At 37.0% G+C, this 144,179-nt stretch overlaps 4 protein-coding genes across 5 annotated transcripts; 2 read left to right on the top strand and 2 right to left on the bottom strand.

The window, feature by feature from the left end:
* Positions 1–7,262: 7,262 nt before the first annotated feature.
* LOC139141163 (translational activator of cytochrome c oxidase 1-like) lies at positions 7,263–12,967 on the bottom strand. Its single transcript, XM_070710776.1, has 5 exons — positions 12,422–12,967; positions 11,443–11,552; positions 10,731–10,870; positions 9,778–9,961; positions 7,263–8,719 (listed from the first exon to the last, which is right to left on the bottom strand). The coding sequence occupies exons 1-5, from the start codon at positions 12,771–12,773 to the stop codon at positions 8,510–8,512; spliced, it is 996 nt and encodes a 331-aa protein (XP_070566877.1). The 5' UTR covers positions 12,774–12,967; the 3' UTR covers positions 7,263–8,509.
* A 65-nt stretch (positions 12,968–13,032) lies between these two features.
* On the top strand, positions 13,033–22,320 carry LOC139141162 (interferon-inducible double-stranded RNA-dependent protein kinase activator A homolog). 2 transcript variants are annotated; one of them, XM_070710775.1, is made up of 6 exons: positions 13,033–13,194; positions 15,064–15,332; positions 16,735–16,940; positions 17,849–17,973; positions 18,143–18,251; positions 20,709–22,320. In XM_070710775.1, exons 1-6 carry the CDS (start codon positions 13,159–13,161, stop codon positions 20,957–20,959), a joined length of 996 nt encoding a protein of 331 aa, XP_070566876.1. In that variant the 5' UTR covers positions 13,033–13,158; the 3' UTR covers positions 20,960–22,320. The 2 variants fall into 2 exon arrangements, with proteins under 2 accessions (XP_070566876.1, XP_070566875.1); XM_070710774.1 differs by having other exon boundaries at positions 15,061–15,332.
* A 37,636-nt stretch (positions 22,321–59,956) lies between these two features.
* Positions 59,957–87,107, top strand: LOC139141142 (uncharacterized). Its single transcript, XM_070710747.1, has 8 exons — positions 59,957–60,063; positions 69,509–69,593; positions 78,723–78,936; positions 80,895–81,064; positions 81,944–82,018; positions 84,655–84,777; positions 86,063–86,761; positions 86,873–87,107. The coding sequence occupies exons 1-7, from the start codon at positions 60,022–60,024 to the stop codon at positions 86,296–86,298; spliced, it is 945 nt and encodes a 314-aa protein (XP_070566848.1). The 5' UTR covers positions 59,957–60,021; the 3' UTR covers positions 86,299–86,761; positions 86,873–87,107.
* A 4,306-nt stretch (positions 87,108–91,413) lies between these two features.
* Positions 91,414–143,920, bottom strand: LOC139141139 (EF-hand calcium-binding domain-containing protein 4B-like). The gene is made up of 14 exons (XM_070710743.1): positions 143,335–143,920; positions 106,688–106,825; positions 106,162–106,252; positions 105,173–105,259; positions 104,928–104,990; positions 102,697–102,768; positions 101,255–101,370; positions 98,961–99,041; positions 97,835–97,946; positions 96,659–96,870; positions 95,866–95,980; positions 95,246–95,353; positions 94,837–94,913; positions 91,414–94,546 (listed from the first exon to the last, which is right to left on the bottom strand). Exons 1-14 carry the CDS (start codon positions 143,478–143,480, stop codon positions 94,447–94,449), a joined length of 1,518 nt encoding a protein of 505 aa, XP_070566844.1. The 5' UTR covers positions 143,481–143,920; the 3' UTR covers positions 91,414–94,446.
* Positions 143,921–144,179: the final 259 nt, after the last annotated feature.

Raw genomic sequence — 144,179 nt, 5'->3', positions numbered from 1 at the left:
AAATTTAGTGTCTGGCTGCTTTGAGGGATGGAAGCCTGACTGAACGGGACTTGATGCGCTGTGTACATGTCGATGGAGTAAATATTCGCACTGCTACTGTGATATTCCCCTGTTGTGACTTAAACTGTGTCTTTGAAAACATCTTGTCACAAACATTAGGAAAACGTTTATTTTATTTTGGATAAAGAAGCTCTCTTCTTTGACGAGTATAGCCAGCATTTCCTTGGACCTTGCGTGTACTGCAGAACACATACATGATTTATTTCATCTTTTCTTTTCTTGTGAGTAATAAAATTTATGCCATTTTTGTATTTAATGTCAATATAAAAGATGAGAGAAGTCTTCAGGCAGCCAAAAGGATATATAGCAAGTTTCTGTACAAATCAGCAGAATAATATGGATGATTTAATACATGAAATAGATATTACTAAAATAATCTGAGAAGATAACGCCTTTACCCCGAGGGGAATCGTAGCCATGATTTTACATCGATATATCGAAGATTTTCATCTGACTCTTGATGGCAAAGGCGACAACAGTTTTTTGTGAATCATTGATGCGTGCAAACCACGTATATCTTTGAATTTTCAGATGAAAAATTGGTTCAAGTGGGTGTTTACGATGTCGGGCATGACGAATTCAGATGGAGTAATGACACAGCTATTCAGTGGCAAGGTAAATGTTAGTCTGAATTGAAACCAACTTTCTAAAAGTTCAAGAATATATTTTGGTAGTCACCGGGAGATGACGAAACTGTTTATCGAGAGACGGGCCAAACTTCTGTATGCGTGCAGTTCAACTGAGATAAATCGTACGACAAATGTAGCACCTACGATCATGCCCCTTTGAAGTCCCGTTTTTCTTTAAAATTTCCTGAATTCAGAAGCCTTTCCTCTTACTGAATTCAGCAGCCAAGTGAAAACCGCAGCACAGCTTATATGTCAATGGTTTCCAATTTCATAGGACAACATGAGTAAGACGTTTCATGACGGTCACTGAATTCGGTAAAACATATCACCAGTAAATCACAGACTCCAAATAAGTATCGAATAACTCGCAGAGTTGTCTTATTTCAGAACCCAAAATTGTCATTTTAAAAATTTTAAAAAGATGAAAAGATACCCGGACTCTTACCCTGGGCATTTATGCTTTCTTTTCACAGAGAAGCTACCACCGACAGACGGCGTCAAGGAGATCCGATCCATTGTCCTCCCTTCTTATACTGCTCGACTAATAATGTACACTCTAGCTAGCTGTGGTATTCTGTTTGCTATACTATGCCTGGTATTGAATATCAAATTTCGAAACCAGAAGTAGGTCCTCCTTACTGTAAATGATATTTACGCAGACACATGGAGTGTTTGTTCAGTCAAAACGAGGTATTACTAGAAAGTTCGCGTTGTCCGTTACCATCTTTATACTTTAAGTTCCCCCAATTGTCTCACAATGTGCGATTGTTTGCGCCTGTTTGTCAGTAAAGAACTCTACGCATTGAACGCCTTAAGCCAAGTTCGGAAATTCCATGCGTAGTTCATGGAATTATCATTTTCCAACAAATTATAAAAGTGGAAATTTTCTAAGCAAGTGGTCTTGAGAGATATATTGATTTTTTCGACACAGAAATTGGTACTGGAGATGGGTATCGTGTTGTTTCGTTTGTAACTCCCAAATATTAGATAAAGCGCTCATGTTGTATAAAAACCTAGAATTATGGCTTTCGTCAAATATGAATTTTTGCCGTCTGTATTTTTTGATGAGCTACTATCTCGTGCCCACCAGATACTGTCTCGTGCGCACGAGATAATTGTATTGTTTTTCTGCCAAAAATCTCCCTCATGGGCTTTTATTGCATAGGCGAGGTACTCTAATGTGGAGAGATACCATTATGTCTTGCCATGTTTAATGGCAACCACTTCAGAAGCCAAGTAGCCTAATTACACGCCATTTTCCTTTTGTGCACCCCATTCATCAGAGTTATCAAGATCTCAAGTCCGTTTTTGAACAACTTCATTCTCGTCGGCTGCATTTTGCTCTACGTCTTAATCATCCTCTATGGAGTTGACACATCTAGCATGTCATCGCTACAGTTTTCCATCCAATGTCACGTAAGAACATATCCCTTTTCAATATCTGTTGCATCATTGCAAAGATCGTTACCGTGATGTCTCGTGTCTTCGCATTTTTCGCTTTCCTCTACTGTGAGCGACATCTGTTCATTAAAAATAAAATTTCCTTTAGCATGATGAACAAATCAATTACTCTCTGGCTTTAGGGCAGAGGGAGAGAAAAGCGAAGTTATAAGTGGAGGTGGAATTGACGACAGTTTGCGAACGGTAAACAATGAGAACTGAACGATTAAAAGGTGACAGAAAAAAAGTCTGATTGAGGCTGTGTGCCGTGTACAGAGGAGGGCCTGGTTGGATGAAGGAAATCTACAGGGATCATGTTACAGCTGATTGTGACCTGGAGTAAGAAGGGAGTGGACAGTTCACAAAACACATCTGAGTCAAACCCAGATTACACTTTAAATCATCACCTGTAAGTTATAATATTAAACGAAGTTTTCTCTTCTGTAGGCACGTCCAATACTTCTGTCCATCGGCCTTTCTCTCGCTTTCGGTGCATTATTCATGAAGACTTATCGAGTCTACGCCATATTCAAAATCGCCATGGAAAAGTTTATGGAAATCGTATGTAACGTTTAATAAAGATATCACCAAGTGAAATTTCATATTTTCAGAGGTCGGTTTACAATGTCATTGACCGCTAAGAACAGAAAACTAAAAAGGCTACCCAGTGTCTTTCTAACATTATGCCAGGTAATTACATACCGGTAGATGTGATCATATTCATGGATGAACATTTCATGTATGCTCTAGGCAGACGTGTCGATGTCTCGTAGAAGCACTCTCACATAATGAACGTATACCCTTTCAGCGTGTCGGTGATTCGAGACTTATACTGGGTGTTGTTTCCATGGTTATCCTAGACGTCGTCATTTCCACAAGCTGGATTTTGTGTGACCCTATTTCGAGCACAGTCAACGTTTTGGAAACCCGGGTAAGCTTTTCGTGATACAGGACTCAAGGTAGCACGTACACACAGAAGCAACAGGAAGTTTATATCTGCTAAGAACACGAGTGGATAAAGGCAGCAATGAGAAGTGGGACGACTAGAAACATAACGACAAGAACTGATGTAGCTATCTATCATTTGCCACAAAATAGGTTAACAATGAACGTGGTAGAAGGCACAGAAACATAAAGGCGAAAGATTCTAAATCAAGGCGGGAGATTCTAAATAAAAAAAAAGTTAGTTGAAGCGCGTTGTTGCCTGAATGGATCTCACTGAAAAGATTTCACATTTGGATCTGCATGGTAATGTGTACAAATACAGTAAATACAATAAAAGTACAATAAAAGTACAAATAACAAGTGGATTTGTTCATCGGCGAAGGTTTTCCATTGACAAGATGGAACAAAGGTTTACCGAAATGAAAGGTTTAAACATTTTCATCTCCTTGGTGTGTGCTACTTCACAGTATATCTCATTTATCCCACGACCGGAAAGCGACATAGTGATTTATCAAAGAAGATGCGCGCGCAAACTACTCCAAAGTGAAATGTGCTATTTCTTTATTTCCACGTGATTTCATAGTTCATGTTCGTAGGCTATAAAACATATTACTGTGTGTCAGCTTACAATCTAACATTCTCTCCTTTTGCAACTCAAACCGGATCGACTTGAAGAAACCCATTCCATGAACTTGCAAACAGCTCGAAATGCGTCCTAGGGAGACACGTTCGTACTTTGTCACGAGTGGATTTGTTCTGAGAATTGTTGATAATTATTTACACTCTCTTGTTTCTGATAAAAACCGGAGATTTGCTGGTATTTCCTGTAGAGTTAACACACAGGGGGTACAGTAGCTGATAGTTTCTGCATTTTTAATCCCGTTAGATTGCCTTCATTGCTATTAAATCCCAGCTCTCGCGGCACACCCCCATTGATTTTTATTCTCTATCATGAAAGAGAAGCGTTGGATGTTTCCTGAAGCGAAATGTGTGCAGAGATTTGAACAACTTAAATTTCCGGGTTTTGCATTATATCAAAGTACACACCATTTTTCCTCAGGCACAAACTGATGAAAATGCTCACGACTTTCTCTACATTTACCAAACTCGCAACTGCTATTCTGCCTATACCCTATACTGGACTATAAGTCTGTTTGTCATCAAAGGGATCCTGCTATTCCTTGGGGTGTTCCTGGCTTGGGCAATACGCTCTGTACAGGTTGCTGCACTTAATGAAAGTAAGAGCACGGTATTTTCACCGTTTTAAAGTTGTCTTCTATACCTTGAACATCGGGTCACAAAGTGTTGTTACCTAGACCCCTTGCGGACGAGACTCGAAAGAAACTCGTTCAAATGCTCGTTCGGTAACAATATGGGGATTGGAAAAAGAGGAAATTAATTTATACCATTGAGGAAGGAAGGTCCTACTTGCTACTTTAACTAACATTTTTGATTAATAATTTGCGGACACAGGTCATGTTAAATGATGTCTTAAAATCAATGTCAGATCATTTTAGCGCCAAATTTAATATAGTTGAGCATACCAGTCGATATTTCCGCTGAGAAAGTAGGCTACAACATGAAGACCAACACAAGTAGGCAGCTTCGTACACAAGTCGACTCAAGTATTTCAACTTTTCTTTATTGGCTAGTTTAATAAACATTAAATAAGGTACTGAGATTTCCGTGGTATCTGCTTTACACGTATTAGTTTGTTTGTTTGCTGTTGAGAGGAGAATCAGTTGAACACTTCCAAGATAACCAAAAGTCAGGTTTAATTTGTAGGTTACATTTTGAATGCGTTCTTTGATCTCATTGGTTTATTATCTTGTTTTGTTTGTTTTTTCGCAGGCCGGCAGATAGCCTTATCAATTTACGTCGTGGCATTAGTTTGCGTCATCGTTGCATTCGGACAATATTTCTTGAAGTCAAAGGTCACAACTGTGTACGTCATTACCGGGTCGGGGATCTTTTTTGCCAATACCCTGGTATTGTGTCTGGCGTTTGTACCTAAGGTCAGTGTGTCCCTTTTCAATACCCGTGTCAACAGTACTCTGTCTATCGATACTTGTAAATAAATCGATACCCATAATTGTGTTTATATTACATTGCATTATATTACAATACATTACGTTGAATACATATATTTCGTTACATTACATTGCACTGCAGTGCATTATACATGTATTACATTGCATTGCATTGCATTACATTACATTACATTACATTACATTACATTACATTACATTACATTACATTACTTTACATTACATTACATTATATTACATTACATTACATTATATACTGACTGCATCATTGCAATCTTATCGATAAACAAGTTTACTAGGTATTGTTTGCATGAGAAGAAGTCTAGCCTAAAATCTAGTCAACCCACACGCCACAAACTGAAATGTTTCTGTTTTTGTTTATCATCGTTCTGAATAGGGAAGCCTTCATTATTTAGGGGGGCTTAAATTTAAAGCAAGAAACTTGAAATTCGACCCTCCCTATGGTATTCATTTTTAAATATGCCCCCAATGTCATCAATTGTAAAAATGTTAACCCCGGTCAAAATTATTAAATAAAACAAAATAATGTATTCATGATGTGACATCAAGATGTGGCGTGGAATTTAACAGCAAAACCACAAAACTTTTCACTATGGACACTATCTGTAATTTTTGGCTATTTTCAGAATTTTTCGTTCTACTCCCCAAATAATTCTAAAATATTCAGTATATTTATGTTATGATTTTTGAAGATTGTGGGCTATTTACCCCTTGTCGGGCCAGAAGCGTTATAGTGGCACAAGATGCCAGTATTTACTGTCTCCATTATGCTTCAAGATTGTTGTTTATTTACCATTAAAACCAGCACTGTTGCTGATAGAACCATATTTGTATCGTTCCCACATTTCAAATGTTTATGAAATATAACCCCCACTAAAAGTGTCTACTGTAAAATTTGAACCCCTCCATAACAATTTTGTAAAATTCAACGCTCACCCGTAAGAAGTGAAGGCTCCATAGTCATTACCAGATTATACTTCGTCTAGCTTCGTATAACTTCAACAACTGGCAGATAATCTCAATGTACCATAACCCTCACTGGAATACATTTCGTTTTGCAGATAATCTCGCTTTGTCTTAACCCTCATGACGTGAATACAAGTACAGTAAAATCTGGTCAACAGAACAAGTTTCAGCTTGGAAGAGGGCGCTTTTCATCCAGGCGCAAGTCTGAGAAGAAGCCGACATTGGAAACACTCAAGGAGTCACTCAGTGTGGTATGTACGTTTATTATTGACCATGCTGTTCAAATAATGTAGAAATACGATCATAATTGAGATGGGCTCTGTTCTCAAGGTAGTATGGGCCTCGAAAGTGAAAGACAAACTTTTGCTCAAATTTTCCAAAATGAAACTTTCAACCATTCTCTTACCAAATCATCAATAAAAGTCAGGGGTCGCCGAGCGAAGTTTGGAACTATCGAAACAAATTACCAAACGTTTTGCGATATTTGAAATTCAAAATTGCCGCCATCCCTGTGTTAACTCTATCGTTGAAAATAAAATTTTGGATATTTGAAAGACTAAAACGAAGTTTTTTCTCCAAGAGCTTTAAAATCAGCCCCCACAAGTGGTAGATGAGCAGAGAATTGATAAAAAATTAAAGCCCAAATATATGCCTCCCCCTCCCCGAGGTGCGTTCTACTTTAATGTATTATATACCCTTTCAAACAAAGGTATGTTGAAGTTACGGCTGAATATATCGTCTACACCTTATGATAATCGTAGCACAGGTTACTCTGTAGCACGCTGAACCTTTTTTGGTTTTATCTCTGTTTGGCTCATTTGGTTGTTTTGTTTAGGGGTGTTTTTTATACTTGTCTGTGCTATTTTCGTGTATCAAATCAAGGATACAACCAAATGAAACATTCTTTTATACATTTCTATTTTTCAGAAACTCCAGACATTAGCATTGCTGAAGAAATCTTACAAGCAACTCTGTATGCAGCTTTTGTCCGAAACAGATTTGAAGACAACATAGATCAACATGATAGCAAATCTCTAAATATCATGTAATTTGACTTTTCCACGTTGAGCAGGATAATATCATGTCACAAATAACTGATCATTTGACAAGATGGAATACTACTTTATCATTGAAGGCAAAAATGACAACTATGTATTTGTGAAATCACTTTATTTATTTGTTATAAAATCCTGTCAACATACTAAGTAGTGTAGAGGTACTAAATACATATTTCATCATGTCATGAAATGTAAAAGCACTTTCTTTTGCATGACATAGATTTCGGATTTGATTAACTTTCCCTTTTATGAAGGAGACAAAAGCCCAAGATGTGTATTCTTCTGATAGAGGGCGATATAACAGAGAACTAAACAGTAATTTTTAACTTATCACATCCATGTACTTACAGTCAGTGGCTTCATGAAAGACGCTTTTCATTTTGAAAGCTTGATGAATGAAAATAAATAATTTTTGTCTGGTTGCAATTTTATTACTTAAATCAAAAGACTTAGACATCTAGAACAACTTGAGCTTCAAATTCTATCATTATTAAGAAGAAATACCTTTTCTATGTGCAATTGAATGAGGATCTGACACTGTTTGAGCAGACATGAAAAATCGATTTCTTGTTTATTGCCCATGGGATGTATTTCAATGTTGCAAAACATATTTTGATGTTGCTCTTGGCTTTATCACTTACAGTTTTCAGTAGATTATTAGTTTATTCAACACCATTGTCATTATTATACTTCTGGACACTGAGTTCATGAGTTGAGGAATGAAATATACTATATCATGCTTGATGTGCAATATTTTAATTACACATCTCTTTCCTTTACAAAGGAGACCGTATCAGGATGCAGTAGTACAAAACACACTGAGCAGTTCTGAATAAAAGCTGTTAGGAAGATGCTGTGATCTTGCTTTAAAACAGGCACTAAAAATCACAATATTCACTTAAAACCTCAACTTTTCTCAGATCACATAATTACATTTGTATATTTTGAATTAGAGTCCAAAGAAATGAACATATTTTATGAGTAAATCTTACAAACAAAACTCACTCAATCAAGATACAGGGACGATGAGCATCATTATCCAGTACTGTTAAATTTCCTGTAAATTTTCATGAACTTTCGGGATAAGCCAAATTATTGTGCATACTTATCAGAAGGATTGACCAATACAGACTGACTTGTAAGCCAATTGCTCTAAACTGAGCAGAATTTTAAACCATTTACGCCACACATCTGTGAAATACAGACAAGGCCTAATCCCTGCAAGCAAACTAGGAAATCCTGTCACATGAGGGCGCTAATATTTGCACTTTTTATTTTCCTTTCTGGTTTTGGAATTTTCTACCATAGGTCTGTACCTTTTTCAGGTTCTTGAAGAGAATAACTAATTTTCACTTTCAATATTATCGTACACTTTGACCACATCCATGTGATCTAACACCTGGTTGATGACCTCAGCAGCATTTTCTAGTTCTGAGTCCTTCAATGTCACAGAACTTTGGGCAAGATACTCAAGATTAACTGAGACTGGTACAAAGTTTTCAGACTCCAAATTTTCTCTGACTTTTCGAACTTCCTTTGGATCACATACAAACTGCAATAGCAGAAAGAAAAAGAGAAAATAAATAAATAAAAAAATCATAGGCTAGAGAGGCCAATAGATTTTGTGTGGCTGGATACACACATAACATTCCTTGCGAAGCACTTGGGTACAAGCAATTATGCAAATATTTCACACTGAGTAAAAGCTGGATTAGCGTGCCGTCTCCTCAGATAGTTGTCGTGCTTCCTCTACCCAAACACCCCATCCAGTAAATGCCTTAGAAATAGATATCCAGCATTGTCAAGTTAATTTTTATACACCTCGTGCAGATCAGACAAACAAAATCTAAAAGCTGCATCTCTCTTCAGTTGCATTTATGATACTAATTTTTTCCTCTGGCCCTCCTTTACTCAAGCAACACTACCAAGAAATTAACAAGATGCTATAAGTCCATGCTTCACAAGTTTACATTCTGAATGGACATTTAGATATTATTCCCAAATAGTTTTCGTCCTTCAGCCATGTTGTTTGATTACATTGACAAGCATATCGAATATTGATCCAAAAAATGTTGCAATGCACCAAAATTGATGACATGGATTGCTGTAACGTAGAACAACCAGGGAATAGATCCTGTATTTTTGTCAAGAGATAACAAACTTGGCTTATGCATGTGATAAGTTTTTGAATACATATTGTCACTGCCAATGTAGCTTTTGGCTATTTTTTCAGAACTTTTGTTTTGTGGTTCCCCTACACTTTCTATATTGAATCCCTAAACTGTAATTTAATGCCAAGTATTTAACATATCAACACAACCTATATGAGTATAATGTACATTGTTATTGTTGAAAATTGTATTCAAGTCCGGACTAGAATTCATTTGTAAACAATAAACAATGATCACTACACACATACAAGCTGTGTTGACAAAAAGAATACTCGAAATTTCAGCACGACAAACGGACTAGGGTCAGACATGGTAGTTGATATACAGAAGCAGAATACTGAAAAACTTGCCACAAGTTAAATGATCGAAACCTGGTAATCGATTTGTGGTTGAAGCATGCTAGAAGAATTACAAACCAATATCAATATATGCCACTTACCATTAATATCTGCTCTCCGTTTTCACTTTCTGTTTCCATGACGTCCTCTGCTCCCGATACTATGGCAACCTCTAATGCTTCATCCAGCAGAGTTGTTGATCCATCCTCCTTAAGACCAGACACCCTGATGACTCCCTTGTGAGCAAATGCATACATCGCTGTCCCTGGCTCACCAAGAGAGCATCTACAAATTGACATATCATAGCCTGAACGTACATGTCATGGTGTGCGTATGTTTATATTTTCTCTACCATGCAGTGCATATGTTTATATTTTCTCTACCATTGTATTGTAAAAGTTGCAATCTGTTGACATATTTTTCATTATGCATATTTGTTTCAAGTGCAAAACTCAGCCTTTTAACCACACAAAATTCTGAACTCTTTGAGTTGATTACAGATTTTTTATGAAATTTCTTTGATTCTATATATTACATGTAATAAATGTAATAAATAAATGTTCTTGCAACACAGCGAAGTGTTTCCGCTAGGTCAGTGGAGTGTCAATTCAGCATAGAGGTAACACTAGTGAAGATGATGGTTGTTTGTCAAGGGGCTATTCAAGCCTGTGGTATAGTGATAAATGCAGATACTTATGATGACATTGTGACATGATAATATGTACTTGTATATACCTGAAGTTACACGATGAAAGTGTGTGTCTTGCCATTGACAATGACTATGAGAGCAGAGCTCTAACAGCTGCTGATTTAAGTCTAAATGGGCAGAATGATAGGAACTTCTTAAAAAAAATAGCCAAAGTAAATGTCAAAATGATCACCTTCTGTCTTCCATTATTGGGAAAACATTCCATCACAGCTCCTACACAAATTTTATGTTAAATCATGCATTTTTATGTCGAAACATTTGCTACGGCTGGTATACAACTGTTACGACTTGATTAAAAACAAGCACATAGGTTGATCTAGCATATAGTCAAGCAAAGGTAATTACCCTAACTTCCTCAGTATTGTCCGTAACTCCTGCCGTGTTCTGTTTGTGTTGTCTGTGAGTACCTCTAGAAGCAGACATGAGCCAGCAGGTCCCCTTGCTTCAAAGATTACGGATGTTGATGCTACACCTTTAGAGCCAGTCTGAAAGAAAGGAAAACAGAAAAAGAGGTTGTAATAACATCTCTTTCTGATGAAAAACTGTATTTTTTCTTGTTGATAGTTTAAGAAATATTCATGATTCAAAAATGTTAGAAATTGATGAAAAATGCTAAGGATTATGCTGCAGTAGAAACTAATACAATTAATATTCAATATTTTTTGTGCAAATAAATAAGAAAATACAGTTACATGCATCATGAAAGTGAGTGCATGAAACTTAGGGTAATAGAGGGTCAAAAATTTATTGCATAAATTTGTTGAAGTTAAGTTGTTCTTCATCTGCTCTGCACTTGACCTAATGTAGATTTAGCCAAACAAATGCACTTTCTTATGGATGGCTGGATTGATTGATGGACGGTTGGACGGATGTATGAATGCCTGCCCTAAATCATGGAGCAAAACCTTGAAGTTTATTGCTGCCATTTGTTGGATATTAGAATTTCTCCTTTGAATGTGACAACTGGAAGAGAACAAAACACAGGTAATTAAAAATTATTAGTATCGTGAATGGCTAATGTGAAAAGGATAAGTTCTATTAAATTCTTTTCACTTACGCCTGCTTTGGCTATTACACCTTCAATTGTGGATTTGGGCATTCCTATAGACCTTGCCATTTGCATTAGATTTGCTAACGAAGAATTCAGTTCAGGATCAGCGCCATCACCTGTAATTAAATAAAACAGCTAATCAATTAATCTATCTTCAACAGATTTCATGATAATGATATGAAGCATGACATGGAACATGCAGAAGGATTCATAAAACATAAACATCTCATTCTGAATTCCCTTTTCTGCATAAAAGAAACTGTTGATTGGTATCAAACTGAAAAAAAATTCTATATTTGTTAGTGGCTACACAAGTACAGTTTCAACATCCTACAACAAAATATGAAACAATATAACCAAAATAATGCAAACGGTTGGTAATTTGTATACTCTATCAAAGACCCTTGTTGGTTTACTTCTCTTCCAAATGCAGCAGAGCACAGTTCCAGCTTATTCTGAATCCTTTGCAAAGCAGTTGTGACTTTAAAGTGGCAAGGCTTACAGATGATAAATGACTGAAAGGTCCTCTTCTGTTCTTTCCAGCTATACATTTTACCATACAGCAGTACGTGTCTTAAAATGCCCACTCCCGTTTATGTAACATTTCATTGCACTACAGGACACAAATTTCTAGGAGAACTATTCCTCAGGGATGAATCATTACATAGTAGGAGGGGTATTCAGAATGTTATGCAATATTTTTGCCCGTAAAGATTTGTAAATTTTTAGAGATTTAGAACTAGGTAGGGCATGGATATGTTGCGTACAGTGTTTTTCAGTCTCACTTTTTGACTTCAGTTTTGTGATTTTTTTTCTCTTTTGAAAGTTTGCCCTTTAAAGGAGACAATTTATATATTCTTTTTCAGTATTTTCGTCTTCAGCCTTTTTTGACAATTTCCTTCCAAAAGTCCTGTGAACTCATGGTAAATCCCTTGGGTAGCAATTATTACGTGAACCTGTTGTTTCTCGGCGTTACATTACTTACTCTGAACTGCAAACTTTATTTTCTGTATCATTTTACCAAATTCCTTGCTCCGCGCGAGGTCTTTTGGCCCTTTTATGTGCTTCACTTTCGACCATTTATTGTGGCCTGCCTGTCTAATTTGGCCAGTGTGAATTGGTGCCATTACAACCACGCTGTTGTAATTCACTGTCTGAGACGGCAGAGGTCTCACGTCATTGACCAAAGTACATGCGTACAAGGGCGAAATAAGATGCAGATGTCGATGTTTTCCAGAACTATGCAGCTTCGCGACAGGTGCAGCCATTGTTGAGATTATTTTGGACAGGTTTCCGTTGCTGTTAAATAGCACCAGCCACGGTCGGCAAAATGCCATGGTCAACTTTGGTACCAATGATGACAATATGCTACGAAATATCAAGAGCTAATTATAAATATGTTGAACATAAGCATGCAACGCCCATGTAGAAGTTGCTTTTAAGCCCCTCGGGTCACGATGATCTTCACCAGTAACTAAACGCACGACGTTTGCTACAGGGGGCTGACATCTTTGAAGTGCGATTGTTGGTTATATCGTTTCTCAGTCTTTTGAAGCAGCCCTGCGCAGGCGTCAACGGATTTAGCCAATCAGCTCGCAGAGATGGCGACCGCTGCCCTGGACTGATCGAGTTCAGAACCGCAGGAAGCCGGGTTGAATTCGGTGTTGCTGGCCGGAATCCACAACTTTAATACAAAAAACGCAATATAGTACTACGTCCAAAATGACGACCGTCTTGCCAGAGATTACGGAACGCCAGGTAAGCGATCTGCAAAGACAGATTTCTGTTCCGGCATGTGTGTTATTTTTTTGGCGTGCGAAATGCACATGGTGACATGGTTCACAGAAAACAATAAAGTTACTCACACAAGGGCTTCACTGTAGGGCGTTGGGGGAATCCCGCACGTTATGGGTCACGGCAACCTTGATAATATTGTTTTGCGATATAACAGTATTTTCGAATGCATGCAATATCTATATTTCATATCAAGCCAAATACGTTCGGTTCACAAAGAAAATTACAATTTTCTCGTTCCATTTATTTAGTGTGGGGGTGGGGCATAGGAGCGGCAATTGTCATTACACCTATTACTACATTTGTGTATCGTTTTACCCACCACTGCTACAAGATTTGATAAACCATGTTAATAAGATGACAAAAAATTATGGTCAAAAGCTAGAAAATGCAAGTTTGACTTTTATATAATATTGGTCAAAGCATGGTCAAAGATACCACTTATTTTAGGCGTCAGATTTTTGACAAGACATGATGGTTTGTGATATCCCAGCTCTTAATTTGCTAGGAATTACTACCAACTTGGTAACTATGCTCTTCCTCTTTCTTCCCATGATCACGGTCATCTTATTCATAGACTTACTGTATACCAAAGTAATCAATGGCAGTACGTGTACTGCATTGCTGTGATTAAATTAATGATAACATCATAATCGATGCATATAACTCTAATATTGCCATATAAACTTTGATATGCATGCCATTAGTCCAAAGTCATGTACATGGAAATTTTCATGCTGTGTTGCATATAAAAAAAGTTTCTCAAAAAAGCCTTTGTTGAATCCAAGAGTTCAATCCTGGTCCTTTAATACTATGAATGCTTTTTCCCTTGATACTTAATTCAATATATTTTGCACAATTAATACCCTCACACATACATGTATACCGGTATTAAGACTACTCCTTGCTCATCAAAGTGATCTTCATTACTTGAGATAATTACATTTCTAAATTCGATACAAACAAATCATTTCGGACAGTATGTCAAGAGTAGAAATTCCTCAGTCGTTGTATTGGCAAGAAAGGGTTGCAACAAATCCTATTACTGACCATGAAAATCTACCAACATCAGCTGTAAACTTCTAACATCATAACTTATTGTTCACCAGAGCTAAAATATAGAAAAGTAATTATGGCACAATCCATTTGTGTTGAGCTTTGCCAATGAGGGAAATAGTTTGTAGATATTTTCAAACAACTTCCTGTAATGTGTTCCTGTTTATGCAAATTTAATTTAGATTGTGACCATTCAAAGTAAAGGGGTTGACCATGTGCATTCAAGGTTTTTCAAAAAGTTGTTCTTTATAAAGTTATAGTTTGTGTATTACCAAGAATACCATTGTCAACTAACTGGTAACTAAAAATAAAACAACCCATTAAGGTTTTAGTAAGCAAAATGACTAGTGTACCATGTTCATGGAAGGAGCCTGTAAAACTAAAGATTGAAGAGACTTTGCATGCTTTGAATCTGCTGATCCATGCTCACTATTGATGTTAGGAACATAAATTTGAAGCATTCAGAGTCAACATGAATGCACCATACAAAATCAAAGGGTTAGGCTTGACCCTTTCATGCCTGACTTATTTTGTAACTTCCCACAGCTACCTCTACTATATATAAGGGTTCAGGCCTGAAAGGTTGAAGCAAATGATGCTGACATAGATTTATGAAATACTTTTGATGTTGATCTACTCAGCAACATTCCAAAACACAACTATCATTTACCAAATTTGCAATTTCTCAGTGATGTATAAAGATATTGGTATATGGATGTAAGTGTAACATTTATCATATGTACATTTCTGACTTTGATATTTGATATATTTTAGCAGAGTGAAAGTGGCGCAAAACCAATGAAAACACCCATCAGTATACTTCAAGAGCTCTGCACAAAGAGGTCGTTGACTCCAATGTATGACCTCATTGCGTGTGAAGGAGCAGCGCACCAACCAAAGTTTGTGTACAGAGTCACAGTGGGTGAACACACTGCCAATGGAGATGGCACCAGCAAGAAACAAGCTAAACACAACGCTGCAGAAAATGTCCTACAGCAGTTCAACATACAAGTGCCCAAGCCTTCACCTGCTGCACAAGAACCCAGGTAATGAATATACAGTTGCCATCATACAAAGCTTATATTTTCACCAATCACAAGAATTAGTGTTGTGCAGCTGATTTGCCAATCTTTGTGTGAATATCAACAAATTCATGCCACAGATGTATTGTTGATTTCAGACTATTTGATTGACAAGTTCAAGATATATATTCCAAACCATGTTGATTTCCTTATGATTTTCAGTTATTCTAAAGAACAAAGTCACGAATTGTACGGTGTTTGCCTGTTAATATCACTCTCCTAAACAATGTGCAAGTAGTTGGAAAAGTGTAGAACATTAGGGATTAAACCCTTGAATGACTGAAAAATACATATATCCTCCTCTTCCTCCGTAAAAAGACATGTCTTTGCTTCTCCATACAGTTGCTTACATGAAAATTTGCGTGAGAACGAGTTATGGTACATACGGTATCGGTATAATGACATACATCCAATCGACAAGTGAAAGGCACATGCATATATCAATTAACAACTGAAAGACAAAAACAAATTTTCACTAATAATCAGTAAATATTACCAAATATCACCAGTGACTGTGTCATATCAGCATGAGTGTCATTTGTGCCTCATCAGATATAAGACAAAGTCGAGTGTCTGACGTAGCACAAATGACATGAATGCTGATACAACACAAGGATCAGATGTTTTCTCATATATCATAAATGATGGGAAAAATCTTAAATTTTGTCTGAAAATTTATGGTAAACATCATCAGGCTGGAGTGATGAGTATATGACAAATTTTGTCATATACTTGCCATATACTGAGTGTGACTATAGTTTTTCAACTAAAAAAATGTATGAGAGAGAGTTACAGGAGAACAGCCTGTCACATTGTTTAGTCTCAAATACATTCTCCAAAGGAACATTCCATCACATATTTAATTTTACTGACGTCTTCCATTCAGTTCGACATTTTGAGAGTGAAAAGATATCAACTCTGCTAAAGAGAATGGTGGTACGTTTCGTTGTGTGGTTTGAAACACAGTTGTGTTGTAAGACGTTGCCAACAGCTTCTGCAGTCAACTAGAGCTGTGAATGCTTATCAGATGACATCAGACAATGTACAGTGTACCTGTATATTCTGACATCCTCACGTTTGCTGTGCAGCCTCATATCTCCCGATCACTCTGATTGCGCCCTCAGTGGTTTGACTTGAGCTGGCCTCATTGCTTTACAACCAACAAGGAGGTGTGAGAAAGTCTACAGACTGCATCCATGTCTCAGGAAATTTTCAGTATTTTTACCTCAGATCAATGTATTTTAATATCAGTTTATTTATACACATTGGTATCATTTTGTATCACAGTGACTATTGAATAAAAACAACTGCTGACACTGTGAGCTCACACCTTTCCACTTTTTGTTTCAAATCTCACGTCAAATAGCAGCCCGACTGGGTCTACTTCAACAGTAACAGATGGCACAGCCGCCTACAATGACGGCATACCTGGAAATCCAGTTGGACAGCTACAGGAATTGGTCGTGGCAAGGCACTGGAGAAGACCAGACTACATCTTACTCAGTGAATGTGGTCCTCCCCATTCCCGAGAATTTATCATCGCATGCAGAGTTCACAGTTTTCAGGAACAAGGTCAATATCATTATTTTCTGTTGCCTTTCACTCCTTTGTAATGCACTGGAAGGGATTGAAACATTCTGAAACTGAACAGAATGGTTACTTGAGTCTGGAGTGATCAAAGATTAGAGAAGTACATTGTAGTATCCAGTGTATTCTCCCATAAAATTATGTCAATTACAAATTTAAAGCCAGTGTTGCTGCTTTTATGAACTCTTTTCTTTCTCAGGATATCATTCAATTTTTCTTTCTCTTCCTCCAAATTATATCAGTACATCATTAGCCAAATTAGCTTTGCCAGTGATGACATTGACCTCTCATTTTAGAATATACTAGTACTAGTAATTGCTGATCCAACTTCTAAAGTGAACAGCGCCCTCATCTTTGTTCACCAAAATGAACATGCTAGTACAAAACTGTATTGTGGACCATTAAACTGTCATGCAAGTGACTGAATGCCAAAGAGTCATTTTGTCATATTAATTTTTGATTTCTGTCACTGGGTATGATTTTAATCTTCAAATTTTTATACCAAATCTTTTAATCTTTAAATTTTGAGTGCCTGAAGATATTGCTACATTAAATTTTCAATTTACTTTCATGTTTCTAGTATAAGTATACAAGTGTCTCTCAGCGTTCATAATACCATGACACATGGTATAACATGACACATGATGCCCAACGTAAGCAAAACCCCAGCATCTTTATACATAGTTGCATTTTGCGATAAATCATCTCCACCTCTTGATTCTACCAAAATTGTTCAGTACACAGTACTGGAGATATCTCATGATTCATTATGATTTGTATCATTGGAGATTCTTCAGGGAAGTCTGCTGTGTCTCTAATGGGTAGACAAATTCCTAGACTAGTTTTTAAAATTGTAAAGATATTACATATTCATATCCTTGATCTAACAACAGGTAAAGGCAGGTCCAAGAAAATAGCGAAACGAGCTGCTGCATGGGCCATGCTACAAAGAATTAAAGATTTACCACCAGATGCGGAAATAGGCCCTGCAGATTATGATCTAGAGCTTGGAGTTGGGGTAAGGCTTTCATTCTTGTTGCTTTCTGTATATGTATGTCATAATTTTATCAATACTGTGTTTGTTACTGAGGTATACGAGTCTAAGCCTGGTCAATGTTACCTTTACTGAAACCAGCATTTTTATTGATTGATTGATTGATTTAATATATTTATTTTGTTATTGGCAGGTTTCAAATAGCTTACCAAAGGGGAAAGGTATGATGTTATGGGGATCTCTACCTAACCCAACTGGAGAGAAGATCGCAAGGTTAAAGTCTTCCTCACTAAGTATACCAGGTACTCTTCAATTTTATTATAGATGTCAATCTCTGCCTCATTGTGTATGACAGTATCAGGTAGTCTCCAACAAATTCAATTTTTGTTCCTCAATTACGTCTGCAAATCTGACATCAAGCAGTGGATGACATCTATTAAACTTCAATTGAATGACAATAAAACTGAAGCAATACTAATATCATCATCCAGACAAGCTGCAAAATCATCTCTTCTTTCGTCATTAATTCTGGGTGATTTTGATATAATTTTTGCCTCCAGTGTCAAAAACTTAGAAGTCACACTCGAATCTAACATGAATATGTGTGAACACGTGTAGAATATTTGCAAAGCTGCATACCGGTATATTCAACTTGAACTGATTAGCTCTGTTCGTCACCTGATCTCTCCACAAGCTACTCAAATCCTTGTCTCTGCATTTGTTCTGTCTTGCTTAGACTATTGTAACTGTCTCCATTCTGGTTGCCTAAAACAGCTTATAGTTGCAAAGAGTTCTGATTGTTGTCGTTTGTCTTGTCTGTAATGTTAAGAAGTATGATTATGTCCAACCCCTTTTGCAAAAACTACATTGGCTGCCTATTTAGTTCTCACATTCACTATAAAGTTGTATCTTCTTGCTTCAATTCAGTTATGGGCACTGGACTGCAATATCTCTCTGAGCTTCAACATCGATACACTTCAAAAAGACAACTCCACTCTTCCTCAGACTCTTGTCTTCTCATTATTTTATGAGTCCGCATGGCTGTTTTAGTTTTGTGTATCAGTAATAGTTTCCCTGTTTTGTGGGAGGATTTCTTGTCTAGCGAAGTTGTCGAAGTTGACGGGATCATCACAAAACTTTCGCAACATTACCATCTTAAGATGCTTTGACAAAGGACGAAGAGTATGATAAGTTGTAGTGTAAATGTTGTTTTGTGCCGCCCTGGTCCCATTAATAATAGCCTTTGGTCATGGTCAGCTATATATGATTAAGAGAGAATCTTCAGCTTGTACTGTTGCAAAAATAACCTGAGATTGCTTGAGGTGGCATCGTTTTTGAACTGTGAACTTTAAAATGGACCTTCTGAAGTCCCATGGAAAAAACTGTTGAGTATGCAAGATGTACTTGCATCACACCATAATTTTCTGTGATGTTTGAAGAAAAACATAACAGTCAAGGCTTCAATTACATGTAACAGAGACCCCATTAGGGAAGGCAATCACAAGAATCAATGGACAAATGGAACACATTGAACCATTACGGGAAAGCTCCATTAAGTTAGGAATACCCTACTTCCCTACTTACTTATCAGAGGATCAATTTCACAGACCTGCCTTTCCTACAATGGCACCAGCTGGATAAGATAAACATAACAATGGAACATTCACACCTTGGGGGGATTAAAAGTCTTCTGTTTGTCACCCGAGTTGTTCAGGCAAAGACCCGGGTTTCAGGTACCATGCAAGTTAATGCAGTCTTTCCCTAATGACAAATTTAGAATACTTTTCCCCATCTCCTTATGCTGTAGCAAAGAGTGGCATATCCTTCTGTGATTCCATGCTGATATGCCAACTTCAGTAAAAGAATGATTTACAACCTAGCCAACTGTTAGCTAATTAGACATTCACTTTCTGGCTCATGGTATGAGTACGTGGTCACTAACTTCTTGATCATTGTTTGTGATCAGATCATTCTCTAATAATAATCCTTTGCAGTGAGAAAGTACCGGGTACATATAAGCAATCAAACCATTGGCCAATGAATATTTATAAAATTGTAATTAAACATTCCAAATCATGTGAGCTTGACCTTTATACATTGTACATGATGTATTTTGATGTTTCAACACTATTACATTTTTATTCAGGACTAGTAGACTTTATTTTTGACAAGTCCTGGTCTGATTGACTTTGCCAGGATATTGCAACTCTGGAATCCCATTTTCCTTGTTATTTCGAGACATCATTTGGTGTTACCATGGCGCTTGTTTATTTGAGAAAACAAAAACTCACAAAACTCACATCAAAATAATTGAGCTCAAACAATAGCACAGGTTCACAGGTATTTCTCTGTGCAGACACAATAACAAGCTTACACTGACCCAAGGAGGCATTTTGAGCTTCAAGGTGAGTTGTACTGGTAAAGTAGATGCTGTTGGCAATGTGGTCAACCAAAATGCCAGCTGTGCTCTCATTCACTCACCTGCCCAACCATCCAACCAACTACCCATTCACCCACTCACTTACCTCTTTTTTTTCTCATTTTCTTTGCATCTGTATGAGTTTATTTGTGTGTTGTCACTCTTCTCTTTCTTGAGGAAGAATAAAGAAACAACAACAACAACAACTCACCAACCCACCCAGCCATCATTCCATCCAAACGGCTCTCCATCATCTCACCCTTATCAACACGTAGCCTGTAAAGATAATTTTATTCATATCTGGTGTATTTATATCGATGTTTTCCCACACATTATCCAGATACCAATTATTGCAAGCTACTTCAAGAGATTGCTGAAGAGCAAAACTTTGAGGTAAGATACATTGCCATAGAGGAACTGAGCCACACTGGACAGCATCAGTGCCTGGTCCAACTCACAACAACTCCCGTGGCCGTGTGCCAAGGAACAGGACAAACGGCTGAGGACTCAAGGGCAGAAGCTGCCCACAATGCACTTGAATACATGAAGATAATGGCCCGTAAAGCCACGACTACTCCCTCTACAAAGTGATGAAAAACCTCTGCAGTTTTTTGTATGCTGCAATATCAACAAACCTAAAGAGTATCAAGGGGCTGGTTGTCCATCGTCATCATTTGTCAGAATCCAGTAACTTGGAACCTGCTTCTGAAAAAAAATAGCATCAATGACACTGTGCTCCCATTTTAATCAGCGTTGATGTGTAAATGTGCAACTAATGCATAGTGTATGTATGTCATACTCCTACCGGCCAACTTTCACACAGATCCTGAAGAATCCAATACTTGATATGCACATAATTAATGAGAACATAACGATTTTGTCATAACTGACAAAAGACATACTGAAAACTTGGGATCTGCTAACCAAAGTTCAAAGCTCAATGATGGGTACGCAAACACAAATGACTTTTTTCCAAATTACAAAAATATCCTCACAAATACAGTGTAGTTATTGTCATCCTCAGTTATAAATCTGAACATGTCTGTATGGAATGTCAAGTCAAAGCAAATTTGAAGCAATCAAACTTTGGCTTACTCAAAGATTTTTTAACAAAACTTGCAAAATTAATCTCCACAATGCAATGTTTTTTTGTATTTTTTTCTATTTTGAAGAGGTTTAACATCAATTATATCATAGTTTTCACAAATTTAAATGAGAGATGCCATGGATTAGACAACCAGAATTTCACAATTTCTAAGAAGAAACTTCAATGAAAGCTAGAAAAATACTCAAAAACTTACGGGTCTGTAATTTTATCATAGTTTGAACAAATCTGAATCAGAACATCTCACCAAACCAGCTAACCAAATTTCAAAGCTGCTAGAGAAGAGGTTTAGAGGAAATTATATGCATCTAAACATTGAGTTCAAATTATAGGAGATCTCAAGTTGTCCAAGGTGGCAAACAAATTCACAAGAGCATGCTGTAGAATATCATTCACCAAGTTCCTGTTGCCTTAATTCAGGTACTTGTATGGCAAATCGTGGCTGAAAACCAATTATCCATAGATTTTTATGATGTCTCTGTCAGATTTGTTCAAATTGTGATTAGCTATCATATTTGTGTTTTTAAGATGATTGTCCAATATTTTGTTGGATGATTTTCTCGGACACCTTGGCTAATTTGGATCAAAATTTGCTTTCAAATGTTTTTATCTGATTGGCGTAATTAATGGCTTGTGTGACCCTTGGGATGACCTTATTTATATTTGTTCATTAAACACACTGAATTTTTAGGATATTTTTTCAATCATATTTGGTAAAAAGTGAGATGACTTTGTATTTATTATTTTGAGTGAAACTAGAAATTTGTAAAGTCAGCAAAATCATGGATTTGTTTTGTTGGTTAGATAATGCTTGTGCATTGTTTAAGACTGGGAAAAATTAGATTTTAATTACCTTGTTTTTATTTTGTGTGAAATATCACAGCAGCTACACACTGATCACTTGTTAATAATTCCCATCAAAGTGTTCTATTCACTGTTTGTTGGTTTTTTACAAATTAATTGAATAGTTGCTAGATGTTTTGTAGATAGATTACACTTTGTACATATTTTTATTTATATATATATGTCCGTTTTGAAACACTGCAGTTTTTGTAAGTGAGGGTGCTTCTGTATCAGGTACTTTTAAACAACATAACCAGTAAAGAAATATGTTTGTTCTTGCCTTTCTCAGTCTCACAGACAAACTTTGTGCCAGTATTTTGCAGAGCAAAGGAAATTTGAACCATCTGCCAATGAAAAACTTTTAAGGAAAAGTACTTGAAATAAACCTGACACAAAACACCCTGACTTATTAAGGTGTAGTAGCAAGTAGCACAGACCAAGACATTCTTGTAACGTACTTGAACCAAGTGTATGATGGAATCCATGTATCACATCTGAAATATTATGCCCATCATGTACACACACACATGCACACAAACATGTGTGAGGAATCTGTGTACTAATTTGTTAAGTCAGCAATCATGATAAGCGTCTAAAGCCAAATTGCTGAGAAAATCATTCTTAGGTGGCTTGGACAGATAATTAATTGTTAGCATTGACGAAGTACATGTAACTGAAAACACGAAGAAGCCAATTGAAGAGATGATTCCAACTTTGCACCAGCAATATTAATTTCTACAATAACTAAAGTAATGTCAAGGAGTGGCTTAGATCTCACGTAAATGGAAACATAAGAGAATTACCCCTAACCCCTTTTGTGAAGAAGCCTCAACCATTGTTCAAAATGGCAGGTGGATTTGACCCCACATGACTTTATCATGATATGAAATGAAAAATTAAGTCTTCCGACAGTATTTTTCCTTCAAGTAGTATACATTAGCTGTAGCAGAATAATTAGTGTGTAGTCAATATTTGCCAATATTTGTTCTTTATTTTTGTTGTTATTTTAGTATTGTGACAATTTTGCATCCACTGAGTTGTTCATTCAGGCAACTTTCACCGTCCACAATGGCTGTACTCAACTAATGGACCAGATGCGGTAACTTTTTGATGATTTTTTTCACATTTGTGTAGAGTGTCAACCACAGTTTCTTGTTCTACTCTTCAAAACAGGTTGAGATACACTATTCAGTTTGTCAACTTTACCTGTACACGTACAGACTGCATTGTTATTATTGACAGTAAATTCTGGTTGTCATTAGAATTAAAATGAAAAGAAAGTGCATTTTGCATGTAAGCAACACACATGCAAAATGCACTTTGTTTTCATTTTAATTCTCATGACATCCAGAATTTACTGTCAACAACAACAAAGCAGTCTGTACAGTTGTACATGTACAGGTAAAGTTGACAAACTGAATATTGTATCTCAACCTGTTTTGAAGAGTAGAACAAGAAACTGTGGTTGACACTCTACACTAATGTGAAAAAAATCATCAAGTTCTTATTCTTCTCACCAAAGTATATTAAGTATATCAAGTTCTTATTCTTCTCACCAAAGTACATTGAAACACATACTATTGAGCTTGTCAACACTTGCAATCGGCAAAGAATTCAAAAATAATGAAAAAATTGTCAAAGTTATAGCTTTTGGCCCTTTAAACAGTGTTGAACTGTCAGTGAACAAAATAACTGATAAGCAGTACTTCATCGATAGCAAACCTAAATCAGGCTGAAAATCAACACACCTGTACTATTGCATGCGCGTGTAGGCAGCACTGTCTTCATTAACAGGTTTGCAAACTATTGTCAGTCTATCTGCTGTTAACTATCAACTTGTGTCACTTAAAAATCACAGGTCACAGTGGTTCAATATTTGGTTCACAGTTATAAAGGTATAGGGCTGAACAAAAAAAAATTGTGCTGTTCCGATAACCCGACCTACCCTATTTTTTACCTGCTGACCCTAAAACGTTTTAGAGCTATGTAAACACGGAAGTTAAAAAAAGGAAACAAAAACCCCGTAAAACCACGCGTTCGTTACTTGGCATTTGATTTTTGCTTGAACAAGGATGTCTTTTATGTTTTTTTCCTTTATATGTATGATACATTTTTCTGGAAATGTTATGGCCAGTGCTTGACCCCCCCCCCCCCCCCCCCCGAACCCCTGAAAAATTCATATTTAAAAATAAAAATATTTTGGAAAACAAATTTCTACCAACCTACCTATTTTTGAAAACCATATTATTGGAACATATTTTTAAAGTATAATATCAATCAAATTTGTGGCCTAGATGGTGTTTGGGGTCACCAATATTTGCCTATACCACTCACAATTTATGCTGTCATTTCCAGACAAAGAGTCTTCACAAAAAATTCTTGTGTGATAACCTTCAAGTTTGGTTTAAGAGGTCCAGGATTAACTCATACAGGTTTGTGCAAATTGTGACTGAATTCACAATGTAGCATGTTTGAGGATATTTTTGTCATGTTTTGTCAGAAAAATCTTCTCAGACTCTAAAGGTCATATTAGCTCTAATATTTAGTTTCTGGGTTTTTTAGGACTCTTTACTCAGATGTGTTCAAATTGTGAGTTAATGGATTGTACGTGTTGATCTCAGTGTAAATGAATAGCATTAGGGTCTTTGTTCAATCCACAGCAACACCAACCACCTTCAATTGCATAGAAAAAACGTAGCAACAAGATTTAGTGTGCAGTAATTATGAGAAAGAAATCTTGTCTTTCTTGGTTTGAAAGTTCTGTCTATATTCTTCCTTATCACTACAGCCGAGTTGTTGCTTTTATGTGTCTTTGTTTCGAGTGCAAAGGGATTGTGTCATAATTTGTTTTCAAAGTTGTATAAATTATCAACTTCATAAAATCGAAATGTCCAGTGTTTCTGTAAAATTTGTGTATCACAAAAGCACTGCGGAGCTGTATTGGCCACTACTGGTAGGTCATCAAATATAAATGTAGAAAGTAGGAAAAGTATGAGGTTTGTACTTCAGTGTATGTGATACTTTAGCATCATGGCATTATGGTGACATAATCAATATATTCAGCAAACAAGAACATGGTTTATAGATAAGGTAAAGCTTAGCTAGTGCTAACATTGTGCTGTTATCATCAATAATTGTTTCAAAGAAAAAAGATTTTACTACAAAAACAAAGTCATGAACCTTGCATGACTTTTTCAATTTATTGCAGTGAAAAAAAGTGCGACCATAGAACAAAGAATGTGTCTTGGTTGAAGCTGTAACCATTTTTGACACTTTGTCATTTTAGTCAAAATTTAATTTAAAATGGTTAAAATTTGATCTTTACTTGTATGAAAACCATCCTCATGTAAACTACATATCAGGATGAAACACACTGGCCACAAGAAAAAAGTTGTTGCCAAACCTCAGAAGGAAAGAATCATTGTTGGACTTTGATATTTTCACAGATAAAGAGTAGAGTAGCACCATTTGTCCAAAAACTTTGATTGTATGAAAATTATTTACATTTATTTTAGAAGAAAAAATCAGAAAAGGGCAACCTCAGAGGTACTTTTGTCTGTAGCAGTTTTGTTGTGCATTTTTTATTGAATTATTACACCATACAGCTGTAGTAAATGCATTACAGCTTGTAATAGTGCAGAGGAGTAGGCAATGCACTTGTGTAGCAGGTGAGTTAAGTATGTACCTGAATGGCAGGTGAGTTAGGCATTTATGTGCAAGTATGGCAGATGGGTTTAGCAATATGTATGGCAAATTAAGATTTTTAGCCATGAACTTTGGCGAATGAGTTAGGACATTTATTTTGCAAAATAACGTTTACATTTTGGCTGCGTCACTCATGACAATAGTACATTGACATTAACAACCTTTCCATATTGTTATCACGAATTCCTGCTCTGTTGGCAGTGGGAATCTAATCACCATTTGGATGATATTCTATGAGACATATCAAGAATCCTGGATTCATGATTTCATTCCCAACAATGCCAAAGTTAAGGAACCAAACACATACATAGAAATGTAGAAACTGAATCATGTGTCTAAGATTATGAAGAAAGCTTGGGATGTTTTTAACCATTTTGCTACCATGTTTGGTACTGTGAAACACCTATTACTTAACATTAGTAGGTTCATTCTGTAAACAGATCATTGAGGAATGCTGAGCTACAGTTTTGTTGTACACTGAGCATCAGAGAGTTGAAGGCTGTAGTCGTTGTCCACTGTAAAGATTTGCCAATAATCAAATGTTTTAAAAAATACTTGTTGTGTACAACATTTTCAGTATTCTGAACATAGCTGTAGATGCGGCACAACATGGCTGACTAACCTGAAGCCAATGGACAATGTACTGGTATCATCAGCCTTCATTTTGTTGGTAAAGTGTGAAATTACGCAAACACAGATGCAAAAGTGGTGAAAACTCTTGTGTATACAATCAAAGTTAGGGTTGGTGTATATTACTTAATTTGGTGAAACACAAAATATTGTTTATCTAGAAAAACCAAATACATGCCGAGTGTCATATTATCAGTTGTATTATCGTTACCTTTGAATCTACCAATCCTGCTTAAGCAGCCACAAGTTTAAGCACAGCACATCAATGCATCCATCTTTTGACATTACAGAGGCCTTTTCCCAATTTTCCAGTCATAATTGCAAGGTTAAAGATGTTTCATCATGGAAAACCACCACAAGCAGAAAACTACATTTTCCCATACTTAACCTTATCAGGAAATCTGTAAAAACAAGAAGGGATACCTAGCTGTTTTAAAAGACTTATTATAAGGACAATTTTTTATGAAGTGTATTAAATGCTAGTGTCACTTTTGAAATGAGAAATTTCTTAGTAGAAATTACCTTTGATATTTCTGTGTTGATGTACTGTAAATTTGTAGTGTGAAAAGACCAGCAAATGGGAAAGCAGTCACAAGATGATTAGAATGCTACCTTTTTATACTTTGTAAGTTATTTGCTGCAGTTTGGAAGAAACTTGTATTATATTTTGGCAGATTTCTCCAAAAAAAGAAAGAAAATCATTTTTATACTTGCAAAAAGAAAAACTTATCTTTATAAACAGACTGAAATACAACTGCATCTTGATACATCTTGTGGCTGTTCCCGTTTGGTGGCCTTTATATCGGATAAATGTTGTGTTCTTATAACCATGCATGTACATACAAAAATCTTTTACGAGACTTTTTTTCATAAATTTAGGGTATGTTAATACTGTTGGCTACAGAAGTTATAACAATACCCCGTGAGTTATTGAAGCAAGTCTCACGTCTTCCCTTATTTTAGCTGGAGACATTTTTTTATTTCTGGTTTCTGACTGGTTGCAACTTGTCTGAGTGTCGACTTCTAAGTCCATTTTAAAAGTTTTCTTTCCGGATGCTTCCAAAGCTGTAACTAGAGTGTAGAAATGTAGGTGTGAACTTTTTCAAGTATGTCTAGTTTGGTAACCTTTCAATGAAAACTATAAATATATTTAATTATGTTCAACTGATTTATTTTTGCCTATTTTTGGGCCGATTTATATCTATATAGATGCAAATCAAACAGCAATGACATTTTGTGATGCCATTTCAAGTAATAAAGTAAACCATCACAAGTTAATATGTTCTTTATACGTTTTCGCTTCCAGTGTGTCAAAAACAATGACTGTATTATCATTTGAAACTTGAGTATTTGGGCGGCGAGACTAATGCCAGAAATGATCGGTCATTAATATATATTTTAAAAGAATTGAACAACTTTGAAGGGGCTTTGGGTTGCCCTGCATACATGTATATCTTTCAAGTGAAGAGTTTAGGATGTCTAAGTTACCCATCAGTCAAGTTTCAATCCAAGTTTCTTCTGCACTGACTCTAGTTTCTTACATGGCTGTATGATCTATGAGATATTTATTCAAAATATGCAATGAAGAACAAGGGACAGTACATTATATTCAGATACTAGTGAACAAAAAGGAGAATTTTATAATCATTTGGCCATTCTATGAATGTGTGGCTGTTCATTTGGTCGGCAATGTGACAAACAATGAATGTCTCAATGCTTTGAGTCCTGCCTTCCATAGAATATTGGTGCAACCTAAGTATTCTCACTGTGGAGCTGGACCTGCACACAATGGGAAAAGGTCATTTAATTTTTAAGTGGTCATTTTCTGCCGTTCTGAAGGTATGTCATTGATGCAGAATGAACATACTTCACATTTCTTAGGGAATTTGTACCAGCTGGCCCATTTCAACAGATCTAGACCGCCATGCATGTATCTTGGTGAAAGTGAAGGATCAATTTATGTATGGCATCCTTTTTTACATATGACATTTGTTACATTGTATGTCTAAGACAATTATTTGCAGTGTTCAACATCATCTTTGTAAATTATGGCCGTCTTCTTTGAAGGCACACATTGTTTTCAGACTTGAACTTGTCATCATTTGAATTTTCAAAACCTTCAAAATGTACAAATCATCAACTTTCATTAGGAAAGATAAATGAGACAGTTGTCATGTATCCTTATGTTTCCATAGAGGTTATAAACATACTTGTTCTGGATTCATATGTCATGTATAAGAGACTACTTCGTCTTTGCCAGAAAAAGTTGCAAATTTGAAACACTTTCCTGTGTGTATAAATTTGTTTGCTACAAGTATGCAAATATCAGACCAATGTGCAGTGGCTCACATGGGTAGAGCTTATTGATGATTTTAATAATAATAATAATAGTTTATTTTAATAATTCACAGTAACTTAAGGAGTCTGAAGCTAAAGCTATTGTGTATCTGATTGGCTGATTTGAAATGATTCATTAATGTCCATGGTACTCGGCTAACCAATGAGATACAATCCTCTTCAACGTTGCACAATGCCAGGTGTAAATAGGTCAAGGCTCGTACAACAGCAAGTTTCCTGTCAGTAGATAGGGCAAACTATCAGAAAGAATTCTTTACCATTCTAGAAAGAACTTGAATCAAAAATCAGAATTTGTCAATGTAGGGGCATATGCATTGAAAGACAGACAGTGACTGCAGTCTGAATTCACACAGCAATCAAGCTTTCACATCAGGAAACATTTTAAAATCAAAATTGTAGCAATTCATAGAACATGTGTGTAGTGAAACACTAAGATTGGTGATTTCAGCCCATAATGAGATACTAGGCTAATCCCTTGTGTGGTGAACAACTTTCCGTGTTGAACAGATATTGGTTAGCTGCATATCATTGATATCAATGAATCATTTCAAAACAGCCAATCAACTACAAAATATCCTTCATTTCAGACTCCTTAAGTTGCTGTGAGTAATTACAATCTACCAATCAGCTACAGCCTTCTGGCCTATTGACCCAAATTTGTCCAATATTTTGATCAGAAAGTGGACATTGTCAGTCCTCTATATCAAATACAGCTAACAGGGAATTCAGATCATATTGCAGCCCAGATGAATATGGTAGTAGAAATAGCTCCATTTAATATCAAAGACTTTTGGTTTAAATCAGTATTTTGAGAAATATTTAAGATTTACAGATATTTCACCTGTATTTGTAATTGTGTGTCAGTCAGCTTCAACATTTTTAAGTGTAGTGACATGGTCTTTTAAAATTATTTTTTTGATTTTTGTTTTTAATTTCTGCCAACAAAACAAAAGGTCAAGTGATGTGATTTGAAGTGTCTGTACATTTACATCAATCCATCCATCCCTGTTTTCCCTGTAGAGTGTGTGGTATGATCAAGTTATTCCTGGTCATAATAGGAGTCTTCTATTTTACAGGGCATCAGAGGGGTGGGCAGATTGAAACCCAAATGCAGTGAAGCAATACGAAGGGACACTAAAAATCACGAAAGTTTTAATGTAACATTTTACTTTATATTTAGTGTTTAAATAATTTGCATTAAAAGTGTTCATGGGAACACACAAACTGGCGTTTACCTTTCCAAATGTCTTTTCCCACATCTGGCATGGATCTTCTTTGTCTGGTGTAAGTGACTACCCCTTCTTAATGATTGTTGTTAAGACTGCTATAAAAACGTTTCATTTTATAAAAGTGATTTAGCAAATTTGCAGGCGTACAAGTCATCTTTGGAAAGGGGAGTATTCTTTAACTGTTCTGTGAATTTTCAATATGAAAAAGCAGCAAAAGCAAGGCATCATGAATTTTGGTTTCAAATGAGATGTAGACATGTATCGTCAACCTCACAAGATATTTGACCAAGTACATATAGCTTTCAAAGTCAGGTGTGGTTAAGTCCATTCAGTTCCTGTAGATCTGATGACTTGTATACAATTAATTTCAACTGGTGTTTAAGAGTCTTTGTTAAGGGTGTTTATTAAAGATGGTGACTAAGGTTACTCTTGTGCATGGGTATCAATGTACATGTAATTATGTCAGGGGACATTGGAGATAGTACAAGGGTTCATAAATCATGTATCTGTGTTCCAAAATCTCAGCAAAACGGTGGGAGTGATACAAAAATGAATAGCGAATGTATTTGAAGTGTAAGACATCCAGGAAGGGCTGTTGAATATTTGTATAACATCACTGATTCATCACACACAACTAGTCATTGAGATTCAATGCAGAGGCTATGCCAAACTCACAATTTTAACCAGTTTCAATGTTGGAGTTTACCAGTCACATTCTAAAAGATTACGTAGAAAAATGTGTATTTACCCTGTTTTAGAAGTTGATTCACAAAGACACATTCTCCTCTCAGCTTGAATCATCATTTGGAAAAATTGTACAGATTGAAGATAAGCTTTTGACTTGACAACTTTTTAGCTCCGCTGTCAGCGACACGGAGCTTATCAAATAGGTTGATTTTCCGTTGTCGTCCGGCGTCCGTCAACAATTGCCTTTTTCTCTGAAACCGCAAGTCCGATTGCTTTGAAAGTTTATATGCAGTTCACTTGGGGTAACCTCACTTAAGTTTTTTTCAAATCGTGGTGAAATTTGGAAATTTGTATTTTGGGGGCATTTTTTTACTGTTTTTGGTAAAAAAATCTTCTTCTCTGAAACCGCTAGTCCGATTGCTTTGAAATTTGATATGCAGTTTACTTAGGGTGACCTCAGTTAGATTTCTTCAAATCGTGGTGGAATTTGCATATTTGTATTTTTAAGGCAATTTTTGTCGTTTTCGGTAAAAAAATCTTTAAAAATCTTCTTATTCAAAACTGCCAGTCAGATAGCTTTGATATTTGGTGCATAGGTCCCTAGGGATGATCTATTTCAGATTTCTTCAAATTGTGCAGAAATATGCAAATTTGCATTTTTAAGGCAATTTTTGCCATTTTTAGTCAAAAAATTTGTATTTCCAAAACTACTCATCTGATAGCTTTGAAATTTGGTATACACGTTTCTACAGATCAACTAAATGATATTTATTGAAATTGTGATGAAATCTGCAATTTTGTATTTTTGAAGCAATTTTTTCCATTTTTGGTCAAAAAATGTATTTCTCAAAAAGTACTGGTCTGATAACTTTGAGATTTGATATATAGGTTTCTACAGATGAACTTAGTAAAATGTATTGAATTTCCGATGGAATCTGTAATTTTGTATTTTTGGGGCAATTTTTGCCATTTTTAGTAAAAAAACGTGTATTTCCATTACTACTCATCTGATAGCTTTGAAATTTGGTACACAGGTTCCTACAGATGATCTAAATGATATTTATTAAAATTATAAAGAAATCTTGATATATATAAAGAAATTTTGTATGTTTAGGGCAATTTTGGCCATTTTTGGTCAAAAAATGTGTTTCTCAAAAAGTACTGGTCTGATAGCTTTGAAATTTGATATGCAGGTTCCTACAGATGAATTAAATGTGATATATTGAAATTATGGTGAAATCTGCAATTTTGTATTTTGGGGGCAATTTTTGCCATTTTTGGTCAAAAATTTGTTTCTCAAAAACTGCAAGTCGATAGCTTTGATATTTGGTATACAGGTTCCAAGGGATTATTTTAATATATGATATATTGAAATTATGGTGAAATCTGCAATTTTTATTTTTGGGGCAATTTTTGCCATTTTTGGTCAGAAAATTTCATTCTCAAAAAACTACTCGTCAGATAGCTTTGGTTGACATGTTCTCAGGGATGATCCAATGTGATATATTCAAATTATGATGAAATCTTCAATTGTGTATTTTTGCAGCTATTTTAGCCACTTTTTTCTGGCCATTGAAATGAGCTATCAAAGATTTCCACCTTCTTCATCAACATGTGTCAAAAATAGTTATTCTCTACATATACACAGCGGAGCTATATCGGCCGTTAGGTCGCTTGTGAAACATATGACATCAAAATGCAATAATCTCATACCTCATTTTGAAGAATCCCAGATTCTCACCACCACAGATATTGTTTTTTTTTTTCACACTAGAAGACTGTGTTTTGAAGGGTCACTGGAGGCAGCCACCTCAGTCACAAGCCAACAGCAATACAGAAAGTTATTAAGTTTGTGAAATACTGTCACTGACAAGACATGAAGAATTAATAGATTGATGTGACAGCAATTTCATATTAGGCCAGACCTTGACAAAGAATTGGATTGTTGTTGAGCTATTTTAAGTATTTAAGCTTACTTTCATGTAAGATTCGTACTTGTTAATTTATTGTTAATCACAACATAGTGTTTTGATGGGAATTCACTTGATTAGTTTTCAAAAAAAAACATACTTTGTTCTTTAGCAGATATGATTTTGTATATTTGAAAGAAGTCTTCATGGCCCATTAAAAAGAAACAAAAAGAAACCTGAAAAAAGGTCTGCAGAGGGAGGATTGAGAAAGCATGTCATGTGACTAGTTGTTCATGTCAGACTATGGTGTACAGTAGTGGTGTGTTGTGACTGTAGTCCTTAGGAAGATAGAATTCATGTTTGTCATCTGGAAGTTTGGTTAGAGTCTCTGTCATTGGAACTTTTCAAAGTATTCCGCTTTGTACTTGCTAGTTATCAATCATTGCATTGTTTATAGAAGTCTCGGAATGATGTCAATAATTCTGTTTGCTTTGCATTTTTTCGACCTTAATAAGTTGGCATTATTTCTGTGAATATGAACAAAAAATCCTGACAACAACAGAATGTAGTTACCTCCCAGTTAGGTCTATTTTGCATTTGCAGAATCCAAATTCGTATTGTTGGAATTTTTTAAAGGGAAACTTAGATGCTATTGAATGGATGCTTCTAAAAATAACATATGCATAAAGAATTTAAGGAAGTTGTAGTAAAAATCAATCAATGAGATCCATTCAACAATTACACTTTCTTAAAAGACTGCAATATTTTATCATCTCATCCCCCAATAATAAGCTTTGACACTTTCACAAGATAGTATGGTAGCAAATGAACATGCTGAAACTGATCAGCCGCACATTATTCCGAATCAAAATTTGAAAGTTGTGATACTAAAAGGAACTTGGTTACCCTTTAGACATATCACAATTCAACATTACTTAGTGGGGGGATGTGGGGAGAATGGTTGTCTTCATAAAGTACAGTAGACAACCAAAAACGCAGCAGATTTTACAACACTTTGAGGAAAATTACGCTTCTTTCCTTTTCTGGCATTTTCTGTCAGACTTTTAGCCACTGCCAGTGGTATTCCGTGTGAGTTACAATGTAAGTGAAAATGATGACGAAGGTAAACCGAAATTGTACTTAACGACCTTCATACATATACAGCCACATCATCTCCGTTTCATTTCGTGATTCTATTTTTCGTGATAATACTTATTTAGCTTAACTGTGTTATCTTCCATCCTTCCTATTTTTTTAATGTATATCTGAGATACATGTAGCTATGCATGCATACATGCTTGTTTGCATCATGGATGTGTTTATTGTAATAGAAAACATTTCTGTCATGAATTTCCTATTGTGTATTTTATACAAAGTTGCTTCTTTTTATAAATTAAAAGTGATACACCTTATTAAAACAGAGTGTGCTACCTGTCAGAATGTATTCATTCACAAGTCACAGATAGAAGATATAATCTGATTCTTTTCCAGGGTTATATTTTTACAGAAATAATTATGCTTTTACTGTTAGCTTTCATTTACTGTATTTATGTACAGCATATAGAGCTTTTTTGATCAGTCACAATATCTGTATATGTACGTCCATCACAAAATTTTAGATTTGCTGCAGGTATCACCTCACCCAACTATTTTGTAGCGAGATGCATCTTTGGTTTCAATATGGGAATTCCTTCAAATGAACATGTTGATAAAAGTATACCATGGGACTGGACATAAATTACAGGGGGTGGGGCCGGTGTTTTTCGAAACACCGCTGCATCAAAAATAGTGACCCTTCAAAAGTTCATGCACAAAAATTAGTGACCCTCCCCCTTATCCGTGCATGAAAATAAGTGACCCTCCCCTGTTACTCAATACCCCCCCCCCCAACAAACCCGCAATGTGTTCAAGAGTCCCTTCTGACTTGCTTTACTTTTTAAGTCGCCCTCCCGAAAGGATGGCAAAATGTGGCCGATATAACACGTTGTCCAAAAAATATCAAATCATATGTGTGTGATAATTCATCTAAATGTACTTTGCTGGAAGTGGCAGGTAAAAAGTGCATGCCTGTACAAAAAATGTAATTTTTAGTTTTCATCGATAATGTTGATTCACTATACATGGTAGTCGACTATAAGAAAACTACGAACGTGTATTTTCCAGTATAAAACTAGCAATATCTGTTCATATATAGATGTTTAATAACTGATATAGATATACTTGATTAGCATGGGTTGTTTACAAGTGCACATGTAAACAAGATATTTGATTTTGGAATTTCGCTCAAAATGTTGATCCACTATACATGGGAGTCTATGACAAAACTATACATGGGAGTCTATGACAAAACTGTAAAAAAATAAAAAAAATTTTCAGAATTTAAAATTTGCACTAATGGACCCTGAATAATTGATATAATTGTGCTTAATTAGAAGAGGGTGGTAACACGTGCATCTGTGTACAATAACTTTGTTTTTGGAATTTTGCATAAACTGTTGATCCATTATACATGGGAGTCTATGACAAAACTGTAAAAAAAAATTTTCAGAATTAAAAATATGCACTATTTGTGCATATATGGACCCTGAATAATTGACATAATTGTGCTTGATTAGAAGAGGGTGGTAACACGTGCATCTGTGTACAATAACTTTGTTTTTGGAATTTCGCATAAAATTCACATTACATTCTCATTATACATCGTAGTCTATGACGAAACTATGAATAATTTTTTTAAAATACAAAGCTTGGCAAATCTGTGTATTTATGTATGCTTGATTATTGATCTTTATGTTCTTGATTAGACTAGAGTTGTTACAAGTCCATGTGTGTGCAAGAAATTTGAATTTGGAATTTCACCGAGATGTTGATTCACTATACATGGCAGTCTATGAAACCCTATGAATAATTTTTTTCCAATACAAAAATAGGAAAATCTGTGCATTTATGTACTCTCAATTATTGGTACTAATGTTCATGATTAGACAATGGTTGTGCAAGAAATTTGATTTTGGCATATCACTTAAATGTCAATTCACTATGCATGTCAGTCTATGATGAAACTATGAATAATTTTTTTCCAAAACAAAACTAGGTAACTCAGTGCATTAATGTACACTTGATTATTGGTATTAATGTTCATGATTAGACTAGAATGCTTTAAAGTCAATGGTTGTGCAAGAGCTTTGATTTGAGAATTTCACCAAAATGTTGATTCATGATACATGGCAGTCTATGATGAAACCCTATGAATAATTTTTTTCCAATACAAAAATAGGAAAATCTGTGCATTTATGTACACTCAATTATTGGTATCAATGTTCATGATTAGAGTAGAGTGGTTTCAAGTCAATGGTTGTGCAAGAAATTTGATTTTGGAATTTCACCGAAATGTTGATTCATTATACATGGCAGTCTATGATGAAACCCTATTAACAATTTTTTCCATACAAAAATAGGAAAATCTGTGCATTTATGTACACTTGATTATTGGTATTAATGTTCATGATTAGAGTAGAGTGGTTTCAAGTCAATGGGTGTGCAAGAAATTTGATTTTGGCATATCACTGAAATGTCGATTCACTATACATGGCAGTCTATGATGAAACTATTAATAATTTTTTTACAATACAAAACTAAGTAAATCTGTGCATTTATGTACACCTGATTATTGGTATTAATGTTTATGATTAGACTAGAGTGGTTTCAAGTCAATGGGTGTGCAAGAAATTTGATTTTGGAATTTCACCGAAATGTTGATTCACTATACATGGCAGTCTATGATGAAACTATGAATAATTTTTTTCCGATACAAAACTTGGTAGACCTGTGCATTTATGTACACCTAATTATTAGTATTAATATTCATGATTAGACTAGAGGGGTTTCAAGTCAATGGTTGTGCAAGAAATTTGATTTTTAGAATTTCACCAAAATGTTGATTCACTATACATTGTAGGCTGTGAGGAAACTACAAGTAACTCATAGGTTATCTGATCCTAAATTATGACTTTGTTTGTGTACCGTCTATTTACTGTCTGTTCTGTGCTGTTTTGTGTCTATGTTTACAACTATTGTCTTACAAATTTTGACCTAGTGTTATTGGATTATGGATTGGTATGATTGCGATTATTTTGTTATTCAAAAGTTGTTCAACCTGAAGCTTCCAGTTGTTATTGATCAAACTATGCACTATTCTGAATAGTTTGTATTCTGTCAATGTCCTCAAAAAATAAAAAATGTACATACAGCGACATGAACGTTTGACACCAACCTATACCCAATGTATTGTCAATGGGAGAATGATGTCAAATAAGTGATCTCCCAAATTGTTATTGAAAGAGTCATTATAGGGGACCGTTAAGCACAATAGAGGAGTTGAATAAGTAGAAAACATGACAACATAAATCAATGTGGCTGCTTGGATCATCAATACATTGTTTATTATACCTGAAATTTGCACCCGAAGGGCGCGCCGAAAATGGTAATGGCAGAAAATGAAAGTGCCAGGAGGTATTTTTTCTTTTTTCAGTATTCCATATTCTTCAATACGTGCACATGCAATTTCAGCTTTGATGCATGAAAAAAAGGTGACCCTCCCCCATAGGCTTGCACAAAATTTTATGACCCTTCAAAATGCTTGCGCGAAAATTTGCGACCCACCCACAAAAAACACCGGCCCATTCCCCCCCCCCCCTAATTTATGTCCAGTCCCCAATCAGCGCATTTCGAGCCATTTTCTGCCTTCTGCGAAAATCGCGCACAAAACACAGCACGCAAGTACGCCCATATGATGGTGACCCATGTGCATAGTGTAGTGACCTGTAAATAATGTTGTTTATAGTCATAATGCCCCTCGGGAAAGCACTCTCGCGAGCTAAGCTTAGCTGTTGCCGTAAAGAGGCCGTGATTTACGACGATGTCGGAAACGACAAAATATGGCATGTCATGTCATTCAACTTTGATGACGTGCATAACGTGGATTGTCCACATCCAAAAGAACAGTCAAAGACATAGTTATGGTTCAGTCTCCATGGATACTAGTGCCAGTTTATGTTCATGTATTTTTGATAGGATATGTCATTGGTAAGCATTAAAAAATACTGCCCCCCCCCCCTTAAAAAGTCGTCTGACCCCTAATTTTGATGAATTGGGCAAAAATTTCCCTTCAGTGAACAATGGTGAACATGCAGAGAAAACACCCAATGGAGATATGAAAATTGTCTTCAATTAAAAACTGAAGTACTGTTGTTCCGAGTTTTCAGACGTTTGGTACCTATTTAGAATTCATTAGGCCTATTCAAAGTACTATATAATTTGCACATGAATTTTTTATCATTTTATTTAATGTATGAACATTTTTGAAAATCTATGAAGCAGCTCGTCTAATTGTAGGTTTGAACTTGACTTGTAGGCGCCTGAGAAATACGTAATTCGGAGCTGTTGAAATGTTGATACATTTTGCATGTGAGTATTTTACGGCAAATTTTCTGGATTTTGGTCAAAAGATGATCTTCTCTGAAGGCACTTGTCCGATAGTTTAAACGTTGGTTTTCAGGCTCGTAGGGATGACCTCGTCCCGCAAATTTACATTTGTAGTTCCAATATTTTATTTTCATATATGATAAAAATATTTCAGGTTTTTTAAAAATAGTCGACCTGTCACTTTAACCTTTGGTTTTTTGTTGGATCCTCTAGGTGACTTAACTCAGAATTTTTCTCATGATCTTTTTTATGGTCAAAGCATCTTCTCTGAACTACTTTAGCTGTTCAAATTTGGGACAACCTTACATCAGCTCCGGACAAATGGGAGCACAGTGTCATTCATTGTATTTTCAGATTATGGTCTTGAGTTTTACTGCATTTGCCTTTGCAAGCTACATTCTCAACGGAGGTTGAACCCAGACTGAAAATACCATGTCGCTTGTTTTATCGGATTACGAAAATCTAAAACGTGCTGAAGATAAACGTGTAATAGATTACGGAAAACAGCGAACCAAATGATTGATAGAAGAAGTTGAATTCACTGTTTGCTACGCAGAGAGTATGTTGCACATTGCCAATTAGATTTCTGATTTGATCTGCGATAGCGTTAACTTTTGCTTTTGATTTTAATTGTCTTTGTTTGTATATTTTGGAGGGTTTATGTTTTTCCGGAACCTGAAACATAGTATGGCTATAGTCTTGACTATATTGTATCACTGTCTTCATAGCTCGTTGTACGTGATTCTTCTGCTACCGTTTGAATTCAATACATCGTCGCAGACCACACGCCTCTTTACGGCAAAAGCTCAGCGCTACCCGTTAAGAGATTGATTTTTGCGTAGGTCAGCGGAGCGGAAATTATTGCTCTGGCTCGCGAGAATGATTCAATACGACATTGGAAAGGCCTGTTACAACCGATAACGTAGTAACTAACCGATAACGTATCAAACCCGATAACGTAGTAAAAATTTACCGATAACGTAGTAAATCAACCGATAACGTAGTAACGAACCGATAACGTAGTAATTTTTTCTAACCGATAACGTAGTAAAAATTTACCGATAACGTAGTAATTTTTCCTAACCGATAACGTATTAACAAATTTACCGATAACGTATCAAATCAACTGACAATGTATTGGATCAAATGAATCATGGGAATATATTCTTAGGGATAGATGTATCCTCGATCGATCGATCAATCCATTGATCAATCGATAGATCGACCGATTGGTCTATCGATGTACTGATATATCAATCGGTCGATCTTTCTATCGACTGAATGATTGAATGAATTGATCTATTGCTTGACTAATAGAACGATTGGTGTGTGTGTGTGTATATATATATATATATATATATATATATATATATATATATATATATATATATATATATATCGATGGATAGATAGATCGATCGATTGATAGTGTATCAAATCAACCAATAATGTGCCCAAGAGAACAATAACATATCAAAGTAACCGATGACGTATTAAATCAACCAATTATGTATCAAGCCAACCAATAACCTAGCCAAGTCAAAGAGTACAGATTCCAATCAACTGAAAATGCACCAAGTCAACAAATAAATTATCAATCGACCGATAATGTATTAATAAATGGAAACTAATTGAATATTAATGAGTGTTGTATCTTTCGTTTTTATATATAGTCAATCAGTTACACCTTCAGAGTTAGTCTTGATATTACTCAGACATAACGAATCGAATTTCATCAATTGGGGAAATGCGAAATAATTAATAAATATTCCTGCAGGATGAAGTATAGGATAAAGCCCGAGTACGAGGGCTCTTCTTGTATATAAAGTCCAACCCAATGATAAAATGTCGAGGCCGCAGGCCGAGACATTTTATCGTAGGGTTGGACTTTATATACCAGAAGAGCCCGAGTACGAGGGTTTTATCCAACTTAAAAACTATCGCCCCTAACTGATATATTTTCGTTTTCAATGTGTTTACGTCAACCGTCCCCTTTGTCAATGTAACATGTTTAGGATATGAATTAAAACTTTCACTTGTGAAATAGCCTTCCAATGAAATGGAACATCCTATAAATGCCCTAGGGCACATTATATAAATGCCCTAGGGCACAGCAGATTTTGTGTTGCAGCTGGTTTCCGCTGTGTTACCAAATTTGAATATTAAAACGTACCAGATGTCTACAGAATATGACATGTTCACTTTTGATTGGACAGTACTTTACTACGGCGCTGTCATTCGTTTCTGGAATTTGGTGACCAAGGCTTACGAGTAGATAAAACACCCTGAATTGAGCACTCTGATTGGTCAATCAACAGTAGATAGTTTTTAATTCAAGATACAACACACATGTGAGTGTCTTTATCGACACACTTTCTAAGGTGGTAGGACTTGGAAAAAAGTTTTCAACATGACCGATTATGAAATTTCGTTATTTACAACGTCAGTATATCAAAATGACAATAAGCTTACAATGTCACTCTCATTCTGGGACTGAATTACAGGTAAATCTTGACTCATTGTTCAATGGAATTCTTCAGAATCAGTATTCATTAATTTTGCAAGTTACTCATGTAAGCAAGCCAAGTCAACATATTTTGTAGACAACATATTGCTTTTTCATTCCTTTTTATCCTTTCTGTCGTGATTCGCGTCGTCATATCTTATTTGAATTAGGATTACGAGGACATCGCAAAATTATTGAGTATTATATTATAGAGCTGATAGAAAAAACGCATAGGCCAATTAAAATAAAAAGTTTGTTTCTCATCCTCGCGCGCGTCAATTCAGACCCCCACGTCAACCTTTTTTCTGCTCATGAGGAAATAAAATTTTAAAAACCCGCAAAAATACGCGATGCATAACACAGTGCTGTATAAAACAGAACTGTAAACAAAATAACTGACACTATAACATTCCATTCAGAACTGTACACATACGTCACTTTTATATTAAATTGACAAAACTGTGCACTGCTGCACTAAAAGTCAACAGAACTGTTGCTATACAAAAATACTAAAGCAACACAGCTGTGCATATATTTCTGCGTGCATTCCTGTGTCGTTTTCATGTTTTTTGCGCGTTCTTGTTGGTTGAAGAATAAAAAAATTGAGGAGAAAAGAAACCCGCGTCACCGCATCATTTTTGCAATATGTGTAAGATGAGAAACGAGCTTGTTATTTTTCTTGGCCTTACCAGAGTTCACTCATACATTTATATTGCATGTTCCTGCATATTAATCACTGATATGGTTACCTTTTTCAAATACACCCGATGGAAATTTTCAATAACACGAAAAATCGTCAATTGTACGAATGACTAATTAATGTTCTTTGGCTAATCATTAATATGCAGTTACTTCTATCGGTGACGTATACAATATGTGTGTGAAATTTGCGATGTTGGCTGTCGGTGATTGCGGTACTTATACTGTCTCTTCGGATTTTACCCAACTAGAACCACAGAGGAACATAGACAGAGTGGCAACGCTTGCATGCCTTTTGTTCCATGGTCGTCTCGGTAGACTATTGGCTTTTCATATTAAAATGAGCTTCAAAGGTGTTAAACTTTTTGGAGGCTTTGTTTGTGGTTGATAATTACACGAGATTATGCGAAAAATACGACGAGATGGCATCGTACTGCCAGTCGCGTAGCAACCATAGTTTCTTTGTGAGCTCTCAGGCCAGAAACACTGCTTCACGCCAATCAAAACATAACACGCCAGCAGTTTCATAAACATGTCCTTCCTTGACGCACGTGTAAAAGACGGTATTGAGTAAAACCAGACAGTATCGATAAAAGACTTTCAAATTTGGTTCAAACACACTCATTATTTATTCATAAAAATATGAGAGGAATTTTTAAAACGGTAAAACTCACTTTCCTGAAGCTCAAAACACTCCCGTTTTCGCCAGCACGTCAATTCCGCTCAGCACCACACGACAACAACAACACAAACTTTGCCGAACATACTTTCGCTTAACAATTGGCGAAAATCCGAAAATTACCGAAGGATGCATGGTCGGCACTCTACGGAAAAGAGAGGCGAGAGCAACCTGAGGCGAGGCGAACATGGATGGGTTACGTAACCGCTTCACGCCTTAAACAATACCCGTTGCCACTCTGTCTATGTTCCTCTGTGCTAGAACTAAACTGTATAGCTACTATAGCAAGACTAGAAATAACTTCCCAAACCTATTCCAGTAGTTTAACAACATTTAGATCAACTTAGTCGTCCGTACTACCATGAAAACAGTCGAAACACAATTTGCTGCAGAAATTTGTGACAATTAATGCTAAACGGAAAAAATAAATAGAATTAAAGAAAATTACGTACGAGACAATGTGATAACAAATCGATCTATCTATCTATTGACCAATTTATCGAACCGATCGATCGATCTATCGATTAATTCATCTATCTTGCTATCGAATTGATGAATCCTTTGTTCTATCGATCGATCTGCCCATTAATTTATCTATCGATCGATTGATCGATTGATCGACCATCTATCAAACATCGATAGATAGATCCATCGATCTATCGATTGAGTGATCGATTTATTTATCGATATATTGCTCGACCTATTCCTCTATCTATCTATCTATCTATCTATCTATCTATCTATCTATCTATCTATCTATCTATCTATCTGTGTCTATCTATCTAATACTTCTTTATCTATAAATCGATCGATCTATCGCTCCTAATGAAAAACTTAATCAGATATTATCAGTTAATTGATATATTATTGGTTGTTTTGATGCGGTATTGGTTGACTTTTCTACGTTATCAGTTGATTTAATCCGTTATTGGTTCATTGATACGTTATCGGTAAATTTGTTGATACGTTATCGGTTAGGAAAAATTACTACGTTATCGGTAAATTTTTACTACGTTATCGGTTAGAAAATTTACTACGTTATCGGTTCGTTACTACGTTATCGGTTGATTTACTACGTTATCGGTAAATTTTTACTACGTTATCGGGTTTGCTACGTTATCGGTTAGTTACTACGTTATCGGTTGTAACAAGGCCTCAACAAGCCCCTCCACTCCCATACTTTGGCTCTTCTCAGAAAAATATGTTTTAAATGTCAGAACGCTAAGGCTGAAACTCCTAACTCTAACCCTAAACTCTTACAAACTGGGATTCCGTATGATTCCTGATTTCATATAGCGGGAATTCTTGACTTGACGTTGCATGGAATGTGAATCAAGGCCTAGCCGTAATTCACTGTCGACTTAAAAACTTTTCAGTGTCGAACAAATTGCAACATAACCCGAGGCAGCCAGATAAATTGCACATGTTGTTTCTCGTGATATCACCACTCTCCATTTGGGAAACGAGATCTACAAGCAATGTATGTCTTAATTGGGTTGCCGTCACGAATGTGTGTAAAGTTTCACTACTCATAATTTATGTTTCAGACTTTTAATTTTCTCAAGATCCAGATTTTCGAGAGAGCACCATGATGACTCGACGACTGCACCGTAGAGATAAAGATTTAAGGAAGGTGGGAAATGATCAAATTTCATTTCTACGTGATGTGCTAGCGCTAGTGACCAATATGTTAATTGTGTATTGTGTAATTGTGTACGTACTATGGCGCGTAATGCATGCCAAAATTAACATCCGTTTTCTTACACCACTGACCGAATTTTTCCACTAGTCATCCACATTCGGCTTGCCGATTTCTGAACCCACTCACTGAATTCTTCATGTGGTCAGCGTTTTCTGAACCCACTCACTGAATTCTTCATGTGGTCAGCGTTTTCTGAACCCACTCACTGAATTCTTCATGTGGTCAGCGTTTTCTGAACCCACTCACTGAATTCTTCATGTGGTCAGCGTTTTCTGAACCCACTCACTGAATTCTTCATGTGGTCACCGTTTTCTGAACCCACTCACTGAATCCTTCAACTGGTTAGCGATTTCTGAACCCACTCACTGAATCCTTCAACTAGTCAGCGATTTCTTAACCCACTCACTGAATCCTCCAAGTGGTTAGCGATTTCTGAACCCACTCGCTGAATTCTTCATGTGGTCAGCGATTTCTGAACCCACTCACTGAATCCTTCAACTGGTTAGCGATTTCTGAACCAAGTCACTGAATTCTTCAAGTACTGAACTCCCTAAGCTCAACTTCATTAGTTTCTACTTATGACACGAAACAAGACCCTACGTCACACAGCGTCATGCCTACGTCAAATGTCGTCACAAAATTGTGGTGTCAATTTTTACTAGAATGCTAAGGGGTCGAAATTTACTTTGACCTCTGAGTTTTACGTCGACAACAAGTGCGTTTACGTCAACTAACACACTCTGTCAGTGGATTATTTTTATTTTATTTTTTCTTCCAGGCCTTAAAGCCCCATTATTTTTTAACTTTTATCCTTTTTTGTTCGAAATTACATGTTATTCCCTTTCATCCATCTTGAAATCTTGTTCAGTGAAGAAATAAGCCAAATTTGTGCTTCTGTATATAGTGACATACAAACGCTAAATACTGCCCGATCGAGTTGGATTGCCGCGCGGGTTTGTTGACACGCACATGTATACGTCTTGCAGCATGCCTCGCAGGAAGGATCGCTCGCATGGAAGTACAGCTCTCGTCATCGTACGGTTTCAGAAAAACGACAATATGGTAATTGAATATCGTAATTTAACTGCCTGTAGCTAGATTTAACTTTACCAAAGGCGACAGAAACCTCTACATTCAGTGTTGATAACTGACTTTGAAGTCTTAAATTTCAGCTTCGAATGATCGTGATGACAATAGCCTTAACACAGAAGTGATATTTGCAATCAATACCGTTATTTCACGGTGACCTGTAATGGTTCTACTCCGGAATAAAAAGGACGCGATGCGTACGCCGTTCTACATACTCAGTACGCCCAAATAATCACGTGATGCCGGTACAAACAAACCCACATGTGTACTGAACGCGCATGGAAATACACGTACGTCTGTGCGCGTTTGCGCACATGGCTTTGTTTGTACCGTGGTCGATTCGAATTCCGGGTTTGGCCTATTGATTTTGAGATGTACAGTCGTGCAAAATTAATTCAGTCCGGTGATTCTTTTAAAGTGTCTTTACTCTGTACTTGATGGTGAAATAAATTTCTTCTGGTATAATGTCTCGCATTTGTTTTTTTAACTCGTCGCCACGTGACTTTCTTTTGTTGAAAAGTGTCCATTTTACAAGTTCTTTTGTTTAAAAGTGTCCGATTTACTAGTAAACCGGACAGTTTTTGGGGCGACTTGCAGCGATTTCGAAGCTGTTATCCTATTGGTTGGCTGAATCTTACCAATATAATTAAAACAATACAAATAAACTCCCTAAGTTGCTGTGAATAGTGACAATCGACCAATCAGATATAACCTTGCAAACACGCTGCGAGTCAGCCGCAGTTTTTAACAAAAGAACTGTCCGATTTATTAGCAAATCGGACACTTTTAAACAAAAGAACTTGTAAATCGGACATTTTTTAAACAAAAGAAAGCCAGGTGGTAATAATAAAATATTCGGTTATGGAAATTAGAAAGCATGGTTAGAACAATGGGCACGAGGCGGAGAGTGGTATAACTAAGTTAAAACAAGGAACGTTCCTAGGAAACGATAAAAGGAAATGTTCTTAACGTATTTTAAGACCTTAGAATAGTTAAGTGTCGTATAATAAGAGGCTCTCATCAGCCAACAGTCCCAAAAAATTCCTGGGGCCATGCCGCGCCCTGCCCGGCAAATGTCCATGGTCGCTGGCTGAATGACCTGCGAATGATTTTATTTTGTTCTCCTCTTTTCAAAAACGTACTGTTACTGTGTTTCAAAGGATACAGAACTTTGGGCAAGTAAATTTACTTTAATGTGTATCCGCGCACTTGTCTTCCCTATAGCTAAAGGCATGATACTTTGTAAATTTAAAGTTCTGAATCTCCATCAAAGATCAGCGGACATTGTCAAAATTCAATGACTGTAACGAGAAAGGAGAAAAAATCGGAAAAAAGAGGGTGAGAGAAGAGAAAAATTACAAAATAATGGAAAGAATGAAAGAAAAAAGAAAAAAATTGTTCATCCGGAGTGGGATTCGAACACACTTGCTGGGGGGGGGGGGGGGAAGCATTAATCCACACACCTCATGTTGTTGTATGTTTGAAGCTGCAATTTTGTTTGTATATGTTCTCGAATTCATTTTAGGGGGGCACTTTGAGTCTCGAAAACGTGAAAATTGAGATCGCGAACACGATTTCATTGGTTGTTTATTATGAAACAGCGATAGGATTTTAGCAAGCTATGTCAGCAATTCAATTGTCAATTGAACACGTGGGTCTAAGGCTAATTATGGAGAACACACTTTTAGTCACACGTGGAAACTCTTTCAACACGAAAGCCATACATTTGAGACCACTTGATACAGCAAAATGGTGACATAAGTGTACAATTTGCATTTAATGGCAAGTTATTATGATTGTGTCGATAAGGTGTTTTTTCTTGCTTACCAACACGATCATCGTGTCGATATCCAGAACGTTATTTGGGGCCTGCCTTACGCATGGACCGAATATTAGGCTACGTTCATGCTTAGCGGTATGCCATAGCTCACTCCGAACGTCTCTAGACTACATGTCAGCCTAAGCAAATTGTGCAGATATATGTGTCATGAATTCTTTAAAAATAAGTAAACAACAGAATCAAACCAAGAGGTTAGTTTGCTGTTGGGCCGGGTGTGCACGGGGACGACTTTGCAGTGAGGCCGGCCGGGATCTCCTTGTGTTCGAACTTCTACCATGCCTGGAGCGCCATTAATGTTGTGCTCGCATCTAGCCGGTAATTGTACTACGGTAGTCCTTATGAGGATTAGATACCCGTTACGTTTGATATTATTTGGAAATACTTTTAAATTTACTAAGTAAGACTTTTATACTGTATTTAAGATATAATTTGTTCCTTTCTATGCATTTTCAATTACGGCAACGATATGCGAAGTTGATGGGCTGTAGGCCTACATGTATTGCCTATCCTGTACATACAGCGTAGCCCGCCGGCCGTACACCAAACTTCGTTTGAGTAGACAGAGCAGAAGCAGTGCCGTCATTTATTTTCAACGAAATTTTCATAATACTGCATAATGGAAGAAACGACTAGTTCAATGATTACGATGGTGAAATATTGAATTTTTATTTATATATGTTTTTCTCTCTCAATTCATTCAGCAAACTTGATCTCCGTACCGTCGGTCACAACGTGCAATGCCTTGCATGAAGCTTACAATCGACTGCCTCCAACGTTACTTTAGCTGTTCAAGACGTTTGTTTGCACGGCTCATTATAGTCGGAAAATCTGTTAACACTTACATATTTATATCTTTCCAGTATTTCGCCGAACTTTTGCGCGTCTTTGGCTGAGTCTCCAGTTTCGATTGACCAGACCTTTTCGAAGAGCATAGGTTTCTATGGACGCCACAGTAAAACAAAACTTGCGTCACAGTCCCTCTATCCATAGAGGGACTGTGCTTGGGTAGATTGACGGTGGTGTCATTACGTTTCGTCTTGTGTGTCAAGAAAGCCTGACTTCTGGTCCGGACAAGAAGTCATTTTTCACTCCTTTTACTGTTCATTGTACACGTTTTGTGAGGCGGGCTGGGCATGCGAACCACGCGATTCAGTATCTATTAGGCTACTTACTCAGTAAAGATTCATTTCCGGGTCACATCTTACAAGCTTTGATAAAGACCCCCTAGCGTAATGGTCAGCCACCTTCAGAATCCGTGAGTGAATTTGACGGGTCTCTTTTTGAGTGACCGGATTATGATAGAAAAAATATCAAGTCTGCTGGGGTGCCTAGCGGAATGTAGGCAAGTAGTCAAAGGATTCGGTGAGTTGGTTCAGCAATCGCTGACCACTTGAAGGATTCGGTCAGTGGGTTCAGAAATCGCTAACTAGTTAAAGGATTCAGCGAGTGGGTTCAGAAATCGCTAACCACTTGAATGTCAGTGAGTGGGTTCAGAAATCGCTAACCAGTTGAAGGATTCAGTGAGTGGGTTCAGAAAACGCTGACCACATGAAGAATTCAGTGAGTGGGTTCAGAAATCGCTGACCACATGAAGAATTCAGTGAGTGGGTTCAGAAAACGCTGACCACATGAAGAATTCAGCGAGTGGGTTCAGAAATCGCTAACCACTTGAATGTAAGTGAGTGGGTTCAGAAATCGCTGACCACGTGAAGGATGCAGTAAGTGGGTTCAGAAATCGCTAACCACTTGAATAATTCAGTGAGTGGGTTCAGAAATCGGCAAGCCGAATGTGGATGACTAGTGGAAAAATTCGGTCAGTGGTGTAAGAAAACGGATGTTAATTTTGGCATGCATTACGCGCCATATACGTACACCAAGAACATAATGAGCGCTCCTGAAGGCTAATATTTCAAACGCGATCTCAAATTCCTAACTGCGCCCCCAATCGACCACAATAAGTATCGACCGTGTGAAAATGTGTGTTCAAAGTATTCATGAAACTTGTATGTTTTTGTACTCCATTCACTATTTGTCACATGACACATGCATTTGACCCTGACAGAATTTAAAACCCCACTAGCTGTATGTAAGTCTTGAAATTTGTTGACCTCAAAATGTCTTCCTATTCTCTCATTTTCCCCTTGTTTTCTCTGAATTCTACCGTCTGAAGGGATATGGTCTTTTACTGCATTAGGAAATCATTCCTTTGTGAAACATTTGACAAGTAAATTCAAATTTTAACTGTCATTTTAATTTCCCGCCAAAAATTGGCAATATTACAAAGGAAACAGAACATCAATGTCACAGTTTAAAACATTCACCCCTATGCATTACATTGGACTACTCTGTGCATTTATGTGAAGATTTCAGTGCAGATATGCATAGTATCCATGGTTTTTGCTTTTAAGCATGGGGCTGCGATTAAATATTTGGGCAAACATTTAATTGCACTGTAGTCTTTATCTTGTTCAATATAGCGTATACAGTCCCAGCGGGTAGTTAATAATATGTGTATACACACACCTAAATTAGTATATTCTCACAAACTTATTTTAGCTTGAAAGTAAAATCATAAAAATAATGCTAAAAGATACCGCAATTGGGGCTTTAATATTTCGCGTATGTCACCTTATGTACATCAAGGTCGATGGATACTGTATGACGTACTGCGAAGGGAGAGGATGAATTCCGACATTTTTGATATTCCGGTCAAGAGACGTATACGCATATATTATATTGTTCTTTAAATCACTTTAATAGCCTCGTAAACCGGTATTACCATTCTGTGTTGAGCGTTAGCCGTAAATTTGTAAAGTCAAGAAACGAAGTATATTAACAATTGTGAGACTGAAATATTACGTACCTCGTATTTTATTAAAAGTTGTCGATGGGCACAATACGTTGTCATGTTGACATTTTGTTAATTTTCTTTGATTTATGAATTTCAGATAGGTTTAGTCATTTTGCTGTCCAAGAATGGTAATTAGTTCACGTTGTATTCGAGATTTAATGACCGAATTCTCGGAAAGTGTCAACACTGTCGCCTAGAGAATGGAATGAATATTAGTTTCCTTTGTCACTGAGCTATATTCTACCATCGTCCCCCCACCCTTCCGCCTCGCAGGTTCGCCCAATGAAAGCCAGCCATAGCCTAGGAACAGAAAAGAATCGCCTTAGGGAGCGGTCATTATTTATGGCCTGGGGGGTCGGAGGAATCTGAGGGGGGTCACTCAAAAATCGAAAGCTACAAGGGGGGTTGCTCAAAAGTGGAGAACAAGAAGGGGGCTACTCAATTTTGTTAATATGTACTGAAGCATTTGGTGAAGTTATGAATTAATACAACAATAATAGTAAAGAACAGCAATATGTATGCTTGATATATGTATGTTCATACTCGGTATATGTACACACACACACACAAACATATAATATATATATATATATATATATATATATATATATATATATATATATATATATATATATATATGTATATATATATATATGTATATGTGTATATATATATATATATATATATATATATATATATATATATATCATTAATCATAATACAGGTGGTTTCAAGTAGAAACTAAAATCTCATTACACTATGTGTTTCACGTTATTGTGATCTTCAGACGAGAATGATCAGCTATTTGACATGGCAAGCCTTATGTTAGAGGCTAGTACTGAGTACATTTTTCAGTATTTCCTGATTAAAGATTGATATACTTGCCTGATCATTCATGAGAAACGTCTGCTTTCTATATTCTACATTGTATAGGTTACCGATAGGGGAAAATGTGTAAAGCAAGCTAATTCTGATTCTATAAAGTTTAAAACCAGTGGAATGCCTTGACAACAAACCCATCTTTTATTGCAGGAAAATAATAATAAATAATAAATGTGAAAAAATGTACGTCTGTCGCTATTTTTTCGTTTTCAAAAACTATAATCTTCATTGATATCAGTGAACTGGAATTTAAGTTTTGGAATTTTGTCTCAGATTTCTGTTCCTTTGAGTTTTTTATACGAAAAAAATCTGAAAAAAAATACTCCCCAAGTGCCACTAAATAACACCATTTTAATCTCTCTTTTTCAAAAGCTCCAACGGCAGGAGGGGGGACACCCCCTCCTGACCTCCCCCCGCGACCACATCTTCGCCAAATCCTACAGAAACCGCTGCTTGTCATCAGAGCACTGGATACAGACCTGTACATTAGATCCTGTCACAGCAATGGAACCTCTTTCGGACACAGACGTGTACCACAGGGTTAATCAGGGTCTGTACAGGGTCTGTCGCAGCAGCAATCCATTTTACTGTATAGATATTTAACTTTCCCATTTTTTTTCTTTTCTTTTTTTGGGGGGAGGGGGGTCACTCAAAATTTCTGTAGCAGAGAAGGGGTTACTCAAACACATTATGGTTGGCAGGGGGGTACTCGAAATTTTGGAGTTTCTAAAGCAATTCCTCCGACCCCCCCCCCCTCAGGCCGTAAATAATGACGGCTCCCTTAGACATCCTCTGGGTATTCTCAGACATCCAATGGGTACTTTCAGACAACCAGTTGGCATTCTTAGACATCCACTGGGTATTCTCAGACATCCACTGGGTATTCTCAGTAGGCAACTTGTGCAAAGGAAGTGTCATCAATTGCAACTATGGATAGGTTATGCAAATGCAAACAGTAGAGCCATCGTCAACACCTAAGTGCATACTATCCGCGTGATACTGTAAAAGAAAATTTATAATCCTCTGAACATATTGTCATCTACTTGACTCTGCTTGTTGTGGCATCTTCAAGTCGTTTCAACAAATACAAACATTTCAGCAAAGACATTAAAAAGCTGTAAAATTTCTGATCAGCTTACAAACATCAGAGATATCACTCAAATAATTGTTATAAATCATTTTATATCAATGCTAGGGAAGATGGGTATTATGATAAATTTGGTTTTTTTGACCGACTATATGAGTATATTTTATGCGAAAGAAGACGAGATACTAGTAGATAAGTTTTAATGGTCCCATTTGAGGAAATTGAAATGCAAAAAATAACTTGAAAACAACAATAACAGATGAATAAAATATAATAAAATATACTAGCTAAGAGTAACCGCTCATTCGCAAGTGCATAAACAATGAAAATAAAACTAGTAGAATAACCAGAACAGACAAGCAAATCTAAAGTGTAAAAACAATAACTTTCTGGAATAAAAATTAATTATTTAAAATCGAGATTGTAAAAATGACAATTTACAGAAATTTCCTTTTAACATTTTATTACTTCTTTCCTGTAGAGGTTCATATTTCGTTAGAGTACAGTGCCTTGGAGAAATATGTTTATCGATCGCTGATCCTGAGAGAGATACAGGATTGAATGAAGTAAGCGGGGAGGAACACTGTAAACATAAACTATTGATGATACGTATGTTACTAAGGGGTTCAATAGTGGCATGATATCCTGATGAAGCGAATTTCTCTATACTCTCTCATTCCTCATGCGTTGCAAGGTTAATTTAACAACTACACGTAAAAATGTTACTTGTCTTTATGGAAAATCCTTTGTTACAAGTCAAATACTGATATCGGTCAATGTTACTTGTCTTTATGGAAAACCCTTTGTTACAAGTCAAATACTGATATCGGTCAATGTTACTTGTCTTTATGGAAAACCCTTTGTTACAAGTCAAATACTGATATCGGTCAAGGTTACGTTCCCATCGGCGAAAGTTCATCACCCTACTCTCTACTTAAAAATCACATTGCCTAGAGAAGCATAATGTTCTTTCATGTAAAAGGTGCACATAAGTTGATAGAACATATTGATTGTTATTTATGAGACTCTATGATGAAAATTAATTTATAAAAGATACACATTGTTTTCATGATTTACAGAAATCGTAAACTGTTTTTGCATCGGCATGTGTAAGCATTTGAAAGCATTTAAGTTGGGAATAAAATTTGACACCAAATATTGTCCGGGTTTGGGATCCGTGCGTGAAGTCTTGGATCTTTTTCGTTCAACCAGTTCCCCTTTTCCATTCCACTTCATTTTAATATTATTTATATTCACGTCCATTTGAATAGATTGTCTTCGATTTTAACTTTTTTTTTTTGCTTTTTTATGGGGAGGAAGACATATGAACATCTAAGATTTTTGTGTTCAGAGTTTAATATATTATTTAGGCTACTAGTTCATTGACTTAGCTTTGCTAGTGTAAAGTTGTTCACTTCGCTGTCGTCGTTAAAAAATATTATGACTGGAGTTAGTATCAAAGTTTTGTAGGTAAGCTTTTGGCGGTAGGGATGCTTGGGGCAAGCATGGCACCAACACGGTGGGGACTGTTTGGGGCAAGCATGACATAATCACGGGGGGTGCTTGAGGCAAGCATAGCATAATAATGAGCGGTTGCTTGGGGCAAGCATCCCATAATCAGAGATTAATTAAGGTTAGATCATTAGGTTTTCCATATGTATTACATGAAAGCAGTCCGCATGCGCAATCGATGTTGTAAAATTAATATATATCGCCAGTGACTATTACGGACTTGATGGCAGTCAATGAGATTGTCACAATTGTTTATTCAAATAATGAAATCATGCGTCCATTGAGCCACATGAAATATGAATAATTAAAAGGCTTGAAAAAATTTAAGTCTTTTACTCTGCCAATCATACGAGGGTTTTGGATTGGTCGGGTATTGTCAAAAGAGGCCATAACTGGCACTGATTAGGCTAATGTCTGATAGAGTAAGTCGGGGCTGTCAATGGCTTTTTTATTACCACTAATCTTGTGAAATTAGCATTGCCGGAAGCTGGTGAGATTTCTTGTCAAAGCGTTGTTCAATTAGCCCCGGAAAATCAATCAAAATATTAATTAAATGTTTGGAAATTCCTCTGCGGGGGAAATTGGTCGATTGTAGGGGAAATGGGCGAACATTGATATTTTGCGAGACTATCTGAGACGTATGAGTCACCGGCTTCGATGTTGACGTTATATCCTATTATTATCCTTTGAATATCATGATGGGGTTTGAAGACTAACTTTTTGTTGCAATTTTCCTAATGGGAGATTACGTCATAGGGAAAATACTGGCATAGCTTACGAAGATTTCGTGTGTTTAGCCATGCGTCGGTGTATATACTTTAAACGAAACAATTCGAAATAGCACAAATTGATATCTCTGAAGACAACTTTAACTGACAATACACATCTAAAGCTTCCCTGTTACCAAATTATCCCCACCTTCGTTGCACAAATGTAAATTTGCCCTAATGAACGATATGATTGTATGATCTTAGCAGCAAATGTTTCTAAAATTAGCGCCTACAGTGTTCACGACTCAAACATTATTCAAAAAGGTGTAAAATAAAGGATCTATCTTTAATTCCTCAGGGGTTAATCAGGATAAGGAAACATGACTTTGTTTCAGACCATCCAATATTAGTCACATTTTCGGATAAGATAAACTGGTGAACATGATTTCACTTTTTTCAACTTCAGAATTACTAGTGCATATTTTAAAGTTGCAAGGCTGGAAGTATTTTGTCCATTTGCTCCCTACATATTTTTACCATTCTGTATATACACAAACATGCACGCACAGACACAGATATACACACAAAGATTTCACGCTATTTTTTTATTCGCTCACTCCTCCAAAAATCCGATGGATCGTTCCTAAGCGGAATCTGACATGAATCCAACAATGCCAAATACCACCATACAACATGATGATATTCGGGTAAACGGCTGTGAACAACAGCGTGCCTTATTCTTTGAGGTATTAAATAAACTTGAAGTTGAATACTGTGTTGCCATTTTGATTTTGTATTAAATATTCTTCCAGTTGGCCATTCGATTCCTTCAGCTATCGCTAGGAAAGTTATGAACCATATATTTACGAAGAGTACATATTAACAAAGTCTTCTTTTAAATTTAACCAGAATGCGTACTTCTAGGAGGCAGATGAAAACATGAAAGCATGAAAGCCATTTGATACGTTGAAGTCAGTAAAATATTTATTTATTTATTTATTTATTTATTTATTTATTTATTTATTTATTTATTTATTTATTTATTTAGGTACACCAATGGTCTTGATGCCCATTTTCAGGCACCCTTGTAATAGGAAAACAACTACAAAACATAAAAACCAATAAAAATGTAAAATAAAGGATGACAAGTACTAAAAGAAGAGAAACGATAAAATAAAAACAACATCAATAAAGTGTATAAAAAACTACTGCAGCTTGAAAACAGATAGAACAAAAAACTCAAAAGCTGATATTCTGCATGATATGATCCACATGAAGATTACATACACGATTCGTCAGCTTTGTTTCTGTTCCTATATATTCTTATACCTTAAATCGTGTCCAAATGATTCGAAAAAGCATTTGAAAAATTGCAACAAAGTTGGCCATACTTGGGATAGGTTTGTCTAAGCGAAGCTTTAAGCGAAGTTTTAAAGCCTTTGAAGGTGTAAGCCATCAACAGTCAACACAACATCTTTGTCTAATCGATGAGTCTCACCAATGCTCCGAGAAGATAAAATTACAAAAGCGAAACAATCTTATGGGCAGGTGTAGCAGATACTAGGCCAACGTTGAGAGTTCGTGTGTACAAGTAGATGAAGATCGATTTCTGACGAAGTCTTTCCTTATTTACATTGCACTGTCACTAACCTAACCCATCAATACAATATCGATCGTGTAAAGGTCGCGGGGGTCACCCTCGTGTCACCCAGGTCAGTCGTTAGCATTTCCATTCAAGCTGAGGATTGCGTATTTCCCCGAAGGCAGTGATAAAATCCATCGAAAGAAACATTGACGTTGCTACAAATAGCGTGAAATTGATTTGTTTTGCCCTGACTGGTTGTCACATGACCAAATTCTCAATTGCTTTAAAAACGAGCCTGGTCAGTATAGTAAGAAAGCTACTTGGCCGTTCAACAAAACTGTTTGATCAGGTATATCCTGTATAATCATCATGTCCAAACCAAGCATGACAGAAAAACAATGCTTTCTGGAAACTTTCTTCGCTATTGACAGGGTAGTGATTTTTCGTAAAAGCTTTCTCCTTTCTTCAAATACAACTGTATTTAGATCAAGTCTTAGGAAAAGGAATATCTAGCATTCAGTAATATTAAAAATATGAAGAATGTAAGTAAATTGATTTTTCACGCCCCATTAGATGTATCTTTTTGCATTTTAATTCTAATTCAATCCTTGGTGATGGATACGGTCGATTTCTCATTACCTTAAATAGCTTTTGCCTTATGTTGAGGGGGTAAACGACATGATGTTGAAATGCATTGTGGGTAAAAAGTCGACTTCTCACCACAACTTGAACATGAGTTTGAGATAGTGATACCTTTAACACAAATGTAATCGTTGTCATGGCAAAAAGTTCTGTGTTTTCGTGAAACTATCTCATTAATCTTTTCATCTTTTCATGCATTTCTAGTACGAAATTTTCTGTATAACCTAAAACATTACTTTTGCTTCTGTAATCTTATGTGTCTTACCTTAGAAATCCGCCATATTGAAGAGATGGTTGACCACCTGAGACTTTTATGACTTACTTAGGTGGCACATATTCGTATTTAAGGTATCGAGAATGTAGGTGCTCAATATTTGAGTTGCCACTCAAACATTATTTTGTTGTTCAAATCTAAGTTGCACATTTCTCGTCAATGTTTAAAAGTGTTCTATGATCACACATTTCGGTAAGCATTTTTATACAATGCAAAAAAATACAGTTAATGGGGCTTTAAATTAACGCTGGAATTATAGGCAATAAAAGCATTTAAAATTAATCGAAAATGTAATTCTCACACATAACCGTACAGACAGATAGATAGCTTGACATTTTGAAATATCGTAAGATCGCTACTCACATACAAATTCAGTATGTGTGGCATTGCATGCCAAGCGTTACTTTTAATTTTGAGGTAGTTACAAAATGTCACGGTGCTTATAATAAACATAACGTTGTCATAACATGCCAATACAGACCAGTTTTTCACCAATTTATGTTTTTAATGTCGACCAGAATTTCTTGTTCTACCCCACGAAGCAAATATTGTTCAGCTTGTCAGCCTGTACATGTGTAAAATGCATTGTTATCGTTGACAAGTGACTGCTGGTCCGGACTAGAATCCAAATGTAAACAATAAAGTGCATTTTACACGTTAGACACTGTGATTACAAGCTGAGTAGGTGTTTCAACATGCTTTTTGGGAGTAGAACAAGAAACGATTGTAATTAAATATCAAAAAAAGAAAAAAAATTGTTATTGTCATCACAGTATCCAGGCAAGTAGATGATCGCCGAGAGAAACAAGGCCGGTGTCTACACAGTTACATAAGCACAGACAACGACTTGCAAAGATAAATCTGATGTAATGGATATTTAAATTTACCAGAACGAACTGATCGCGATGATCTATGCATGACTAGAACTGTTACCAAGCAACATGCTTCGTTAACTGTGACATTGTTGCAAATTTGAAGTGATCATGGAGATCGGTGCTTATAATTAATAAATAGACAACGTCCTTGGATGGCCATGGTTCAATGATCATTGCCAAATCAATTCTTAATATTGTAGATCAATTGAATTCAATTGCAGACTAGATTCTTAATTACAATACTGGACAGAATTGACAAGATGAAGAGGTTAACTGTAGATTAACAAGGCAACCTGGTTTGCCTATATATGCCAAGCACACCTGAAGCAGGATGTAGTCTGTGCTTATACATAGTGGTCGTCGTGTTGGTTTAAATTGTTGCAAAATCTACCAAAGTAAGCCGTTTGTTAATTTATTTTCCATCGCCAGAAATGTTTTTCTAATCACCCAAACATGGTGTGATTCCAGGCTATTTTGAAATTCACTATAGTACACTTTCTAAACAACCATTTCCCCAAAATGAACAAACCAAGGTAAACCCGACTCGTGTAATTACATCTTGCAACCTCCTGTCTTGTCCTGTCTTCTCTTGACGTGTCTCATCATATCTTAAATTTAACTATACATTGGCCCGTTAGCATTGCACAGTGTTTTACGAATTGCTCATAAACGTGGCAACGTAAGAGAAATTTACTTCATATCTTTACATTTCATCGATTGAGGTTGATAGTTGACATGATAACAAGGGGGACGACAATTACCATTGTCTTGGCTTAAGTAGTGCACAGCATGCAATCTGAAATAATGATTTGTCTAAAATAATACATTTTATTCTAAAATAACATCGTTGTCTAAATAACGCATTGCTGTCTTGTCAAGAGATGATTTTTCAGGCAATTTCTGCACTCTGTTCCTTTGGCTATACTTACTTTGCAGGAGTTGCTGGGAAACTAGAGGTCAAGTTGTTTTAATTTATGGATAACAGGTGGTTGTAAATCAGCGATGATTATATTGTGCTCACCAGAGATACTACATTAAACCGATGACAGGTGATTGCACTCCGTCGATCGTTTGCATGTTAAGGTGTGTGCACCTTGTTTCTCAACTATTATCATCTGTTGTTTGTGCAAATGGTGTTTGGCGTATAAAAGTCACTATTCCTGAATTTAGGTGCTCACTCCTATCTACTCCAGCTGAACTCCACCTTGCCCAACTTAGCAAAGTAACAAAAAACGTTGTATTTGATCAAGCTGCAGCGTTCACACATAAACCGGACACTGTCACTACAAGTGTTGTATGTGCATGTATTGAGCTTAAGCAAGTCTACTCTGCTAAGGTACTCTCCAATATCACTGATACTCCGATACGAAAAGACTGAGCACTTCGAATAGCTCTGTGTTGTGAGAACATCTCTGTCATCACTGAGAATCACAAAGTGCTCTAGTTATTTTTATGTAAAGTTCAACCTCTGTACTTTTTTGTAATTTTATTTACTTAATATTATAGGTCTTTTGACCAATTCAAACATCTACGTTGTGTGTGTCTTACTCTATGCTCAATGCTCAGACCCTTCCTACACCTTTTCGGCCAGTGCGAAATTACGTCACAGAGCGGTTGACCATCTTGTGACAAGTCTAAAGTACTCATTATACTCTAAAATAACACATTATCAAATGAATAAACTGTTTCTACGCGTGTTTACGTGCTTGATTGATATAAAGGTTTCATTCTTTCCTATCTTGTTCCATTTTGTTTTTTCATAACAAGGTACCAGAGATTTATTTATTGAGGATGATGCGCGTGCAAAGTGCCTATCCGAATTCATCCTAGATTCAGCTTAAACATTCCCTGACTCTATACAATGTAGATAAATACTGGACACAGAGAGATATTCTCCAACCAGAAGAGATATATCAGCAAGTTCACGTTTGAAACATTTAGAACCTTTACATGAGCTCTGAATGTTCAATTTTTATCGATATTGACGGCGACTGTGATTTTTAGCAATTCTATCTTTCCTTTGGCTGCACAGATTAGAGAAAATAGAAAAGTCCCCACTGTTACAAATTAAAATCGTTCACTTAATACTCCAACGCGTGCCAACAAGTTCAAAGTCTATACCGCAGTCTGCTTGCTTGGAAGTGATAATCATTCATTTGTTCTCTTTGTCACTAATAAAAATCACTACTTTCCTTTACTGTCTTTGGCCAGAGATAAGTCATTATTTCATACTGTCCATTTTCCATATCGTTTTGATGTGTTCTGTATTAGAAATTTGGGTAAAATTTCAAACATGTGCTATACTCAGAACATGTAAGACATTCATCCCCCGAAATTGTAGGCTAATCAGAAAACTAATAAGTGATGCGACTGCAGTAGGCATATTCATTATTAAAGGAAACGACTACAAGTGCGGACATAGTCTACAATGTCGTTTGTCTCACAAAACCCTGACAGTCGTAATATCTGTTTGACAGGTATAGAGAACGTCACTCAGCGCACAGACGGAAAAGATTTCCGACTCTCAGAAGGCGTTAAAGATTATGTGAACGTCTATTAGTTCCCGCCGTTCCATGTAAAGTATACAGTTTGTAAGCATCACACAACTTTATATGTACAAACATGTGAGATTTTATTTTCATACGTATGAGTCTACAGGAGTATATTTTCCTCGAGCATGCGTGGATATCGGCACATTTTGAAACGGGTGCGGTTGTCACGGAGACATGTGCTGAGGATGAGCCAGCAAGCGCTTGAAGAGGGCTGTTCATGTTCATGAGTCGCCGGTTGTTCGCTCGTCTCAAAGAAAAGGTAAAGGTAAACCTTTGTGAATATTTACGACGATGATGACAGTTGGTTGCTGAGCAGTGGCGTTTCATCTCTCAGAGAATTGCTTCCGATCCCTTATGGCATCAGATATTCTGTGATAGAATACCTTCTGTTCGCTGAATTATTATTTGTAGTGCCCACATTAATGTCCACTTCAAAGGTATCGTCAAGGACTTTAATCGTAATCATGACCTTTCTTTGATTTCTTCATTACTCTGTTTTATAGCTGCTTTTAATAGCATGAGGAGTGTCTCTCAATCACAGGTTTAGGGTCTCTGTGGCTAATAACCAACACGACCGGAACAGAGCCGCGCTATCATTCGTTGATATCGCAAAACGAGAGTACCTCATTTAGTAACTGCGGACGTGGCTGACAAACAAATCGCAGCTCCCTATACATCTATTTAAAGGATGCTTCGTGTACAGGTTTCGGTGACAACTACATCTAGACAAGATGTCTTCCCCATGAGTAGACACTTATTACCGGAGAATGGTGGAGAACGGAACATTATACAGGAAGATCAATTGTTTAGAGAGAAACAGAAATACATATTCAGTGAGACAGGTATTGCGCTTGTTCAACAGCTATGGAAATCATTAGCGTTTTCATCGCCCTTGAAACACATAATAGTACAATTTTCACTTTGAATGTCGACGCGAAATCGTTAATATCGACTTCCGATTTATCCAAAATTATAGACCCTGATCTTTCAACCAATTTATTCATTCCGCCGATTTCTTATCCGTTCGCAAGAACCAAGCCGTATCATGTAAATGGACGACATATACTAACGCACTATCTGAAAAAGAACACCCTCTTTGAATAAATTGAACGCAAAAGACTCAAAAGCGATGTCCTTATACAGATATGCAATCTTTTCAATTCACGGCGGGTTTCATCTTAGTATGGATTGAATGTACTTTCATGGTCATGATCCTATTTAAATGATTAAATCTGCCTTTCGCTATGTTAGTACGTACATACATACGTATATGCATGCATGCATACATACATACATACATACATACATACATACATACATACATACATACATACATACATACATACATACATACATGCATGCATGCATGCATGCATGCATGTATACAAGAATTATTGCACATTTACTCTCAGTTTATCGGCAATATTGAATACTCTCCCCATAAATCCTTGTTACAACAGGATTTAAAATAGGTGTGGAGTTTCTGGAAATTCTCAGTGATTTTCTTTAACGAGTAGGATCATGGTTTGTGTGACACGCCTTGCAGTATAACTACGTTGCATTCGGGTAATTTAAGTTTTGAGTTGTGTTTGCGAAGTTTACACTCTCGAAAAGAACACTCTACCACCAAAGGTTTACTGAATTGAATGAATTGACAGTAAAAAATTAAATCTTATAAAAAACAACGGTGTTAGAAATTCACGTCTCTGCTATCAGTCGGTCAGCTTGGTCATATATTATCAAACATTTATTAATTTTGAATTGTATTATGTGTGTTAAAGTCAAGATACAAGAAGATAATTGATTTAAAGGATTGACCAAAGTGACCATGTATGCTGTAACAAACATGTCAGACTTTAATTTAGCCATTGAGCACGGATGAAGGTCAGCCTTTTAAGATGCCGGTCACATCAGTCAAAGTTGCAATTAACGTTTGTCACTTTCATTTACGTCACATACCTCATCTCGAGTTCCGTAGGATGAGAAGTTGGCGAATGTGTATCAGTATAAAATGTGTTCAAGTTGAAAAGAAACAATAGCTGTAACTTTCAATATTTTTCATTTTTTACGATGTTCATATCCTAATTCTTCCCCTTAAAGTGTCACGTGACAGTGTGCATTGAAATGCAAAGAATACCGTTATAGTTATAGACAGTAAGAGAGGGACGTGCTCTGTGTGTTACCGGATATGGGAAGATTATATAGCCGGTAACACATTGCCCTGCCCTGCAGAGCTACAGTACAGTGTGACCAACATACCACAATGAAGTGTACAGTATGAAGTGCTATTGGCATCAAATGTGTCAGAGCAGAATTTCATTGCCAACGTAAAAATAGACACAGCTGTGTTCACAACTTGAACACTCCAGGCATTTCAATATGATTTTCAGAGACGAACAAGAGACTATATTTTATGACAAACAGTACACAATCACGCGGAGTAGGGTCGAAGGTTGTAGCTAATGGAAATGGTAGTTAAATGCCAACATCAACAAGCTTGCCGAATTTCCTTGTAACATTTATTATGACTCGAATCGCATGCATTTTCTCAATCACTGATTTGATATTGTTTATGTGAAGTGTTTTGTCTGCAAGTATTAAACTCGAAAGCACACAGATTTGACAGTTATTTTAGGATTTCGGACGTCCATGACTGTAGCTGTCATCTGCCAGTGAAATTCTGAGCCACATTTTGACAGCAATGCAAATGCATCTTGGAGGGAACTCTTACTACAACGATTTTGTAGTGTGAATCTTTTAAAACAAATGTGTGACACAGGGGCGCCTAAGTACAGTCGACAATTGTAACACGATGTAGGGGCCGAGTTAGACCTCAAACGCACCCCTCCGTCATAGAAGCAAAAATTTGAAAGTGAAATTGAAATCTAAAATTATGGTTTGAACTTTCCAAAACACAATAAATTACTGAAATAGGTTGTTGGAAGTTTAAATTGCTAGCAGGGTTTTAACAGCAGACATTAAAAAATTCAGAATAGTGATTATCACCCACATTGACGGTTTCTTTGGAGTGACCTTGGGAAGTTGGCATATACATGTACTGTACACTGTAGTTTGTGTGAAATTGCCGACAAAATTTGAAATAGAGCTGAATCCAACCCCTAAACTCATTAAGTTTCAAGTTGTCTTGCGCGACTTTTAATTAATTTCACGTCCCCTTAGGGTTATAGCAATTTCTGTTATCGAAATGACTTAATCTATGATACGAAGGAGGGTGTAGTCCTCTTTAATGACATCACAAGTCTACATTATTGTTACGAATACTCCTGATAAATTACAGTTGCCAGTGTGGTTAAGTATTCAGTTGCCATGGCCTCCCTTGTGAAACAGCGTAACCTTGGAGAAACATTTGACGAGTTTTTCCGTGTTGGTGAAGCACTTGTTGACCATCTTCGCTTACCAAGGTCTCTTGTCTGGGCAACTTGATGCTCCCCGAATTCAGACCTTGAATTAATCGAACTGACGACCCGTGCGAGTGGTCGGTGTTGTTGAAAGGAACAAGCTTAGACTGTCTTGACGAACGAACTCAAAGGAGAAACTACCTCTGGTGGCTTATTTGTGAATGTCGGAAATTCAATCTAATGTGTGAAACTCGACTGCGACAATCAGTTGTCTACATTCACTGATGTAGAAAGGTGCCAAATTTTCGAGTGAAGAGTGCAAGAATATAGGAGAAAATCAATCAGATTTTTAACAATCGATCCACTACGAAAGGCCTTTGTACATTGAAAAAAGTGACAAATTTAAAAAAATTTTGACCGTAATGTCCACACACATCGCCATTTTGATTTTTCACATCAGCATTCCTTGTTTTTCTATGTCCTCATTCGTATCTTCAGAATTACGCAAAATTGTAGGATTAAAGAGACATTGAGCGAAAATTTTGTAATTTTTCTGTCATTTGAAAATTTAGGTACTTTAGTCAATACCTGGATGACACTTCCAATGATGAAAGTGACTTACAAAGCATAGATTCAGCTCGCCCAAGGACTGAACAACATTTACACAGTTTAAGTAGTGAAAAATTAAAGAAGGCAGAGTGGTACGCAATCAAACAGTTAGCTGCGTATTTTGGGTCTGACAGTCTAGTTTACGGGAACTTGTCAATGACTGACCAAAATAAAGACAACTACAAAAAAGTTTAGCTTTTACGCCATAGGAAATCACTCGATGGATGGATGGATGATTGATTGATTGATTGATTGATCGATCGGTGAAGTGGTCCAGAATTCCGATGACGATATGGCAAATGATTAAAGATAAAACAACAACACTGACAAACGAGTAGTCAGCTTCACTTTGTAAATTTGTACCCATAGGCTCAATACAGTTAAGAAATACGATTTCTGAAGGAGTAGCTTTTAACCGACAAAAAGGTAAAACGGTGGCAAATGAGAACAGTAATAATAACATTTTTATTCTTTCTGTTCGATAAACTAAACATGCTTCTCATTCTTCTCCCTAAAGAGCGTTGAAATACAGAGCATTAGCCTGGAGCAACACCTCATCTATTTCCACTAGTTTCACTCATTTATCTCTTGCTTGCACATCACAGTAAAATACAGGAAAAAATGCAATCTACAATCTACGGGTACGACTGCCATAGACTGAAGTTTAAATACATGCAAGCTTCAACATCAAATGCCTCAGCCGAGGTTAAATGAGCCATCATCCAAAATAAATGAACTGACGTCATCTTGCAAATACAGCACAATGTGTACACTATTGAGTGTTATCGTTGATATATGAATTCTGGTCTTGACTAACATTCAATTGTCACAATTCTGGTCTTGACTAACATTCAATTGTCACAATGACATTTGACATTTTGAACATACCGGCTGTGTTGACAATCTGAAAACTGAGCAACGTCGACGTGATATCTGAAGTAGAACAAGAAATTTACTGTGTTTTAGGAACAGAACATAATTAATGGGATAAAAACACCAAATATTACAGCCATTGGAGCTTTGTGGTTCCTGACTCAACAACTCTTGGAAACACTGATCCATTGTCATTACGAAAGCTATAGTTAACGGAAAGCATCACATTGTATGTGTCCAATATTAAATATAGCAAGACTTTAATGAATGTCATTAGTATGTAGTACACATTAGTAGCCAGGCTGGCCATCTTTGCAAGCGGTTGCTACCATGACAACGAATCGATTATTATTAGCGTATACATACAAAGATACATGCAATCCAACATACGACAGGCCAAAGCCGAATAACGGGATGGAGCAACCACAACCCAGAACCCTAAAAGCGAGGAGTGCCTTGGTCAAGGACACAGGGTGTAACACCATGATCGAGTTTCGAACTAATCCTCCCCCGATAGTACGTCAGTATAACTTTGAGCTTACTGGATCTCGAACTCCTCAACCTCCGACGGTGAGTCCGGTACGGTAACCATGACGCTTCACAACGCCCTCCTCAAAGTACCGATGAGCTAAATGAGACTAATGGAGTTATGACGCGTTCTTTTAACCACTGAAGTAATGTGGAGAGAACGTACCTTGTGTAAGCCACCGTCCTTGATGACCTCTTCAACCCCTAAGCCTTTCTTCTGCCAACTAACACATGCATTATAAGCATCAAATATCACAATTAGCTCACTGCAGGCCGGCTTATCCGAACACTGAACCGGTTACCTGTTTTTGAAATAACCTCAACTTAATAACTTGCAATCGATACAATAAGACCTTTGACATACAAATTTTCAGGGTGTCATTAAAATGGGTATCCCCAATTATCCGTCTTTGCAAGAACTATCGAGGTATAGATCCCAATATATCGTGACAATCATGCTTGTTACACGAACTACATTATTATTTAGCATTCCTGGCACACAATATTTCTATATTCTCGGCACCTACAACAAAGTTACCTTTCACTCATCAACGATCGACAAGTTGATGAGAATCAATCTTTGAAAAAACTGGAAGAAAATTAATTATATGTTTTTGCCATAATTACATCGATTAGATCACTTTCAAGACATGTACATCATTCACAGCCATTGATACTTTTTGTAGTAAATGACATGAAAAGTGACCAACACGAGACTCGAACCCACATCCACCGAATACATTTATACTGTTTGATTCATAATCAAAGTTAGTATGACGTAATATTTGATTTGATCGCAGTTAGTGTATCACTCTACAGGATTACAACTTTACTATGAGCGAAGCATTCGTGAAGACGAGGCAAGACATCTTTACACTGAAAATGGAATGGAAAGAGCATTCAATGTGTTTCAAACGAACACAGCTCTCAAACTTTATCACCGTCGTATGTGCGTGTCCATAGTTACAAACATAGTGAAATGAGCTCTCCGGAGTACCCAAATTTTCCGTCACGGACATTGATAGTTGTTATTCAGGGAAAAATATATATTTTAAGCACAGGTGTGTATGTTTCCCCTTCTTTGCGCAAAAAGTGATGTCAAATCAAAACAATCGATGATTTATATGGACATGCTCATTGTCAGAAATAAAGAATTAATAATAATAATAATAATGATTACAGTTTCAAGCATCTTCAAAATTTGTCAACTTAGAGGGACAACAGCTTGGCAAAAATTTCACAACGTTTATTCTAGAAAACATTAGCATGAAAACAGTTTGGCAAAATTTTCATAATTTTTATTTTCGAGAAAAAGTACTGTTACATTTTTCCATCTCCTACATGAAATACACAAAAATATTGATCTTACAAACACAAATAGAAGAGTAAATATGGCATGTCATTGTTGACAAATGAATACTATTCCTGGCTGAAATTTATTTTTTTCAACAAGATATATAAAACATCATGGCATATATACAGGCATTGCTGAATAGTTAAACAAAACACTTCAACATGATTTTGGCAGTGGAACAATAAAGAATATCTCTCAATCAGTATGAAAAATGATGTAAAATACATCAGACGTTACTCCTAACTATGAAATAAACTGTGCAAGAGGGATGAAATTTTACTTCGGCAAAAGCAAGCAAACTACGACAATACTCTGACTCATTTAAATGATAGCTTGTTTTGCTCCATACTATTTATCGGCTTCTTCATTTTAGTAATCGACATTAAAAATAGACAGAATTTATTAAATTGATTAATCCGATTTCATTCATTTGTAAAGACAGCTTTGGGAGTTTATCCACGGTGTATGTACCAGAATCTCCAGACTATTTGTTGTCTAATTCAATCACCTTGAGCACGAAGACCTATGTCATTTTGTTGCTAAGACGATTTAATTTTCACTGGTGTGCAAATAAGCTTGCCGTGGGCATCATGAGATACAGCACGCCGACATCTGCCTAATTCATCAGCGGCTCTGCAATAGTCTTTTCATGTTTGTCAGTCTAATGCTACACTTTCTGGTTCAATTCCGCGCGGCAGTATTTTAGTACGTCACAACTATTGAATCCTTTGAGAATGCTTCAATCGACTCAGGTTTTTCCAATAACATGCATGTTTCTAAGTATAGATAAGGGTCTCGCCATGTATAAAAAGACCAAGGTAGCCGGTAATATCATTTTATTTGCTTTGATCTACACTCTAGTACTCGCTATGGTCGCTTATGATTTACCGAACGTATTTTCAGCGAATAGTTTTCGGATGATTCCCGTTAATACCGGCATATATAAGTAGCTCTATGTGACAATGTTTGATTGGAATCAAGATCAATTTCGTCGAAACAATGTCCACAGGAATCTAAGATACAAGGCAGCGAGTTCTATTCTATTCTATTCTATTCTATTCTATTCTGTACAAATTCTATTCTGTACAAATACAGACATGATTGTAATACGTTTACATGAAGAGAACAAGAAAGTAGTATTTCAGAAACGATACAGTCAAAATTCTTGAATATCTGAAGTTCTGGAGGATGATGGGTCCTTCACCTTAAATTGCGTTTTGTAGGCGACGAAGAACCTATCATGGGAGGATTAATTACAAGTTGAATGTGTTTATTTCTGAAGTGATATAGTAAAGGGGCGAACACAATGCAAGGCCCCACCCACCCTTAACCTTTAGTGATCTCATAACAACAAAAACGGTGTGCTTGTAACACTACACTCGCGATCCAATACTCTGAATATTGTTCTATCTCATCCACATTGCAGATGTACGATTGTCAATCGCACCCAAAAGTATAAAACATATGCAATATCATTGAACGTTAGTGTTATTTCATCCACGAAGCTATTGCCAGCCATTTTAATCATATTTTACTTTTGATCAAAGGGTCAGTAGGTTTGGGTTTTTTTCATTTCACAGTAGTGGATATGTACATTTCATTTACATGGAAATTAACTTATTAGTGATCACATGCGATCACGTCGCATTTTTTAAAAACCATATTCAAAAAACTACATTTGAGTCCATACCTAAAAATGAAATGAGGAAAATGAATTTTTCAAGGCTTTAATAAACAGCGAAACTGCAGCCGGATGTTGATTCAAACTCTTCATAAAAGAAAGCCGGTCTAAAATTGAGTGCTAATATTTCCTTTCAGCTTCATTCCATACCACTTAGCGGACTACGTGATGCCCTAGAAGATTGTCCGGCATATTTTAACAAGTTTGAAATTTTGCCCTACCAACTTTTTTTCCGTCTTTGTGTTTTGTGGGCTTTTGGGGTTTTTTTGTTTTTTTGAAGGGGATTATTTTGTTTTTGTTTTTTGGGTCGTTTTGCTCTTACAGAAATCATACAAACAAATACATGTATGTATTTTAAATTCGACATCTAAAAGGCAACATATCACCCGTGATGCCTGTTTAAACAATATAATGTATACCTGATATCGCCAGAATATGATTGAGACAATCCACTTGTGTTATTGAAAAGAAGTTCATTCTCCACTTGTGTCATTGAAAAGAAGTTTATTGTTTTGTACTGTTCTTGTATTTTCAACAACTCATCTGTTGCTATACTTTCAACAACTCATCTGTTGTTGTACTTTCAACAACTCATTTGGTGTAATGTCACTCGTTCCTGTCGCATGGCCCTTCCAATCAGCCTTTGCTGACGGTGGTAAATAAAAAATTGAAGACGTTGTTTCGTTTTTTCATTCGAAGCGTCTCGGCTAACACAGCAGAAATTCCCAAACCCCAAAGTGGCCTGTCAATGGACTTTAAGATAGGAAAGTGTTTATCCAACAACCCGGGTATGGAAATTACGGAGCCGTTTACTACATACGGACATTTGATAATAATACAGTTAGATTGACATGCGCAATAGGGTAAGATTCTCGCTGGAACCCAACCACTTAGGCATTGTCATCACGGTGCTGTTCAACTGTTCAAAGCATGTTGGGTATCACGGTTGTATGTACCTTTCGCCATCCAGGGCTATTTTTCAAGGAAGGATGTTATAACCGGCATTAACGAACCGACGAAGCTATTACCCGTATGTAAGAAGTGACTTTTTGATGAATATTTTTCACTGGCATGTTTACTCAGACATCGCCAGTGGATGTCTGTCCTTTCAATCACAGGATCGAGTTTACACTACATCTCCTCAATACCCGCGAGATGCCGACTCAATGCTCTGCCACTAATGAGCGGAACTGGCGGTCGAAACTGCCTCTGTGCGTTGTTTTCCTTCCGCTCAAATTAGTCACAATGTTATATTTTTTCGACTTGCTATTTAAAAAAATGCAGTATGTTTACTCCACAGCTAGTATGCTACATTCAGAGCTGTAATCCAAGTAGTATGCAGATACCATTTACGCTGATTCTGGTTTGTGTGATATCAACTCTCGGTAAGTAATTACAACCATCTTTTCTGTTTTTTCCTTATTTAGCTTTGATGTGTCACTCTTCCTTGTTTGCGTCTGTTTTAGCCTGTCATTCTCTTTACGTAACTAAGACTCCCGAGATTTAGGTTGTACTGACAAATGTTCAATGCAATCGCGTCACAAAATCTGACACTCTGTTTCTAAAGTACGAGGGAAGACAATGATTATAGACTTTTGGACCTGTGGTCATGTGTCGTGTGTCCAGCTCCTGCATCATTATATAGAAAACAAGCCAGCTAATTTTTATGATGCGGAAACGTCCGATGTACATGAACGTGAGGACTGCTGACAGATAGGTTTCCATTAGGCTTATTTGACGAATTCTGGTGATAGATTCTACTGACATTGGGCTTTACTTTAATAGGTTCAAATTTAATACATTCACACATATAACTCTTAGCAAGAAAGTGTCTCAAGGAAGTATCCCAAATACACCTAAGTGCAATTTTCTTAAGCCAAAGCTACCAGTCCGGAATTTTGAGGACAGTTAAACAGTTCGCGATTCAGATGTACGTGCAAAGCAATCGATATTCATTTGATCTGTTGTTGTTTACGGTGACAAAGACAACGTCACTGAGCGATCGTGAGGCGACACGGCGGGGAATAATAAACACGGAAGGTGTAGCCATGACGGTTTGACTACAGCATCGGATATTCCCATCCTCAACAGATAAATTGAGAACAACGGAGATCAAATTTCACTTCATCAATGGCTTGTACGCTATTCATTCACTGCAATTTGCGGTTGGATTGTTTGATGTAAAAGATACCATGACAACCGTCAAGCCGAATAACGCAATTAAAATGCTCCTAAAACAGTTTGTGCGTCAACCGCGTAGAGCATTTATGGCTCGTTCAGTGCGACCATGCACGATTATTCGCTTGTTTGACCGAAATAACCATGCGATCAATTGTGGCGTTTGTCGTCAAGCCTCGCTCAACTAGTGGCACTAGTCTGAGCATGTGTACTTTACCTCGATGGGTTGAGTGGTAAATTTGTAGCGTACAAAATCAAACGAGACGTATCAGGCAGCGCCGGCTTCAAGCAATAACTTGTGTCTAAAATAGAAAAAGGCTTGTTATAACCAATAACACAGCATAAAAATTCTTGAAGTGCAGAAAAACAGACAAGCGAAATATATTAATGTTGAATGATTAATGTAACACCCCTAATGGTTTTCGCTAGGCGACAGAAGCAGCAAGTGAACACAGGAATCGTGACATTTACGTAAATTTATGGATTGAAGAAGATTTCATGGAGGGGAAAACGTGAGAGTCTATAGAAATCGTCCAACGCCATGGACGCCATTCAAAAATGAATAATCTAGCCGATGTTGCCGCCAAGACAAGATCACACTGATGGCATTTAACTCGACTTGCAGTGTACAGTCAGATAACGTTTGAAAGAAAATTAGGACTAATGCGAACTGGCAGGAATACAAGTCATTTGAATCAGATTTTATCTATGCGCCTTCAGATTAAATAACATGCACAGCATCACGAGAGGCAAAATCCCACATGCCAACCTACATTCACCGAATCTTTTAATCAATACGAATCTATTCATCACTACAACCTCAATTATTGCATGACGGAACAATAACGCTTTGAGATCATGCTGTCGACAACTGAAAAAGAGCCTTTCTAAAATGACACGACAGTTGAGTGTTTCTGTCACGCGACGCGGCAGTGTTACATTTATCAGATCGTCTCTCATATGGGACAGTACTGCACATCGCTCAAACGCACTGAACATCGGCCCAAAATCTTCATGAGCGGGTAGCTTAAATAACTGTCCTGTTTAATGATGTCGCTAATATTGTGTTTTGTGGAGTTGCTGGGTTTGTTGTTCGCTTTGTTGTTGTCGTCATTCTTCTTCTTCTTCTTGATATCGTCGTTGTTGCTATTATTGTGGCATCATGGTTGATCTCAGCGACTTCACCTGACCCGTTTCCTCAACATATTTAAAGATCAAACGTGTTTACGAGTGTCTTGTAAATACGAAGAGCATTTTAAATAATATCGGTAATCTCATCTGTTCGAAATCCCTAAATTGTACCTCAATCATGATAACACGCGAAGGAACCCATACGCACCTGGAAAATTAAGTAGTTTTTTTTGTTTTGTTTTTTTTTTAATTTTGCAAGTGCTTCCCCCAAGAAAATTAAATAAAGTTCAAAGATCAGAGCTCATCGTGCAAAATTTGAATTACAGATTTAGCAGATATTCGGATTCTACAATTTTACATTTTGTATACCGCTTGTGGGTACTTATTTCGAAGTTCATGGAGTAAATGAAGTTTCCATCGGTTTATTTTTGTGAAAATAAAAAGTTTGACTTCTCTCCGGTACATAGCGGCCATTTTGAATTTTAAGTGTCGGTAGATATAAGGCAATTTGTTTCTCTTGTACCAAACGTTGCACTTTGACCTGTGATTTTTATTCTTGATTTCGAAAGTGAACGGCTTAAAGTTTCCTTGGGGAAAATTTAGGCAAAACTTAAAGTCTTTCAATTCCGAGGCGCGAACTTCCTTAGAGCAAATCCTAACACAATCAAATTTACCAACATTTGAAATTCAAAATGCTGTCATTACCTTTGTCGAAAAGGTCAGATTTTCAATTTTCAAAGTAACAAGACTGTGACAACTTAATTTTTTCCTATAGATCTCATAAACTGTGGATCATTGTAGAATTGTAAGACGTTAGAGTATAAGTCCGAAAAGATGCCCTAGAGGCGTATTCTGCCATCAAACTTATGATAGGGACTTAGAAAGTTACCAAAACAAGCCACGTACACATATAACAAAGATATAATCTAGTCCTGCAGAGAAAGAGTTATTAACCTCTATCTATGGCATGGATGTGTCGGGAATTCCGCCCTTGTATACACGTAGCCATAAGACGAGAATTCCGCCCTCGCTTGTATACACGTAGCCATAAGACGAGAATTCCGCCCTCGCTTGTATACACGTAGCCATAAGACGAGAATTCCGCCCTCGCTTGTATACACGTAGCCATAAGACGAGAATTCCGCCCTCGCTTGTATACACGTAGCCATAAGACGAGAATTCCGCCCTCGCTTGTATACACGTAGCCATAAGACGAGAATTCCGCCCTCGCTTGTATACACGTAGCCATAAGACGAGAATTCCGCCCTCGCTTGTATACACGTAGCCATAAGACGAGAATTCCGCCCTCGCTTGTATACACGTAGCCACAAGACGAGAATTCCGCCCTCTCTTGTATAAACGTAGCCACAAGACGAAACAATGATAAAACATTACATTCCATTGTTTCACGCCGTACCATTATTGCCTTCTTAAAAGGTTTGTTACTGTGACTCAGCGACTATTACAGCAACATTTTGACAGCAGATCCAAAATCGTCAGATAAAACGACGTATTTTTTCTCTGAAAAAAAACACGTTAGCTAAACTGAAAGTCAGGGGCCTTTGAAACATTGAGGTTATCACATCAGCTGTACAATTTGGAGAAAAAAACTGCAGATAACGATATTAACGTACCACGCTAAAGTCTTCGTCAGCTGGGGGAAATTATCTTTACAAAAATGGTGTTATTTATACTAAACATTGATCAGTCCGGTCATTCCTAATCATGACAGGGAAAGTAGGTTTCGTTTTGGACGTGTTTTGATTAATTTAGCGAAAAGGCCTAACTAGAAACCAAAAGAATTATGCACTGCCACGAAACAATGATCGGTAGAAATATGTCCTCCTCATAGAAGTAAAAAAGTTTCGTCATTTTTTTTATTTATCCTCCAAATTCACTTTTTCATATTTCACGAACTAGGTCGTTGATCACTACTATTTTACTGCGTGTTTCGATATCACTCACAAAAGAGACGTCCAAAATTAAAAGGAATAATTATAAATTGAAGTCAACCGATCGTATACACTCAGCTTAAACTAGATAATATTCTGCAAGTTACAAGAGCCAGTAGGCGCATTGCGTATAGAGAGCTTGAGATAGAAAAGTTAATACATATCAAGATTCACTGGACGAAGCGATTTTCGCACTGTATTTCAAAAACACGAGCATGTCATAGGTAATGACTGGCGATAAAGAAGATTATCGAGTCAGTGATAACTGACGTGTGAAATAGAATGCATACTTTACCCTTCAAAATTTCATCATTTCATGTCGCCGCGTCTCGGGTTTTCATTCTATAATCAAAACGGAAAGAAGTCACACTGGATATGTACTATCTTTATCACTAGCGATTGTAGTCGCCAACTGTGAGGTGGCAAGTAAGTGAGCGTTTTGTGCGTGTTGGTTGTATCTTTGATGTCTAACATAAGTTGTTTCCAACAAAAGGAAATTCCGAAGGGAAATGAATAAGTTTGCATGACATTGCAGTACGGCTATCAACAAGAATTATTCGTTGTGGCTTTGTCTAACGCTAGATAAATCGAGCTGTGCAGCGAGCACAACCTGTGACTGTTCTAGATGTTGATTGATGGTTGTCAATGTCCTGATGGATTATCAGATAGCTAGAGGTAAATACCCAGAACCCTGCTGGTAAACACGTGTGTGCCAGTGGGCAGTAGTGCATGCATGTGTGTTTCTAAGTCACCCACCATTCATGCTTTTAAATTTCCTCTTTAACCATCCTAGCTGAAACATCAATTTCAAGTAGGGAGACAAGTGTTCACGAAGTCTTTATATTTTCAGTTTGTATCTACCGTTGAAAGTGATGCTTAATACACATCACCCTCATGGGTGCTACACTATGCAGTTGTAAAATCCGAAACCCTCTTTATTCCCTTGTAATTTCAAAAACAAGAAAAGAACCATTTCAAAACGTAATCTTTCCGATTCTGGGCTTGTAACAGTTGTAGGACACAGGGACTCGTTATTACTGCAGAACTCGTAATAAAATTACTCTCCGTGATAAAGCCTAGGATTTCCAGTCAGAATTGTTACTTAAAGGGCAAGTCGCTGTAACTTTTGATAATTTTAACTCTTGTGGTTTTTAATGTCAACCATAGTTTCTCGTTCTACTTCCTCAGTGTTGAGCTTGTCACTTGAACTCAGCCTGTATGTGTGCAGACTGCACTATTATTGTTTGTAAGTGAGTTCAAATCCGGACTAGAATTCCAATGTGAACAAAAACAGTGCATTTTCCACGTATAGACGCTAAATAGTAGATGTTTCAATATGCTTTAGGGAGTGAAACAAGAACTTGCGAATGACATACAAAAAATGTGAAAAAAATCGCTAAGTAGCTCTACTAGTTCTTTAAGACAGCTGCTGGTGCGTTTTTGAAATGAAAATATCAATATACACGCTTTCGCCTCAAGGGTATGAGCTGTTGAAAATTGAACCAAAAAAGTAGGCTAATCAAAAAAGATGTAACGCCCATGAAAGTATTCAAAAGCCTACTGAAAACGTCCATATAGTCTTTTTCAATCGCATATCGATAGTTTGCTTGGAGGAAATGCCGCGGTATGACGAACTTAAATTTTATAAAGGTATGTAAAATATCTATGGCACAATGCTATTCCTTATATAATGACGGCATTTCAAAATACCGTAAGGTTCACATTAGATGTTCTTTGTAGTGTGTACTTCATCATTTGCTGAGCGTTTGGCAACGAATCGTGTTTTGAAAGGCGTTATCTTGTCGTAAATCGTTTATGGTGCTCTTATGAATCCCACTCATATTTACATACCAGACCACGTAAAAATATCAGTGGCTTCACACTCTATGAGTAAACTGTTATCTAAATGTTCAATACAGCCTTGAACCTTGTTTTACTCTGAGAAATCTGCGATGTTTAGAATTACTCACTAAAATTATTCCATTTCCGGACTCCATGCAGATAACGTCATCATCATCATTTTTCTACGATGTGCAAAATATAGTACTTTTACTTCTCTGTAATGCCCATATGCAGTTCGGAAAAACTTGGTCAACGATGGGATGTTTCATGTAACGAAACCAAGTAACTGTTGATTAAGTTTGCAAGGAATCGAGTCAGACGATCAGTTTTTCTTCAATAATACCCGCCATTCAAAGAAGGTAGCATAAACAAAAACAACAACACATGTCGGAAAAGTGGCAATAAGTAAATTGAGAGTTTAAATCGACCCCCTTTTTATTAGTCTGATACTCAACAGCTAAACTGTAGTTGTGAATTTTAAGAAGACGTTCTCCTGAATAGAAACCAGTGCTCACCTCATGGTATTTTTAATGTTGGGTAAAAACAATATCCAAAAAGATCCACCATCGGTCCAGAAACGACCATTATTTAGGTGTGAATTACCCCTACCGCAAGGATAAGACTTGATATGGACTGGTCTCAGAACCTAATACCCCTTTTTTCTCATTATCAAGAAGTAAACAACTTGCTAATTTGTATAAAGTTGTGATTCATCGTTTTAAAAATGTAATGAATTATTCTCTAATGTGCTGAGTAAAATAGGTCACCTTGAAAGTGAGAGGAACCCTTGGAACATTAAAATTTACGGTTTCACTGCACACATCGAAATTCCCTAGGATGATTAAAGCGAATTTTGTCACACGTACTTGTTACACATAAGTGCAGTGTACACAAAACTTTAAAAAAATCAAAGTTTGAAAGAAACGTAGCTTTAGCATGGACCATGGGTTCCTCAGTTTTGTCAGTATAGTACATTTCTGGAGGGTCTATGTGTAGTTTTACTATTTCTTTCATCCAACATGTTCGTCATAATGATCTCTTCTGCGGGATGTATTATATCTCAAAGCTTCATTTGAATACACTGGCTTACAAATGGTGAATCTCGTCCGTTTCAATACAATAACCTTATCTGTAGATTTGTTGGTTCATTTTAATACGTTACCTTGGAAGCAACCCTTTCAACAAAATTAGTGTTCAAAGAATCTGATGGAATGAAAGCTTTGAAATTCTGAAGAAATTAATGTTCAACACATATGAATTGTAATTATTGAGAGCTTTCAGATATGTACATGTTATCATGCAGTTATGTCACGGCATTAATATATGACAATAGTCGGTGAGTGGCATGAAGTCCATAATACTTTTAATAATAGCCACGTATCTTCGTTAAAATTGGCTGTTAGGGACACTCGCAGAGCTACGCACATATTATTATCTTACAGTATAAGGGTTAGTATTGTAGACATGATATTTACCATCAGTGTGGCGTATCGATTCTAGATGTAGTGACGTTGGATGATTTGTTTTTCAATAGTCTGTTTCTTGTAGTTCAGGGTCACGTGACGAGGTGGGTCATAATGGTTAGTCGGTTAGAAAACGCCTGTTTCTAGCCCTGTGCACGCTGTTCCGATTTCGACATGCCGCACTTTAACCTTCAACAGAATCTGTCCATTTTAAATCATTCGATCATTTTAGTGCATATCTTACACATTTGCGGTGTGGTCAGTGGAGTTGTCTTGTCTGGCATCATGCAACACTTCATTTCGTGTAACAGTAAAATATTCTCAGTCCTCACACCCAGTAAACTGTGTGTCAAAGGAACGCCAGTATCAAATTGTCGGTTCAATTTCAGAGGTTGATTTGAAATCAAAGTCAGTTTAGGAATACGTGTACCTATCTCTTCGCGTCGGATAAGGCAAATTTAATTGGTTTGTCTAGATATATTGAAAAACCCTAGGGCCTTTACGGCTGTGCCGTCTCCGGGCGGTACAACATGCTCTTTGACCCATCATTATATTTTGGGGCGAAACGAACCATGATATAGACTCTGTTAGCGTATACCAGCTTAATTTACATTGTACAGACTTCGTAGTATCAATATTTATCAAAGAAATAGGTTGCGAACTTAGATAATGATTACGTTGCAAGGACATTTTTTCTAGCATCCGTACTCTTATTTATATCCACTACAACCTTTTTTCTGTGCCTCAAGTGTCTGCGTCGTTTAGACAGGTCGTAGAAGATGAATTACAGTGTCTTTACGCCGAATTGTCGTCTGTAGATGCAATCGTAATAGCCCTTCAATTTCGGTTTACGACGTTTATTTTACACTCTGTGAAGGATAATTTCACCGCCGCTGTGTAATAGTAAAATATAGCATCGATCGCTCAGTGCCGACATGTACAATACAGCATATGTGCATTTCAATGCCGTTACAGGGAGAAAAACCATTTCGCTGAAGAAAGGGAAGGCAATTTTCAAAAACGCAGTTTGTAATGTTGCTTTAAAAAGGGATTCCTCACATCTTTCCCTCGTTACAATCAACATGCCAGCCACTAAGTGGTGACCCTATCATGGTTCTAATGAACACAAAATGTCGATATCGATTGTCATATGAAACTGAAAACCAAATCGAAAACAAAATATTCTATTTATAAAATGTTTGCGTTAAAGGTACGTTTTGAAAACATATATATCCGTTGATTGTGAGAAAGTTTGCGATGGATTTGCAATATTTCCAACTACCTATAACCCATGGACTAGAATAATTGAAACATAAAATTATCCATCAAAATCATGATAATGACATTCCGTTGCAATCCTAGGTAGATCAAGTACAGTTTTGTTCATATCCCCAAATACTACAGAACTACTAATACCACTTGAACCTTTCGAATCATTGACAGCAAATGACACAGTGATAGGTAGTCACAAGGAATTTTTGTGTCTCGTCATAGAAGCGACATTTCATTAAACTATTAATGTGATTGGCATTTTATTCTGTAAGCTACAAAACTACGAGGATCTGGCAACTTAGATTCCATATTATTGTGAATGCAATGAAGACACTTCAATGAAATAACATCATCTGGGTCTTGCCTCATGCAGCTGTCTTGAACTTATTTCAAAACTTAACTCTATTCGTAAGGTAGAATGCGCCTCGGAGGCTGATATTCGGAATCTCGAACTTTTACAATTCCTCTTTTGAATATCCTGGAATACATAAAGTTTTCATGCCTTCATTTTTGTGGAAATCAAAACTTTATTCTCCCCATAGAGTTAACTAAGGGATGGCGGGCATTTTGAATTTCAACCGTCGGTATTTATTAGGTAATTGTTTTTCTGTACCAAATTTTGCACGGTGACCCCCTACTTACCTTAACATTGCCTTTTTTGTCCATTTTTTCTTAGGCAAAACTGACGCAAACGTTAGCAAGCTTTTGTCCCTTTCTTCGACATCAGAGGTTGTACAACAAATGGTACCTGTTAAAATAACACATGACCTCCAAACGGAAGACACATGGACCGGAAATGACGTCATACTAAAGGGAATTACTGCACTTGATATCAAAGTTCCAAGTGTACAATACAACATCATATGGAGTAAAGACAACAAAAAGATTGCGTAAGATGTGTTTTGGTACTTTGGAGTTTTGGGGTAAACGTTCGATAAATGTTTTCAACAATACTTCACACTCGGTAGAGGCATTGCGTTCTGAAAATTTCAAGGTAATGATGGGACTTTTGACAACTTAAATGAACCGCTGTCTGACCCAGCCACAACTTTAATTTTCTGTCCAGCCAAAATTTTGTGCGTTTTGAAGGTAAACGGACAGGCGATGTAGCTCTAGCAAAACGTTCATATTATGCAATTAGACGTTCAAAACGATCATTTTGTGTCGAAATATAATGAGCTTGAACAAATTTAAAACGAAATTATTCAAATACCACACTTCGTTTTCTGGTACATATTAAACAACTGTTACCTGATCATGAGGGCTGTAGCGCCCGTTTATTGCCTCGAGGGGGCCATGTCTTACCAGAAATACATCACTATTCTCCGAGGCCATAGACCGAGGGGTAAAGCTATGTGTTTCTGGTAACACCCTGCCAAGAGGGGCAATAAACGTGTGCTATAGCGCGAATAAAGACCAGGTTACAGGTGTTTTATAATACGCCACATGTTCATGCTGTTCTATATTATTGCAGTGAATGTGTTCAGATAGATAGGTACTGCAACAATACATTTTGAAATGTTTACTTGGCTAGTCTCATTTGCCGTAAAGGCACCGCCCGCAGTAGTGCCAATTTCTTCATAAAAAGAAGCAAAATGTCCTTAACATACCGCGTAACGTCTTTGGTTGCACTTGAATCTTTGTTATCAATGATCTCTTTAAGTTCTTACGCTGTTGGAATGGAAAATCTGGTTATTGCTGTCAGAGGCTCTTCCTACTCTGATCACCCGCCATTCTTTCAAAGTTGCAGACGACACTAGTCACGTTACCGAGCACATTTTCAAAAAACTATTTCTCTCAGGTAAATAGTCGTTAAAATGCCCTCTGACGTCACTTTTTGAACCAGTAGGGACTAGATCTATCTATTTTCTCGTAACGTGACGTCTTCTGGCGAATCGCGACATGGAATTAGCGTATGGCGTCTAAACTGTACCCCTAAATCCAGGATAGAATAAGATAGTAGAGGATTTCATTTGTATTGATCCAAGATGATGCAAAGTTTTAAATTGAAAAACGTAATAACAATAATGTTTTGCTAAGCAAACAAACAGCATGTCTTTTTATCGTAATTTTACAAACTAGAAATTGTATAAAACATTCTTTCGGCCGAAGGGAAAGCACATCTACAAATAAAGTAATGCTTTGGTGTCATCGTTCGTAATATACGTTTTCTGGGCTATAGTAATAATGCCCCAATGAACAAACCTGGTAATTCTCAAAACCATATCTTGAGTATCAGAAACACGTGTCTTATGACTAAATGGACATTGCCACCTGGGAGTTATAATATCAAAAGCATTAATATCTTGCGTTTTTCATTGCCGACCTCCCCCTGTCCCATGACAATTTCAACATCACGATTTAATAACGTTTCAAAACACGAAATATTTCACAATCGTTCAACATTTCCCAGTCTTCCAATTATGGTCGATGAATCTAGTGTCGAAATAATGACATGAGGTACGCTTGTGTCTGCGCAGGAGAGTTTAATTCAGGCCGTGCAAATATTTTGCAGTTAACTTTCAAATGGACCAAACTACTTCAATCTTGACTGTTCCTCCAATGAGTGCCGTGCAACTGTGTTCGATAGCGTTTCACTTCTTCCAAATAGCAAATATCAAAGCCAGTATAAATTCTCATAATATCAACGCTCGGAGAACGTCAATCTCAAAGTGCTGTGTGATCAATCACTATATCTAGCTCCTTCGTTTTCAATTACAATTCTTTTGTCGATCCAATTATTCCGAACACTGCATTCTGACATTGGTAAATGAGCCACAGTATCATGAAGCTAATAAAAACACTCGTTTGTTTGACTGTTTGATTTGTTTCATTGTTGTCCACTAAGGTACATCACGAACCGTGTTTACTTTGAGAATCAGAAGCTACACTTACGCCTTAATGACGTCAGACTCACCGATGCCGGAACATATGAATTCCAAATTATGTACATGGCGATGGACAACAACAAACCATCCGTAGTGCGGGAAATCTCCAACATACTCCTAGTTGTACATGGTTAGTATGGAAAAAGTCATCTAAGTAGTAACATGACCTGATGGTTGGTTAGTTGGTTGGTTGGTTGGTTGGTTGATTGGTTGGTTGGTTCATGGCTGATTGGCTGGTTTGTGATCAAACTAAACCATTGGAAGGCTTTTGATAACTAAACTTCGACTGAATTTAAAGTAATGTCTTTTTTGTTATTTCCTCGTCTTTTCGCAGCTTTCACCATTGTTTTTCGAATGGGAATATGACTGATAACTAGAACATTCATGCTGTAATGAAGACCCATGATCTACATATCTAGAGAGTAGCATTATGACGCTAAAGTCACTCGTAGTTTTCTGAGATATCGTTTGAACTTCACCCATTGAGCAAAATGACCCATAGTTGTATTTCAACAACAGTTATTTGGGACAGAATGGACAAGTGTATTGAAGAGTTTCACTTCACCTAAAAGTTCCTTCCGTATCCAAATATTGGCACTATTACGAACAACACAAAGAATACAACAGCCAAGTGTAGAACATTCCCATGTGCCATGAGCTCTATAGATGAAAACTAGCTATCTCTGAGGAGGTCCCAATGCTTCTATGCACTATACATCCCCAATTTTTTTTTGTGTGTGTGTGTGTGTGTTTTGTTTTTTTTGTTTTTTGTTTTTTTTTGTTTTTTTTTTGCATGGTCATATTTTAGTGGCGCACCCATGTAGTATTTATTTTGTTCAAACTTGTAAATGCAGTACCAGTCCGTGGTTAATGGTTCGTTCAGTGGGTATATTTACATGAACAAGTTCATGTGAAATTGTGAAAATAGTGCAAAAAACATGAAGTTTATAGACATTTAAGGTAGTAGGCGCCTGGAAAGTGAAATACCTATCACGATTTCTATTCTCAGATGATGGAGACCTTTGTTCCGATACAGAAATGCAATGTAGGGGATATTGTATTCCAAAACATCAGAGATGTACAGGTAAGTATTTCGCATTGGAAAGTTTAATTAAGTTGGCGCAAACCATGTTTCCACTTTGGTTTGATATGGTGTACTTTCGTATTACGTATTTGAATACGATTTAAGTTTGTTGAAATTGTTGTTCTTCGTGATTTGCTGTGATCCGACAACTATGAGTGTTGCTTCTCTTGCCGATAACATTCTAATGTGCCCTTAATACTAGAACTTATGAACGGTCTCAGTGTTGAGTCGCAGTTAATATATATAAAATAGTGGTCATTTCTAAATCAAACTGTTATTTATTTCTCTAATATATAATTTGTTTTGGTCACGGAGAATGGTTGAAAGTGCATTGAAGAATTTGTGCAAAAGTTTCAATTTATCAGTTCCCAGACACATTCAACCTTAAATAATTAATAAATTATCTCCTTTATCGTTCAGTGCCAATATCAACAGATTCACAGAAAATTAAAACAAAACTGAGGGCAGTGTTTGGCGCCTTGGCTATACCATTAGTGTTTCATCATTTTGGTAACCGAGTGTTGTCTGGCCGGGAAAGGCATTTAACAAAGTTTGACAACACTGACACAAACAAAATGTGTAAACCGATTAATGGACCGCAAGCACTATCAGAAATGAAAACTGACCTAAGTGTCCGGAATTAGCGACATGATTATTCTCACCACGGAAATTAAATATCGATATGATCATGAATGACATTCCTGAAGCAGAGCTCTTCTGTCAAAAGTTATCTTTCTAGTCGATGGATTCTCAATAATAACTTAAAGTATATCGATGGCTGCAACTTTAATCTGTGAAATTGAAAGATCATCGTGAGTAGATTGCGAAATCATGTCCGCCAACGAGAATACACTTCCTTTCTCGTCATTATTGATTTCTGTGAGTCTCGTAATTGGCGTGATAATGATGGTTTCAGATCCTGTAATGAGACTTTTGTATCCCGTGAACGTCACTTTGACATATCTACGCCCTTAATGGCCAATTTCTGTCAATTATTTATGTTTATCGTTATCTTTGGCAATGGAATAGCTTTCAGTCCAACGCAAAATAACGATTTTGCGTTCACCTAACGGCACAAGGATCTGCTATTGTAGCGATTCGGAATGAAGACTTTGCCAGTATATTATCGGTCATTTGTTTGTACTCAAGATGTCAGTCTTTAGTAGCTCGATAAATCTTGTATTTCAAGAACTGCATAAGCAGATTCATCGACCCGGGGGAAAGTTACTCAGATGCACGTTTTTTTGTTGCTTGGGTCTAATTACTCCAATCATTGTACTGCCACGCTTTGACTTCAAGCCTGAGGCTACATAGGTAACTCCCTTCCCCAGAACGTAATACCTTTGGTAATTGAAGTGAACACGCCAACATTTCAGTCGTGCTCACCACTTCAGATCTCTGTTACAAAATGAAGTGCGGCACTAGATCTGTACTTGAATTATATTGGTTGCAGTCAGATAATAGCGGGTTGTACGGAAAGCAGGAAATTCTCAAAATCGAATCTTTATCTCCCCTTATAAAAATACATCTCCCGTTTTTATATATTTCTAAAATGATACACAGTCATAAACAATTTACTTTGCACTTGGTCTGCAAATTTGAGATGCTATCATTCTACGTGAAGCACGTTCTTCCCACGTGAGGTATAACTCCACGTGGGGGACGCTATATCTGTCTTGCAAACATAAGTCAAATGACTGTATTAATTGATCCACGTGCAATTGAACTCTAACAGTCAATATGACAGCAAAATGTCATATGGTAAAAATCAAGGGTGTTACAGTACCATGAAATCACTTTGCGATTGTCTTGTACACAAACAAAGGATATTTTAAACCCACTCCTTAAGGATACATTTATTCTTCATATGTTCGGCCAGATTAGTGCTACAACACCAAAGAGACAATTTCACATGTGCCTATAGTGGCAATCTTAAAACTACAACTGTAGGGTATATGCGTAGTCTTATCACTGAAACACGTCATTTTAATAGAGCTCTGTTTGTAGAGTGACACTTCTGAAGTATTAGTCTAGTACGTAAGGATAAACTCAATCAGCATTGACTGAACCGAACACTTGTCTTATATAAATGAGATTGAACAATCCCTTAGTTTGGTTTCCTATCTCATCCTGGGGATAACGATTAGTGTATTTCTTTTTCCTTTTTATCAATTGGGGAGCGAAATTTTAACATATGAAAAGTGTGTTTTTCTGCAGAAGCACAACAATAATAGACTGGGGAATGTAGTAACATCCTTAGCTGTTGTTTCTGTTTATATATATATATATATATATATATATATATAATATATATAATATATATTAATATATACACAACTGAGTTGATCAGGATAATCTAAAAAATTACATTTCCACTACAAATTTGTTTCGTATAGGCTTCAGAGCCGCCTACACTCATCGGGTGGTTGTGATCGACTGAAACGTTTCAGTCGATCACAGCCACCAAGGTCGGGCACAAGCGCCTCACAAAAACTTAATAACGATAATAATTACATTTCAAGTTTGATACAAACAAAACTAATATTATAAAATTCCAAGCTTGGTAATACTGACATACGTCTTATTATAACATTTCGAAATTAACGATTTAATCTTAAATTCCACTTTCTCCACAGGAGGTAACACGTCACTCGGACTGATTATTGGCGCTGTCATTGGTAGTGTCATCATCATTCTGGCATGCGTTCTCCTTTTTCTTCTTAGTCGTAGAGGGCGTGAGTTATGCAGGAATCGACAAGGCAAGGACACATTGAGTTTTCCGTAAACCCTGTTCTTTAATGTTCTATAATATCATGAAAACATATAGTACCGTTTTGAAACAGTTCATTTAAATTTACCAGCTATATATGGCATGTATCGTACGCTTCTTACTTTTTGGTTTTATTCTTATTTTTTTCTATGTACTAAATCAATATAAACCAGTTTTAGTCAGTTAAGGTAGTGCCAACACCATTACAATGTAGAGTCAAACAAAACTTTTTATAGATTAGTGAACTTTCGGATGGTGGAGGGCGCTGCTGTTTCTGCTTGGAATGGCAGATGTTGCACATTGTTCTGGGATGTTTGTATAATCAATAAATCAACGCTCCTTGTAAAAATGTCGTCGATGCAAACGTTCAAAGAAATAAAAAATGTTGCACATCGATAGCTCCCCTCCCGCCTCAAACAAGTTAGGGAATGGACAGAAACTACGGGGCAGGGCACTAGCAATATCAGTGTATTTAGAGATGTTTAACAACTGATATAAATGTAATTTTCTTGAATGGGGCGGTTACAACTGCATGTATATACAAGAAATTTGATTTTAGCATTTCGTCGAAAATGTTGATTGAAAGCACATGGCAATCTATGAGAAAACTATTAACAATTTGTTTAAATACAAAACTAGCTACATCTGTGCATTTATAGATGTTCAACAATTGATATAAAGTTTATTTGATCAGAATATGTGATTGAAATTGCAGATGTCCACCAAAAAATATTAATTCACATTACATGGTAGTCTAGAGGTAAACTATGAACAATTTTCCCCAACAAAACTTGCTATATCTGAGCATTGGTATGTGTATAACAATAAATATCGACTTAGGCTGTAATAAGTTTCTTGACAAACAATAATAGTGCTCTCTGTACAATTTCAAGCCAAACTATAAATGAAGGTAAACATTACAGCTATTATCCCTTTTAATTTTGAATGGCCAATCGTGCTTCAAACAATTGATAGAATTATTTCTTGTAAAAATGTGATCTCTTTTCATCGCATTGGAAGCTTGTATAAAAGTGATTCTTTGTAAAGGTCAAATGAGAAATTATGTGTCAATTAAGATATTATTGATATGGACTGTGAAACTCATGGAGAGGGTCATTGTATTTGAGCATGAAAATTTGGGAAAGTCACTATTTTTTATGCAGCGTCATTTAAAACACACCTTTCTGTAATTTCTGTTCAGTCCCTTATTGCGCAGTCGTCAATGAGTATCAGTGATTTCATAGTTCTGAAATTTGCATAAAATATTTTCCCAGGTGACATCGAAGCTGACGGTGGCACATTCGATGACAGGGTGTCGAGCGACGAAAGACGTGTGACGAACAAAAAACGAAACGGCGCCGTAGTGTCATTTGCCGCTACCACCACTGTTCAAATTTACGAACGAGAAGATGAGGACGCGACGGAAAGCGGTAACTCATCCGTCGACGATAACGAGAGCCAGTCTTGCCAAAGGAACGGAACAATTGAGTGTGAGACCACCACGGTTTAGGCAGGTCAAGTGTGGGTAAAAACTCCCTGACAATTGTTGCTGTGTGGTGCGATGACGTCAATGGAAATGACAATTCTCAGGAATGAATCAAATGTTGCCATGGATTCACACCAAGTGTTTGGAAAAAATTCAACGGTTGGTGGAAAACCAGTTGAAGTATTTGCCGTGAGCTTTCCAAAGTGTGAAATACATTTTGAGTTTTGTGGTCGTGGCAGGCCATAAAATATGTTAGTGTATTTGAGTTGTCTGCAACAGTGCTCCGGACTGGTCGAACATATTTAAAGTATTTACATTTGAAGAGGTCTCGCCATGACGCTATCCAAGACAATCTACGAACGGCAGCAGCTTGCACTGTGCACTGTGCCAGACATGTTGAGTCAATCATCTCAAAGCTATCAGAAGTTGCCTGATAAATATCGATCGAACTGCTCGACAATACGCTTACCGTGAAATGAACTTGTCTGCTGCCTGGCTGGACCGTCACTGTCAATATCATCCCGTGAAATCAGTAAATGTATCACGTGTGGGACCGGACACAAATTACCGGCGACTCACATCACAACTTGCACGGCAGAATTTTGTAAAATATCACGATGCGGGCCAATGTTCTACGTTGTACGCAGTTTACAACTGAAGGCCCCCAGGAAACCCTTTAATTCCTCCAGTAGGCATTCTCAACAGACTGTGTCCTATGCTGCCCAGAGAAATGCTCATTTCAAGCAAAAATTAAATCCGATATCAATACTTAAGCCTCGTCGTTTATATTTTATCACTGATTTGAGGCAAAAAGGCAGTATTTATTTGAAGTGGTTTGCTGTTCTGGTTATGGAAAATCTATTCCCGGATAAATGTGTAGTTGTAAACGCAAAAGCGGAGGTGTTTCCTGTCTGACTGTTACTGAACATATTGAAGGCTAATCACTAACTCATAGAATATATAGGCAAGACCACGCTCGTATTGAATACGTTAAGTTTTTACACCAACTCTAAGTTCCAGCACACGTAATCTTTGATATCGCTCCTTCAACCGCCTAATAATATATATGGGAATTTTTACACCTACTATCTGGTCTATTTTGCTCGACCTTTCTTATGACAAATGCCCAATAGGATGATTGCTTTTCATTTTTTTTTTGGGGGGGGGGGAGTTTGACTAAATGTAGCCTTCCTCCTACTTCGTTAAATGGGTAAAACACTTCACTCGGGAGTAACAACGCTTATGGGTTGGGTGTTATGTCGTCTTATGACATTTGAGTGCGTATCAATACTTAAACCTTTCCTTCCGTCGATGGGGAAGGAAGCATGGTGAATTTGTTCAAAGTAAGACGCCTTATGTGAGTCTACGGCACTGTAACGGTCGGTAAGAAAGCGTGTACCTGGATCAAGAAAACTTGGAAACGCTGGAATGAATTTATTGCATTACTAAGAGTCAGAGTTCAAGCTGCATTTTTATTTTCATGTTTCCCGTTCATGAAACCAATGAAAATAATATCAGGTGTGTAGATGAATCAAAGGGATACAGTCGTCGGAACTGCGCTCAAAGGTCGTATGGGACCCATACAACCAATGTAAACACTGTATCCAAGGTACGATGGTGATTGATGAAAGTTAAAACATGTCTGTCATAATCTACATTGTACAATTTAAATGCTGTAGCTATGATGATGAGGTGCATCTAGATATCATGCGCGAAGTACATTGTTTGTAAACAAGAAGCTCGAAAGGGCGCAGTTCCGACGACTTTTTCCGTTTAAACTCCATTCTCTGCGATTGTTTTTCTCTTGAACTCTAAGGACAGACACTCCTTACTCAAGGTAACCATCAGATCAACTTTGTGTAATAATACTGACATTGTAATGACCAAAATAAATTACGACATTTATGACCGAGAAATACATGACTTCTGTATGTATTCTTTATGAGTTTGTGTTGAATCTTGCCAGACATATATTTGATATGCAGAGTCATCACTCAGAGACCGAATGTGAATTACCTTGGTGACAAGGGATGCAGAACACACTAGGCTGAATATTAATGATTAAATCATCTTTCTATCATCAATAATCTACTTGTTAATGAGATTACCGAGGGTCAGGAGTAATACGTGAATTAAAAATTGCACAAAATATCGAACGTTACTGCTATTCTTCAATCGAAAGCTAGAGTACCGAATTTACATTAAATTTTCTCCTTATAACATTTTAACATTTATAATTACTGCAACTTGGAGCCAAAGCTCGCACGGCTTTCTTGACCCTTTTTCTTGTAGCCAATGAATCCATCCATATTTGCAGTCTCGCTAACGCTGCAACTTAATGTGAAGTAAATCAGTGAATGGGGAATGGACGTGAATTACCCTGGAAGGCCTGGCATGCAGAAGATACAGGTCAAAACTTAATAACCCATTTTAATAAAGAGCCCAGAAATTAATGGCAATTACCAAAAGTCATCAACCAAAATATTTGTGGTCTTCTAAAATGGTTTAAATTTGAAAAAGTCGGGACACATTAATTTATTCTGTCAGTGTCTCGTCATTTACAAGATACTTATTATTTCTCACAAAATACACCATCGTCCATCGCACTAAATTTTTAATTTATGACTGACTGGTTTAAAGCTGTGTCAGTAAAGTTTTGGTTAGTGCGAGAGTTCAAGTATCAGCTGTTTTTTACTGTTATTTTTTTTGTTCTGTTTTGTTTTTGTATTTTTTGGCATTTTACGGATGTTGTGTTTACAGGTGCATGTTGGAGAGGGTAAACCTCTCCAACATGATACGTAGTATTACCAGAAAGGGCATACCACACCATGAGTCCGTCAGCTGAATATACATGTACACAAACAATTCACAGTGGTTAATGTGATGCTAACAAGTTTTTGTATAAGTATTCGGTCACATTTTAATGAACAGTCTATGGATTATTTCCCTTGTAAATTAAACTAACCTTCATAAATGCGGCTTGTCTTCCACAATCTCTCGATGATCAAATATTTGTGAATATATAAGAAAAGAATATGTTCAATCACAGAGAAACATAGGCAGAGTCGCAACGGGCATTTTTTAAGGCGTGAAGCGGTTACGTAATCCATCCATGTTCGCCTAGCCTCAGGTTGCTCTCGCCTCTCTTTTCCGAAGAGTGCCGACCATGCATCCTTCGGTGATTTTCGGATTTTCGCCGACTGTTTAGCGAAAGTATGTTCGGCAAAGTTTGTGTTGTTGTTGTCGTGTGGTGCTGAGCGGAATTGACGTGCTGGCGAAAACGGGAGTGTTTTGAGCTTCAGGAAAGTGAGTTTTACCGTTTTAAAAATTCCTCTCATATTTTTATGAATATATAATGAGTGTGTTTGAACCAAATTTGAAAGTCTTTTATCGATACTGTCTGGTTTTACTCAATGGTTTACGGTCAGTCATACCGTCTTTTATACGTGCGTCAAGGAAGGACATGTTTATGAAACTGTTGGCGTGTTATGTTTTGATTGGCGTGAAGCAGTGTTTCTGGCCTGAGAGCTCACAAAGTAACTATGGTTGCTACGCGACTGGAAGTACAATGCCATCTCGTCGTATTTTTCGCATAATTTCGTGCAATTATCAACCAGAAACAAAGCCTCCGAAAAGTTTAACACCTTTGAAGCTCATTTTTATATGAAAAGATAGTCTACCGAGACGACCATGGAACAAAAGGCAGGCCGCGTTACCAGTCTGTCTATACTATTTGTCTGTGGTTCAATGAAACTGATAATTAGCCATTTTACATGTATGTGAAACTCTCCCATACCATATGTCTGGGAATGATTTATATTAGAGTTATAAAAACCACAGGGAAAGGTGGAAGCAATCAGTACATCAGTGTCCCAACAGTTTTTAAATGCTTATTATTCTTCTGCTCCCAGCTCTCTAACAAAGTAACATACATGGACATACTGAATATGCACAATCATAATATTTTTGAATGCTGGATTCCATGATTGGAGTTGATGGGTACTTTCAAGACTGGGATACGGCCAGTTATAAAACAAGTGACCTGCAGCAGATTTGTTTAAAATTTAGGCATTTGAACTACCTCATTCTTTGGGCGAGAAAACATTCGATGCACACAAAAAGAAACATCAGGAACCCTCTCGTGACTTCAGATATCGAAACCACAATATTTGTCCAATGTTCTTGCGTTTTGTCTTTTTTTCTGTTCAGAAGACATCAATTCACCAAAAGTAATGTATCATTTCACTGTATTACTTGACTAAATCATTCCAAAAATATCTGAAAGTTCGTAAATATGTTAAACACCTGGCACTGTATCTTTTTAAACCAAATCTTGACTTGTATGCCTATTTATATTTAAATCCTAACCCACAATGCCCCTTTTCCCTCCAGAATCATCTGTCGCCATCAGTTTAAGTAAGGTAAAACCAAGAAAATCAAACAGATTAAAATAAATTAATAACAGTTCAGTGTTCATTCGCCTGACCAGGGAAAACATCAAAGTTTACTAAAAAGGTTTACACAAAATATTCCGTGGCATTAGTAAACGTATTAGTAATGCAAATAAAAAAGTCTTCGCCTTTTAAATGGTGTACTAAAACCTCGCAATATCATTTACTAAACCGTAAATTTCTAATCGTAAATAATTAGAATAGTTATTCATTCTCACAGTAGAATTCGAGGACACATATTCTGACTCTCAAATTTAACAATACTTTTCTTATCTACTACTTGTGCGGACCCATTTTGAAATACTTTAGGTAAAATTCCCATTACATAGGCTTATAAGATTTCGGTAAATTAATCAAGGGAAAGTTTGTTTCTCTGCATTTTAAAATTTGCACGGTGACCCTTGATTTTTACTCTTGATTTTGAAGTAGGGGTTTGAAAGTTTCCTTTGTGAAATTTAGAGCAAAGTTTTTAAGAACTTTATTTTCGAGGCGTATACTACCTCAAAGTGAATGAAATATCTTATGATGTAAAGGCGGACAGTGGCAAATTATACACCCTAATGCTGTGGTTATCGTACAAAACGTGGTGTTCTATATTTTTCCCAGTGAGTCCATTCCATTGTAGATGATTATGCTGAAATGATTTATTTTGTTGCAGGAAAATTGGAATTAGCCGAAACGATTGTTTATTCTTTATGTTGACTTTATTTTAAACAGCACATTTTCCGACTCCTGTCGAAAACATTTATACAGTGTCATTTGACCAGAAAGCGGCCGTAGATGGCACTCGTAAATGAGAAATACAAGCCAAATCAGTTTAGATGAAATAAAACATGTTGTGTATTAATAAAGTGCTTAAACCACTTTCTTTGTCTTATTATAATGTTAATGAACGTAAAACAAACTGACCCACACCTTTTTTACGGTAGTTACACCCTTTTACGGTAATTACACCCTTTCACCGTGAATACAGCAGTGAGTGTTGTTTTGATCGCGTTTTGCAGTGGTCAGTCGCTGAGTATTTCGTGACTAGTAAATAGTTCAAGAAACTTCGCGGCGACACTTATGACGCTCTTATCAAATGCACATGAGTCGAAACGTCAGCGGATTTCGCTATTGTTTTAGGTATGGGTCCATCTGTGGCAGAGAATAAAAGAAAACTGCTTTAAAACTTTTCTGCCTTTTGGACGCCTTCAAAACTCACTGGCATGTTGGAAATCACGAAGCACACGCGTTCTATTATAACCCGTTTTCAGTTTGTGTCTGTTGGTACCTGCAAATACTTCCATATTAAGTGAAATGCGCACTACGAAAAGACAAATTCAGCTGAATGCCTGGCTCTTCTATCTGATGACAATATGCACGAGATCTTTCAGTAACCAGTGTCTCAATTTATCATAGCTTTCCTTCGCTTTGTACCCGTAGGTACGCTTTCAGTCTTGAGGGCGTTAAGTAACTACCTAAATGCTTTTAAAGGGAAACCGTCGTCGGAATTGCGCCTGTGCGAGTTTCTTGGTCACAAACAATGATGTATTTCGTGCACGATATCTAGATGCACCTCATCACCCTAGCTGCAACATTTAAGTTATACTATGTAGGTTATGACAGACATGTTTTAACTTTCATCAATCACCATCATGCCTTGGATACAATGTTTACATGGTCGTATGGGTCCCATACGACCTTTGAGCGCAGTTCCGACGATTGTATCCCTTTGTAATCCGAAATAGAGCACCGTCCTCCCTTTGAGTGTCACTGAATCCTGGCTTGACCGAGGGGCAAGCATAGCCTATAGTTTGCATTACAAGTCGAAAATTAACGTTATAACAGGCTGGAATTACTGCAAGAACGAACGGTGCAAGTGAAGTGACGTAGTGACGTAATGCCGTCAATCAAAAAACGAAATACAGATCAAAAATACGTCAGAACTGTAATATTAAATTAACAGTACATCGAAAAAATCGTAAAATTCAAAAACAGTATATTTGAAATATTATTCCATGTATATTATTTGTACGGTACAATGAATGAAACATATATTCTTAACTGAAGAATGAAATTATGAATTAATCTATGATATAATTGAAAATATTGGTAAACATCTATTTGTCATATTTTAAATGATTAAAGTTAGATCTACTTAGAATCTGTATTTACATTTGTATTATTGAATATTTCATCAAGAGATTATTGTAAGTTGTACGATATCGAAATTCACTGATGCAACATATCAGTTGTTTTCGTTCGTTCAGCAAAGATTTATGATTCTTTCAGCTCTACAGAGAATCCCTGGTTTCGATGGATTATTTATGATATCAGAAGTGACAAAATAGCTTCGTGTCTAAGTTTTTCACAACTTTTTCGTGAACTCTCAAACTCTAGATTGATGGACGACACATGATCGTCTTTCAGAATTGGCAAATGGGAGCTCGCCACGCGGACGTAGTCTCTGCAGCAACTGGTACTACACTCTGTGATTGGTGTTTCCTTCAAGTGACATCATCTTTCTATTGGATCGAAATAAACTCCGCCGGAATAATTAGTTTCCAACCAAACAGTAACATGCAATGATTAATGGTTGTAACTGGAATAGCATCGGCAGGAGAAACTATAGACAATGCATCAAGTACGTTGAAAACCAACTTTGTCATAGATAGCTCAAAATCTAAGATTATCATAAACGACCCGTCGTTCCGCGTAAGATGTTTATCTATCACTTATAAACGGTGGCCTTGTAATGCAATAAATAGCCAGTCACAGGTTGGTATATATATTGCTATGTTATATTTCTACTTATAAACGGAATTGCAATGCACGTCCAGATAACAGTTTTCCTTCTTCTGCTTACCGAACATTTCTTTAATTTCATCGTTGAACATCACTCTTTAGTGTGCTTTGTTACGAGTCTAGATCGTATTTCACACAAAAGGAAGTTATCATTTGTTGCATGAGCCAATATCGACAAAGTACAACTTGATGGTTAAAACTGGCAAAGTCAATTCTTTAAAGGCATTGAACAGAATCAAAGGCACCGACAGCTTATGCTGAAATGACTCAGCTCTCTTGGCTCAATTGGTCCATTTTACGGATTATTTAGCAAGTGTTTTCGATCATCCTAACGTTTTTAAAAGTTTACATAATTCGAAAGATTTCGAATAGTTTGTTTATTTGATGCCTGTTAAACATGTTAAAACTTTCAAACGATCCTAACTAACCGTTAAACACCTTAAAATCACTGTTACGACCGCAACAACGAATTTGCACCGTTGGTGGCGCACTTTCATCCGTATTGATCACAGTCGTACAATTATTTTTTATGCTTATCGGTTCCAAAAGCGTCTTGTTTCAATTACCATTTTAATAGGTCATTATGATTCAAAATCAAGATTCGATCAATTTTAAGGGATATCTTGGAGAACTTGGTAAGAATTTTAGTTATAATGTATTTTTCAGTATTTACCTCACTGCAGAAAATTTCTGTTCGAAGGAATTGTACAGGTCAATGAGTATAGAGATAACCGGGATTTTTTAAGACAAGTGTATCAACAAATTTGAATCTTTGCTTGTGGTATAGATAAGAATCGGGTGAAAAGGTTTACTGAAGGTGGCAAACATTCTCTTTGGAATGTAATTACAGTGTGTGTTTTTTTCATTTTAGTTCAAAATATTCCGGTCGATTCAACAATTAGGATTTTTTTCTGATAACCGTTCATGCGAGTCCTTACAAACAACATTTAGATTTCTTCTTCTGCATTTTGTTATCGTTGATATCAACTGTGTATACCGTCTTCACTGTCTCGTCCTCTCTTCTTTGCAACATTCTGCAGAAAAATTCAAGAAACGCAAAATGATTTTGTAAATTATTGATCTTCGAATATCATCTATGAATTACACGATCCTTTCTTCGAAATCATGTGTTGCTCTATTGGTTCCGTTTCACATACTCCCTCTTCAGGTACCCTCTGTACTCCCGATTCCCTGGGGGAATTTATTCCACTTTCAATTACCTCTATGCAGTTTCGTCCCCTTCTTTTCCAAATTTCTCCTCCGAAACGTTTTCCTTCCCAAAATCCTTCTCGTTGCCCTCCCAGAACGGTGGTAGAATACTCACCTCGCCATTTTGTCGAAGGCGTCGAATATATTGGCACCAGTTTTGGCGCTTGTTTCCACGAAAATCGCACCACAATCCTAAAATCAGACGACAGACGTTCCAGTGATGAATTAGGCGCAAGTACATTGTTATTGATCGAAGAAAACTAGCCAAATGAAGGTTGTTCGTATTTACTGCGAATATCAAGTGACAATCACGTGACACCACGTATCAAACCGTTAAAACCTGAGAATCGAGTAGTGGTTTGAATAATTTGCATATTTCCTAACGACTTTCTCGACTCTTCATCGCATCGTCAAGGTCGTTCTGCTGAATCATTGAGTAAATGATATTAGGGAGTCTGGACGATGGAAATTGTGTTTACTACATGCATGATGACTGGTAGAATGCCGTTGTCATGGTAACTTACATCTGCTAGCCTCTGTCCTGATTCCGTAGAAACAACCCGGAGAGGATTTGAGAGATCTTCTTTGTTTCCGATGAGAGCAATGATAGCGCTGCTGTCAAGATCACCTTCCTGAAAGTAAATGATCCAACAATGGTTTAACGCCGGAATAAAAAGCGCGCGCGGTCTTCTCCAGACTCAGTAATGCCAAAAGATCACGTGACGGCCGTACAAGCAAACCCACTTGTACAAACGCTCATAAAAATACACATATTTCTATGCGCACTTTGTGGACGTTGTTTTGTTTGTACCGTGGTCTATTCGAATTCCGGGTTTAACTAATTGAGTCACATTTTACGAAAAATGTTTACACGACAAGAGTTGCAAGTGAGTACCAAGAACCAAAGGCGTTGATTTTGGATTCCTATTGACATTACAGGATTTACAAAGTCATTTACGCATTGACGTGATCAACACCATCAGTCCTCCTTTAACAAAACACATTCAGCTTACAAACATTTTTTAGTCACACTTGCCTCTTTCCCGTATACGTAACATTTCTTGTATTAAACATCTGAATGCGTTATTATTTTACCAGTAGTCTAGTATGAAATATCACATTAATGAATAATTTGCATATTGACCTGAATATTAACCATCCAACTGGTCACGCTCTGGAAAGATTTCTCACACGTTATGTCGTACAGCAACATCACACCGTCAGCTTTCCGGAAATACGAGTGCGGGATACTTCGGAAACTGGAAGGACATGACGGAAACGAGAACGAATAATTTGATGTATTGCAGTAAACACGTGCACTATCTTGCATATGAACGCCGAGTTTCACAACCTCGCTGCTTTTACTAATGCGAACATTAGGACAATGTCTTTAGATTTCAGTCCTACAAATCTGAAAAACTGTCATAATACGTCGACCAGGCAATCGATATAAGATTACTGACAAAGTCACTGGCCAAAATATTTTCTTGATATTTCCCTGTAGGCCCCCATATTATATATTCAAATAGAATTACAAAGCTGAATTGCCTCAATCTGAAATTTGCCTCTATCCAGCACGTCCAGTTTGTCAGTACATCTACCAGACCACAAAAAATATAAAAATTTGGTAAAGTCGTCAGAGTGTTTTGAAAACCTAAAAGGGTACGATTCTAGTCGTTGTGGCTTAATAAACTGACGACATCAAATAAACATAATAGTGTCATAAAAGCGAATACGATACCGGGCGTGGCCGTCACGTTTATATAGGCGTGTCATTAGATTATATTTTGACGCTATTTTGTGTGTATACTGTCACCAACCTAAAGCTAAGAGACATAAACAGACTGAAAGCGAACGTCGTGCTTTTCGTTATGCTATTCGTTAAAATGTCCTCTAATGAAGACACACTCAGGAAGATACATATCACGATGTCTTACCGTTCTTGGCCGGCGGTGTCCCATATCTGCAGAGATATCACCGTACTGTCAATCACCAAGGACTTCATTTGAAAACCGATCTCTATGGTTACCTGTGTTCTTGCGTTGAATGTGTTTTGGCAAAATCTCTCCAGAAAGCTCGTTTTCCCCACTCCAGAATCTCCACATAACACAATTTTGAAACATCTGTCTGGTGTTCTTAGCTGTAAAAACTGTGAAGTAAGTGAACATATTAAGAGAAAAGAGCTGGTATTGACTAAGATTCATGACAAGGGCAGCCGCTATCTACAATGCCAGGGAAATCATAAAGGATATATCTCAACGAGCTCTGGAAATACAGAAGTATTGCCATGGTAACTACATTGAATGTCGACCCAAAAAAACAGTATTTGTTCAGGTAAATTAGCCCCAGCTTTGCATTTGTTCCATTAAACAACGGTTCAAGCTGTAGCGAGTTGAGGATCCTTACACGATTCTCTCTCTCTCTCTCTCTCTCTCTCTCTCTCTCTCTCTCTCTCTCTCTCTCTCTCTCTCTCTCTCTCTCTCTCCGTTTCTCGGCATAATAGTTTATTGTCCTTAAATCTATCGATCGATCTTTCTTAAACTCATCAACATTACCTAAAATCCATCCACCTCATCTATTCAGTAACTCCCTCAATATTCAGACATTCATCCTCCATCCGTCCATCCATTAATACGCCACCAATCCATCCTGTGAATCTAATTATCTGCTCATCTACGTCAATGATCATGCTCTGCTTACTAACACCACCACAGATTTTTGTAAGAAAATGGAGAGAATTTGCGAATTTGCGAGAGGACTCATTTTCCCACAGTCATAGGTGGGAATATCATTTTTTGCGAGAATGTGATTTTCTTACAGTCAATCAGCGAGACTTTATTTTGAGATTTTTCTCGTAGGATATTAATTTTGTGCGATGTTAATTATCTGTAACTGATTGCGATAACACCAAATTCTCGCCAACCGATCGCGAGATTTCAAGTTCTCGCAGATATAGATATAGCCCACGAAAACTAAATTCTTGCAGGATTGTGAGACAAACATATTCTCGCAAATTTCGAACCAGAGAAATCGAATACTCGCAAGCTTCCCGGAAAAAGGCGAGAAAGCGTCCGTTTCTCACTCTTTTCTCGCAATGTACTTAATTAACATACCTGCAGTTGTTGATCGCATTCACAGTCACTAGAACTACTGAGATCTGTTAGCTTCTTAATATTCAATCTTGGCTCAGTGTACGTCTCTTCGACCAATCTTTCATATTTATCTCTGGAAAATATTACAAGTAATATTATTGCAATATTGCACATTGTGTGAAGGTATTAACAACATCAATCTTTGCTTCGGTATTCGAAATGAATCACTCTGAAGTTTTAACGTTGCAAACAAAATGAAATACTATTATATTAGATCGTATTGTATTGTATTGTCCCTAGGGAACAACTAGTCTCAAAATCTTACGATGATCTACCACTTATGTTGGTTCATTCTGATTATCTTGGGAGCAAATAAGAATTTTTTGCGTCTTTTTTAGTGAAATTCGAAAACTGATTTTTTCCTACTGAGATAACACAGGGATGGAGGCCATTTTGAACTTCTATATCGGTAAATTTAAGATGATGTATTCCTCTGGTACCAAAATTCGTTAGGGACCGTGAATTTTATTATTGATTTTGAATGAGAATATCTTTGAAACGTTCCTCAACGAAATTTTTAGCACATACTACATTAATCAATACTGGGAAAAGTCGAAATTGAAGATATTTCCATGGATATGCTAAAAATCCGATGACCTGTTTGTTTGCTTTCTATGTATTTATTTTCCGATACAACGCTCCATGGATAAACACTGATAAACTACCGTGAACGCCTCAAACGTTCTAAACCTTACAGGAAAGATTAATTTGCCGCTGGTTGGAAAGCTGGGCTATTATTATTTACACTGCAATGACGCGAATTACTTTTGATCTTTGGACCATAAAAGGAAATTACCGCCCACAATCACTGACAGTCTATACAAACTGGTTCAATATCTCACGTAGAAAATATAAGACACGAATGAAAGAATCGATGATGACTGCATTCATCGATAACCTTATCTCGATGAAATATCACACAATTGAGTATTTCCAAAGCGCTAAACAAAACGTGGCGCAATGAACAAGAGCAGCTTTAATAAATCAATAAGATCGATATTTCTTACAATCAGAACAGATTATCGCCCGCTGGTTACTAAATTTAGCGTCGGTTCAATCGAAAACAAAATCAAAGTCGCCGACTCACCTTAGTTTTTCCAGTTGAAGCTCTAGATTCTGCCTCTCTTTCGATTTCCGCTCGTGTTCGAGTATCGCTTCTGTGTACTCTCTGAAAATTCAAAAATAAAAGGTGGAGGGTCACCTATTTTCACCGAGGTTCTGCTGACAGCGTGAATAACGCCCTCAACGATTTATCATATCGAATGTTCAGATGAACAACCACTACAGTGAGTCTTGACGTCATTCTACCAATCAGCACATTTGCAATTACAAGGTTTTATGCATATTTTGAGGCTTCCGTCCTACTCCTCGATACAAACACATGGACGCGCACACGGACACACACACGGACAGACACACAAACACACAGTAACACTGATGGAAATGTCTTCTTTTTACAAAAAGGGCAATGTAATATTCACTGTCATGTGGCAAAACAACACGATTTCCGAAAATTTACTTTGGTTACCGGTTTACTTCCTGAAAAAGGTGATTGTACACGGAGCTGAATCAAACTTGATAAAATTATGCAGAATAATAATAATGGTGAATTAGACCAACTGATAAACTACAGTGTTCAGGATGTGCAGCATTAGGTAATTCATTATAACATCAAAGACGACACAATGAAACACAAAACGACGATAACATAATGAAATCAGCAAAGAGGAACATAAATTGGCCGATTAAAGAAATTGATAAGAAGAGACATACAGTTGATAAGAAGAGACATTTGACTTAATTTAATTTCCATCAAATATCGGACATATTTTACCTGTAATTCTTTGTGTGACAAACTTCAAATCCTATTTGTCTACGGTGAACCAGGATCAAAATATCAAATTTTCTCTGCCAATTGTCATCATACTACTTTCCTATTTTACTAAAATAGGTCAGCATGTACAATCGACTCGGTGTCTGTCTGTGTCTGTGTGTGCATTGTTATCAATACTGACATTTTGTGCTTAATGAGTACCACCCACAGATTACGATATTCCCATTAAGACGAAAATTTGCTCCATTTTCTGTGCGTATCAATAACTGAAGCTACCCATTACAATGATTGTTTCATTTTGAATATTCAACGGTTTTTTTCTGTCAGTAACTATCATATCTTGATCTCACATATCATGTGTCACCTGCAATTGACAGTGTTATTGCCCGAGTCAATTCCCAAACGAGACTTCCCATGCAGTGCGCGAGAAATTGCGAGATTTTCGTTCTTTACGAGGTCACAAGGGGGCAATGAAAGGTAAATGCCTTGGGACAACAAATAATCAAAATTCATAAGGTCTATATAACAGCCACTTTGCCGTCAAGACGTGACGATGCTATTATGGATGAACTACACTATGGAACTAGGATTGGAGTGGACACCGGGTAAATCGCTTTGAATTCATCTTGCGTTTTTCGACAAATTGCTTTGTACAATATAATCGTGATCTCGCGATACAATTTGATGGCAGTGTTTCGACTTTGATATATAAACCGTGTGCCGTTCGACTGGATTGCGCGGACAAAGCGATCTTTTGCAAATTCACGAGGAGCAGAAACTCGATTTCGCATTTGGATTGCAATTTGCAGCGAATACACATGGATTGATAGATTTATTTAAGTGAAGTGTAATCAAGTCATACACACTGCATCAGCATGGTGGTTGTAGGTGTGCTCAGACACCTGTTTTCACATGAGTTGTTTGTTGTGATATATAATTAATACATCTATTTAGTTTCCACGTCGTTATTGAAAAATAGGCTGTTAGAATTCCATAAACACTTCATGTCAAGATCGTGTAAAACAAAAAAGCTGTTCGTCGTAAATTGCACTTTTTTCATAATCATTTTCGCTGAGTTGGTGAACAAACACGAGTAATAATAAATACGGATTGCATAGTACGATGCATGAAAGAATACTTATATATATATATATATATATATATATATATATAATATATATATATATATATATATATATATATATATATATATATACATATATATATATATACATATATATATATATATATATATATATATATATATATATATATATATATATATATATATAATATATATATATATATATATATATATATATATACATGGTTATATAGGTCTGAGTCTCTTATCTGAGAGCAATTTTTTAACACGTGAAAAATATTCAGTTATAATGACACTGATATCGAGCTATTTTCGTTCCATTTTGACTGTCCTCCTGAATATAAAATGACTGTCACCTCACTTCACTAACTAATCCTTGAATGTTGTCTTCTGATTGGCTGAAATTTGACGTTGACGTCACACCGATAAATGACATATTTACCTTTCAATGTAGGTCCGTTCTCTAACTGCATCGTCTTGAAGCTGTAGGCAGAGTTGCTGAGTTTCATTGAGACCGGCTAAGGACTCGTCCAGCCTTTCCCGCAGTCGCATATTTTCCTGGAAGGCAGAACAGGGGAAACGACGCTAATTTTCAACCTTTTTAATTATCTTTCTTTGCCTCGATGACCTTTCATGTAATTTTGTGTATAGCCCAGGGTGATATCGTTGATACAAGCAGATGAATGTTGAAACCACAGTCACAACTTCTTCAGTATTGCATGTATACCGACAACTTGGATGACATCTTTTGCGTAATATATATATATATATATATATATATATATATATATATATATATATATATATATATATATATATATATATATATATATATATATATATATATGCACAGCTTACGTTGAAGTGTGAGCATAATGGACAACATACTACATTTCTCGAATTGGACATATCTATAGTAGATGGAATATTCGTCTATAAACTCTTTGACAAGCGCGATGATTTCAAGTTTTCTATAGTGCGAATGCCAGATCGCGAAAGTAACATCCCTTCGTATATTTTTTATGGCACTGTATTGTCAGAATATCTTCGCATTGCTCGCGCAACACTTCTAATAGAAGATTTTCTTCAAGAGTTGCCAGCCTGTACAACAGGATGTTGTCTCAAGGAGGACAACAACCTAAAATTATCAGACAGTTTCATAAATCTATGTCAAGACATCCTCAACTTTTTGAAAAATTCAATGTAACACCGAAAGACATCATATATAACATAAGACTCAGAATAACTTAAGGTGTGGTGGTACCTGATCAGTACTGCTTGGGGAGCCAAGGCAGTTGACTGTATTGTTTTCAAATCCCCGAAACAGTCGCCTTGGTAAATAACTGATGAACACCTAGGAGATTTTGATGATGTTATTTCTTTGCTGTATTATAATTGTTCTAAACTAATCCTGCTGATGTCATATCTTCATCATTCATATGACACAATCATAGAGAACCCATAATAATCTATTGCTTGCACTTGTATGACGTTACTTTAAGTCATTGCTGTATTTATTTCCATCCGTGTGAATTTAAAATGTTTAACTACTTTTGCCTATATATACATATTATGCATGTATATATATTGATATTGATATTGATTTTGATATTGATATTTATTAGTTGTGTGAATGAAAACAAAATATTTAACATTATTTTGAAAATTTAAGGTTTAGGCAATGATTGCATGAGTGAAAAACAATCAATTTACTAAGATAACATATAGTGCAGCAAAAAGTTGCAGTCGACATTTAACAATTTTCTAAGGAATAGAAAAGAATGGTTGAAGTCAGACAGACAAAGTAAACGTGATCATTCCAAGTTCATGTTAAGTTCAAAGGATCAAGACAGTTTGAAAAATGAAAAGGTGTCAAAACTTTACCTTTATAAGAAGTTCATTTTCAGCGATAATTCCAGACTCATGCCGACTCAGCTCTAATACCATTTGTTCCAACTAAAAGAAAGGAAAAAATAAAATGTCTATGGAATAAACTCATCATTCGCGAAATTTAGGAGTCCTTGCTAATGGTATGTGCAAAAATGGACTTGGAAAACCTGTCAGTAATGTTGAAGCCTTAAGAAAAGAGAGAAGGCATAATATCATTCTGTGTTTCTGGAAATGCCAGGAAAATCTGAAATACGCTGAAGTTTCAGGAGTTGACTAAACATAACGAAGCTGATACTAAGACTAGCCTAGAATCTCTATACTAATGCATACATTGTGTAGAGCTACCGCTGAATGCATGGCTTTGAAGAGCTGTCATTTGTCAGCGTGTTTTAATCAGTAAGGTATATTTACAGTCACGATTTCTAGAATAACATGCAAGACTAGCTCTCTTATCGTCAGCACGGCATAGAGGGATATCAAAGGTTAATCGTGGATAATTTCACCCCTAAGCAGCGATAAATGCTCGGTTGATCGTTACTTCAAACTCGGGGATATTAGATTAATTCAACTGAAGCTCTGTGTAAAGAAGTGCGCTTATTTTTGTAGGAGCTTTTGGCACTAATGGAGCGATGAAAAGCAGTATAACGAAATCAATAGAATCATATTTTGTTCTCCGAATCCCTTCATTTGCTTCGTTTGTCGACTCTGATGGTTCCTTTTAGAGACGTCAAAGGCGCGTTTCCAAGCATTGAACATGTAAACGTCAGTTGTGAAACAGTACGATATCGACCAGATCAAGGTTCCTCAATAAACTTTCAAATCAGTTTGATTTCTATGGATGAAGCAATCAACAATATAACGTCTCTATACTTCCACCAAATACTGATGTCAAGGCACAATACGCGTTTCGTTTCGGGATTAAAGGGACAATAGCTGTAACATTCATTCTCGTTTTCTTTCTCGTCTTCCCAAATCTACAGAGTTATCAGCTAAGCCGACACAGCGTATCGTTTTCACGTTGCAGCGTGATACAGGTTGTGTTGATAAGTTGAACACTGGACATTTCTACATGATTTTACGAACGCAACAAACATACTGGAAGCATCAAGAGCTACAGCGAGGGGAGCTTTACTTGCAAGGGTAAAAGTGATGTTTTTTTCGATCCAAGGGTACTTATCATGATCAGCAATCACAGAGAGGATGCCATCTTGTTGTTTTCTTCTGAAACTGATGTTAACAACATGTGATAAATGATTCATGTTTTAACATATTATCCAGTGCGCTCCTATTGAAATGCCTACCAGTGTAGTTCTATTCAGTGTAAATTAGCTGCTTAACTTAAACGGTCGCCCAGCAACACAGCCAGGAAGACGGCAATTCTGAAAGTTTGGATGCTCATTGAAAGTTTCTGAAGAAGTCGTGTTTCAGCTGGTTTGATTGTCAGTTCTTGATTCATGTCAAGATCGATACAATAAATGCCAATCTTCCGCACAAGATGAGAGATACCATTGAATGATGGGAAAAATCACTCCACAGGATGGCGTTCTCTTTGGGAAAAATGTCGGCTTTATTGATTCATTCTGCGATCGATTTGTTCGCAACGTCTGCAGGAAATTACATCTTTCAATCTATTGTTTAATCACTCAGAAGTCAGTTCAATGACCGGGACAGTGAACGGATTGTACACTTACTAACACTTTTTAGTTTGAACAGTCGATAATATTTGGTTGAGGTAGAGCTTGAAACACTCGCTCGCAAAGTAATATTTCGTGGTTATAACGGCGCGTGTGAACATGGCGATTTGACGCTTAAAGAAATCCCAACAGTTTCTATTCCTGCCAATCAAATGTCTTTATTTCACCGCTTATCTTGAATCTGTGCACATGTCAGATTCTGACGTGTTTCACTGCATACTTGCTATGTTAACTCTAAACAGTTTCATCATCGTATTCCTATCTGTGTGTCTCAAACTTTGTCATGGATCTGTGTGTGATTGCAAAGACTTGGTGTATCCATGCTTTGATGATGAAAATGATAAGCTTATTTTTACTCGCAGGCGGAAAAAATAAAAAAATTCCTAACATTTCGTAAATGATAATAATATATTTATATAATCAATAGTAAATGCTATGTATTGTCTTACTCGAGCCCGATGCCAATGTACAATAACTGTTACAATCATTGTTTCCATTCTCAACACTTTTACATCTAGTTCGACAATTTACCTGCTGATTTTGTGATTTTCTGTCTTTTTCTCTCTTGTCCAGATCTGATAATGAGCTCTCCAACTGCAAACAATAGAACAATCAAATTAATGTGACCATATTATACACATGCATGGATGGATGGATGGATGGATGGATGGATGGATGGATGGATGGATGGACGAATGGATGGACGGATGGGTTGGTGGGTGGGTGCCTATAAATACCGAAGTTTGTGCGATGTTCTTTCAAAAATTTCACCTCACCTCTTTTTTCCTCTGTAAGAGACCCTGCACTTCCTGGTCTTTATCTTCAAGCCTTCGCTCTATTTCCCATCTGAGCTGTTCTTCACACTGCGCCATTTTGAAAGGTAAATTAAAACGACGACACGAGACAAATTAGACTTTCCAATACGTATTTACGACAAAGCATTAAATTGCTGGTGCATAATCTAGAGACACCAGGTCACACATGGCACGGAGATAGCTTACTTTCTGTGAAAATTTTTGCCATTCCGCGCCAACTAAATGTCATGGTAACTTGCATTACTTCTTGTTACAAACCTAGTACCTGTATTCATCATAACTCATAAATATTCAGTCATTAGCGGCAGCTTTCGTAATCTACTATAATTAACAAGACTGACTGTGAAAGCTAAATTGAATATGACTCTGCTGCGAACATTTTCACTCCATCATAAATAATAATTTCTCTCTCACACTAATCAATACTTTCATGGTTTTCAGACTACCTTGGATTATAGCCTCCAATTCTACATAATTATTCATCATCTCAAGACGCACATGAAATTATCACTCTACATTTTCATCTTTAATGTCAATACTTAGTAACCTTGAAGGCTAATTATCGGCTATATTGAAACCCGGATGCTTCTTTCAGATTTTATTACCGTGAAGGCGATTGATATATGAATATAAATATTACGATAACATGTTTTTTTCCAGATGCAGTCATATAACATCATCGAAAACTGTCTAGATCGTCTGCATATGCGATTCTAATGGATGATAAATGCACTTTTTCGCCAGAATTGTATTTAAGACGAAATCCTACAAGAAATTAATCTTCCTCTATCTTTAATGTGATTAAACTATTTACAGTTTTTTCGTGAAAGCTGGTGTATTGGTTGTTTTACAAGGACACATCTCTGGAAATAGCTCGTATTGTCCACCATCGTCCAATAAAGTTTACATGTATTTCGTAGTATAATATCAATAAAATTTAAAATTCCTACCTTTGTCCTGATACTGTCCCGTTCTTTCGCTAAATGTGACTCCATTTCTTCGTACAGAGTTTTGACTTCTTCGCGGTAAACACCGCTTGTACTGTAAACAGTAAAAATGAATGGAAACCCATTAAGCATTGCCTGACACGCAGCAATGCAACTCTGCAATCTTGCAAGATGTCTCTATGCTCAACGAAACGACTCTTTGCTTAAGTTTCTTGTTAAATTTCTGTTGTTGTTGTTGTTGTTGTTGTTGTTGTTGTTGTTGTTTCATTTGTCAATTTTCCGTCTTCGCGGTCACTGAACATTGACATTGTTTTTGACGCTCTTATTTGTCTGTTGTAACTGATGTCTCGTCATTTCCTAAGAATATCTTTTAATCAATTAGAAATCAATAAAACCGACCAAATATCATAGTTTTAAATCAGACAGAAATCTCACAAATCGATCAGAGTGACTCATCGTCAAGATTCGGACAACCTGTCTTTCAAAGCACCGTACAAAGATGTTATGATTCCGAACCCTGTCGATTTACCTTTTGACTGCAATGTCACATTCTTTATGTAAATGTCTGATCTCTTGAACTGCCTTCCTGAGGAATGACTCGAAAGTTGATAGAAGTTGAGGTTCGTCATGTCGGAGCTTCTGCCAGATCGCATAGAGCTCTTCTTGGCTGCAAAAACAGAACAGAAGTCATAAATTGAGAAAGATAGCAATCGATCTGCCCATTGGAGTCATGTTCTTTCAATTTTTCCCATTTCGTACTTTCTGAATTTCATTCATTCATTGAGAATCGTATTTTTGGTCCCTGTGTCCGGTTCTAACTTTCTAAAACAAGTTGCAACGTTGAACGACCGAATATACAAATGTTACATATGTTTTGTGTCCATTGTTATTGCTGATAATTAAATTCACATCGTTACAGGAATTCATTAATGAATAATTATTATGTACTACACTCCTATGCAGAAACCATTGACAGGACTGAGTATTGGATATTTCAATAGGCCGTATAGGAAGTAGACCTTAAAGGGATGTAGTCGTCGGAACTGCGCTCAAAGGTCGTATGGGACCCATACGACCCATGGCAACATGTATCCAAGGCACAATAGTGATTGATGATAGTTAAAACATGTCTGTCATAATCTATCATCGTATAATTTAAATATTGCAGCTATGATGATGAGGTATATCTTGATATCGTGCACGAAATACATTATTTGTAAACAAGAACTCGCACAGGCGCAGTTCCAACGACTATATCCCTTTAAAGCTGTACCTACGAAGAAAATGATGGCGGGAAAATGTGTCAAAAGTTACAATTAGAGTTACTTGAGCTCTAACCTAATATTCTAACCTAATATAATGTCCAAGTTCTACGTGAATACTGTGTACGCGGTTCGGAGTGTAAATATGCTTCTGCGAACAGTCCTGTGCGGAAATGAATCCCCACGTCTATTGTACACGAATATGAGCCGCCATGTTGTAAGTTTACTTGACAGATAAAATAAAATATAAAAATATGATGACAATTCCAAGTTTTAGAGATTTTGAGATAATAAGCTAACCATCCCTGAAAATGTTTCAATCGCTGGGATCACAACATGGTCGAAACGTTTGTGTCAGTCTCAGCTAGGTCTAGTACGCTAAATTCATGCATTGGTGCCGGCGAAGTAATAACACTTATGTACGATGTCTTAGAAGAGGTTGAAACAGAGGAAAATAAATTCAAAACACGCAAAATATGAGAAATCTCAATTATTACCGGGACAGTTATTTTGGGAGGTCACTTTTGACGACATCTGTGTCAGAAAATTGATGTCAATCAAATTTTTGTCAATCAAATGTCCAGGCCCAGGGAACCTATAACTCATGTAATTGCCAAGTCGATGAATGAAGACTGTGATTATGACATTACAGTAAACGAAGTCAACCTTGCCTCTTGAATAAAATCCGAGACTAGGAAAATCAGACTGGATTAATATTGATATGTGCATGTCAAAGGTCAGGGGTCAACCTCTTCATCCCACACAGAAAATGAATTTCATCAGGCTTATAGGTAGTGAGTGAACTATGGCAAGACGTCTGTGCAATGTTGTCATGGTAACCACTGACTTGTCTCCGAGAGAGCCTGTCCATTTGTGTGGAACTTTGACAGTAATTTTGTGGATTAATCCCACAGCGCCAATTTTGATATATTTTCTATTGAAGCTAAGGGCTCCATCATGATTTTCCAATGCATGAGAAATACACTTCTATTAAAATTTCGTAACGATTTTTTTCTTCTCGTATTTCATGGCAGTTGGCTTAATCGAAATTGTAAGTACAAGCAGCATCTGTGGTAAGCCACGTCGCACAACATTCTTTCTTACGATGGACAAATGAAAAATTACACGTGCGCTTTGAGAATTCTGAAGTTATTTATGAAATAGAAATGGGCATTGGTTATCCTAATAATCCTTGCTTAGATGTACTTGATCCTTGAACATCACAAAGTTACGAGTTCGTGCTGACCTGTTCTTACAAAATCGAGCGATAAGTTTGTTTTTATGAAGACTGTTTTGATTGAAACAATACTGCTACTTCAGAGTAATATCGTTTGAAAATGGAACCGTTCACTCACAGCATTGGCAAAAGTCTAGTATTGTTCTATCGTTATTTATTTATTTATTTATTTATTTATTTATTTATTTATTTATTTATTTATTTATTTATTTATTTATTTATTTATTTAGGTGTGTTGATTGGCGTTCTTCTCAACTCTATCCCAATTCAAACTAGTTCTTAAAACCTGTTATCCATGATATCAAGTAAAGGGAATGTAGAAGTTTCGTGTATTTTATAACAATTCCGTACGTTGTTCTCATCTCTCAGTATCAATAACCAGGTCCTCTTCGAATAGAAAGACAAGTCCCGTTAAGCGGAGATTAGCGAAGTCAATCCACGTTTTCATATGAAAAAAAGAACATTCTCTATTGACTTAAAGTCATGCTTTCTTTGATACTGCAATGCCAGAGTTGAAGAACACCTCAGTGAAACATTTGAGAGAAAAGACTGGGATCGACCGAGACGCATGCTCACTTTAAATTCACATTCAAATTTCATTGGCTGTGTAGACGTCGCTGTGTTGAAGACACTGTCCTTTGTGAATTTACCAACCTTCAATCCAGCCACTTGAGACGTAATGAGGCCCAAATAACCATTCTATAAATAAACACTCTTTGATCAGATTTTGCTTCTTTTATGGATGAATTCTTTTGAAAATCGCCGAACACACGCACATCAGAGCCGGTATCCTGCTATATCGTCTCTGCAGGCTTTCTTTTACAAAGAGATAAGACAGAAAATATGCCAAGCAGAATGATATTACCTTTGGATAATATGAGTAAAAATCTTTAAGTACAAACGTCCTTCAAATCTTTAGGTACAAACCATGGCTTTGGAATTACTTCGTTGTCTCTAGACCTTTATATATTGTCAAAGTTAAACTTGTTAGACGCTTAAATCCGAGTCGAGGATACATGTAGCTTATACCAATCTTTCCCTTGGTGGAGAGAATCACTTGTCTATTTCCAATGTTCATGAGGTTTTGAAGACAACATACCATGTGACGGCTAGTGTTAATCCGTGGGCACCGCGTCGAAATTTTCCCTCAATTGCTTGCACAACTACTGTGATAGCAGTAAAATTATAAGCCATAAAATGATACGAGTTGAAAAGCACCTTTGAATTTCTGTAAAAACTATCTGGTGCAGACTTTTTATTTTAGCAATGTATATCTATGGAGGGTTACCAGCATGAGTAATTTGCAATATCGTAGAATCAAAACAAAATATATTTTGTAACTACATTACTGTCATATCGGATTGATCAAGAAAATGTAATCCAGATATTACAGCGATAATCGTCTTGGACGATCTGTTATTGTCAAGCTAATACCAAGAATTAGACCTTTTTGTCATTCAGATCAACGCACGAGAAGTTTTTGTGAGTAACGCACAGTCGCAAGTTTTCAGTAGAAGGATATAATCCTATCAAATATCAGTATCATAATACAGACCGAGACTTTATGTGCAAGAAGGATAGGATAAATCTTTGACTGATTATGCGCAGAAAAGCCAATGGAACACCTGCATGCACTGTGTAATGAATGTGACAACAGGGCCATGTTTGAATAGGGCTCTGATGAATACGACCCTGGGGTGATAGAGAGACAGTAAATCTAACTCGGTGGTGAATAAGATCAACGTCTCTGTAATGTGTGACTGCTCCGCCCCGGCGAATAATCATCGGATTATCGTGACTTTCTTCAAGATAAACGAGGAAGGACTGATACTGCAAAATATTCCTCAACAGTTCAGAGATTTTATAACACTGCGACTGTGTATGAAAAAGGTTTCAATATGGGTCGCACCTGAAGAACACGGAGGGCGATCGCCAACATGAACACAATGGAGTGTCACCAACGTAGCCCTACTTTACAGTTGTTTGAAACAACTGGACCCCACAGGATTATATTGATTTGTAAAATTGTTTCAGTCTGGGCACAGACTGTTTCAATCGTGCATATTTTAATGACAGTTTAATTATTGTGATTCATATATCGGTAGATTCGGCTTGATGAAGCTAAAGACATCGTAGAGGTTTTAAAAGGTACATGCATGAGTGCTCATAGCGAAAAAATCTTTGTTTGGTTGATGCAATGCTAAGCAGGGAAAAACATCAAAACTATTACTTCAGGCCAGAGAAGTATCTATTACATCCTCTGAGATGTTGGATACGAAGGTAGATTCAAAGGGCGCATAGAATGATATTCCGTGCTCGAACACGAGAATCTGCCTCGACTTTCGAGTCACAGAGGGTATATATACAGCTTTCTCAATAATACATTTCTAAAGTGAAAGGTTCACAATTCATCAGATGGAGCCGATTCTCTCATTGTCATTCCACACCGTATGGCTGGCGTTTTATTCCTTGTAGTCGACTTGGCATTCGCCATGCCCAGTGAATACCTAATGAGTATTTCCTTTCCTTCGTTGGCGTTGACTAGCCAGCCTAATTACATCGCATCGCTATTGCCGGCTGAAATGCACACAGAAATACCACGCGACTTATTATGTCAATTGCAGTCCCATCACCATACGCAGTAGCCCGGATCAGATACAGACTCATGAGCGCCCATTACACGTTGCGCAGTCCATCATTAGGTGATAGCTGGGCAGTCAGTGAACAATTCGAAGAAACAGACTTAAGATGTAGTTTTCTGTGAATGTTGTTATGATTTTAATGATGCGGATGCAGTCTTCACCTAATTGGTATTACCGCCAACAGGGACACTGTTTTCCAATCATCGCCGTGTCTATCAATTATCTTAATGTAATGTCTGTTTCCTAGTTTCCCCGATGGCAAAACCGCGAACAGTTCAGATGTGGAAGATGCATGGCTTCCTGTTGAAGAATTCATACCCTAATCTATGGAGATTTTCCTTTAAGGGGTAGCTACTTAATTGAAAAACATTGTGAAAAGCGAGTTAGTAGCAAGTCTTTCAGAAAGTCAACACTCCCAAGACAGAAAGCATGCGCACCGGTTCTCAAAGAGAAACACACAGATAGTTTCTTGGAGATTGGCAGCCTGCTTTAATGTTGTGATGGTGGATTGATACACAGGTTTTTCATCGGGTTTTTGCTTCATTTGTTTGATATCAACACATGGCAGAGTATACAACTGCCAATCATTCACTTATCAAAGCTTTTCGCTGAAGAACAAATTGTGAAGTCAGTGATTCGAGAGAGCGGGAACGAACGTGAATGACACTTCTATTGCTCCGTCTGTCACGGACGATTTCAGCTAATCATCTCAAGAATTGGACTAATGAAGCCAATTTGTAACACATGTCATGTTTCAAAGACGACTTAGCTACTTGTGAAAGACTTATATTCTGAAATTGAACTCCATAGAAGGGAAGTGAACTTGTAACAAAAAAACCGAGATGAGATTGGATGTCAAGTCAACAATTAGATCCATACTCGTTGTCGATGCGAGGAACCGGGTTGACGTTGCAATTTATATTCATATCATAGGGCCCACTACATCTTTACTTTGCTCGAAAGGCGATAATTGACTCTGATAAGTTACATCACATGTTACATCTGATTGGCGTTTTTACTTTGGTCATTATGTTGAACAACACTTAAATGTACACAGATAGTTCACTACAGTCAAGTTTGAGAAGCTAGTTCGATCAGGAGGCTTGTACCGTTTTACCTTTTATTTTTGAAAAAAATCTACTTTCACTTGAGTTGTGTTGGTAAAGTGACGACTTAGAATGCAGAGTCGTGTCTTATGACTAGCTGACTTACACCACCCATCAAATGCCTCCACTTGAAAATCTGCGTCCTTTGACCGTGGTGAACACCGAAGGATTAGTTGATCAATAATTTGGAGGATTAGCGTATTCATAATTTGAACACATTCAGAAATTGCAACTATTTAGTATTCAGTGTTTTAAAAATGGCCACAATAATCGATGTTATCCCTTCTTGGACCTTTCGGTTGAATTGTTCAAATATTTTCGTTCTCTAAGAACAAGCATAATTGTTAGATTACCAAGAAGGTCAATTCATTAAGAAATTTCTAAAATATTTGGAGACTGCGCCTCGCAAAAGTTGGTCGATCCGTACAATGAAATTCCGATACCATCAAGTAGAAGCCAAATAGACTACGTATTGATAATAGAAAACTAAAAAAATGACCTGTATTTAAGATTAATTATAAGCAGATTAAAGGGACGGGTTTAGAATTGTATTAAGGGCCACTTAAAACTAGCATATGGCAAACATAATCAACTGCGTTTGCAGGGAAGTGGTTTGTATACGCCGTGAGAATTTATTTAAATGCGATCCTCGTTCGCATCTAATGCTAACAAGTTTAATGTTAAAATTCTCAACAGTCTGGATTGCAAACAATTTATTTGGGCAATGTACCTTGTTTAGGGGAGTTAAAAATCAAAATTTAATCATAATTCTTTCGTTAAGGATAGTGGTTTGATATTCAACTCAACGAGTTTGGTTTGGCATGCGCCTCTTTTAACTATCAACCGTCACTTAGGTTTTTTCTGCCTTATAATTGAGGAACCTGTCTTTCGATTGACTATGAGGATCATAAATCAATCTGGCCGAGGGAAAATGATTTTCAGTTTGTAATCATATTATATTAATATGCTAAATTTTTAAAGCAAAAAAAGATACGACTAAAAGACATTTGCATTGGCAAACCGGTGGTTTCAAATAAAGATTTTTGCTTGAAGGCGTCTCGAGTCAATGAAACAAAGTGGTAAACCTCTTAAATTTATTCTCAATAGAGTTGCTTAGTAACAGCTGTCCGCGGATCTTCTAATAAATGAACGACCGCCCTCTGATCGCAATCTTTCAAATTGATTGCCAGCGCTGCCGTGGTGCAGGATGAGCTCACTCTTTTCGAAACATCAAACATCAGTTCACAGTAATTGCTTTGAAGCCGGTATATTTCTCACTATCTATGTTGTCTCCTGTGCAGCTGAATGTGATATGTTGCAAATATGTGGATAGATTATGTCTAACATAATGATTTTCGGGCGCTAGTCTTTACTCTTTAGAAACTTTTCCATTCGTTCAGTCGTATATTCTTGATTTGCATATTGTCGACGATCAACAGTGTGTTCAACGCCAACTTACTTTGTCTTGAGCAGATTTTTCACTCTTTAGCTGTTCGTTTGTTTGGTTGAATTGCGATATCGAAATGTAGACAGAACATATGGAAATTGTTTCAAGATTCGTGCAATACCTTCTCCCTTAGTTTCTTTAATGTCGAAAAAATATCACAAAATTACCAATATCCATATAGAGCTTTCAGGATATTTCAAAAATTCCAAGTCACTAATTCTTTGAGGCAGAATACATGCCGGGAACAGTTTTTCAGACATTTAAATTTTATACAGTTATACTTCTCTGGTTTGCTGTTTGGAACGTGCGGACTCATTTTGAAGACAATGGAAAACCAAGTCATAACCGTTTTGTTTCTGTGAAAAGAACAAACATTTTTTCCTCTAAAATGAACACAGGATACAGAGGCCATTTTGAATTTCACATGTCAATAAATTCAAACCAGTTTGTTTCTGTAATCCTAAACTTTTTACGCGACCCCTGATTTATATCCTTGATTTGAAAGAGAGTGGTTTAAGTTAATATGCGTGCATCGAAATTGAAAAACCTAAACCTTTAGTCAAACTTTTCATAAGAAAACTTTAAACCATTCCCAGTCAAAATAAAGCATAAAAAATACGGGGCTATCGTGAAACATTTGGTGCTCGAGAAACTGAATACTCAATATTTAGTGATTCTTCAAATTCAAAATGGCCGTCATCCCCGTGTTAAATCCACGGGAAAAGTTACGTTTGCTCTATCCACAGTGAAAAGCCGATGAAAACTTATTCACTCCATGATCTTTAAAATGAGCCCCAAAAACCGATAGAGCAAAAGAGTATTGTAAAACTTTGAGGGTCCGAATATCTGTCCCCAAGAAGCGTTCTATCTCATAGTTTCCTTGAGGAAAGTTTGAGCAAAGGTTCGAGCAAAAGTTACACACTTTCTATATATGTTAAAGGGAGGGCGTCTCCTTTCTGTGGCTGTGCGACTTTCTTGTTGATAAACATTGTCTCTTCCACGAAATTGGTATGCCCAATGAATATCGAGCAAAAGTGAAGCATGTTTAGCATTTGATGCATGTTTATAGTTCATCAGATTTGTAGCTTTCCAATCACAGCTAGACTTTGCCAATTAAACTTTGGCTGCGTCCCTCGTTTATATGAAGCTGCTTTGGCCTCAGTCACCAGTTTCGTTTCGGTGCAGCCTCCGTTTCAAAAGTTTGGAAATGCACAGGGGATTTATGTATGTTGTGCATAGCAACATGACGGTTGTTTGGGTCAAATACGCGCAGCTGCACACGGGACGACCCCCTACCAATAATACCTTATATTCAGAAACTATAGGAATCGATAATTTAATCGATGGAAATAATAATTATTATCATGAATCTAATTAAAAGTATATATTTAAATTATACCGTAATACTACTGTAATACAACTTTTGACATTTGTGTTTCTTCTTCGGCAACAATATACGATGACGTTAAATAGCGTAAGCCCAGAACTCCATAGATTTGTTTGGGTTCAGAAATTATAGTAATCACATTATGTGAGTTGGGATTCATCTGTATTTGCTGATACTAGCGCATCACCTTCAGAGTCGACTGATTGTCGAACTATATTAGAAAAAAAAACTGTCTGCAAGTCGAACAGAATGACACGTACACGTGACAAAAAGAATACAACATTGAGAAACTTTCTAGGTAGTCTATGCAGAAACGCATGACACACGATAACAATATAGTCAATGCTGTCGGGATATTTCACATCTCGGTGGCATCAAAATGTAACGTCGCAATTTGTCACAAGATTTCTGCAGTTAATCAACTGATGGAAGAAATCGCAGTGCCAAAGGTAATTTGTGCTGCCAATGACTATTCCATAATAGCGGACACGGTACAATTTCCGGTAATCGCGTTCAGATGACGTATCTGGTCTCAGCGCTACATGAAAATTAATGTTATCTTCGCTTTGAGAAAAAGATGTTATGACTATCTCAATATATTTAAAACGTAAAGAATAATTCTGCGCTTCACATAAATCTGCACGGCATTGAATGGATGGACGCTGCAAATTTGTTAGCAGTTCAATTTGTCATCATTAACTGTCGTTCGGAGCTTCAACACAATTATGACGACGTGAGCGAATGTCACTTGTTGCGATGCAACGCATCACCATGGCAACACCGTCAGAACGCTGTGCAACTGAGCATAGATCACTCCCGCGCATGTCCAAGCTGCCGTATATCTGCGAGCTGCTATCTGTAGCCTGCCTGTATAGTTTAAATTCATTTAATATTTCCCACCTGTAATCAGATGATGTAATTATGTCAAAAAGCATTGAGGTATCGAGAAGGCGAGGACAAATATTGACGTCAAACAAAACGAGCTCTATTTGTTTATACCATTATAGTAGGACTTTATCACGTAATACGTTTGATCTACACGTGTTTAAATATTGTCTCGAATCGAAAAATGGCACCAAAAGTGTGCAAAAGACGACGTAGCTTAGGTACATCAACAAACTTTCAAGTAATCTTTATTAGCACTTTGACTGAGTGTGATAAAAGCTTTCCTTCCGTCAATGATTCATCTCTGATTTCGCGTCAAATTTTTGTGATCGTGTCATTCTTTCCTGTCTTATGACCTAAGTGAATAAAATAGAGGTATTAGAAAAATTAAACGCCTAGGTCGTTCATTTGCACATTGTTCTCGAAAGTATGATGCTTTGTCTTTATATGTGTTTTTGTTCTCTGTGTACGTTCTTTGTGGGAAAAGCTCAGGGAGTGAACATCGCTGATGAAATTGATACTTCTAATAGGCATGGCAAAATCTGATGATCTGGGTCACTGTGCAGGCCGAACGTCCGTTCAGAATTACCTATGACAATCTTAGCCCATACATTGCCGTCAGCTCGCCATTAAATACTCGAAAGTGGCATGTTTTTCAGACAGCTGTTTGTAGAAACAGAATGGATCGGTAACTTTGCCATGAAGACAACCGAATTAGAATCTGTTAATTTTTGTAGTTGCTCAGGTCATGTAAAGACAGTGGAAAGTTAATGAGTTTGGGATATTATGCCAAGAGAAGTACCAGCTGTTATCTACAACAACCAGGGCGTATGTCAAGAAATAGTGGAGCACGAGTCGAGCGATTCTCTGAGTAGGGATGTGCATCGCCCAGTAGGACTTTTTCATAATTTCCTGACCTGTGTAATTCTCAGAAATTGTGTAGGTCACCTAACGACCTTAATGTCACAGACTAAGAGACTGCCACTAATCGGATCGTACGCTTCACACAGAACAGAAAACGAAGAGAATGCTGAGGTGTTATTATCACTTGTCCTTCAGCCTATTGTCAAACACTCGTATGTACCATTTGTAATAAACACTCAAACAGCATAGAGTAAGTGTCAATAATTTGTCTCTTCTCGACTTTGTCTCTCATCAGTGTTTAACAGAAACATCATGTAGATTTCATTTTCAGAAGCTCTAATGATGGAGCTTAAGGACTTTCAAGGTTATGTTTAATATTCTGTAATCACTGTACTCCTATCTCTTCCAAATTTATTATTTTATTCCTCACGTCCTTATAATTGACAAAGGTTCCACTGCGTACAATCACGCTTATTTAAGAGATAGAACATACAGAAAATATGTTCTTTTTCACTATCAGACGACAAATCTGAAGTGGCAACGCCTTCAGCTGTGTCCTTGGTTTTCCATAGCCGTCCTTCAAGGGCTAATTCAAGGGTGTTCTTCAGAACAAATACGTCTCATGCACTTCCATTACCTTGCCATAAAATTCTTGGAAATATTCCAGACTCAAAAGAAACTAATCAAGAGATAGAAAGAGACGATCACCATTCTCACGGCCGATGATTTTTATTCCAGACGCCCCCTTGTTCCATCACGGTCTGACTATTTTACCTTCATGGAGCTTTTTTTGAGGGGGAGGGTGAGGGGGGAGACTGAGTGAATTTTACACCCTTTGGAATAATACACATTATTTGCAGAAGGGTTTACATAGCTGTCGAAAACAAAGACGAGCATGTATTCCCGTTTAAGTGGTTTTTAAAGGATGCCTTTGAACGCCGACACACATCAATTCTAGTTTATCGCTATCATTTTATTTCGTGGTGTTATTGAAGGAAGTGTCTGTTTGACACTTAAAATAAAAACATTAAGGGCTACTATAACTCAAGCAAATGCAAGAATTAGGCAATTATGATGAGACGTGAATGCGAACTTTTTTAAAAAGGAAACTGTAAAGCGAACACCATAAACTAACGTGAAATAATTGCTGGCGTTAAAAAGAGGAAATGTAAAAATTTTAGTTGTTTGCCAATCATAACGAAATGACGTCACCGACTCGACAAGGTAGTTATATTAGGGCCGCATCGATCTTAATCCAAAGATGTCATTTATTTTTAGACAAGTGTAAGTAACATGGACGCACGTCCGTGTGTATGGTAAGACAACCTTAGTATCGGAGCGTTGGAATACCACCTCTTCCGTGCAGAAGCACGACAACAACACTCAATACTTTTCTGGGCAACATTATATCGGACAAGAGTAACTTTACACGCAGAATAGACTGCATATATTAAATGGTTCTAGTTGCCTTGGCAACAAGTCGGCATACTGAAGTAATTTACATATACAAGGCAATAAGTTAAGTCAACACATAGAGAACGACTAAGTTAAGCAGTAAAAAAGGTTACAGAACAGTACTTTTCCCCAATGATATCTACAATTGTCATCATTTTCTGTACCCTGTCGAGTTTGCTTCTGTTGTCGAGAGGACAGAAACTACATCTGGTTGACTGAATATTGCAGAAAAGTATCGCTGTATGTTTATGACGTGTTTTTGGAAAACACCTGTTCACCTGAAGGGTTGCTAACAAACAGCACGATGTCGCTTGGTATGATTACTTGATTGCTTCATAATTGCCTATAGACGAGAATATAAAAGTTTACAAATACTCGTTGAAAGAAAGAAACATTCTTATCCAATCCTAAGGGGAATTTATCAAAAGCAGCCTCATTTTTCAAAGTCGACGATCTGATTTCAGTCTGTCTATCTGTTCTGATCCGGCAGAACACTCATGGCATCAAATGATTAGTCAAATTATGTTCACATTTTTGTGGATATTTCCATTTTTGGTATGGCGAGGTCGAAATTGACGGGAATGCACTTAATTTTAAAATGCATCATGGAGGCAAATATTCAGACTCTCAAATTGTTTACAATCTATGTATCTGATCTACCACTTTCGGGGGCTCATTGTGAAGCTCTTGGAGTAAAAGAAATTTGCCGTTTTATTTTTGTGCAAATAGAAAAATAATGTATGAGCCATCGCTTCTACTTTCTATGTAAAGATGGTGGCCATTTTGAATGTCAAATATCAGTTAGGGTAAAAAGTATAAGTCTTGTACTTGCGAGTGGCATATACCTTAAAACAACAACAACCTGTAAAGCGTGGATACCTACCAGTAGTTTTCAAAGATTACAACAGGTAAATTGTTCCAAATTTATCGAAGGAAAATGGAAGATGTCGAAGTCTGACATTTGTAAAATGAGATCGAACTTGATTTTGGATTTCTTCTACCCAATGATAACTGAAACTTTAGTTGATTAACCACAAAGGAGCTTAATTAATACTAGCGACCTTAATTTGCTGATTACAGACATAGCTTTCACAGTGATACACGTTTTTTTCTACAAGTTTATCTCATTCTGCTTAATATTCACAAACTTTAAGTTTTTTATTGTTTTTGATATAGTTCCGATATAACATGCAATCGGATCACGCCAGCCAGCTTTATGGATTCCAAAAATGTTGTCCTAAAATCTATAAGCCTATAGGTAAAAGTTGGTAGTATTGCAAGTTTCTATGATAAATCCGCCTCTGCTTCTCAGCACAACTTGTTCATATCTTGATGCATTTTTCAGAAAATCCATCTCACGTCAGATTCGCCTGGACAGAATAAAGGTAAACCCATATTTCTTAAAACCCAGGAAAGCACGTCAAAGCAAACAGATACGATGTCGGCACAATTACAACGGAGATCACAGACCACACATTTAGGAGACATTTGCAAATGGATTTTTGCCATTTGTCCAGCAATTACTCCGAAATTCTCGACTGTCTCTTTTATTGAGAATTTTTTACATAAATGTTGAAACGAAGTTAGAGATTCTGTTATCGCCTGTATTACTTGTCGCGTCTTGAAAGTGTTAAGCTGTTTGTACAGCCAAGTGTCAGGAGTTGGTAAAGTTACCAGGGATTTCAAATCAGTATGTGATTAAACTCTATATCATGGGCTTTGCTAGAAGTCACTGACGCCAATTAAACTCTTTCGTTTGATTTAAATTAAATCCCTACCTAACAAAGGAATTAAACACTGTGGTTTTATTTCAATTAAATCTCTCGCTAACAATGGGATTAGATGCGTCCCTCAATCCCTGTTATGTTTCCATGTTTCGTTTCGGTCTTCGTTGACGAAAGGGGTATACAAAGCATCGTACAAAGCCAAACTTTGAATGTTTTCTTGTCTCACTCATAAATCGAGACTACACAGAGGCAGCCATTTTTTAATTTCATTGCGAATCTTCCGTATCTCCTCATTTGTGTATCGATGCTTACGTCACAGCAACACGTCAAATAACGTCACTACTTTGTACGTACCACGCGACTCGTCACTGGTCTCAGTTACAAATCTCTTTTGAATCCAAAGCAATTTATCAACACATGGACGTGACGGTAATCTAAAATTTCCCAATTCGCGTAGGGAAGTGTCTTTGCATAACAGGCGGCGCTTTGGATCTGCACGAGGTCGTCCGGAGCGGTTAGTGACGTCATAGGAAGAGCAGTCCGGGTTTTTTAGTGTTAATAAAAGACTGAGCGATCAATAGTGATAAAAAAAGGTTCTGGATTTAAATTTGAAGCGTTATAAACACGTTGACGGTAAACAAGAAGTAATATTGGAACCAGATCAAATTAAACGGAAAGTCTCTTTTATTGAACATAGTTAGTTTTAATCAAGGGTCTCAGACGTTGCTTTGATGTGATGGACTGGTATTCTTGTTTTGGGGTGTTTTCTCTTGGTTTCGTATGCTTTTTCTACAGTAAAGAAGAAAGCGAAAATGAAAATTGCTCATTTTATTTGATAGATTGAATCGAATTAATGCTGTACGGAAAACAGCCTGTCCCTAACTCCATCTATTGTCACGGCGTCCAGTCACTCAGTATGGACATCCAGCACTTTGCTAAAATAAGGGAATCTAGGAATGTGCCATTAGAAGCTTTAGAGGGATGGTCAGCATCAGGACATGTTGTTTCGCGTTCGCCACTGAAGATTTGATATATTTTTTTTCAGTCGGTGGAGCACGCGTACTTCCCCCTCCCCCGAATTCAACACTGTTGATATATTGAAGTCACGTGAATACCATTTGTGGAAAGCAGAGATGATAAAAATCAGGCATTTTATATACGACCATCCCTACCGCGATTTGTTAGCCCAGATAGTGAACAGAAAACAAAATAAAATTGTAAAGTAAAAATTCTATGAGTAAACTTTGACCTGAATATTAAAGTAAATCGGTCACCGCAAATTTGCATAACTCCATGTATTTTTAAAGAGACTACTCGTCGTCCATGTTTAGGGATGGAACGCAAGTAAAACCATAAAGAAGTGGGAGCACTCTTGTATTTTTCGAGGACACCAAAGTGAAAAATCAGCGATTGACTACAATAGATATTGTTGACATATTCGTTGGGTCATTTCTCCCTGACCATTAGGTCAAGTAAGGGTGTATTTCACAGTTTCTTTCGACTACTATGATGCAAAAATATTCCTTGATGTTAAAATTCAAATTTGTAATCGTATAGTCCCTCGTTTGTTTTTAGAAGGCAAAATCAAGGAATTAGGAAATTGACTTTCTGACACAATGGAAAAATGACATTTCCATCAGTATGTCACATTGGGTGAAAGTATAGTGTCGTCATATGTGATTCTGCAACATGTGGAGTATTTTGGTATTGTTTACTAAACGGTTACTGAAAAAGTGTGTGAGAATCGGGTAACGTTTCATTTTTGCAAACTTTTTCAAGTTATTATCTTTCTTAGTGTCCCTGGACTTCTTGTGGGATCCATTATTGTAAAATCGCTCCTGGCATCTTAATCGTTATGTACATGCATTAGAATGGCATTATCTTATCATTTCATCTAGAAGAATCAGCCTGGGAAAATATCAATGTCAAATATAGAACTGAATACACAGTATGGTGATCTGTGGCTTCGACCATTACAAGATTCAAAACAATCAGTCAGGCGGGAATATTTCCTGCAAAACTACCGCACAACGTGCACCACTGATATCTTATTCTTGGCGATTACTGGCAGATGTAGGACGAGACGCGAACATGATACAACGGCCTCCGGTTGAAAAGTCATCTCCACGTCAAAACGATTATATTTTCCAGCCAGTAGTGATTACTACACTACTACTAAAGCGTATCTCTTCGATGATCTTATCAAATTTACCTAAAAGCAGACATTCACCGTGACTTGGAATAGCCAGCAGAACTGCAATGCGTAACAGAGATCTATAGAGATATTGCAATACTGTGGATCGACGGTGAAGGAATTAAAATCTGTAAATTAGGAAGTACGCTATTAAAAGTTGGTTTTCGATTCTATGTTCTGTACTCGACTGACTAGACAGATCACGCGTTACATTCAATGCACTTCGATACTGATTTAAAACCTTCATTGATACTTGTTAGCTCGAGGAAATGCTGAGACATCCCTTTTTCAGTGGCTAATAACAAAATCAGGGATTATGGTGTGAAATTGGATCAGAGCACAATGCCTCGAATTTACAGACATTTGAGAGTTCAAAATGACGTCTGTGGTACCGCTTTTGGAGAAAATCCTAACAGTGATTCTTAAAAAAGAGAAGACGGTTAAAGATTTAGGTTGCGTACAGGTTTCAGTAATACTTCATCAAATCTGTAGACAAGAAGAGAATAATGGCATAATTTTGAAATTCCAAAAAACGCGATCTCTTGGTACATTCTGCCCTGACAGATGGCGATACTTGATTCAAGATGTGTGCTCTGAAAGTTCAGCTTCAAGGTACACCGAATCTAGAAACATCGTTTACATAACATGCGTCCTCGAATGTTGACTCAGAGATTACTGCAAGATTATATTAGAACACACCGTATCACGTATCACTAAATCTGGCGATAGTATTCCACGTTTTACGAACAGGAAGTGCATGCGGGCAATTTTCGGAGAAAATCAAATGGAAACGCAACAGCCAATGAGTTCGATCCAAGGTCTGATATTACTGCAATGTGTGTAATATAGATTTAATAGTTTCTTTGTGAAATTTGCGTGGCCTCAAGTTACTGAATGTGAGATCGATACAGTCCAGAAGCCGTATACACAGAGGTTTCTCTCAACCATGTCACATAATAAGCTAAGTTCACAAATGGGCGAGAATTTCCCGTCCACTTTTTATGTCTTGCAATTGAGACGAAAAAATGCACATTACGCACGGAAAGTCCACTGACTTTGATCAAATAAAGTAAGAATTTAATCGAATTAAAGAAGAAATATATTCACTCGTTTTGCGATGCCCTTTATCTACCCACGCACGTATACGTATCATATTGCCGCATGCCGAATCGTTCACCTTACGGCATTTTTCAAACAAAGTCGTATATCAAATAGAATTCTGGCCATTTTCAGGAGTTTTTAACGAAGATTTTCATTCACTGAGCTGCAACATTTGGCATCCATGAAGTGTAGCAAAATGTGGCATTCATTGAGTAAAGCAAAATCTGGCACTACAAACAATTTGTGATCTCATGGTCATTATGCTAATAGAAGAGATTAATTTGAGTTCGAATTCCAAGTTTTATTTCAAAATCCAAAATCGCTTTCTCAGCGTGACAGCTCAGTTCCTAGACAATTTATCAACATAAAACAAATTTAACATTTTTACAAGTTGTCCTGAGTGACTCAAAACTCATGGCAAAGATTTTATCTATGTATGCGTGCAACTTTTAAAATAATATTAAGTTTAATCAAGTGGTGTCATGTGAAGTTCATTCCTATATTCTTAAGTCTTAGTAGACTTTGTTCTATCCATCTAAGATTAGAAAAGACCCTTCGAAGAAATCGTGAAAATATTTTCCGTTACGATACCTGTACCGTTGATCGAAATATTCTCTCATATTTCTACGGTACGAAGGGTCTGTGGTTACCCACTGTAAATATGAAATATTGTTTCTATATTGCACGTAATCATTGTGTGATCTCTTATAAAGTGACATGTGTCGATTGATCGATTGATTGATTGATTGATTGATTGATTGATAAGCTACGTGGTTTATGAGTGTATAAGTGATCCACTTTGGTCTTTGTATCTCTTATCTGATCAGATGTGCAGTCATCGCCGGAAAAACTAAACCAAGTTGTTTTGACATTTTGTATATAATCGGCGCATCTCAGTTTCAGGACAAAATAGCTAAGGATAAGGATAATCTCACAGTGAGGGGTCAGCATGGAGCCAATGTTGAATACGGAGTACATGACGAATTCACAAATCTTTCATGGATGCCACAGATGTCGATTTATAGTTACAAACAAATCAGGACGACAAGAGCTTTTCGATCAGCCTCACATGAATTTGACAGGAAACGTCACCTTTCAAACATGTCTAACTCTGCTACAGATCTCCATGAACTTTCATTTCAACAAATAAGGGACGTATCCTCAAAAGGAATCCCCCACTTCCACAGACACTACTTCCATACTCTTCCATACTATTCCATTCCTTTCCATTCTATTCTCCCACGGTCTTCCACCTACGCTGACAACTGATATCAATTGAAAGCCATCACGAAGCAAAATCCAAACAAAAAGGTTTTCCATATCGATCTCCTTGAAAACAGAAAAGGTAACTTTATATCCATGCTCACCAACAATTAAAAGGAAATGAATTGCATTGAAGGGACTCCCTGCGAAAGCTTTATTAGGATGTCTACGTCATTGTTCAAATGAGGGTACTTTGAACACACGCCATACGAACCATCAGCTGGGTAAACCTATCGCGTTTTCTAATGACACATAGTTATGAGAATTGTGTTGATATGAAAGACATTTCCCAGTTTGTGGAATGACATCCCTTCACGGAGTTCTTGTGCCTCGACAAGGTTGAATGACTGAATATGGTCACTTGGTTTAACACGCATAGGGTTGAAACTGGTAAGCCTTTCTTGTATGGCCGAAATAATAATAGTAATTTGGCGAAATATCAAACTAAATGCTTTCATTTGTGTGGAACACTTAGGTGCTGACTGTTCTCAAGCTGCTTAACCCTTTGAGCGCCAAAGTCAATTTTTGTCAACTTAAAAATATACCTCAGTCAATTTTTTCACATTTTGCCAAAATTTTGATAAAAAACTGTAGCCGATGAAATGTGATGTGCATTTGGTTCAAAACTATCAAAAAAGTTACAAAAAAAATTTATATAAACTGGTAATGTTGCACTAAAGTTTTGGTGGGAAAAATTACAGCACTCAAAGGGTTAAAGTGATTCGAGATCTGAAAAATATCAACGATGAGAAGCAAAAAAATTCTTGTCGTGTCTACAGCTCTAACGAGGATTTTGAGCCATTAATATCGTCTATCTACATCCCATACTTTTTTCAAATTTTTTCAAAGTACAAACATTATCTACATTATCTACGGCTTTCAAACTTACTAATTAAAATTAATGTAAAACAGGACACGGTGATGAATTTCCTTAACGTTTAATGATAGTTAATTCATTGTTGAAAATCATTATTTGAATAAGTTATTTAATTGTATTTTATTTCCATTTTTCAAATAACACGTTTGGTACATGTGTATTTCGTAAAATGAGCAGCAAAACACGTCAAGTTGGGACTTCAAGCCCCGTTAGCTGTATCTTTTTGAACCAAAAATATACCATCCAATCTTCAGAAAGATGTCTTGGATTCCCCTAATCAAGCCATATTGTCTTTGAAAATGTCACAATTTCAATTCTTGGCGAAGAATTTGATCAATTTAATCGTTTAATTTTCAACAGCCGTATTTGAGTTACAACTCGAAAATTATTTTTTTGTTAAAATGAAAGCTGTGCGTTTGTTGCCAATGTCTAAAACACGTTCCGTAGTCACACCTTAGTAAGCATCTTTGCATAAGCTGTATTTGATAGCAAACCATCATGTCAAAAAAGATACAGCTTATGGGGTTTTATAAACCTTTTCTTTTACATAAAAATCTGCTAGCTAAGCACGTAGTAAATCACCATTTAAAGCTGGAAAGTTAAATAATAATAATAATAATAATTTATTCATTTATAAAGCGACTAAATCCACACGATCATAAAACAGGAGAACTATCGAAATTAATGGAAGAGACCATTTTTCAAGAGTCGCCACTTTACCTTGACACTTCTTGCCTGAAATGATGACGAGTTCTCGCAGGAAATAGTCAACAGCGACTAAAAAGTCTTTTTCAAATCGTATGTCATTTCAATGCTTAAGTAACTAATGATCACAATATGCTAAGCACTATACTCTCAGCTTTTGGAGAAAATGTGCACTTAAAACGAATGATGCATTCAGCAAATGCAATGTCTATTTTATATACAGCAAACCCACTTTCTACCCTACAACTTTTGCAAACGCAGCTGATTTATTCAGGACCGACTGCATCACATATTGTTTGATATCGGAATCGAAGATGGCGTTATCCGAAGCATATACATTTTCAGCCGCGTTAACTATTCATGATCTACCTGCATGTAAAATCCATATTCACAAAGGTTCGATGATTTATTAATGAAGCAAAATCGCAAAGATTTCAATATTTGCAGACATTATCGTTATGATAAGTACTGTGGTATCCCACGTGTAGAACTAATCAAAGCTCCCGGCATGGAAGATGAGTGGAACCGGCTTGCCTTGTAGCTTCCATACAATAAACGAATCAAAAACGAAGATATTCCTAAAGAAATTTTCAGTCGAAATTTCTAAGTGTAACACTAAGCGGCGTCTTTGCCATGAATTTTGGCCTTAAGATAAAGATGATATACCAAGTATGATGTATTTGGAAGTCTATTACCATGATGGATTCATGCTGCCCCTTCATGTTTTTGTATTGTTTCCATGGAAATCAGAGACAGCATTGCAAGCAGTTATCGATTGGTCATTACGTTATTAGGCAAAATCTTCTAGGTTCGTGTTTTCGAGATTACAATGAAAAGCAAAGTTATGAAAGACTTATCTGTTTATTCCGCATGTGGAGTTGATATCATTTGCAGTTCAGTAAAACAGCTATACGAGCACATGTTTGCATGCCTTGGCTGCGTGCTATGACGGCATTTGCATATTTCGATCACGTGCGATTTATACAAACGTTGTTGCAGGTGTTGGCCGCACGCTATGCAAATACCGTTCTTGTAGCGTGATATTAATTTGAATGTAACGCTATAACTTAATGTCATTGCGTGTCTAGATATACCGGGAAACCGCAATTGATATACAGAATACAGGTACAGCGTACAATACTCACTTTGGAAACGGGTTGACGGAAATAAAGCTAAAGGTTCATTACTTATTCATTGCATGTATTTCTTAGACCGCTCACGACTTGAGCAAACACTGCCTTAGTAACTGAAGCGAGAAATGAACCACAAGCGATGATCGATAAGTATAACAGCTGACAAAATAAACTCAATTATTATCACAGAACATTAAGGCAAATACAGCGTTACAACAAGGCATCATTCATTAATATCTCAGTCCGTATTTATGAACTTTTAATAGTCGCTGGCGTGTAATGAATTAATCTATTGAGATGTTATTCTAAGGAAAAGTAAGCTACGTCATGCATTAATTTATCGGTAAGTCTGAAACATGGCAAGATTCTCACGTTTGAGATTACAGTATCTTATTGAGGAGCTTCATTGTAACCCTTGCAAGTTTATTAAACTTTATCGGAATAATATTTATTGTATTAGGGTCGTTGGGTCATTGAGAATACCATGAGATGTTTAGATCTTTCTTATTTCAAGACGCCACAGGAAATTGTCGTATCTCGGTCACTCCTTTAATTTAATTTGCAAAGAACAGGCTTGAATGTTGATTGGGGACTGCTGTTTTGGCATTCCCGTGTAGTCGATTCGTCGAGCACATCAAAGAAGCCAATTTTTGTAGATATATATACATCATAAATTTTTGGTCTACATTGCCTTGGGCACTACGTTATTTTGCGAGATAACATTGTTCAACGAATTCCTTGGAGCAAACAAGGACGAATTCCTGAAAATGTAAACGAGAGATAAAATACAATCCGTTTTCAACTTGAACGACATACCATACGTTCACAGACCATCACCGCCCCATGAATTCCTGAAATTGTGTCGTGAAAATTACACATAAAACTTCGCAAGGTAGGTTAGACGAACGTGCGAATTCACAAATTACAAGTTTCGCCACAGCGACCAGATGTATATAATCTCGCCCCTGAACTTCCTGCATTTGCGCTGATTTATGTTTTACAGTGTCCAGCTAAACTGATTATTTAGAACTCGCGGTTCATTTCGACGATGACTTTAGATTATCACAATTTATTTCTGCTATTCAAAGAGTGCGTTTAAGGAGGTCGGAGCGAGAGGTCATAATTTGACCTTGCACGATGTTTTTACGATCATGGGCTTTCCAAAAATGAACGACACGAAAATGAAAGTGTTAAAATTTTGTTTATAATTAGCCAAAAAAACCTTACAATTTAAAATTTTCGATTGCAGAAAATGAAATCAAAATTAACGGATACTTTGATATAATTCAAATTATTGAAATCCTGTGTTAACTCTGTTGGACAAAAAATCCCCTAATTTACAAGGGGAAAAGACGATATCTTTTGGAAGCTGATGTCAGAGAAAAGTAAGTAAACTTACTGCTGTAGGACTTCAAGTTTCCAAAATTTTCCATGCAATCTGTGTAACGTGATGTCAAAGAGTATATCAGTTTTTAGGGTAGGAAAACCAGTCAACAAGGAGTTACTGCCTCTTACAATGTTTACGACTACTTTGGCAAACGAAAGCAAAACTATGTCTTCCTTGTTCTAGGATTTCACCAGGTTGCAACCCAACTCGATGCTTTGCTTATGAAACCGAAATTCGATGTAGTAAAAACTCATCATTGCACAAACATAATTAGCCATTTTTAAATGAACAAAAGAAAGATATTCTTTCTAAGTCCACAACATTAACCGACCTGTATCAAAATGTATCTGGTAACTCGCGAGAGTTTCGTGAAAGACTCGGGCTAATTGATTAGAGAACACGAAAGATGGCACTAATCTCGTATAACTGTATTGGCAACACTTGTTCATTCGACTGTGTAGCTTTCACTGAATAATGTTTTATTAATCGGAGATTATCTATGATTTATGTCTCTTCGGAGCTTGTTTTAGGTCTGAATGTGTAGGCACGTCGGCGAACGTCACAGTGCTCTTATCGCTACGACAATGAGAAGATACTCAGAGACAAATGTGGGTGCCCAGTTCCATTCCTAGAGCCACTTTTTAGACTAAAGTGTGTGGGTTTAACAATCCCTTGACCGCTCAGGGATCACTTTGCTCGTTATGGGATACTTTACAGAAAGAAACCTGATACGATCAACACAAAATGTCGTATTTCTCATTTCAGATATGTAGTACTAGAGATAGCGTTGTGATTGGTATGAGGACCAGGACAAATAACCTGTAGTCGCAAGTCTGTGTATCGACACTTGGCAATCTTGAGACATCCAACGAATCCCTAGAGCGCGACCGCCTGCTTAAATCACATAGAATATGGTAAACTAGTTGTTGTTCTTGTTTATATTGTTGTTTGTTAAGTCTGTGAAATAAGTCAAATGTGTTAAGCGTGGAGTGAACATTAGGAGGGCACATCCTGGTAGCGACGGGATGAAAAATAACGAGAAGAGACAATTAATATAAGAAAAGATAATTATAATATAAATACAAATATCTCATGTTGCTTTGTAAGGTGAATAACATTCTCGACTGTCGATGTGAGGAAATTCTTGAAAAAGGTACTTCTTGCTCTGTAAGTAAAAATCTAGATTATATAAGAATAATATAATACCACACTCAAACCATCTCTCCCTGACGTCATAGTGGACAAAAAAGAGTATAGATGGTAAATTATGTAGGATGTGAATACAACAGCTCATGGTGAAAACAGATGGCAATATTCCTAAAACTTCTTTACTGCCTATTTCCTTCTGTCTCAGAAAAATCACACTCTGCTGACGCCTATGATCACAACACCACTGGCAAGACTCACCAATGTCTACAATCCGCGTATGATCAAATCCCATTTCCTGTTGTCCAACCTTCCGGTGCCGTCAGACTCGAAACGTGTGGGTTTAATCACATGTGGACCTGACACATAACTCATTTGTATAAAAACACCATGAATACTTTGCTGTACGTCGACACTACCTGCATGACGTACAATATACAGAAGTCTTACGGAGAATTAAAGCTATAAGTAGTTTGAGTGTTGCACAGACTATGTGGGCATTATTTGGACTACGGAGTGGGCAAGTAATGAGTTTCAACAAATGTGAAAGGTTGTAAATAAAATCAATTATCCATTTTCGTGGTAATTCTGTTACCTTCTGATCGTAGGGAACATTTATAGATGTCGTCTCGTTTTATATTGCGTATGTTTAACAGAAATATGAGGATTACAAAGGACGGTAGACATTATCAGATACTGACATTTTATTTTATGGCGGCCACGTACTTTCTGTCTAGCTGTCTACTGGGACTCTACTACAGTGGTCACGTGTCCTGGGCAATTCTCAGGCAAGCCCTGAGACGTGAAATGAATATATTCGCAAGAGCCGGGCTTCAACTTAGAGATAAAAAATTTCAGGCATCGGGGGATTTCCTATTAATATGATGATATTTAAGGCTCAAAACCTTCAGATTAATTATTTGATTTGAGATTGAAACGTGGACGTACAGTATCTTGAATTACAATGATTGTTAATTTACTGCCTGATAACATAGAATATTAAGAGCAACATATAAAATACAAATATATATTAAATGCCTAGAACACTTTACAGTTTGAAAACAATAAACATTTTGTGGTGTACTATAATATGTGGACATAAGTAGATAAATATTTACTTGTGTGGAATCTGTATGCTTTGAGGTTATCGTTATACAAAGTTATGAACTATGCAAATTTGACCCTACTTGCGGTCAATGAAACGTTCAGAACGGGTTCATGCTTCAGCCCAACCGATATTAGTAAATCGGTCATCGTATAAAGCCTGGGCGGATTTCAGGAAAGTGCGATTAGTCTAATGATGATGGTACCAACTCCATCGGGATTCTAGCCATCTTTATACTTTGTTAGGTGAATTAAAGTTGTGATCAAAATTTCGCTCATGTCGTTGTACTAGTTCTCTCTCGACCCGATAGAAAATATGGAGACGTGAATCATTTTTAAACGTAGGGATTTAAAGACAATGTTTTCGTCAATATATTGCGATGATTCTTCGGCATTACCAATAAATCAATTTATTTATTTATCTTTTCAAGAGTTTATCCTCGTCAATAATGGACTACATATTTATTAGGATTAAATATACTAGTGTCAGGGTACAATATTACACGACAGGAAGTTACGTCATTAAATACTCCTGTTTTACGGCTTCAGAACAGCAAAAAATAATCCGGCTTTTTCTGCTGCTATTGCCGAGTTTGATGAATGGAATAATTTCCAAACTAACGATTATCGATCTGAGAAGGGAATTTCGCGTTTGCGGGGTAAATATAGTTCAGATAGGAGATTGTCGTCTGCTTCTCATTTCTTGACAAAGCGGAAAGAAACCAATTCAAGGTAACGTTTTTACGGCACGCTTTAGAAACGTCCAAGTTTGCCATGGTAAAATCAACAAAAGTACTCGATTATGAAACATAATATTTCATGAAATGGTGAACTAAAATTCGAACCAACGTTCCTTAATCTGATAAATTTGGGCGCGTTTATTCATACCGAGCATACATATGCCCTGTCAGCCGTAAACAGCAAATTCAAAGTGTATAGTTCCTACAAATAGAAGGCCAAACACTATTGGTTAAAATGTCACGTTCTAGGTCGGAAAACGCATTTTAGTGTAATGGAAATGAAATATTATCATCCCATGATGACCTCAATTATAGATATTAATACAAAAAGTAAGCATCATTAATTGTCGACGTCATGCAAAATTATTTAGATGGATGATTAAAAATAAGATGCGAACAAGGTCAGATAGGAGGCGTCCGCGTAGCGTAATCGTATTAAAGACATTAACCTCGAACTAACGTCAAGAAATTGACACAATTTTCAGTCTCTCGCATTAATACTGTTTCTGTCTTCTTTATAGGAATGAGGAAAACCTTGGCGTTGATACAATGTTCTTTCGTCATAATACAGTTTTCTTTAAAGGGCCATTATTTGTAACTTTTGATCATTTTTTACCTCGAAAATTCCATGTTGGAGGCTCATATTTGTTGCAAAATGTTGTTTTACGAAGAAACAACATGAATAGTGATGTTATAGCCACATAAAACTGCTAATTTTTGTCCCAACGTGTTGCCCTTCCGAGCTCGTTTGTTGACGTCTGGCAGGCTCAGCGTGCTGGGGAGAACGCAGATACGGTGACGCCGCGATCACGCCAGATGTACAACTTCACGTTTATTGCGGGATAAAACAACATTTTGTCGTGGATTGCCAGACATCTGGCTACGCAACGTGCTCGGACGATGGACTACGACGTAAGTGCCGGGCATAAGTAATGAATATTTATTTGAAATTGCTGTAAATGGCTCGCGCAGGTGCAGAAGAATGCCTACGTTGCAATCCGCGTGTCAACAGAGTTTGTATTTCTGTCCGGACAAAAATTGAAATTTTCGTTGTAAAATTAGTTGTAGGGCACGTAATGTTTCCGAATAATATGCGATTCTCTGTTATTTGACATGCTATTCAACATGAGCCAGTGATCACTTCAATCAAAACTAACGGAAAAATCGCAAGAAGATACAGCTAATATAATGGAACTTTAAAGCATTTTATCCTATTCTGGAAGAATATCCGAGCTTACTACCATCGATCTGAAAGGGAATTATGTATTTACTCAGTAAATATATTTTAGGCGCGAACATGTCGACTGCTTGGCAACGACAACACCACCTGAGCGCAAGTACGGGTTCAAAGTCGTTATCGCGGAGTAATGGATGACACAATAAATCTGTTGGGTGATGGTTGTCCATTCAAATGCAGTTTTCTTTTAACGTTTCAAAATTTGAAAATTCATTTTCGAGGAATCCACATTCTTCAGCCGACAATCGCTGTTTACCAAAGCAGCAAAGCTGAAGAAACTTCCTGGCAATTTTTGCTCAGAGATTTACTTGTCGTCTTGCCAACAGCCTCTACGATCTACTAATTGATCCCTAATTTCATAGACTGTCTACTATCACGTAGATTCAATTTTGCAGTCGAATCTAGATGTAACCTCACCGAGTAATTTACGAATTAAAACTTCACATCCTGTTCAAAACTGGTTTAAACCCTATATTATGACGCTTTCAGATGCTTCAATCCTCTGACTGTGTCGATAATGTGACTGCCTTGAGATCAGACAGGGACGTCGAGAACAAATATCTGCCGATAACTGCGGCAAATCCTAACCTCCATGGGGTTTCAGTGTGGAGGCGTAATCTACTCTTACTGCCAAAGGTTTTCATGAGGAGAGAATCTGTAACGATTTGACCGAAATATCGGATTAAAAATATGACCTCTGCACAAAGACCGAGGAAAAGGTAAATGTGTCTCACCAATTCAATAACTTCAATCTTCCACACGTACTTGAGCGGTTTGGATTGCTGCATTTCAGAAATTTTTCTCAGTTTGAAAAATTGCGAAAATTATTAAACATTTTAAAGGCTTTCGATTCAATGTTATTCGCAATGCTCTGAAGAAATGGCAGATAAGGTACGGCATGCCAAATGTTTCAAAAATATTTATCGATTCTACGATTGGACCTGTACATTTACCTCTGCGTGCATTCCTATGTTGTTTTCATGTTTTTTGTGCGTTCTTGTTGTGTTGAAGAATAAAAGGCGAGAAGAAAAAACCCCGCGTCACCGCCTCATTTTTGCAATATGTCTAGGATGAAAAACACACGTTTTTTATTTATCGTGGCCTAACAGCTGCCATGAACTTGAGACTTGTCATGACAATTACATAAGACGGCAATCTAATTTTATGTTGTAATATGAATAAACCGACGAAACACGACGAAAGTTGTGTTGATGACAAAGAAAATGATTATGATGAATTCGATATTTTCATAATTTTTCATATATATTTATGCATGTATATATGTATAATGATTATATAATTTTGATCTTTACTTGATCTAATTACATGATATATAGTTATTTATGCATTTATTGTTTATTATTTACACACACACACAGATATACAGACACACACACACACACACACACACATTATATATGATATATAAATATCAAAGTATACAGATGTCCTCGTGGGAAATACAGTGCTCGATGCTAAGTAGAGCGTTATAAAATAGTAACACAAATTACTTCAAGTACAAAGTAATGAAATCGGTTACTTAAGTTTTATGCATCCTGCAATCTTCTGTCTAAAGATTGCAGGATTCATTAAACTTAAGAGACAGATTTCATTACTTTGTACTCGAAGTAATTTATTTATATACTATATATATATAATATATATATATATATATATAATATATATATATATATATATATATATATACATATATAATTTCTAAGTGCGACTATGTTTTTCTGTTTTTATCACTTTTACCCTGTGATTGTAATAAGCTGAAAATTTATGACAAAATGGCCTTTATCGGAGATGTTGGAGTTTGCGATTACTGTGTAAACTACTTTTCGCGAATTTTCGCGAATATTTGGCGCCTTACCATGATACTGTCAATATTTAGCCTCTCGCTTCTCTGTTACTGAGGATAATTCTAGAATGAATTTAAATGTTTGGTCTTCTCCTCTTTTCGTCTATCACTGATTCGAAGGATTGTCTCAGACGTAAAGTCCGATCCATTTTTGAAAGTTCATGAAATATAATTTCGAGAAAAAACGGCCATTAGTGAAGGGACTGAGTATTTTTGTATACTCTCACAATTTGCCGGCATGTTTCAAAAAATTCAATGAACTAAAATTACAGAATTTGTCACGTGTAGGGAAAAACTGTCATTGCTTCTGGCATTCACAATGTCAGAAAAATACGTTTTACCTTTGACGAGCAGAGGTTAGTGAGAGACTTACAAGACACGAATTCACTATTTTCATTTCCCTATTAAAATATCAAAATATGATGTATGTAAATTTTACCGCCAGAGCTGGGCAACAAATAAACATTTTATACATTTTATAGTGTATGCCGCGCCCACATATTATGCTTTTGCACAGAAGTTATAATATGATGATCTTGCACACCTGTAATCATACTTAAAGTAAATATTTCAGTTTCAATTTCTATCAGCTCGACGCCTAGCGGGCATTTCAACCAAGCTATAGGCTGTCGCGTTTCCAATAGGACCATGTTCCAACGCTTTAAACTCCCAAGTTTAATCGCAATGTGAGGAGGTTACGCGCGAAGCTATATTGTTGCCCGCCAGCGATTTTGATATGATGTGTCAATTGTTGAAATATTCGGTTTTTTCAACTGTGATGACGCCTCTGGGAGAAGCCTTGCAGCGTGATTACTCTGTCGGTCAACATCAGATGCACCGTTTGTTCTGGTAAAACATTTTCCACCTTCGGCAAACGACTTGACAGCATAGGTGACGTCAATTGGTTTTCTTTAAGAGGTTTCTTCAATCACATCATTGAAAGCAGCTATGCGAGCCGCTCAATACTGAACCCTCGACATTTCTATTGGTACACGCTCTTCAAACGGTCCGAATTCACAGTATTACTGTTTCCGTTCGGCATCGCCTCTGGCACAAAGTCCGATAAAATTATTCACTGAGGGGTTTACTATAGGGATGAAATTTTACCTGTTCATGTAGTATGTAGTGTAACGGCGCCGATTGATGCGGAAACATTCATGGTGACGATAAACCACGATAGTGTCGAAGACAGATGAGCTGTTCAGTAGATGAATGAACTCAAACACAGATTATTCACGTTGTTTAGTGCATTGCAGTTTTATTCATACCGGTAGACATATCACGGGGTGAAAGGTCAACGCAGATCAAGAGATAACGTGAGTTATTGCTCACACCATTATTAGCCATTATTTATAATAATTCATTGATTTGTGAGAGGAAAAGCGTCTAAACTGAGTTTGCCCTTACAAACTGTCATTGACCGTCTACTTCGTCTAAAATGCTTCTCTTCTGTTTCGGTAATTATAGACTTTCAAATCTGATTTAACACTTGAAAGGGGCTGTCAGGAGTGAATGACAGAGTGGTCTTTACTCAGTAATTGTAATATTAAAGTGCCTCTTGGTTTAACCGTCGTTAACTGTTCAGTTCACCAATGCGAGTGCTGCAAGCAATTGCAAGCAAGTATCGCGCAAATTTAGATGTTAACGTGAGATCTTCGCTTCCCATGACATGTCAGATCAGAAGTAGATCTCCAGAAGGGTGTCGCCAATCTCTGAAATAGCATGATCGTAATGAATTTATTTTTTGAATCAGGTCGACTTGGTTTTATTTTACTGATACAACGTGAAGAAGATAGCAGGCAGAAAAGAAATATTCAGCTGATATAACAAGCACAAAATATTGATATTAATCTATGTCATCATGGTTTAAATTAATATTATATTAAAATATTAATATTCATTGACATTTATCATATATATATATATATATATATATATATATATATATATATATATATATATATATATATATATATATATAGGGAAAATTTCTCATGAAGATTGAATCACCTTAAAGATATATTAAAAACATATAAATTCTGTATATTACAATAAATGCAATACCATAAATGCTTGAAGTCGACGAGAAAGGCATACAATGCATCAAAAAGAAATAAAATGAAATCATAACAACAAATAAAAACAAACCTTTTAAAAACTGTCGACAGTTTCTATTTTTTCAAACACAAAAGAAATTATACTCGTATGTACACAGAAAACCGTGAGGATCACGTCGGTGAGCTGACCCGAGAATGCTGTCTGCTGTATGACCTTCAACCTTTGAAACCGTGCAAGACACTAACGTAAGCAGTCAGGGTAATATCCCGGGGCGGGCGTGTTATAAATGGCAAGAGATACATTTCCTGGCATGTATAACGTCAAGGAAAGAGTAATAATCTTAAAATAGAACACATTCATGCTGTTAGGGCGGTACTACTCATTGTTCAGAATTCACTCTGCGTTCTCGTTTCGATTGCGTAAATTTCGAATTTCCTATAAAATGGAAAGCGTCGATTTGTCAAGCGGGAAATATTTGGCGTTTTGCTCTTTAGCCAGGTAAAAACGGAAGGTTTTGCTGTTCTTAGCTGTCTAAACTACTTACATTGGAGCATTACCTGGGCAGAATACTGGCGTATCAAATCTCAAGTAAAAGTATCTTTCAAAGGATAAACATTCTGAGAGTATCGCCACTGCATTAATCAAATATTGAATTATTTTGAATAGTGCGCGCCAAATGGCGGGGAAATGCATAGCAGAAGACAAACGTGAGTTCGTGTAGGTACCTTCTATTCAGTCAAGCATGGAATTGACATCTTCCTATAACATGTCTATATGCGAGGTTGGTCATGATATTCGCTCGAGACCTAATCTATATATACTGTTCAGTCGAGATGAGTAATAGTTTCCGATAAGATGTAGAAATCGTTGGTTCATCTATAATGTAAACACTCGTGAAAACTCCTCAAGATTTATTGAGTACAATAAGGGCCTATCCTAACTGTCATTACAGACTACACAGAGTCACGTAAGGTGCCCTGGCTCGTGCTCAAGTAATTTTAGTCTCATTTCCTTCTCCGTCACTCTCCATATCAATGAGGCGATGCTTGTCGTTTTCACCGTCTAAACGTCAACGGATGCAAGTTAGCTCTGAGACTGTACGTGAAATGCTCTGAGACTGTACGTGAAATGCTCTGAGACTGTACGTGAACTGCTCTGAGACTGTACGTGAAATGCTCTGAGACTGTACGTGAAATGCTCTGAGACTGTACGTGAACTCAGCTTGCACTTTTAAGTTTGAGAAGAAAATGGAACAAAAAGCAATACATGATACATGCAATTGCTCGTGACTTCGCAACTGGTCCATTTAATAATTATTACAGTCGCTCGACTTTCGAAACATGGCTACAAGAATTGCTGACCTGAAAACCTAACATCAGACATGAAAAAGAGCGTGATTTCTGATGAAGGAATCGTGTAAAGAAGTGGCATCATTATATTGCCACACATATTTTTCATCTGAGTCAATATAAAATTTGATCGCCTAAGGCATTGTGGTCGAATTCCATTCTAAAAGAAATGTCCATTCATTAACGTATCTTCAATATCCAGGTCATTACACTGCTTAATTCTTATTATCTGCATTATCTGATTGCATCAATCGTGAATATCGTTGTAAAAAGAATATGGAGAAGGTTCCTAGACTTAGACATATTCGTAATAGAAAACACAGTCAAAGTTATCTCTCAAGTGATGGAAAATGCAATTGTTTGATAGTTTCGATGAGTAACAGCCATAAATTACTGTTTCAGTAATTTAATTAAGAATTACTAAATAAAGCAGTCTTGAGAAAGTACGCGTTCTAACTTCACTCAATTGTCATCCTGAACCCAGTTTTCAACATCAGGCGAAGACACAATATTGCATACAACCTTTGACCTCAAAAAGTTGACTAGCAGAATTTCCGGACGAATCCGTGTTGGCAGAGAGCTGTCATTCAATGTTACTGAAAGTGTCTGCACTGTATCGCAGACTTGCATGCGACATTCAAGTTTGAAAGAAAAGGAGACAATCGATTAAATTGAAATTTTGTAAGCCCTTCGTGTTTCTAATGTTGTACATTGAAGAGCATCAAACAGGGTGAAATAGTCGATTAATCTCGAGATCTGAAACTTGCCATGAAATCACGCAAGGACAAAAGCCATCTTATTGGATTTATCTTACGCTGTCGTGCAGGCGTAGTAAGTTGTCAATGACGAATAGAACAGCAGTATACTTCACAGTATTCAGGGTATGTTTTCTAGCAACTCAATATATGGTGAAATAATAACAGGACGAGAGCAAGTTCTGTTTAATCTTTCAAATTAATTGTCTGAGTAGAGAAATTTGTGAGTGAATGTTCACGTGATGCATCACTGATACAAACAGTCTCTGGGCGGTTTTCGTAGAGATAGAAGTATCGCATATCTTAATTACATAGAATGACTGTATGGTGTCATCATAGAGCATTGATAATCAGCCTGGTTTATTTTCCGAGTTATAATCCATTAAAATAAGGTCAGCATTTAACACTTTCCTGATTAGGCCAACTTAATATGAATGACGGTTTAAAATTTACACGTGTCGAATTCACAGGCCCATCTCCAAGCTTATAGAAATCATTTTAAACTCTGACCTGCAGTGTGACCTGTCGTTGTAATGTTACCTTGCAGAAATTACATTTGCGTTCACGTAGTCCCCACAGACGTGAATAATTGAAAGTGTAGACTTTGTTGGTGCCTTGCAGTGCCAGTCGATAATAATCCAAATACGAATGGCCTATTTTGAAACACGCTTTTTAGTCAATATGCTTTGCCCAACAGCAGGTCCATACTACTGTAGAGTGTCAAGGGCAAAATAGCACACAAATGAGAAATTGCGATTTCGTGGGGTTTTTTAAAATTTCATCGCCGCCTTTACAGTCTGTGGGTGTCAAAGTTGCTCGGATTCAGTCATAAATTTGATGTCTTATAAATTTGTCGTCTCTGGTTAGCAATCGACTGTATGGTGTCTCCAATGAAGTCACACAAGCGCCAAACCTTAAGATTATCAGCATAGCTATGGTCGATTTCAGCTCTCTGTGATGTTTTGTTTCTGTCGAAAAAAGAATTGAGAGCGTCTTTCCATCAGAGGTTTATTGCTTCGACAAGATCGCTGGAGTGTTTTCTTCAGGTCATTCTCAACAGCTGCACGGTCATACCGAAAGCTCGTTTTTTGTAAAACAACAAGTCTGATGTACTAAAAATCAAGTCTTGATAGTATTACGTCAAGACATGCAAAATCTCATTTTTAAAACCATAATGCATCCTCCTCCCCTCATCGACGTCATCAAAATCATCCTCATCGCCATCATCATCATCATCATCATCATCATCATCATCATCATCATCATCATCATTCTTCATTCATCATCATCATCATCATCATCATCATCATCATCATCATCATCATCATCATCGCCGCCGATACAATCCACACTGTTATCATTGCCACCACCATAATTGCATCACTACCATAATTTTGGGGTTAATACGTTGCATAGATAGCAAGACATTATCTATCTTTGCCCAAAATTGTACATTAACCACACTCGGACCGAGTTGTCAAAGCCGATCATACTCCTGTGAACATTTTTACATCCAATGTTGGTCGAAAAGCTTGTCAAATAACGTCGATACTCTTAGTGTTACGGTTTTCGCTTGTGTCGATGTCGTTCCGTCTATGCAGAGAATTAACCAAGATTACCAAACAGCATTGCAGCAGCTTAATAAAACACAATCATAATATTCATACATTGAAATGCCCTTGAATAACTACGGCCCCAAGCTGATCGTCACTTTCAATTAAACAGTCAACTGAAATGAAATGGAAGAGGCAGTCTTAATATCCTCCCACAGCAAAACCGCAAGTCATCCAATAAGGCAGGTGCTGGCATTGATCTACCCAGGTCGTGCCATTTGTCACGACGTCACGTGGATGTTCTTTGGACATCTCCGGTGTTTGGAAACATGTGCCATCTGAGCGCCATTTGAATGGCACAGCATACAATGAATAACACTCTGGGGTATTGCTGGGACTTTTGAACCTGGCTTCAACGAATACAAGACTGAATAAGAAGCAAGTATTCACTGCTGAATTCCCATGGGTAAGTTTTTGACTGTGAATTCCAAATCACGAGTTGTGTGCTATCTGACACCTGCTTATTATTCAGAGAATGTCGAAGGCTATCGATTTGGCGGCATTAGCAAACAAAGATATAGACATCAAACTCATTTGTATTTTGCTCTAAAATTTGACCCACATACAACTGGGGTTTTCCTTTGAGGAATGAGCATCTAACATGAAAACATTTCTCGAGTTGTGTATTCCTGGAAATTAAACGAATTTGCATTTTATCCCTGAAATCAGCATCTGCAAACCACTGGAAGTGCATTTCGGTATGACGTAAAGTTGCTGAGTCTGGAGTCGATAACGATGTCGCTAAAGGAAGAAAGTCTGAAGGAAAAGCAAAGAGGGAGTCAAATACCATGCTTCAAGTAGACTTGGAAAAATGAAAAAAGAGCAGAATCTCCCATGTTGTGAAACAGACATGGTATGTATAGATCCTCAACTCAGAAAAGCATTCATTTGCCTTACAATCAAGTGTTGATGGAAGAAAGCGGATATTCATTCTCTGAAATGGGAGGCATTCGCACAGTGTCATTTTATCAGTATCGTAGAGTGGTTCTCAATCGAACAAAAATCAGCAGATGCAAATAAGACAGTCACATTTCCATTACTGCAAAGAAAGAAAACATTAGATCCGTCCTGCCCAGGATCGAGTGAATGTTTGCGTTAAAAGCTCCTGACGAACACATTAAACGCAACCACATACAAAGTCGCTACCTTTTGTAGTTTGGCGCAGTAAAAAAAAGGCACTTTGCATTAATTTGTCAGGATGAATCTAAATTTGTGTGGACTTTTGAAAAATAGGTAAGAGCTAACATAGCCGTTCTTTATTCGGCGTTAGAGATAGTTGGATGTTTTTCCTGACAAATTTATCTTTATGACATTTCGATCATCGGAAATGACAGTTCCTTATATCAGCTTCGACGAGGACTTGCATCAATACAACATCGAATTTGAAAATGATCTATGAACATGGAAATGTTTTTCCGAGAATTAATACACATTTACTCGTTTTTAAATGTACAAAGCAATGATACTGATACTATCTTGACTTTGTGAACATGTACGCCGTGTATCTAGCCCAGGATAATTGCAGCCAAGCGTTTCGATTGACAACCTGATAAAAGTAAATTCAGAAGTCAAATACAGTGGACACACTGCCCTAAATGTGAAAATGCACCACAGGAGAATTCCTTTCCGAAGACTAAATCTAACTGACAAAGACAATCATGTTTCTTTCACCGAATTCACATAACCAATTGTCGGTGCAGCTTTGTGTCTTGGGACTCAATACAATCTATACCATAATTCCCTGCAACAAACTACCTTGCATTCACGACAAGTCGGTCGTCTTTCCCCAGCGACCGTCTATAAAAATTACTAATTCATCAGTGTGCTATTGGATAAGATCGGATAATTATTCAAACGGCACAGTTTTTTAAGCGCCGCTCTATGACTTTGGAGTCATTATCCGTAGGAGGATCTTGGAACAGCAAATAATTGCCGCCATAAATAACCGGTATTAAAACAGCATTGTACTTTACTGTCTCTGATATCAATTCTAAATACGTCACCGACAACTTGCTAATTTCGGGGAACTCAAGCGTTTCTCGTGCAATTGCCTTAAAATGCCGTGCTCAGCATATTAAATCCAATAAAAGAAGTATGTTTTTCATTATTTATATCATTACCATATTAACATACTCGTCATTACTGCTCATCGCGGAGAATTGCCAACGAGGCTACGGTGACCATTGATATAACACGTTTCTTTGACAGTGTACATCGTCATTGAAGTCATCCCAGCCATCAAATACGACTGGGTCGAACTACAACGCTATCGTCAGAATCAACTTAATCATTACTACACTTCTCAAATCTGCACCCTAAAAGCATCTTAGAACGTTTCGGCTTCCAGCTCTAAAACACTTATGAATATTTTTGTTTTGATCACGGTCATCACGGTCTGGTCATCCGACATCATCTTGCGCTAAACCAACGCTTTTACCACACAAATGTTTGATAAAACACGCGCCGTGTGCCCCGTATTGAGAATATTCTTCGCTTTACTGTCATGTCGTTATTAGTTTGGAATATCAAAACCTATCGCCTTCTTTCATGTAATGTCACCGGGAATGTTAAAAAGGCGTGTTCATTAAAACAGTAATATGTAAAACGTTAGTGCTCTAAATACGCTACTTCATCTTACCCGTCACTGAGTACGTCACCGCCGATTTCATTCATCAAGGTTTCCCAAGCATACTGCGAGTCATGAAAGTCTTCAGTGCTTGGAGACTTACTCGGCAAGTGTTCGAATACACCGCAGTCAACCATACTGTCATAACACAAGGCCATGTGAATGATTTTCGCTTCGATTAAGGATCCGAGTCACAGGAATTGGTGATAAGTTCTATAAAACGTGGAACGATATGGCCCTGTCCACTAGGTTGCGGTCAATACGTTTTCAATAGACGTGTGTCTTCACGTGTGCCGTTCCGGTGAATGTAAGAGTGTCGACGTAAATCCTGTACGACGACTGCCCACGTCAACCGTAGTGGCGCTGTAACGATGCCACGAATTTGTACCTGATTGATACTGGTAGGCCTAATCTTCTTGCTTACAGGATAATCCGGAAGCCGTTGAATCCTATCCTTGGGTATTTCTGACAAGTTCAAGCAGTATCGATACTATTGTCTCTGAGAAATCCTAACAAAATGCGTTGATTAATTACGTCTGCTCGCCTACCACTTCTTTCCGATATCGTACTGGTAAGGTGTAATACACGTCATCGAGGTAAATGGAAATTTCTTGGGTGTCGACATCTACAGGAACAGCCACAATATTTCATAAATTATCTGAGTGTGCAACAGTGACGTAGAGTTAGCATCTTTTCGCTAAAAAGTAAGGAGTGGCGGCGGACGCGGGAATAGCTTAAGAAATTATACTGTAAATGGATCATGACGTAGGTCGCATCCTACAAGAGTCTCGTTCAAGGTCGTTCAACAGGTTTTTCGTCTTGTTTTCTCACAACGAAAGCAAAATCCAACTTCATTA

Source organism: Ptychodera flava, chromosome 9 (genome assembly GCF_041260155.1).
Source record: "Ptychodera flava strain L36383 chromosome 9, AS_Pfla_20210202, whole genome shotgun sequence".
Lineage (NCBI taxonomy): Eukaryota > Metazoa > Hemichordata > Enteropneusta > Ptychoderidae > Ptychodera > Ptychodera flava.
Note: the sequence above shows the minus strand (reverse complement) of the source record. Positions and strands in the feature narration are given on the sequence as shown.

What these genes read in the sequence shown, in the direction of transcription:
- LOC139141162 (XM_070710774.1), top strand. Translation starts at nt 13,159, where the DNA reads ATGACGACCGTCTTGCCAGAGATTACGGAACGCCAG. An exon ending in TCACAGTTTTCAGGAACAAG is followed by an intron (nt 16,941 to 17,848) that starts GTCAATATCATT and finishes ATCTAACAACAG; the next exon opens with GTAAAGGCAGGTCCAAGAAA. An exon ending in TTCCTCACTAAGTATACCAG is followed by an intron (nt 18,252 to 20,708) that starts GTACTCTTCAAT and finishes CACATTATCCAG; the next exon opens with ATACCAATTATTGCAAGCTA.
- LOC139141142 (XM_070710747.1), top strand. Translation starts at nt 60,022, where the DNA reads ATGTTCATGAGTCGCCGGTTGTTCGCTCGTCTCAAAGAAAAG. An exon ending in AAAGACAACAAAAAGATTGC is followed by an intron (nt 78,937 to 80,894) that starts GTAAGATGTGTT and finishes TTGTCCACTAAG; the next exon opens with GTACATCACGAACCGTGTTT. An exon ending in GTTATGCAGGAATCGACAAG is followed by an intron (nt 84,778 to 86,062) that starts GCAAGGACACAT and finishes ATATTTTCCCAG; the next exon opens with GTGACATCGAAGCTGACGGT.
- LOC139141139 (XM_070710743.1), bottom strand. Translation starts at nt 143,480, where the DNA reads ATGGCCTTGTGTTATGACAGTATGGTTGACTGCGGTGTATTCGAACAC. An exon ending in CAGGACAGAGGCTAGCAGAT is followed by an intron (nt 94,914 to 95,245) that starts GTAAGTTACCAT and finishes GTCTGATTTTAG; the next exon opens with GATTGTGGTGCGATTTTCGT. An exon ending in GCCTTCGACAAAATGGCGAG is followed by an intron (nt 94,547 to 94,836) that starts GTGAGTATTCTA and finishes ATTTTTCTGCAG; the next exon opens with AATGTTGCAAAGAAGAGAGG.
- LOC139141163 (XM_070710776.1), bottom strand. Translation starts at nt 12,773, where the DNA reads ATGGCATTTTGCCGACCGTGGCTGGTGCTATTTAACAGCAACGGAAAC. An exon ending in GTGTAATAGCCAAAGCAGGC is followed by an intron (nt 10,871 to 11,442) that starts GTAAGTGAAAAG and finishes CCTTTCTTTCAG; the next exon opens with ACTGGCTCTAAAGGTGTAGC. An exon ending in ACGGAGAGCAGATATTAATG is followed by an intron (nt 8,720 to 9,777) that starts GTAAGTGGCATA and finishes CTGCTATTGCAG; the next exon opens with TTTGTATGTGATCCAAAGGA.